Source organism: Hemibagrus wyckioides, linkage group LG01 (genome assembly GCF_019097595.1).
Source record: "Hemibagrus wyckioides isolate EC202008001 linkage group LG01, SWU_Hwy_1.0, whole genome shotgun sequence".
Classification (NCBI taxonomy): domain Eukaryota; kingdom Metazoa; phylum Chordata; class Actinopteri; order Siluriformes; family Bagridae; genus Hemibagrus; species Hemibagrus wyckioides.
In genome coordinates, this window is record NC_080710.1 from 20,290,106 (window position 1) to 20,434,284 (window position 144,179).

Below are 144,179 nucleotides of genomic sequence, written 5' to 3' on the forward strand. Positions count from 1 at the left end.
GACATATTCATTTCCATGTTGTTAACAAGACATGGATTAAGCTGTTTTACGTTTACAGAGCTCCAGCGAAGTGCCATGGGCTTCCTTTGATTCTAACGTTAATGTATTTCCTTCTGTGGCATTATGTCTAAATAGTTGATACTTTTAAATATAATGCAGGTGACATTTTTTTTCCATTGTCTGTACCGCTTATCCGATCTATACTCGGGTCACGGGGAGCCTGTGCCTATCTCAGGCGTCGGGCATCAAGGCAGGATACACGCTGGATGGAGTGCCAACCCAGTGCAAGGCACACACACACTCACACACTACGGGCAATTTAGAGACTCCACTCAGCCTAGAAGCATGTCTTTGGACTGTGGGAGGACACCGGAGCACCTGGAGGGGACCCGGTTTCAGTGACAGTCCTGAAATCTTTTTTAAAAAAAAATGCATCTGTAGACTCAGGTATATTTTATTTTGTGCAGTTTTATAAAGAAATTAGCTGGTAGGTTTTCTCAGTATCTTTGGAGAATGTTTTTTCTTGAGACTTTCGCTGTCACTCTTGCTTCCGACATTACAAGAAAATCCCTGACATTCTTTTTTTTTTGTCTAAAAAGTGTAATTATTACAAAATCGTAGCTCTATATCAGGGTCCATAAGACTAATGGCCTGCCCAAAGGTACAAAACACTCTACAAAAATAAACAAACAAACAAACAAACAAACAAATAACTTTGTCAGTTACTTAAACAACACTGTCTCTGTTCAAGAAATGACACTAGTCCAGTTTAACACAAGTGATAAGACCTGCCTAGACCAAAGGGAATGGCTAGTGTATTTTTTATTTTATTTTATTTTAAATTTCTTTCAATTCTGCTTACACTCTGCAGATTCATTCATGCCGACAGTTCTATATTTATAATATTTATTCAGTTTCATTGCTGTCATAGCAGCAAAAATGCAAAACATTAAAAACCAAATATAAACAAGCAGGCAATCCCTAACCATTCAAAAAGTAAACGAAAAAAGAAGAAAACTGACGTCATGACTTATGCGTGTGTTCTCTTTGCTGAAGCATGATTTCAGTGGACAATTCTTTTCTTTGTTTTTCAGCTTGAAGTGTACTCGGCTTTCCTCACTTGGGCTACTATCATCAATGAAGCAGCTTCACTGATGACTGTATTTGTGTTATTTGTCAAACAGGATCATAAACTCATTGCCCTCCTTTCACCACACACAGACTTGAATTGTGCTGAGTATTTGTCTCTCTTTCCTGAGCATGGTGTGTAGTGTTTACTGAGAAGACTTTCTCATAAACAGAAAGGTATGAAAGGTGCACTTGGTGTGTTTGTCTCTGTGTAACTACCCCAGAACTTTCACAATGGGTTCCCTCATGGGCTCGCTGATTGCATATTTGTACCTCGGGGGCCATGAGGCTGAAAAAAAAAATAACACAGAGGGTGGAGAAGGAATCTGAAAGCCAAACCCACACCCTGCTCTCTGGTTTTGATCTTCCAGTGTTGCAACAACCAGCATCATGTCATCGCTCAAGCAAAAGCCATCACTATTATCTGTATGTCAACAGTTTCCCTTGTTTTCCCTTGTTCTGCCTACAGGGAAGATGATAGTTGTTGTCTTTTGCCTTTTGAGAAGAAAACAAGGCATACAAAACAGGATGAAGAAATGATTAATCAAGTCACAACCACCTGAGCATAGCAAAAAATACTATAATACAGGCATTTGTTTTACATGATAAGAGCTAGGAGAACTCTTACTGTAAATGTGTGCGCCTTGGTAAGATGAATCCGAAGAGGCCGGAAGAGGAAATTTCAATGCCTTAGCGAAATTCCTTTCATTCAAATGTATATCACAGTTTCCTGTGAGTCCCACAGAAGGGTGCGAGAGTAACAGAGAAAGAGAGAGAAAAAAGAGGGATAGACACTTTTTGTAATGCACCTAATGCACTAGCTTTAAAACAAGCTCAATGCCACCTTTCATCGCCTCATTACACACATTCAACATTCTTGTGATAACTTGGACAGCGGAGCTCCTCTCCACAGCAGCTCTGGAGCTCAGTGCAGGCGATGACATATGAACATTGAGAAAGATTTCTGGAGCTGCATCCAAGGTGAGAGCCCGCGGGACCTGAGCGGCATTCGGTCCATTTAGAGCCACATGAGGGCGTGATGTCATCCGAATGGGGGTGGAGAGAGAAGTGAAGTCACTCTGATTGAGTGAGCTGACGACAGATTAGATGAGACAAAAGAGAGCAATTGAAGCACATGGGTCATGACCAGCATCCACAGGGGCCATGACTCACAGCTCACAGCCGAGGAGTGGAAGCAATATGTGATTATGGACAGAGTGAAAATGCGACGATGAAGCTTTATCGTTGTTGCTACAGTGAGTTGTGTTTGCAGTTCCATGAGACTGATTTGCACCGACAAAGCAAGATGTTTTGGAATAAAAAGCTTTCAGAGTGTCTGTGGGGTCTCTGTGGCGTGGTAGATTCTGACCTGGACCTAATCAGAGCAAGCGTACGGGAGCCAGGAGGCTGCAGCCAGGATACTAAGCAAACGCACCCGGTCACAGTGAATCACTCGAGTCTTCAAGGCCTCCACACATATGTTCATCCAGAAATGTCCTACTGTGGCTCGCAGCTGCACATTATATCCGTATTATGGGATAGCATGACTGTGTAAATGCAGTCTTCCGCAACCAGATTCCTTTCGCTCAAATACATATCGCAGTGTCCTGGAGTGTGTGTCCCACAGAGGGTGAAAAAGAGGGGGAGAAAAAAACCAGAGAGGAAAAGAAGCAGGACAATTTTACATTAATCTTTTTAATAATTGATATAGTAAAATGTTGGAAGCGACAGCAAAAGAAACTTTTACATATGTTTTTATGGGAACGCTTCCAAAAGCTGTGTCAATAATGATTTACATTCTAGAAAATTGTGAAATATTTCCCTTGTATTATTGAAGAAGCCTTTTGAGCCCCCACCACCATATTGATTGCAGTTTGGTTCTATTGGAGTCAGATAGAAATTTCCCAAAGACCTGTTTATTAAAGAATCGTCTACATTTTGTGACACAATTCCCTACCACTTAAAACAGCCTTTAGCTAAAAACATGTACTTAACAATAACAATTGCAGATAATGGCTACAAGTATTGGCTGCGTGTTCAGGTTATGATTAATCATTATATTACATTAACCTGAAGAAATCATCCAGTTACCATTCTATAGTCCAGCATGTGGGAACCATAACTCTAGTACTGTATATATAGCTGGCTAGTCTGACAGATCATCTACCCACCTGTGGACCTTTACAGTCCATTTCCACCAATCTTCTGTGACTAAAGGGTTCATTGAACAGACCTCAAATTTAGGTTTCAGTTAGAATAACAAAGTTTTAGAGCACCTGGTTGAACAGGTGGGTGTACTGAACACAGTTCACTGGGGCTGCTGGAGATCTGGGTAGAGAAAGCAAATCAAGGAAGCCAAGATAATTTAAAATAAAAATAAAAACCAAATAAACAAATAAACCCAAAGCGTACACATATAGATGCTACATTTACATTTACATGTAAATGCGTACACACACATTCAGCCCCCTAGATCCTTTCATCCAGAATCTTGTTCTATATGGCTCTGGAACAGCACCAATGTCTGTTTCTTCACTTTACACACACACACTTTCCACACGGGCAAAATGGCTTTTACACATTTACTGATTTCTCAAAAGATGGAAAATAATGGATTCGGTATTCAAGTCAGCGCCTTGTTCACACAGGAATATTCATCCCTAACAAAAAAAGTTTTCCTGCCTTTGCTACATCATGTTTCTACATAAAGTAAAAGCATATGCTGTTTGTTGGTCGAGAGGTAACACCATTAATCTTGCTTTAATATATTTCACTTCCTTCTCTCGCTGTCCAGGTCTGGACGACTTTAGTCAAGATTTGCGTTCTCTGGCTGTTTGATCTCATCATACAACAAATCCACATCATACCAAGAGCAGGAGCATTGGACACTCAGTTATCTGAAGAATGATTGCTGCTCATTATTTTTATTCACCGAATAATAAATTCCCTGTCTGCACGTTCTCAAGGACACCCACCTGGAGCTGATATTCACATCTTAACACCATTATCGATGACAGTGCCTAAAGCACTAACCTTGAAACTTGACATATTAGTCCATTTTTTAAAACTTTTTTTCTCTTCCGTTACTTATTATAAGGACACATTAGACACATTATTTTGAATGAATAGATACGGAAAGGAATATGGTGTATACTCTTCTCGTTGTTGATCATTTTTTTCTCATGCCAGAAAGGTTCACATGGCACCTTTTGAGACTAGAAGTGTGAATTAAAGGAAAAGATCACATAAGCAGGACTTTCATGCAAGCAAGCAGGCAGATCTAAAGTTTGCAGAAAGAAGAAATACCGCATTCATTAACATGAAATTGAATGATGCATTTGCAGTGATGCATCTACAGCTTTTGATCGTGAATCATTAGTAAGTGCCTGGTCAGGGTCTATAGGGAGAAATTAAGTCTGTTCATATTTTAGGAAATACTGTTGAACCAGCTACATTTGTTAGAAAAATTGCAGGCAGATAGAAAGAAATATAAAAACTGTAGCGAAAATGGGATTCAGTATAGTCCTGCAAAAATATATATTGAAAGAAGTAAAGAAAAGAAAGGAAGAGAAACTATTTTAGTTTATGGCCACTTCAGGTTTACAGATAGAGATACAGATATTTGGAATACTAAACAGATACAGCTACAGGTACAGATAATTTTTACCTGTGTTACACTTTTAAGTTATTTTAAGTGTTACACTTCTATCAAATACCTGCAAAACAAGTATAAATAGCATCCTTTCAGTATGTTCCCAATGACGTTTGCTTCCTGCCCTGTCATGAAACATAGTGAATACCTAGCGTCAACTCCTCCATGTACACCCACACCATATATAAGACCTTTATTCACTCATTCTTCTGCACAAACCCTAACCTCAACCTGTAAGGAATCACAAAATAGGCCCTGGCACAGAGCTAAATGGAAAGGATGGATTACTAACACCCCAACCCTCTCACATTTGTGCACACACACGCACAGCAATAAACACACTCACAATCACCTTTCTGTTTTCCTGTGCTTGCTGGGTTTTAGAGCCAGATTGGAATTCAGGTTTCAGATTTGTTCCTCTTAGTTACTCTTCTGAAGATCACAGAGAGGCTGATCTGTGATACTGCCTCAATCAGTTATAAGACTATAAAATGATGAATAGCCAGTCATTCAATTTTAAGCAGATTCTTCATATCTGCTATCCAGAACTGAAGGAACAAGGGGGATTCATTTTACTAATAAAAACACAAGTGCTCTATAGAGGATTTTAAAGTAGGAATATTTTTTAAATGTAAGGTAGAACCAGTAAATGCAGTGAGGGTTTCTTTAAGCTCCCAGGACTGAAAATTGTGAATGGAGCAAAAACTTGTGGTGATTTGCTTAAGCCAACTTCCTGCCACACCATAACCACAACTGATTCAAATACTTTCAGTGATCTCACAATGGTCCAGTGACAAGTCTCTACTGTATATTTTCCCCCAAAAAACATCCCTTATTTTGCAAAAAATAACAGATCTCTGGCATCCTTCTACATGTTTAATTTGCCTAACCCCCAAATAAACATTTGGCCACTGTGTGTTCAGTAGCACAGATCCGGGACCGATACCACTGAGAGACAAAGGAAAAGAAAGAGATTCATTAACTTCGGTAATTCTCTCCAACAAAACCCTCCTTTCTTCTTGATCTCTCTCCCTATCTCTTTGCCTCCAGAGGAGAATGACTGGAGAGGGGAGAGAATAATAAATAACTTATTCACTACAGTGTCTGATTTCAAAGAAAAGTGAACACGAGGACCAGGATGTGATGGAGGAGAGAGAGAGCTGGACCCCTGGGATGAGCCATCACAATCTAATGATCTGGGAACAGAATGTGAGGGTGGAATAGAAAAGAGTTTGCAAATTAGATCAGGAACCACCCAGCTGCTCCCCTCCTGGAGACTATAGAATTTCACGCAGCACAAATCCTCCAAATCTCCATATCAGCATCACATACTTCACTTGAACTCTGGAGAAAAAGGGAAGAAAAATCATCTCCAATTTTGAACATGTAGCTCCAAGCAACTTTTATTGAATCAATTTGGGTCAGAAGGTCCCACGTATAAGAAATAACGCCTTATGAAGCTGAACCTCTGAAGCCAAGTCTCAAAAGTGAATCACTGATTTCATCATCTCTGTTAGGTAGTTTTGAAACTGGATATCGTATTTTCACAATTACCAAAGATTACATTTGTATAGTATTATGTCATTTTACTGATTGCATATTGCATCATTTTTGTCCCTTTCCCTCTCTTTTGTTCTCACATTCTTGCGTCTTTTCTTGCTTTCCTTTCATTCCACATGGCAAGTCCATCAAAACAAAGTGTGAAGATCGATTCCAGAGTGCTACATTGGTCCAAAGTCAACCTCAAGCTCAGAGTCGGTAGTGCAAATGTCCCAACAACGTTTTCTTTTGGCCCTCCATTTTCCAAAAATAGTGGAATTGGCAGAGTTGTGCGAGAGCGGAGGCGCAGAGGACAGGAAACATTGGTTCCCCCTCCCAGTGTAATGGAAACCTGTCTCAAGTAGAGATAGAGAGTGTGCATGTGTGTGTGTGCGTGTGTGTGTGTGTGAGAGAGAGAGAGAGAGAGAGAGAGAGAAAGAACCATGGTGTTATTGTTAATAAGAGCACCGGTGAAAGCAGGTGCTCCCCAAACTCCAAAGCCCCGCTCAGGGGAAGCTAGTAAGAGGAGAGGATTATAGGGTGAGTGAGGAATGAGGTCATCAAGGTGCTGCTGTTACACAGTGGACAGGAAAATGAAGACAAGCAGGCACTCACTGCCAGTGTTTATTTTATTTTCTACAGTGTTAGCCACGAAGGGTCACGGCCGGATACATGGATGTGGAGTCACGCAAATATGACACAGATCGGGCTGCAGGGCCATTGTGCACTATAGATCATAGGAGCGACTGCAACATTATACTGCATGGACCCTCAGAATCCTACACAGACATTATTTAAAAGGACATGGGGCATTATCTTTAACAACTCAATACACTTAGCAGTAGCCACAGCAAACATTACCGCTACTATTCTTATTTTAATGTGTAAAAGAAGGTTTATTATATATATATATATATATATATATATACACTATATTGCCAAAAGTATTCGCTCACCTGCCTTGACTCGCATATGAACTTAAGTGACATCCCATTCCTAATCCATAGGGTTCAGTATGACGTTGGTCCACCCTTTGCAGCTATAACAGCTTCAACTCTTCTGGGAAGGCTGTCCACAAGGTTTAGGAGTGTGTTTATGGGAATTTTTGACCATTCTTCCAGAAGCGCGTTTGTGAGGTCACACACTGATGTTGGACGAGAAGGCCTGGCTCTCAGTCTCCGCTCTAATTCATCCCAAAGGTGTTCTATCGGGTTGAGGTCAGGACTCTGTGCAGGCCAGTCAAGTTCATCCACACCAGACTCTGTCATCCATGTCTTTATGGACCTTGCTTTGGTCACTGGTGCACAGTCATGTTGGAAGAGGAAGGGGCCAGCTCCAAACTGTTCCCACAAAGTTGGGAGCATGGAATTGTCCAAAATGTCTTGGTATGCTGAAGCATTCAGAGTTCCTTTCACTGGAACTAAGGGGCCAAGCCCAGCTCCTGAAAAACAACCCCACACCATAATCCCCCCTCCACCAAACTTTACACTTGGCACAATGCAGTCAGACAAGTACCGTTCTCCTGGCAACCGCCAAACCCAGACTCGTCCATCAGATTGCCAGATGGAGAAGCGCGATTCGTCACTCCAGAGAACGCGTCTCCACTGCTCTAGAGTCCAGTGGCGGCGTGCTTTACACCACTGCATCCGACGCTTTGCATTGCACTTGGTGATGTATGGCTTGGATGCAGCTGCTCGGCCATGGAAACCCATTCCATGAAGCTCTCTGTGCACTGTTCTTGAGCTAATCTGAAGGCCACATGAAGTTTGGAGGTCTGTAGCGATTGACTCTGCAGAAAGTTGGCGACCTCTTCGCACTATGCGCCTCAGCATCCGCTGACCCCGCTCCGTCAGTTTACGTGGCCTACCACTTCGTGGCTGAGTTGCTGTCGTTCCCAAACACTTCCACGTTCTTATAATACAGCTGACAGTTGACTGTGGAATATTTAGGAGCGAGGAAATTTCACGACTGGATTTGTTGCACAGGTGGCATCCTATCACAGTTCCACGCTGGAATTCACTGAGCTCCTGAGAGCAACCCATTCTTTCACAAATGTTTGTAAAAACAGTCTGCATGCCTAGGTGCTTGATTTTATACACCTGTGGCCATGGAAGTGATTGGAACACCTGATTCTGATATTCTGATTATTTGGATGGGTGAGCGAATACTTTTGGCAATATAGTGTATATATATATATATATATATATATATATATATATATATATATATATATATATATGTATGTATATACCAATCAGCCATAACCACCTGCCTAATATTGTATTGGTCCCCCTTTTGCTTCCAAAACAGTCCCGACCCCTGAAGGTATCTAACACCGAGATGTTAGCAGCAGATCCTTTAAGTCCTCTAAGTTGTGAGGTGGGGCATGACCCTGTCGCCAGTTCACCACTGTTCCTTCCTTGGACCACTTTTGATAGATACTGACCACTGCAGACCGGGAACACCCAGCAAGAGCTGCAGTTTTGGAGATGCTCTGATCCAGTCGTCTAGCCATCACAATCTGGCCCTTATCAAACTCGCTCAAATCCTTACGCTTGCCCATTTTTCCTGCTTCTAACACATCAACATTGAGGACAAAATGTTCACTTGCTGCTTAACATATCCCACCCACTAACAGGTGCCATGATGAGGAGATAATCAGGGTTATTCACTTCACCTGTCAGTGGTCATAATGGTGTTATGCCTGATTGGTGTATACATATAAAACATATTAAAGCTTTATAAATAATATATCTATATTTCCTTATAAAAAGATAAACATAAAAAAAAATTCTGTTGATGCATAATATATGGGACTAAAGTTTATTATTCATTACTTTCTTTAAGGCTGACTGAAATGCTAAGTGGAGATCAGTGGAGTTTCTTTTGAAGTCATATTTTTACACAGCCTGAGTATGGATTATTATTTACTGCTGGGTCCAACGAGGTTAGAAGAGAGTTGTTAAAGATGGCTGTGCAACTCTGCCCACTAATTATCCATTAAGTGTAACTGTTAAACTGGGTAAAACATTCCAATTAAAAAAAGTAAGTTCATTGTAACAGCTTGTTTTGCCCTTGACCTTTGTGCTGACATGCATGCTTCTAATTTTCCGCGGCAGAAAGAAAGAACAGAGAATACGTTGATCCACATCAAAGTCTACTGAGGAAAATAAAATCCCATCGCCAAAAAAATTCCCTGGCCCCATTATACGCATTCCTAAAAAAAAAGAAAAAAGAAAAAAAAAAACTCTAATACCTCTGCAGTGCTGTAGGTGTACGTATTAGAGAGAGCTTGTATACGGAAAATACACTTAAACATATTAAGCCCAAATCAAAACAGCTGACTACGTGCTCAACATGAGCCATGAGCTCGGGTCCGAACCTGTGGCACAGTTCCTTACATATTAAGCTCGTTGTGCTCCAGCATGTTTGTTTTAGTTTTTCGTGAAATTTACGATGGGCCATACTTTCATGTTGGCTGAGTTATGTGGTGCACTCTGGCAGAGCTGCGCTAGGGGGCTTTGAAGTGAGGCCATAAACGGCGCGAGCGAGCGGCCAAGAGCGCGCACTCCCGCCGAGGTGGAAGCAGGACAGGGGTGTGAGCGGTCCGCTCCGATCCAACCAGCCAGCTCCGACCTAGTGCGCACCATATGAGAGATGAAAGCATAGCCTGCGATTTTGGGGGGCCAGATTGCTCTCTTAATAATGCTTCTTGTATTATTGCCCCATATAAAAAAAGCAGAAGGGCAAAACAAACTACGGGTGTTGTAAACATTAACATGCTAAGATATTAAAGTGTGCCTTGCTTTAAAGGGAACCTTAAGTTTTAGACTCTGTGGAGTGGAGCCACTGTATTACATAAATCTGCATGTCATATACTGTATAACTTAACCGTCACAAAAATGTGGTTCTTTCCTTAACTGTTACAATAAAGTTGGAAGCACATAATTTTATAGAATGTCCTTGTATGCTGTAGCTTTTCAATTTCGTTCCAGCTTGACAATACCCCCGTGCACAAAGCAAGGTTCAGGAAAACATGGTTTGATAATATTGGAGTTAGGAGAAATCGAGTGGCCTGCACAGAGCCCTGACCTCAACCCCAACTGAACACCTAAGGGATGAACTGGAATGCTGACTGCACCCCAGGCCTCCTCATCCAGCCTTAGCGCCTGAGCTCTCTAGTGAGCACTCTAATCGCTGTTATCACCATTTGGAGAAAAATTGTAAAGGTACCCTGCACTTAAAGAACAAAAGATACCCCGGAAGGTACCCCAGCGACAATGAAAGGTACAGTTTAGTAATCTTTTTTTTTTGCTGCATCTAAATGAATTACAAACGTAATAAATCTCTCAGACATGTCTTTTGGAAGATGGCAATTGGAATGATGTTTTATTTAAAAGATCAAAAACTTGAATGAAGTTCTATTTGCCACTCAATCTTAAGCAAAGACGGCCCTTATAATTCTGAGGTCTTCTAAAGTGCCACTTATGTGACCGTGTACCCAGTGTGGGTATGTAAAAGGCAGTGGGATTAAAAATAAGGAAAGTTAAGTAAATAACCTTTAACCTTCTAAAGCTGTGGAGCATGTTCAGGAAAGTGAATGGAACACCACATAAGTGCTTGAAATTGCGGATCTTGAACCACTTCCTAAAGACAATGGAAGACGATTTAGTCCTGCTCTGACTGTTTCGATTTCAATCAAGAGTTCCACATTGATGTCGGAATTAGGTACAATTTTACTGCGGGATTAAATGGAGCAAGTCTGATTGGTTGTGTGCATCATGCATGACCAATCAGGGGGGAAAAGGCTTATTTTACAGACCTAAATTCTGCATCATCAGGTGTTGCTGGTTATTTGCTTGACTAGAGTAAAACGTCTCCCTTGTATTTGAATTATTCTCCCTTCTTTGAAATACCCACACAGAGCATTAACATGATATTCTGTGACACATGCAGAGAGAACAAATACAAAAATGAGTCTCCTCTGATTAAAATAAGCAGAGTTTGACCTGCAAGCACCCTCTCCTCACCCAGTGAACCATAAGAACTCATCTAGGAGCCAAGTCCCCCACTCAAAATGGTGAATTTAAATCAAATAGGAATGGCTTGAATCAGAATGGTTCGTTGTTTTAGTCATCACTATTCTCAGTGCAAATGTGACATGTCTTTCATCAGCACTGATTGATGAGTGCTAAGTAGTGTGCCACGGAAAGCTCATGGGGACTAACCGGTGAGCTCATTTTTAAAAAAGGACGGCATAAAAGAAAGCCGAAGAAAAATAGCGTGGTGAAAAATCATGGCCGTCAAAGTGGTCTTCCTCCCCTCTCAGAGTTTCCACTATGATAAAACCAGAAGCAGGTATTAACAGAAGCGTTAGCCCTCTCTGACTCAATGGATGCCTTTTTTTCAAGTGTGTGTGTGTGTGTTCACACAGATACTACAAAGAGGTGGTGCATTAATATGTACTCGCTGTAAGGTTTGCTTTGGCAAACTCCACCACTAGCTGTTCTAAAAGGAGCATGTGGCAGCACTGGAGAAATAAAGCCTTGTAGACAGCAGTTGTGGCAAATACAAATCAACCTCTGACTCCATCAGCAGACAAGCACTCTGTATGAGTGGCTCTATACACTGCATAAAATCCCACACTCGAGAGATAAACAGAGTGAATCCTCTAATAAAACAGAGTGCTATCTGCTCAGTATCACAAGATGTTTTACACGTATCTCACTTGCAGTCCTGCTATTAGGTTACTCCACTGTGTATAATTCCCCTGGCCATAAATACCTCAGCCGTACATTCAAGAGCAAATGGAATTTCATTACAAATCGTGAAAATACCTGAGATGGTAGATTTTGTTTGGCATGTAGAGTCTGTGAGAGTCAAAGTTTGTATGTAGATTACTATATCTACACTCTTTTCTAGCTTTATAGAATGTACTGGCCTGTGCTTATTAATGTACATTGTCAGACCAGGGTTTTGAAACACATAGACACTTGTAACACCTGTACAGAGGGTTTTGAACACCTAGAGTTATTAGTCTTATACAGATCTCACAGATCAAGCAAAATCATACTGAGTAGCAATAAACAAAGTATACCTAAATCTTTGAGAAATGTATTAATATATACCTTTAAACAAGTGCCTTATTAATGCTCATTTGCAGAGTAAAAGCTTTAAGCCTATAGATAAGACGTGATATGTCTGAAGTGCCTAAAAAAGATATTTTCCTATTAGATTACATCTAAACAGTTGCAGGAATTTACAGTCATTTCAGGGTCACAGAGAGCCCGAAAGAAAAACTCCTGAAGCATGGGGAGAACATGAAAACTTCATATACACAGGGTGGTGATGGGAATCGAACCCCTAACCCCAGAGGTGTGAGGCACTTGTGCTAAATTTACTACATTTTATATAGAGATTATTGTTATGGATTATGGGATCATTTTTAGCAACAGCAGTTCTGAATTGTTATGAAGATAAGATGATGATCTGGTATTTTAATGATGTTTATTCTCCATTAAACACTTTCTACAGTTATGGTATAGAAACATATTTTTCTACAAGTTCAGATTTTTTTGCTACAAGAACATGACTCAGAGTTAGTGAAACAATCACCATGAAGCTGAATAGCTATTTGGCAAATCAGAAGATTTTGATGTCATTGCATTACATAATTGTGTGTAGAGAAGTGGAATAAACAGACACTGGGAGGTAATTTTCTTTGCTGTTATATGTGGGGAGATGACCCAGGTAATTTGTCTGTTTGACCACACACAGCACTCAGATATACCCCTCCAAACCCCCCCTGCCACACACACACACACACACAGACTTTGGCAATTTGACCAATGTCTTCAACATAATGACAGTATTTTGGAGAGTTAAGCTTAGCACACAAAATGTGTGGTCTGGGTGTGTGTAGCAACTGAAATATACCAGAATCAAAGCAAAACAGATCTATGTTTATTAAAGATAAGAGTCCAGAATGTGTTTAAATGGAACTGTAGATCCAGACATTCCACTAAATCTCTGCTCATGATAGAGCTCACTGGAGCACAGAGCAGGACCAGTTGTTATCAGACAGGGCTTTTACAGGGCTATGCTCTCCATTCATTCTTGGGTGAACAGGGACCCAAACAGCACCAAAAATAAACGATCAGTCACAAGAGACCGAAAAAAAAGAAAAAAAAAAACCCTCTCCAAGTTACTGTACTGACATAATGAATAAGAATTATAATAAGATCCAGCTTTGAACATGTTTAAAACAGATGACTGAAACGAGTACTGGGAAACCATTCTTACTGATGTCTTTTATAAAATGCAATTAATTGCAATTAATTAGATAATTATAATCACAATTACAAAACTGCAAATTCTAACAACAGCAAAGATAATAATAACAATAATAATAACAATAATTTAAATAATTAGAAGTTGTTAGAATTTGCAGTTTTGTAATTATTATTATTAATAATAATAATAATAATATTTAATAATAATAATAATAATAATAATAATAATAATAATAATAATAATAATTATTATTATTATTATTATTATTATTATTATTATTGTTAATTACAAAACTGCAAATTCTAACAACTAAGATATTATTTATATTTATTATTTAATTATAGATATAATAAATTATTATTATTATTATTATTATTATTATTATTATTATTATTATTATTAATAATAATAATAATGATAATAATAATAATTATTATTATTATTATAAATATTATTATTATTATTATTAATTACAAAACTGCTAACAACTTCTAAATAATAATAATAATAATAATAATTTATTATTATTGTTGTTATTATTATTATTATTATTATTTAGAAGTTGTTAGAATTTGCAGTTTTGTAATTAATAATAATTATTCTTATTCTTATTATTATTATTGTTGTTGTTGTTGTTGTTGTTTTAAACACAATTTTTAACTTGTAAGCACGGTCTCTGTCTTAGTATTCAGTATTTTTTTTTTTTGTTTTAATATTAATTTTATTTATATTATTGTTGTTGTTAGTAAATCAGATGCATAAATGTATACAATGACACAAAGTCGCTAAATAGGACTATATTCGATGAAACAATAAAACAATAAAATAATAAAGCAACAGAAACAATAAATGTCGTTTTCGTGAATTGCATTTCTAATTTAAACACGATTTGCAGTTGAAGTATTCAATCTTCAACTCATACACGGAAGACAGTTTGCGGGAGAAATGATTTATCCATCAGATAATCCGCGTAGCCCTGCTTTCCCTCCGCCTTCACCTACCCTGAAGCCGACACATACACGCACACCCTCACACCAAGTATCGCGAGATCACCTGACGTGGATATGGCTGCTGTACAGAAACTGCAGAAGTGTGCAGTGTCTCAGACTGGGAAACACACCGCGTCTGTCATTTTTCTTCATGGCTCAGGTGCCTTTACTTTTTATTTATTTATTTATTTATTTTTTTTGGAGGGGAATTTTCGCTATTTAGAGCCGCGACATGTTTCCTTCTGAATGAGTTTCCCTTTAGTCTCATTCATCAGAGTGCAGACATCGTTACAGCGTCGCTAACAAGCTATTACCGTGCTTCAGACGACGAACATATCAGCTGGTGTGTGTTACAGTGACATGACATTTAATAAGCTCATAAATATTGTTTACTCTCCTGAAACAACAACAGTAATTAAGGACAGACTCGTGAGAGGCTTCCACAGAGAAGCAGGCGTCGATGATGTGGCACTGAGAGCTAGCTTTTCCTTTCCACTGCTTACATATCTATTGAGAGATTTAGATTTAATGTTACAGTCAACAGTGAAACCGAGAGCAGGTACTTAACTAAGACTGGAGAGTTAAGAGAATGTAAAATACAGAAGGTGTATTGTGTACATAATAAACAGTGACACTCCTTTTTGGAAGGTACAGTACGGTACAAGAGCTCTGGTGAAAGCAGTGACAGATAAAAGTAATATAAATATGGGTGTATTGGTATACACTAATCAGGCATAACATTATGGCCCCCGGCCTAATATTGTGTTGGTCCCCCTTTTACTGCTAAAAACAGCCCTGACCCATCATGCACTGTGTATTCTGCCACCTTTCTATCAGAACCAGCATTAACTTCTTCAGCAATTTGAGCAACAGTAGCTCGTCTGTTGGATCGGATCACATGGGCCAGGCTTTTTTGCTCCCAATGTGCATCAATGAGCCTTGGCCGCCCATGAGCCTGGTGCCGGTTCACCACCGTTCCTTCCTTGGACCACTTTTGATAGATACTGACCACTGCAGACTGGGAACACTCCACAAGAGCCGCAGTTTTGGAGATGCTCTGATCAAGTCGTCTAGCCATCAAAATTTGGTCCTTGTCAAACTCGCTCAAATCCTTATGCTCTCCCATTTTTCCTGCTTCTAACACATCAACTTTAAGGACAAAATGTTCACTTGCTGCTTAATATATCTCACCCACTAACAGGTGCCATGATGAGGAGATAATCAGTGTTATTCACTTTACCTTTCACTGCTCATAATGTTATGCCTGATTGGCGTAGTTAGACAAGTAAACAAAGTGTTGAGTACTTTAATGGAGAGCTTTACGTCTGGGTTTCGCAGAGCATTGCGAAGCATTTCTTTCCATGAATTTACCCTCTCTGTTTGGATATAGCCTTTGTGAGGGAATCCTCATATCACAGCCAGGCTTTGTAATTAAATACAGCTGTTGAACACGATGATTTACTGCCATCACAAGGCAACAGCTATGAATTAGACAAGTTTGTTTACACTCAGCCTCAGTGGTGCCTGTTCTTAGTCATGAGCAAAACTCAGTCACAGTCTGTACAAAAGTGCACAGATCAATTGCTCTTTAATAGATTACCTGCTGGAAACGCTTCGTGTAGAATGGATGAGGCGTAAATGAGCCCGGACAAAGGTTAGCTACGTCCAAATCTCCGCTGCGCTCTGCTGTATTAAATCGTATGTCACAATATTTAGACTCTGCAGAATAAAACTCTGCACGCTGCCATTAACTTTGGTTGGCTGTAGTGGATTACACATTGTTTTTCTTTGCCATAAAGGCTGACATTCCTATTCACATAGACTACTGTCTGATTTTTTTTATTCTTTTAAAGCGTGCTCAATAGTTTAACTTTTTTTTGATTAATGTATTAAGGTTTTTTGTGTCACTGATGAGCACTAAATCTATATAACTAGCTCTGTGAGTTCTCTACAAATCTTATAGTCATAAGTGATTTTCGCTTTCCATTTTGAAGTGTCTCTTCATGCAAACTTGCCACTTGGACAGCATAAAAATGCTTTTTAAATTCATCACACAAAAAATGTTAACCTTAGAATCAAACCTATTCTTGTAAAAATATTATTCCAATAATATGTCCTTTGGTCTGTACTCTAAAGAATATTTTAACTGCATCATTTTGAGTGCTTTCGACACCAAACTGAAAGACATATTTTGAGCTGCACAATGCATATAAAGCAACATACAAACAGTTTAAAGTTCTATTAGCAACAACCTGTATATTAAAAAGGAGATACTGGAAGCCTGGAACAGTTTAAAATTTGTCAGAAACTGGACACATGAGCATGTGTTGCCTATAGATCAGATCTTTCATTACAATAACAGCCTCAAACGTACGTTCAAATCAATATAGAAATTGTTCCAAGAACACATAATCAATGTTTTATAGGGTTTTGGCTGTGTAAGTCTATGGATTCGAACCCTGTGTAAATAATCTGTGGTCTGAATTAAAATAGGCAGCCCAATTACACAGATCTAACAATATACTATAAAAGATACTCGGCCAAATGTTTATGTACACCTTAGCATCACTTCCATATGTAGTTCTTGCCCAAACTGTTGTCACAAAAGTTGGAAGCACACAATCATCTAGAATATCTTTGTCTGCTGTAGCATTACAATTTCCCTGCACTGGGAATTTAGAGGCCCAGACCTGTTCCAGCATGACAATACCCCTGTGCACAAAGCAAGCTCCATGAAGACATCCTTCACTAAGGCTGAAGTGGAAGAACATGAGTGGCCTATACAGAGCTCTGACTTCAACCCCACTAAACACCACTGGGATGAATTAGAAAGCACTAGGCACAAATCCTCACACACACACTTCAAACATTAGTTGTGGAAAGACTTCCCAGAAGAGTAGAGGCTGTTATAGCAGCAAAGAGCTGCTGAGAGCAGCAAAATATTAATGCCCATGATTTTGGTAATGTTTACTCCAGGGAGGATAGTGGTTAGCACATTTGATTTGCATCTCCAGGGTTGGGGGTTCCATTCCAACTTTCCTATTATTTTTGCTTACATGCAAGATGTTAGTAAACAGAAGGCCGTATTGTTTCTGATGGTGTGATCAGTCATATACCATAAGCGCTTTATAAGATTAAAGCTCAGAAAAGAGATATAACCTGAGCTCAGGTGGTCAACTGTCCAGCCAATTTGCTGAAACGTTCTTTATCTGCAGCCACTCAGTGGAGCAGAATTACCGCTGGCGCATACGCAACGTTAGCTGTTCTCTCCCTTGCTAATTCGGAAATTCAGGGCATTATGGACGTTATCAATGCTGCGTTGAATATAAGGCTTTTAAAGGTAACCTGATTAGGTAAAAGCATACCTGATGACCTGATGCATTATTGGCAAGTTGCAAAGCATCACTGAATAAGTGGTATTGCTGGACATAGACACTCAATCACTTTTTGGAAAAGGGCATACCTGGAGCTAAGGAATAAAACATGCCGTTATACGAAAATAATGCCAGATGCCTTCCATAAATGAAAAACAAACATTACTGAAACATTACACTTTTTACTGAAAGCTTTACCACTATAGTGACTGCATGTTTTTACTTGTTAAATAAACTCTTTTATTATTAGCCTTAGATTATGTAAAGCATTTGCCATACACATCCCTATTTATCAGTCATCACTATAGAAACTGTAACCTAAGATTAAGCACGTTACTAAAAACCTGAAGTTATTTGAATTACAACACGCATTGTCAGAGGTGTGTTTTGTGTTACAAAAAAATGAATCAACACCTTCTGACCAATCAGATTAGAGAGCTGTGCTGTGATGGCTTCAAATGTATTGCTTTGCTCTTCTTGTATTGAATTGATATTTCACTGAACTGAACTATAATGAAATATAGGTGTATGATGTATTAAAATGTTATTTGGTTTGTTTGGTATGTAAGGAGACACAGGGCAGGGATTACGAGCATGGGTTCGGGATGTTCTCACACAAGACATGGCGTTTGAGCATATCAGAGTGATCTACCCCACAGCTCCAGCAAGGTAAATTCAAATATTTCAGCTTTATATTTGTAATGCCGATATGATTTATTGACTTTTTTTTTTTAGGTTTGCATGGCTACGTTAGAAGACACAGCAATCAGTTAAATATATGGCAAAAATGCATTTTTTATTATTATTATTTTTTAACTGATCACCATTATTATTATTATAATTATAATTATTATTACTATTATTATTATTATTATTATTATTTTTGTTATTATTATTATTACATGGTGTCATGGAATTTGGTGGAATTTCTAAAACCCACTGAGGAATTTTGCTTTTGTATCTTGTATTTTCTCAGGCCTTACACACCTATGCATGGGGGACTGTCCCACGTATGGTTTGACCGTTACAAAATCTCTCGTGACTGCCCAGAGCATTCAGAGTCTATTGAAGAAATGTGCAGTAATTTAGGAGCTGTAGTCCAAGATGAGATCCGAGCCGGTGTACCTAAGCACAGGATGATTATCGGTACAGCTCTGATGTTCTTCTCTGACAATGCATCTTCCCTTCTTTTTCTTTTGTTGCTTTGCACAAGCTTAAATGCTCTCACACATCACTAGTTCAAAATTAAGTTGAGTTTCAGGCCAGCGCTGTTATATCTCTCCTTCACTGTATGAAGTGAAGAATGAAACTTATCAAATTTCTCGTTGCTTTCATGTTTTGCCAACAGCAGGCTTGAAAGGAATTTTTTGGAAGATTCTCAGGTTTCTGCACAGCTTAATCTCAAAATATTTGAGTTATCAGGTTCACACATAAATCATTATGAAATAAAAATGGCAGGAAGTAGTACTCTGTGAGAGAATCCTATACTAGCCCAGGTAAAGTTCCCTCAGGAAATGTACAGGGGGTTGTATGGCGGAGAAGTCACACAGAGGTTATTTATGTAAAGACTACCAGAACGGTAAAAACCAACCCCAACAGAATCGGTTACCTGTCAAAGAAAGTAACATATAAATACCTATAAATAGGGAGAAAAACAAGACCTTGTGTGAAAGGATCTGTGTGGAAGGACAGAAAAGCCCCTGAACTCCGTTCCAGAGAAAGTGATTCAAAAAACACATGTTCCTGTGAGACTGCTGAAATATTATCTTCCTAAATCATAACATTTTGTCATTAACTATAAATACTCATTGGAGTCACTCTGCACGCTGGAGAAACAAAGTGGTCTGTTCCCTGAGTCCACTCCTAAAGCTGATGGACTGACAAGCGCCAGAACTTTCCATGGAAAACATTTTAAGGAAGATGAGAAATCGTAGGCTATTGTATATGTTTTTCAGTCTTTTAGGTGTATTGATCCATGGGAAAAGCCCTGGAGAAATAAGGTTTCGAACACACATGCAAGCTCTCCAGCCAAACAACTAAGGGCTCAGGAGAGCTTTGGAGATGGAGGTGGTAGTGTGAAGGCTGGGAAATATGCTTCCACTGGAAAAGAAATAGATCTGTCTTTACTTGAGCTGTAGCTAATTAAGACAAAGTTTCATAGACACAGATAATCACAATGCTCATGTCATCACTGTCTGATGGTTAAAATGCATATGAACTCAATCTTCTCTCATGTACCACTCATCTCCATCCACACAGTGATGGGTACTTGTGTAAAGTCCCAGATGTGCCCGAATGTGTGAAATTAAAGACAGGCTCATGGAAAGGTTTCAGAAAAAAATGGAAGTTTGATGATGTGGAACTCAGAACTAGCTTTCGTTTTCTTTTTCTGCCACAGTCCACTTTGGCTTTCAGCTTAAAACTACTGTAGTTCACATGAACGTTCACATGCACAATGCCGTCTGTGTATGTAGGGCACAAATCTGTCACTTCACTTTAGCTGTTAACACCACAGCCGCAGAGCAAAATTAAATACGGCTGCATGACAAAATTTGCTGAATAAGCCTGAAAGCTGCTCAAAAGCAAAGAGGCAGAAGTTACAAGACTGGTGTCATAATGTGAATAATTAGCTCCGTGATCTGAATGTGCTGTTTTGACCTATCAAGGCGGCTTCTCTATGGGAGGAGCCATGGCATTACATCTAGCCTGCAGGTACCACCAGGATGTGGCTGGAGTCTTTGCACTGTCCAGCTTCCTTAATAAGGGCTCAGTTATCTATCAAGTAAGTATATTATTTGGTCACATTTATCAGTCTTTTAGTAAAGCTGTGTGTAAATGTGTTTGTATGCCAACCCAAGCTCCTGCCATATTCACAAAGGTTTTGGCAAAGCTGATTTTCCACGAACTGTAAAAGGGAAAGTTAGCTACCGTAGGCACAGACGAACCTTTCCAGCTTTTATATGGCAATTTCTTTTGTCGTAATTAAACGGCCAAATATTATATGTCGTAATATATTTGCCTTGGGGTTTTGTTTTGGTTTGCTTTCTTTCACATTATTATTATTAAACTGACTTTGACAAAATTCATAAAATTTGTGTGTGCAATCAAAATAAATAAGCGAGTTAAACTTGATAGTCTGATTCATATTAAAAAAATGACAGCAACTCAGGCCAGTTATATAATCTGGAGACTATCTATCGAGGTTTGCATTAGTGTGTTTCCTTACACAAGAATTTATACAAATGTTTTTTCTGAACTAATTGGATTTTCTTGACTACCACATTTTAAATGATTTAATTTATTTTGTGAATAAATTCGTTTGTATCCAGTTTGATGAATGAGGCCCATTGCTAGTGTTCCTACATTATAATCTACTGACTCAGACATACTTAAATGACATACTTAAGGTCCAACTTGGGTGTGAGATGTAGTAGACATCCTGGCATGTTACATGTTTTTCTCAATGCTCTCTGCAGTTTGTACCTACCACACAAAATTAACTAAATGCTCCGAGCATTAAAAACAAAATCCCAGACATTTGCTTCTTTCACTTGCAGGCTGTTGAAGATGCAAGAGGACGTCACCTACCAGAGCTTCTCCAGTGTCATGGCACAGCTGACGAGCTGGTGTCACATACTTGGGGAGAAGAGACCAGCAAGTTGCTGAAGAAAGCTGGCATGACTACCTCCTTCCACTCATTCCCAGGGTTAAATCACCAGCTTTGCCGGCCTGAATTGGAGCTCCTACGTTCATGGATCCTGCAGAAGCTTCCATCTGAAAGCTCTTCCACTGCCAAATCCTGAGTGGTAAAAACATTACTGTTTTCCTCTGCATAAACTGATCTTTAATAAAATGTTCTATTTCTCGTGTAGGTTAACATGCAGCGTTTTTATTTCCTGTGAAATAAAAATCTTTTTTTGTTGTTTGTTCTGTTTTATAAACTGCTGAATACATTGCACCTGCTATTGATAATTTGTTTACTATGCAACATATTCAGCTCGGAAGAACATCCATGTGTATAAGTGTGGGTTAATACAGCTATAAAACTTTTCTTTGGTGTTTGTGCTCTACGGACATGTGTTGCCCTTGAAAAAACTGCAGTTATTGTGCACATTTCCCAGCTGGCAGCAGGAACCACATTAAAGTGTTGGCTGAAACAGTGCCGCTGTGCTGGGATGGCTGTTTCACTGAGCCTGCTTTCACTCACTATAGTTGTGGTCAGGCTGGAGCTGCAGGTAAAACTATCACACCAGAAAGCAGGAATGCCACTCAGCTTTGTGGTCTGAAGTTGGATTCCTACCCATTTGACACCCTTTCCGTTTCCTGCAGGCTTGTAGTAGATCCCTCGTCTTCACTTTTCCTTTTTCCCCCCATAAGCACCAATGTCGCTCTTTCTTTTGAAATCTGTTAAACATGTGTTTGGAGCTCTGGGCTTTTTGCTCAGTGGACTCAGGCTACAGCACCGAGTGCTTTATTAATGGTTATTGGGATGAAGTGGTTAGCAAATTCACTGTGTTTTTTTCTGAAGTTGTGTTGACCCTTCGCTCAAAATATGCAGAAGGGCCACAGTGCACCTATCCAGCCTTTTATGGAAGCCCAGACAAACTTAAATTGACATAGTGGTGATGGACTGTGTACAAGTATGTTTATATGAAAATGAGTAAGGGAATTGTGTAATGAGTAAGCTTGATGATCTGCAGTTTCTTTGTTAAATGGTTGCCTGTAGAAGGTTATAACATATCAAAGTAACTCATCACAAGATGAGTTACTTTGATATGTTGAGATGAGATGGGGACATTATTGACAATTGGTGACAATTCTTTTATTAATTATAAAGCAGTTTATGATTCCTGATCCAATGTGAATACAATATGAGCTGAAAGTGTTGTCTAGATTGAATTATCATGGAAAAGAAACAATTTTGTGCTTCATTATATTACGTTTATGTCCTATTTAATGGCAACTTATAAACCAAGTGCCCAAAACAGTTTGGCAGGAGCAATGTCATGTTTTACAATAGCAATAACATCTGTGGAGGTGAAATAAGCCTTGATATGTTATGTAGTGCATGAGCCCTCAAATGTCCAATGTTTTCTGCTGTATATGTGTATTGTAATACTCTTTATTACATTTATAATCTGATATGAAAATAGTCAATTATGGCACAGTGCAATACTAATGTGAAGCTGATTCTTTTCCAGTAACAGCTTATTTTTAGTGCTTATTTCTGGTTTACCACTCCAATTTGCCACTGCTCACAATTTTTGCATGTATTAAAAAGTGGCACATTTTATTTATAGTTAAATTTAATGTTGTGGAATGTCTGTGAAGCAAGTTAGTTCCTGTTATAGCAGCTAAAACAGTCTGTTATTTTAGTATTCTTTCTTTTTTCCCTCTCTCTTTTGAAGTTTAATGAGGCAGAAAAACTGCAGCTACCTCACAGACTTCCATCCTGAAGACTTTATCATGTCAGAAAAGTTACAGCATTACCTCTGATTGTTACGAAACGCCGAAACCGGAGACTCCTTCCAAAAATCTCTCAGAAAGCTTTAACTTGTAAACAATGACACGCATTTTTACATGTTTAGCTTCAGCATACAAGTCTCTATGTAAGTTGTTACTGTAGAAATAGTAATGCATTAGAGTGAGTGCTGTTATAGAAAATTTATTTACACCTTCTGGCCAATCAGCATTCAGCAGCACTGTGGTACAATCTTAAATACACATGCTAACCATTAGTACTCTCAAACATTTACTCAACAGTAATAGTGAATATCCTCCCATCCTCCCTCCCTCCCTCTCTCTCTCTCTCTCTCTCTCTCTCTCTCTCTTTCTTTCTCTTTTTAACCCCCCCCCCTTCATTTTCTAACTCTAGCTGTGCTTCTGTGCCAGCAGCAGCTCTCTCTTCTACCCTGCAGTCTCCCACACTCTTGTGCGCCCCCTCACTCCACCCCAACCTTCACTCTTCCTCTCCTTCAGCACTTCACTTCCTTCACTTCTACTGTTAGGGAGCTGGGGCCAGATTGAAGTTCAGACGTTTTTATGATTTAATGCCCGGGCTAGGTGGGGGTAATGAAGAAGGCTCCATGCCGTCTACTCCTTATGAGTTGAAATCAGGTAAGGAAATAAAAAACTGTCAGAGTCTTTAAAAGGAAATTACCTTTACAGTAGGGAAGCAGTGAAGTGGTTGTGGTCAGACAAATGTCAGTGTGATATCAGACTCATTATTGTTGTCCATCATTCATATGTAATATCCTCATACAGACTCTTAACAATCTCAGTTTAAATGCAGTGAACTCTTCGTGACTCTGCTCCAAATGAGATGACTTCCTTATATTTTCTCATATTACGCCCTCTGTCTCTCAGCATTCATATCCTAAGGAACTTACATTTTTCTTTGACAAGCCCACCTTTCTTTAAGTTGTGTTTCATCCACTTAAATGATAATCCGCTTCACAGCGCATGTGTCAGATGGAAAGAATGCTAATCTGGAAGAGGTGCAGAGCTTGGGCTTTTTGGCAGCCAGTTTCCACTGCACACTAGTTTCCATGTGGTGCCGCTCCAGAGGCCTAGAGAAGCCTGTTTAGGGAACAAAGGTGTTGACAGGGTCCAGATTGCTTTTTTAAAGGGTCAGACTCTACTGGACAACTGACCCTCAACCTAAAACCACAATTTTGTGTCAAGCTAGAGCGAGAGAAGTGGACTAGGAACTGTTACCATCTCAGCAAGTAAATGTAGACCATAGGAATCAGTAAGTCACACATGCCATATGATCTCCATCAACAGACCTTCATCCTTGAGTTGAGGTTTATAACCCAAACAGTTGTTCATTTAAAACATACACCAGGCTGTAAACTGTGTATTGAGCTTCTGACTATTTTGCTAAACTTGGGAGTCAGTGAGGTAACATTATAAATTAGCTATTTAGATTAGGTGTAAAACATGAGGTGTGTAGTGTTGTAGGAAAATCATCAGTAACAGGGTTGAGTGATGCAGTCTGAGGCAAACCAGAGGACAATCACTACCTCAAAGATGATTATTTTTTTATAACAGCATGCCCATTGTGCTGTAGGAGAAAAGTATTTATGATATTCTGACCACTCAGAATAAGGATTTCAGCAGAACTCTGATGTAATAGCTAAAGGAAGTAAAAAAGGGAGATCAATTTTGCATAAGCAATATAAGCAGTAGTCTTTCTTAAAATCTGTTTTGCAATCTGATATTCCAAATCTGATCAGGAAATATGCTGTTGTGATTCAGAGAACTCAGGATCTGAGTCAAGTGCTTACGCTCATACAGAACTGTGTATGATCTCAATGGTCTCCAGAGAGAAATTAGATCTCCGTGGCACATCTTGACTTGGCAATATTTTCCCACTCTTTCTTGCGAAAACATTCTAGATCCATCAAATTGTAAGCGCATCTCCTGTGCACAGCTCGCTTCACATCACCCCACAGATTTTTAGTTGGATTCAGGGCTGAGCTCTGGCTAGATCATTCAAAAACATGGATCTTCTTTTGGTTAAGCCATTCCTTTGCTGATTTGGATGTACGCTTTGGGTCAGGTTTGTTATGCTGAAAGGTGAAATTCTATTTCATTTTCAGCTTTCTAGCAGATATCTGAATGTTGTGCACTAAAATTGACGTATTTGTAGCCTAACTTGATAAAGGCCCCATTGTTGGCTGAAGAAAATCTGCCCTAAAGCATGATGCTGCCACCACCATGCTGCACAGTGTGTATGATGTTCTTTCAAACATACTTATTGGAATTGTTCTCAGACTATAATACATTTTACCACAAAGACTATAATACATTAAACCAAGGGTTTAGTTGCCCTTGGATGTTTTAGTGAGAAAGGGCTTCCATCCTACCCCATAGCCCAGATATGTGAAGAATATGAGAGATTGTTGTCATATTCAGATAGTAATCAGGGCTTGTGAGATATTCCTGCAGCTCCTTTAATGTTGCTGTAGGTCTGTTGGCAGCCTCCCTGGTAGGTTTCTGTCTGGTCCTTTTATAAATGTTTGGAAGGACGTCATGTTCTTGGTGATATAACTGTGGTGTGCAATTTTCTCTATTTATTGATGATGGCCTTTACGGTGTGCCATGGTACATATTTTGGTAATTCTCTCCTGATTGATACCTTTCAACAAATAAGATGCCATGCATGCTTGGTAAGTGCTTTGTGGACTATGCCTTCAGCAGTCAGATGAAACCAAGTCGATGTGAAGAACATCGTACAGAAACATCTGGTCTTTATTTGGTGTTAATCAGAATCATTTCATTGATGACAGCTGTATGATAATTACTTTTGAACATCAGATTGAATGTGATTAGTTCACTCTGAACACAGACTCATCCTCCATATGAAACTTTTATTTTTCATATTTTCCCCTAAAATGTTTCAGATTGTATTTCATTTTTTATTTCATTTTTAAATGCTGTCATTTCACAATGAGGTTCAAAAACATTCTGAAATGATTTATCTTTGTTTATTTTTTTTTTTTTTTACCTCATAGAAACCTGCCATATTAACAGGATTGTGTAGACTAGTTTTCATATTCGTTGTAGTCAAACAGCTGTGTAGCTTGGAACATAGCATATATTTTGCTGGGATGTATGTTAAATGCTGCTCTCAAACATAGCAGGTATAATGGTTTTATATGACAGTGTTTTATATGGAAGTGTTTAATACAGTCCAGTCTGCCTGTACCTTTTAGGCCTTAGGGGAATTTTGGGTTAGAGTTATCATCTTGGCTCTTGCTGTTAACACGCTGTCCTTTGCGTGACTTATTTGGCTGTCTGTATGTTATCGCCTATAATGACTCACCTTACCAATGACTTAATGCACATCCTTAGTGTCCATCATATTTCTCTTTCCTCCTCATTTCCCCTTTCCTCCTTAATTTTCATTGCTTACAAAGCAGTCCGAGAGACTAACCGGCCACCCCTGAGTTCAAAGAGTGCTATGCTTTTTTATTTTTAACTTCTGTTTGTTAATGGCCTTGTGGGGCTTCTCAGAATTGTATATGGTGAGATGCTGTAGTGTGTGTCAAGGTTGACATAGGCACAGTGAACACTTATTACACCCGGGTGTCTCAGGCAGTTGGAAACCATCGTTGGACCTCCATGCTGGCTGACCTACACATTTAAACTCTGTGAGCTTCTGCCTTAGGGCCATTTATGCTGTGAGAGGTTGTTAAGAGAAAAGTTTTGCTTAGCTCATCAAAATCGTCCTAATTCTTTTTATCTTTTCCTGTTTCTTATGGACGGGCTTTATGACAGTTAAATCAAGGCTTAACAGTCAGTTTGCTATATAATGCTTGTAATAGTATCCACATAAACAAAATTGGCACTGTCTGGTAGTGTTTAGCCCTAATATTGTCCTAAATTATAATTTATATACAGTGTGTATATATATATATATATATATATATATATATATATATATATATATATATATATATATATATATATATATATATATATATATATAACAGGAAAAAGAAATCTACAAGCAATGTTTCTGGAGAGCTATATAGTCATTTACCAGAAATTCAGATATAGTTCTGTGCCCTACCTGAATTAATGAAGAGAATTATTCAACTACTAAAAGCCTCACACTGAGATAAATGCAGACTTGTTTAACGTGATGATATCACTCTCAAATTTACTCATGTCTCGTTTCAGACAATTCTTTCTTACGAGTCATACTGCATATATTTCATATGTGGTAATGTCATTGCACTATGACTCATTTGTGTGTCTGCCTCTCTCCTTCTCTCTTTGCACTCTCACTCTCCCTTTTTTGTGTTTATGTGAATTTTATCTGGAAAGCGCTACAACTTGCCAAGAGAACACTCATCCTTCGTTGAGACAGTCAACACATGGTATAAAATTTTGGAATTAAGATGTTGAATACCTTACAACAGATCAGACTTCGGTTTCGAGATGATGATGTCACTATGGCCCCGGTGTCTAGAAAGATTAGTCATACTGTCTTTTCAACTCAGTGATATCATCACTGTTTTGTGAATCACTCGTATCTGCACTTTCAGATATTAGGCAAGTGTAAGAGATGGAATCTGTAATTTTAATGAGGTAATTATTGGAACTGTGTGATTGTTAGCATGGAACTGCAGTGCTATACAAGTTCTGTGTGCTTACTTGCTTTGTGTGGTTTTTCAAAAGTGTGTAACTGTAAGATCTTGTGCACAAGTGTATTCATGTGTAATCTCTTGGTTCACCTACACATAGTCAGGCCCAGGCACACAGTGCTCCTGATAGGTTTTCCTGTGATTAGAAAAACAGTCGCAGGCGTCCGCCAGCGGAAAGAGGTGGTGTTGACTCAGGGCCCCATGGGGACACTCTTGTTTTTGTGTGGTGTTCAGGGGCTGGGCAGCTGGAGTGACAGAAATTCACTCAGCCTTTTTTTTTCACTGTCCACTGCTTTATTTGGTCTGTGTTGGGCCATCACTGCCAGAGCAAACCTCTCACTTCAGTGCGCAAGGCCTAGCTCAAGGATAAACACTCTTTTCTCCAATCACAATATGTGCTGCCTTGTGCTGCTTATTTTGAATTGAGATCACATTCAAATTTCACACCATTTAACATTTCAAAGCGTGATCAAATCATCAAGTACATTTATTTCCTTTTATTTCTTTTTCTTTTTTTTCCTTCTCAGCTTCAAGATGTTCTCTCTCATCTTTGAACCCCATAGGATGAGAAAAAGTCATTTGTCGTAAATTTTCCTAACTGAACTTTTCATTAACCGCCTCCCTCTTCAGTAATCTTTGATATCAGTTACATTAACAGTCCCCAAAAGTTTACACAAGTGCCTTGAGTAGGTTCCATCTTTAACAGTGGGCCCACATCCAACATACATATAATTCTAGCATCCGTGCAGCCATGAGACAGTGCCTGCACTGTGTTCAAAGATGCCATCCATGGCTCTCCCCATTTAAGGGAGGGTCTGTGGTAAGTCTGAGCAGTCTTGCGCCACATGCGTAACTGGCAGCAATTTGTGGAGAATGTCCTTTTTTTAGCGATCAGTTGTTTTAGTGCGAACATCTTCATGTCTTCAATAGATGGATGGATTTTATTGATTCACTGTTATTTTAAATGAATAACAGACACGCTGTGGCAAAGATTTCCTGTCATGGAGAGATGTTGCTTGCTAATACATTAGAAGACCTGATCTCCCACAAAAAGAAGAGCCCTTATTGTGTACCACTAAGTAATTGTACTTCTTACCATAACACAAGTACTCTCTTGGCGGATTTGTACTTTACTCAAGTATTATTGAACCTTACATTGAATACAAGTAAACTTAAACTGAAGTTACTTGTTCATACAAGTAAATTTACAGAAGTCAATTTTACTCCTTAAATGTTCAGTTCGATCTTCAAATAACTTCTCAGAAATCTCAGATGCATGAAATATTTTTCTTGCACAGCACATGGCTATTTTTTAAAGACATCCGATCGCATTCAAATCAATGTGACATGAAAGTGCACACAGCTGTGCTAACTGGCCTTTGAGCCAGTGCTCTCTTTTGCTGGATGTATCACTGATTCCTACAGGATGACATGTCACTTTTGCTTTCCATGTAGACACAATATGAAGTGAATTAGTTTTAAGTTTGGTAAATCAGCTAGCTAGTTTTGTTCATTCTAAACCAATAAGCCCTGAGTTATCACAATATATAATAAATATTTGATTAGATTAATAAAAATGAATTCATGTTCTTTAAATGTTGATTTTTTCTGAATTTCACAAAATTTTCAGGTCCATACCTCTAACATTAGTTATTAGACAGAGTTGTTCGTTGTTTGTTGTTTATATTGAGCTGCAGATTAAATGCCACAAGACAGAAGTCTTCTTCTTGATTCTTCTTGGACAATGCACCAAAGGAGAAGATACCAGATTACATCTGAGGGTGACACATCCATTTTCCCACTGGGGTTCACAGTGATAACAGGATGACAAGGTGAGCAAAGACTTTACTCTCCCCAGCCACAGATCCCAGCTTCTGTGATATAACCTTTTCCTTTCAGTCATTACCCAGATCTCATGTCCATAGGTGAGGATAGGAACGTATTTTTTATTACTATTTTTAAGATTAAATGTTAAACAGATTTAACAGATTTTGCAATTTCTTTGCAATTGGAGTTCCTGGCTCACCACCACAGACCTGTACAGCAACTGTAACACTGCAGCCACTGGATTTAATCTAGATTTTTTAGACAATTGGGACAAAGCAAATATAAGTTTTTAGAAAGGTTTTATCAGAAACTTTATCAGAAGCAGTGAGTACTGCTTGTAATCTTCTTGGCTAAGTCTCTACAAGTTTAGCACACCTGGATTCCTGGCAAATTCTTGCAGTTTCATTCAGATTAAATGGGGAGTGTCTGTGAACTACTATCTTCAAGCATCGACAAATGTTCTACTGGGTTCATTTCAAAGTCTGAGCCACTATATCGTTGTCTTGGCTGTAAGCTTCAGGTTGACTGGAACGTGACCCTTCACACCAGTCTAAGGTTGTGTGCAACCTGGAGCAGGTTTTCTTCAACGGCCTCTCTATATTTGGCTACATTAAAGCTTCCCTGATTCTGACCAGTCCCTGCTGTTGGGAACCACCGGCACAGTGTGATGCTGCCACCACCATGCTGAGGTGTATGGGAAATTCCTTGGACTTTCTGAATCATGTCCAAACAGTTGAATTTGCCGCAGGTGGACTCCAGTCAATACCCTATCTAAAAGATAAAGCAAACAGGATCCACATGAGATAAATCTTAAAGACCTTAGTCAAGGGTCTGAATACTAAATATCTAAATGAGATATTTTAGAATATATTTTGATTTTTAATACATTTGTTAAAAATTGTAAAAATGTATGGTGATGATTTGTTTTTAAATGTAGCTTATTAAATCTATAATACAATAAAGTTCCAAAAATACTGAATATTTCTGAACCCAGTGTAGAAACAGACTGGACTTACATGATAAAGAGTTAGACTCCCTTTACATTTTTCTTAAGTGCTTGCACTGATTCATAAAAATAAATGTAACCATTCTGTTCAGCTAGAGGCATTAAACTTTAACTGTTATGTGGAATTTTATAGAATGACGTTTATTGAAAGACTTTATCTGGAAGGATACTTTTATTGACAAGTGGTGAGCAGGAAGGAAAAAAAAAATCAACCATGTCTCAAACCAATCACATTATGTCTAACTAATGGCATGGTGTATATATTCCCAGTAGGACTAGACATTCTGGAGAGCACTTTAGCAGGAAGAATCCATCCAGTGGTTGATACACAGCATTGCAATACAGACAGACTGCTCTTCTATTTAACATGCATTTCGATAGTTAGCGGTTGCCAGGTTCTCTGAGCTGTGACATTTTGTGCCAGATTCACGAGGCGTTCAAGGGTGTGTTGTTTATGAGTCCACTGATTGTTTTAACAGAGAAGTTTCTTTTATGTTTTATTCTATTTATAGAAGTGCTGTAAAAATCCAACCTCTTATGTAACACATTTCTTAAAAGTGAGCAGTTGTTTAAGCCATTCCAAATCTAACGAAGTGAAAAGCCATTTAATACATTTCATATGTTAAGAGATGATTACTGACATCTTTAATAATGCAGTGTAGAATGGAAGAGACTAACCATACATGCGTGTAAACTCCACTCATAATGGCAAAACACATGCTCAAATTGTATTTTGATCCTCGTGTGCTCTATAAGATAAAATGCTATTTTTGCTGAATGGCTTTTACATGAAATGTAAATTTAGTTAATTTTGTACAAAAAAATGTTTGTTTTTTATTTTATTCAAAGCTACATGTAATTAAGGTGGTCCTAAGGTGTATGACATTTGGGGTATTTGGGGCATGAAGCTAGAAGATGGTAAAGGCTGTTGCTGTGACACTAAGTAGCAGGTTGCCAGTCCTGGTCCTGGAGCACCATTTGCCCTACGCACATTTTAGTGTTTTTCCTGCTATTTATTCCTATTGCTATTAACCGGTTGGATCTTTTTAAGGTACATCAAAGAAATAAAGCTTTGAGAAAGAAAGAATGTCACCAAGTTGATTTAAAAAAATGACTTACAAGTATAAAAACAAGTATATTTTGCTTCTCAGTCCTAGTAGCAGCATAATTGGTTCAGAAAATTATTACATTTTTATTGCATCTAAACTCTTGCACATATTCATGTGTGAAATAGAAATAGAAATATGTCCCCTGAAAGTCATAAGTCAAAACTAGAGCAATAACTTTGTATGGGATTGTCATAAAATAGTTTGTACAAACGTAGAACTTTGTAGCTCTTTCCTTGTGTGTTTATAATACCTTTTAAATGTTTGCTTTTATACAATATATGGCTGTATCTTTGTGGACATTTGACCATCACACCCATTTGTGGGTCTTCGCCAAAGTCGGAATTGTTTAGGATGTCTTTTTATGCTCACGAAAGGGCCCAAGCCTGTTCCAGCATGACAATGTGCTTGTTCACAGAGGAAAGTCTATGAGCTTTGTTGGAGTTGGAGTGGAAGTTGGAGTGGAAGAACTTGGATGTCTGCACAGAGGCCTGACCTCAACCCCACTGAACACCTTTCGAATGAACTGGAAAGCCAACTGAACCCCAGGCCACCTCGCGTGACATTACTGCCTGACTTCTATACTGATCTAATGGCTAAATGACCAAATCCACACAGCCACACTACAAGTGGAAAGCCTTCCCTGAAGAGTGGAGGTTATTTTAACAGCAAAGGGAATTAAATCTGGAATGGGATGAGTGTGATCAAGTGTATATAGTCATAAAGTATATACAATGTATGTAGTGTATATACCCCATGAACCTGTGCATACTATAGCTTCAGATCACAGGAATGGATGTGGTGTTCTAGGCCACATAGGTTGTAGACTGTCTGCCTCAAGTTTTAACATACAGAGATGCTTTTCTTCTTGCCATGGTGGTTACTATAGCCTTCTCTTTAGCTCGATCCTGTCTGGCCATTTTCCTCTGACCTCTCTCTTCAATTCATTTCCACCTGCAGAACCGCTGCTCACTGGATACTTGTTGTTTTTGCACCATTCTGTGTAAACTTTATGGACTGTATAAAGACTGTGCCACAGGTTGGGAGATTAGCTGCTTTGTCTGCAGATGTGAGGTTTTATTGGTCAGGCAGTCCCTTTGTAGGGCATACATAGAATGTCATGGGAGAAAAGGAAGAGATGGTCCATTTACAACAACACGGAAGCCATTAGATGAATCTGGGCTAAGAGAGTGGATTTATGGAAGGTTGTGACTGGATCACAAGCTAAAGCTAGAGTTGCCTGATGAGGGTGTCTGATGTTGAAAGGGGTAAATACACCTGCGGGCACAGGGTTACATCACTGATGCGACATAGCATAAAATCCACTTGTACCAATGTTCTGCCATTGTGTTGCAAAGGTGAATAATGGTAGTCAGTAGAAGTACACTTCCAGTGGAAGCAGAAACATCAAAACAGTGAGAAGTGAAAATTGGACAGATTTTGTTTTTGTTCTTTTTGCATCATATTGATGGAGGGATCAGACTTTAAACCAAACAACACATATCCACAAAGACATTGATTGTGTGTGATGGTGTTTAGATAGAACTTTCCTTCTCAGTTACAATAAATATCTACACTTACTTGATAATGCACCATGTAACGAGCACTACTCCGAATGTTTCCAGGAAAATGACACATGTTTTGATTACTTCAGTGGCTTGTACTGTTCATCACATTTCATAAATCAAAATTCTTCATGTTTATTTAGAAAGAGAAATTAAAGGAGTCATTTTGACCTGAATGGAATATACATGGAGAGAAGAAAAAAAGTCAAGCTATTCCAAGCAAAACCCCAAAAAATGAGTCTAAAAGTCCAAATCCTGGTGTTGTGCTTGTTTTATTCCATACCTTGCTCAGCCCCATGAGACATTTAAAGCACGAGCTGAGCAAACCTTTCCTTTGAATCCATGCGCACTTTCTGCTCAGTGGGACACATTACCTCAAGTGTGGGCCACAGCTGTGAAGCTCATCATGAACTGCAGATTGGTAATGTTTTACTGTAATTCACCTCATGATAATGAAGCTGCCCACATGTGAGGGGAGAGAGCAACGGCCACCATCTGGGAGTGTGTTCCACAGGGATGGAGCAGAGAACAGCTGGACAGGGCCCCTGATTTATTTCACCTCATTCCACTTAAAATTGCCCCTGCCCGTGTTTTCTCAACCAACCATTGAGTGGTACGAGAGTTAGTGTGTTCTCACACACATACAAACCCAAGCCATTGCACCTTTGTCACACATTTAACTGCTTGCACTCACACATGTTGCACATACACATCAAATCCTCCTGGTGGGGCAAAGCATGCCACAGTGAATCACATTGTGTTTGTTCAAAAGGGCAGATGTATAATTTTATTGAGGCATTTATTCATGTGTGTGCATGAGTCGGCTGCAGGGAAAATGATGGCGTCAGCGAGAGGAGCCCCTCGACACACTGACTACAACGTAGTTTGTAATGCCCCCCCCAACACAGACCCCTCACTGATGGGAGCATTAGAGACCAGACTGCATGTCGCTGGGTGTTCCTGAGACTCTTATTATCAAAACCACCATCTCACCATACACACCCCTTATTTAAACTTCACACTATACACGTTTGCCTTTCTGAGTCACTAGTCAAACTTTTGTAGTTATTAAAAGCTCCTAGAGGACGTCCTTTCTGACATTCAAATTTCCATTTTGTTTCTTTAATTATTTTATGTATTACCTTTCATTATTGGCTGTAATTGTGTGCTGCCAATGTGGTATTTTGTCTAAAAATCTATCTAACCAACTCAAGAAGAATCTATAGTGAACCTCAAATGTCTTTTTAATGTATATGTCATTTCATGGGGCATGGTAATCCTGTATCCTACCAAATCATTTTTCCACCAGTCTAGCCTTAGTTGATATTTTCAGCTTTTTAGTATGTCTGCCAGGAAGAAAGTGAGGTGAGAGGAGCAAGTGAGCCACTCAGACAGCTAGAAGCGCTTGTTCCAGTCATCCCTGTCATTTTCTTTGTCTCATTCCCCTTTTGTCAGAAACACGAACCCTCAGTCTCAACACAAACGTGTTTTCTTTTTTTCCCCCCTGTTTTCTGTTGGCTTTTATTAGCCAAAATGCCATCTGGGTGTGTGTGCAGCCTCAGACTCATCACCCATGTAATTTAGTTGCTGACACTCACACGCGGCATGATTTTGTGATTCTGACTCATTAGCAGGAATAGAAGTGAATGGAGACAAATTGAGGGGTGGGAGGCCACAGAGTGCCCCCTCTGACTGGAGGCTGATTGCTTTTGGGGAGACGCTGGGGCGGCCCAGTACATACAAACCCAGACAGCAGAATTGAGTCTCAGCAAGAACCACTGAGCACCGTGTTCAGTGCTTTAATGTGGCCAGACCACTTCTGCAGTCATGGACCAGAACGGAAACAATATCATGTCAGCACAGAGAATGACATGCACAATGCTTTCAGCTACCGCCTCTGAGAATGCCACATCTGTCACTGCACACATCCCATCTTTTTACAGTAAAGCCAAAACACTGCCCTTCAGTTTGGCCTGTTAGGCGGGAAGGAGGGCTGAATGTCTTACTTAATGTTTGTCATAAAATCTTTAAAGGCTTACTTTTTGCTGTCACACTTTTATCAAATGCCTGTATGGGGTTTTTTGTTGTTGTTTTTTTTGTTTTTTAGGCATGAAGTAAATTTTGCCATGTTATTGTGTATATTTTAGGAAAACAGCTTGCATATTGATGATTATGGTTACTATAAAAGGCACACCAGAGTTCACTGAGAAGTGAAAGGAAACCTGAGCCTTTTGCTTGTTTTTAGTGTTTTTGGCGAGCCTGTATTTTTCAGCCTGGTGTGTTTACGCACTGCCTTTAGCCACATACAGCAGCTTTCCACTGGGGCCGTGGCGACCCACAAACTTACGTCAGAGTGGAAGGGGCCATGCTGACGCTTGTGGTGGGATTGAGGACGGGGCTTTTCTCTCTTGGAACAGCAAGCTTACTCACTGCTCACACTGGCGCTGAATCACAGCAGGGTTTCCTCCCTCTTACCATACCGATATAGCTCTCGAAGCTACATCCGAGTGGCCAGGTACAGTTCTATTCAGAGTGGTCAGCATGGGCCAAATGAGAACAATCCAAGCCAGTCACAGCCTCTGGTCCAGACTTCAGGGCTGAGTCACTGTCTGCCTTGTAGACATAGGCTTGAATCATTTCAGATTAGGGGCCCTGCAATTAAATTCATCTGACACACATTTTTGCTATTTTCTTCCATCCCATCCCCACAGTCTTCAGTCAAAAACAATCTCTTGCCTTTATTTTTTATTTTTTTTTACCCATGTCAGCCTTTTGCCCTACCGCTAAATTAAGCTGTGTGGATCACATTTTAACTGTACATGCGACCACCAACAATCTAGTTAACAGTATTTTTCTGTTTATTTTGAGTTTCCATGCACACAGCAGGGCCACACTCATTCATACGAGTGCGCACACATAAACGCACAGATTAGACAGGCTTGAGCTCGAATGAAAATAAATGTAGAGTTTTTATCTCTGGAATTTAAACCTAACCTCTAACCCTTTCAATGCAAAGTGGTCGCAACAGGAGCTGGTGGTAGTGAAATATAATGTGGGTTAAAACATGCTGAAGCAATAATACTCTCTAATGTGTTCCATCTCCCATGAAGCGCTGTACCTGGTGCCACTCTGGCTACCCCTCCACCTCATACAATCACAGAGTCACCCCTCCCTACACACACTCACACACGATTCCCCCCCAAAAAATCTATGATGGATATGATTTGGCATGCTTTTTTAATTATTTATGTATACACATTACATGAAACCTATAAGAAAAATACATTAACTGGAGTTGATGTCACAGTAAATATGATTGCATACCTATAATGATGGTTATAACATAAAATATAAAATGGTTCAACACACACACACACACACATCTGAGATCAAACTATCCATCAAAAGGCATTTTTTGTGAGTGTGTGCATTCTTTGTCTGCTCTTCAGACAAAAAAAACCCAAAACAAAGACAAAGGACTCTTCAAACTGTAATATATGATTCATATACAACTTTGTAAGAAAGAAAAAAAACCAAAAGAGCAATAATGAGAAATTCTCCCCAGTCTAAAACTGGAGATGAGGAACAAGTGACACGTTAGAGAGAGGAAGGAGAGGAAGACAGGAGATTTGAGTCACTTGCAGCTGTTTTAAGACATATAGCCAGCACACAGTAAAGTAGTGTGTGAGAAAGGTGTGGTTGAGATGGACACAGAAGAAAGAGGACATTGCTTTGACCTGCTGTGACCTTCAGCTCTCCGGAAATGTTGTTGCTGTGGAGAAGCATCCTGGTACTCTTAATAACCTGTGTTTCCACACGCACCACACTAAATAACCCTAACTTGACCCTAATGGGTCAGTGTTAGGCATTATGATAATACTTTTAGCAAAATGATTGAATATTTTTTTTCAGCAGGCTGAGAGAACAAAAAACAGATAGAAGTTTTTAAAGTGAGTAAGATCACAAAATGAAACATGGCGGATTCTAGATGTTTGTCATACCATGCGCTTGCTGTGCGTTTTACAAGTTTGAGAGACTTGGCAAGGATATGAGATTTGGGAGAGGGGTACGGTGTTGGAAGTAAAGATGAAAGCGGCGAGCGGGAGTGCCATGCGTCTCTGTGATATCCCAGTTTGATGCTGACACAAGCAAAACCAGGGGATGCTTGGCAGGGCCTTGCCTGTTTTACATTACCTTGCATGGTTACTTAACTGCTCTACATTTAAAAGGAGATTTTATGTGAATTTGACCCCAGGAAACCTTTTTCATCTGGCAGAATGGATCTTTTTTTTTTCTCTCTCCCTAATTTGAAATGCTTGATCTTGCAGTGCATGTGAGGCAGCGACATCAGAGGCTTGTATTTATAGTGGAAAGATGCATGTTTTATGAACTTTATCTCACACCTTTGAAATCACAAGGCACTGTTTACTTTATACCATATATCTTTGCGAGAGAGCAATTTATTTAAACAACACTGATCAGGAACTGTCCGCTGGCTGGGATCAGTAACTGAGCACTAATTTATAAACTGTCCAGTAATTTAGCAACTAGTCAGTAAATCAAAACTATATATATATATATATATATATAAAAAAATTCAATTAATTCAGAAATTGGTCTGAATTTGGAAAGTGGTAAATATTCCAGAGACTGGCCATTAATTCAGAACCAGGTCAGTATCAGTGGGCAATCTGGTCAAACAGTGGTCTATCTGAAAACTTATGAGTACATCAGAAACTGGTCAGTATATCAGAAATTGCTAAGTAAGTTAGAAACTGGCCAATAATATTAAAGCAGGTCAGTAATCTAGAAAGTCAGTACATTCAACACATGGTAATTCATAATTGGTCAGTAATTCATAGGCTAGTCAGTAAATCAGACACTGGTCATTAATGCGGAAATTGGTCAGTAGTTTAGAAACTGGTCAATAACTGAGAAACTAATCACTAATCTGTAAATTGCTCAGTAACTCAGAAACTGGTAAACATATCAGAATCTAGTACATGTAATTCAAACTGGTCAGCAAATCAGCAGTTGCTTGTTACTTTGGCAACTGGTCAGTCATTCAGAAACTGATCAGTACTTCAGCAACAGGTAATTAACTAAGAATATGGCTAGTAAATTGGTAAACTGGTCAGTAATCTTGCAGTTGGTTTTAACTAGAATTATATGTATATACTAGAAAAATACTAGAAAAATATGATAAAAATGTAGTGGAAGCTATGAAAAGCTCAGATACTCAAAGACCTGTCACTCTCACTGTCACTCTCACCTACCAGCATTAAATACTTGATCAATGACACAGTATAAACAAAAAGATAAAACCTTTTTTAATGTTCAGGAAATTATTTCATTAAGTTAAGTTACATTAAGTTACTTACAGGTCCAGTGTAATATTAATATGTAGAATAAAGGAATAAGTCCTTCAGACTGTCTGGGATTTGGGGCATGGCAAAAACTTTTTTTAACAAATTGAAATCCCCTTTACAGGCTAGCCTGGTCTGGAGGCCTTAAGGGTATTTGTGAGGGGAAAAAGGGACAGTATTTGTTCCTTGCGGAGTCTGAGACACTGGGCTGTCTGGGGTGTTCATTTCCTGCTGGGCTCCAGTGTAGGTGAGAGGTGGGTGTTGTGTTTCCTGCCCACTGCTGAAGGCCCTGGTTGAAGTGGAGAAAGTGGGGGTGTGTTTAGAAAGCATCTAAATCTGCTTCACAGTTTGCAGAGGAATGACGTTAAAAACGGCCTGTGCGACGGCCGCTGAACTTTACAAATGTCATTTTCCACATCTTTCAAGCACAGTAGACAGCAATGCGGTCGTGTCACAGTGTAACCCTGTAATAGAGAGGTGGTTTTAGACATCACACCACAAACCATAGACCTCTGGTCAAAAGGCAACTTTCCCATGTCTGCGTCTAAGTGTGTGCATGTGTCTGTGCGTGGGAAGCTTCTGCGTCTATAAGTAAATATAGGTTAGGTCAATAGTATAGTGATGTTCTCCACCTCACAGGCCTGGTCTATAGCACCATCTGTTGGCTTACAGTAGATATTTGTCTGTATGAGTTGGATAAGTTTTCCTTTCCCAGCCATCACACTCTGTCATTCACTGATTATATCTCATTCTCATATCTCAAGTATTCCAAAGCATTTTAATTTGTGGTACCCTTAAAGGTTCTATGTAGAACCATAAAACAGTGTATCTCTATCAGTAACAGCTCTAAATATAATCACTTTAGTACCCTAAGAACACTTATCTATCCAGTGAACACTTAGGGATCTATTTTGTAAGGGTGTATCTTCAGTATTCATAACTTTAAGCCAGAAAAGAACTTTTGCTTGTCTGTTTTTAGCATTTAATCATTCTGACACAATATTCCAGGTTCATAGTCAAAGTCATAGTCACATTGGGACAATGCTATGCAAAGATTTGTGATTTTCTCCTTTACTGGGTTGGGAATTAAGAACACAAACAGATCTTCCTTTTGTTTCCTTCTCTCTCTCTCTCTCTCTCTCTCTCTCTCTCTGACATAGGTAAGAATTATCGCGCATTACCTGACGGTTGAAACCACATTCTCTCCATCCACAGCTATTGCTCCACTACTTGCCTGCCACCAAAACATCATATTCATCCTATAAAGATGTGTTAAATGGGACAGAACACTGGACTGTCAATTCTGTGACCCCCCCCAGAGACTAATATCTCCATTTCAATAGATCATTTAAAAGTATGAGGTATCTCAGATCCCACCTCAAGCCTTAATCTTCACTATCCTACACCATTTCCGCTGCTCCTAACACACCTTATCCCATTCATGATCTTTTTCATTAAGCCTGCCTTGCACTGGTGTGTTGCAGCAGGAATAGTGTGGAACTCCTTAGATTACTGAGGATCACGTTTGGAAATTGCTGTTCTACAACAGGAAGGGGTTCAGTCCAGAACCTCTCTCAACACAAAGCATGTTTGTAGGGCACAAGGCTGCTGATTTAGCATTTTGGCCTTTTACTGGTGCAACAAGACCCCATTCTGTTAACACACAGCACACATTGTTCTGCTCGAGTCTATAAACCGATGCTTATATTTGAAGCACCACTTAGATCAGTGTTTTCCAAATCAGTCCTCAAAGACCATCCTGATCCCAACAGACCTGTACCATACCAACAGGGCACAAAGGAAAAAGTGGTCACTTTTATCCGGAAACATCAAATATTTATATCCTGATAGGAGTGCTCTCTCTCAGGATAACAATCTCAACATCCACCAGGGCATGGGGGCTCAGTGATATAAATCATATACTATCTCCTTCACATTCATCAGATATTAATCAACTTGTACGCCTATGGGAGATTTTGGACCAATGAGGAGATGATGAGAGGAGAAATCATTAAAAAAAAAAAACTCAGGAAAATATATCATAAGGAAGAATGATATTTATCCCTCCAGTATAGTTGCAGATTATAGTTTTGAATGCTCATATGGTATGAAATGATTTGTGTCCGGAAGAATATGTATATGTATTTCATTACACTGTACAACTTTACACAAGGCCAGTTCTTTTGTTTTTGTTAACAATGAAGACGCTTGAGTTTGCCTTCAAAAGATGAATATATGATAGAGTTTCAGCTTTTATTTCCTGACATTTATATCTAGATGTCTTAACAACCATAGAGCTTAGCTTGTAGACCATCCAGTTCTCATGAAGGAAAATGTACAGAAACAGTTAGGCTTAAAGTAAATTAAAGTAAATAATACATAATATTTTGTTGCATATCCTTTTCTTGCAATAACTGCGTCAAGCCAGTGAGCCAGTGACATCACCAAGCTGTTGCATTCATCTTTTGTGATGCTTTTTGAGGCTTATACTGCATCTTTCAGTTGTTTGTTTGCTCAATCTTCAGGAAGTGAAATGCATGCTCAATTGGATTAAGGTCTGGTGATTGGCTTGGCCTGACATCCTAGAACCATTGTCTTACTGCATGGTGACGTTCCTCCCAAATAGATTGGATGCATTTCTTTGTAAATTGTTGTCGACTTCTGAATTCATTCTGCTTATGAGTTACATTGATGCAATTTGTCAGACGCCCTTATCCAGAGAGACTTACAGAAGTGCTTTTAAAGTCTCTATCAATGAATACATTCATACTGGTCCACTTGGTCACAGACTAAGGATACCATCAGTCAAAACTCTGTTGAGAGGTAATACAACAAGAAAAGCACACAATTTTTTTTTTTGCTAGTTTAAGCACTTCACTAAGAGGTGACTCAGCTGTTGGGACATCTAGGGGAAGTTCATTCCACCACCTAGGTGCCAGAACAGATCAGTTCCAGAAGCAGCCATGCAAGCCCAAGAAATTACACTACCTCCACCGTGACCGATGAGCACGTATGTTTTGTATCATGAGCAGATCCTTTCTTTCTCCACACTTTGGTCTTTTCATCACTTTGGTAGAGGTTAATCTTGATTCCAGTTCTTTTGTGGCTCATCTCTGTAATTTTTTTTTCTTTTTTTTTTGCAAATTCCAATCTGACCTTCTGATTCTTACTGCTGATGAATGGTTTGCATCTTGTGGTATGGCCTTTACTGGATTGTGATACCTTCACCCCTGCCCTGTGGAGGTGGTTGGTGATGTCACTGACTGTTGTTTTGCAGTTTTTCTACACAGCTCTCACAATGTTTCTTTCATCAACTGCTGCTGGTTTCTGGGCTGATCTAATCTGGCTGCTAGTAAACCAGTGCTATCTTTCTTTCCCAGGACATTCCACATTGTTGTATTGGCTATGCCCAAAGTTTATGCAATGCCTCTGATTTCCTCTCTTTTTTAGTTTCAAAGTGGCTTACATTTTTCCATAGACAGCTCTCTGGTTTAATTTTGGTTTACTTGTAGGTTTCACCTGTATTTTTAACAACACAGGTGAAACCTAGAGCTCAGACTAAGAGCTATTAATCAATCAATCAATCAATCAATCAATCAATCAATCAATCAAGGCATCCCTGGGCAACGCATGTTCCAATATTTTTGAGAAATGGGTGGGTTCAAACAAAAGCTTCCATGTTCTTAGTTGTTGAACACATCTGTATGTAAGTATCATAAAATGAAAGTTAAAATTTGGATCTTCACATATTCACCTTTTAATCTCAAACCCAAATGGCTTCGATGCATAGTAAAAGCAAAAAGATCACCTTGCTGTTTCAATACTTTCAGACAGGTAGCATTAGACCTATTGAGTGCTGTGCTATGTGGTTTAGGTCATGGCCTCTTTGGTAATGCCCTGGTAAGACCTAGCCAGTTTGTTACTTAACATTGTAGAATGCAATCCAGGTTGGGACACAAGTCACAAGTTTTTCAGCGTATCTTAGCAACATGGCATCCTTTAAAAGCCTTCCTGTGCCTGTAGAAATAAAAGCAGTGAAAAAAGCACAAAGAGGAACTGTAGGTGACCAACATCCATCAGCCATCTACTTGGACAAGTGTCAAGTTTTGTCAAAGAAAAATGGAGGGATAATAACGTGCGCTTAAAGGCCATTAAGCCCAGTAAAAGATTTGGCAAAGTGTTTAACTGGACAGAACAAATTAAGATTTGTTAAGGTAAAAGTGTTGAATGCTGTAAAAAGACCACTTTTTTGTGGTCTTTTTTGCATTTAATTGCTAGTCGGTAAATGGTGGTTTATTCATATTACGATTTGGAAGCAGCACTTACTTGGCTCCATATACAAAGTTTTTACAAAGAAGGCAGTCACTAGTGAATTAGATGTTTTGTCCTTCTCACTTCTCACACTGGAAAGAATGTGCTCAATGTTCAGTTGTCTCAAGTGCTTATAGTCAAGGATAACTTGAAAAGAACTCCTGATTCTGGAAAATTTCTCACAACAACAACAAAAAAAGTCTACACGTTGTAAATTATGACCATTACGAGGATATCTTTTGACCGAACTGGATGAATAATTTTCTCTCATCTGCCCTGTGCGAAGGCACAGCTGCTCTGACTGCTTTCCACTCACAAAGACAGACGTTATCAGACGGAGTTCCTGTTGGATCGGACATTTGTGGATTTTGGCCCTGCAGCCCTGTCCTTTACTGAGACACTTCATTAATATTCATCAGTTCTGTGGCCCTGAAGGATCAAAGCGGACTTACAGCAATGGAAAACATGTATGAATAAACACAGCTATTGCAGCCTGTTCAATGCAGTTATGGAACAGGTTTTAATTTATCATAATTATCAAGCAGGTTGTTAAGTGACGTCTTTAGAGCTTTAGACTCCGGTCCTGAAGGGCCAGAGTCCTACACAAACTTCCTGCTCAAAAACACCAATTCAATTCGCCAGTCCAAGCAGAGAAATAACTAAGCTGTGCTTTAACTGTTCCTCTCAGTATTAAACTACGCAGTGGCAGCCACTCACAGGCAGTTATTTATATATTAGTTAATTAATTGCTATCTATCAAAAATTTAGAAGCATTACAGAGTTTAAGCTGATGTTAAGCATGTTAGTGTAATATAAGTTTAGTGGTTAGAACACGTCTCACACCTCCGGGGTTGGCTGAGTGTTTGATTCCTGCATCCACTTTGTGTGCCTGGACATTTCATGCTCTATCTGTGCTTTGGTTTTCTCCCCCAGTCCAAAAACATGTGGATTAGGCTGATTGGCATCGCTTCATTATCTGCAGAGTGAAGTGTGTGAGATGTGCCCTGCAATGGGTTTGCACCTTTGTGCCCCGGGTCCCCCAGGGGTAAACTCATGGTTCCCCCTGACCCTGTGTATTAAAAACAGTACCGAAAATGGACGAATAAAAGTTAAGCAGTACACACAAAGAGGTAAGATCTGCAGCAGTGTGTCTAAGTCTCTCTGCACTGAAGCTTTTATTCTTTTATCCTCATAAAAACTTTTTTAGTGATATGCTGAGTCATGTGACAATAAAACATGTATAACGTAGAAGCAAGATTGATAAGTATTATATGCATGCTTCACACCCCTTCTATTTCTTAAATATATTTCTATAAATATATTTCTAGTTTACTGATTGTTGCAGTACATGAGAGATAACCTGCTTGGTTTCTGGATGCAAGTGATTCAAAGTAATAGTGTTTAACCAGTAAAATAAAGTGTTCTACCTAATTATTGTTGGGAACTATGGTAATGTTTCTGGAAGTGGTGACTGAGTGAAAAGAACAGATAAGGAACTTTTATTTCATATTTTCCCTTATAACATACTGTATTCGCCCAAATCAACTCGATGTGGCTTCTAAATGAAGACATACTGGCCTCTAGTGGAGGAATGCAAATTTTCTATTGATAAATAAAAGAACAAGAAAAAGGCTAAGGAAAGTGCTGAAATCAAACCTAAAAACCCACACAAAATCCTCAACAGAAAAAAAGCTATTAAATTCATTCATGAAATGTTTGAGTAAAATTGGTTTTAGTCCATATTTGTTAGCATTTTTTTTATTTCATTTTTTGCCAATTATGAAAAAGTATAATGGAAATGATTAAAAAATATAAAATATTCTATGAAATGAATTTTTTAAATAATTACTGGGGCTATTAACAAGAAATGAAATTGCTTAGGTAGCACCTTAACTCATTTCAAAATAAATATGAATTGCTTGTATATATATTTCTTTTCCTCCATTGTAAACCGTATTTGTCTGACACAATTCACATTCCCTTAATTGTGCACAAACTGTAGCATGATAAATTCCACTGGGTTCAACAGCATTAAAGTTCTAAAGGCACCTGGCAGACTCACAAAGATTTTTTTTTTTCAGAATTCTATATTTCCATCTAGCTTAAATAATTAAAATTATCCAATGATGTGTCTTCCCCCATGTTTTACATTAAAGGCATTATGCAGGATGAACAGATGTTGAGACCTTCAAGCGGTCCATGAGGCCTTCGCAAAGGTCATTTTCTTCTCACTGTTCAATCTGTTGTATGTAGCACTGAAAAGATGACTGTAGACACATGGACAGACAAAGATGGCTCTATCACAAAGTAAAAAAAACAAACAAACAAAAAAAAAAAAACAGTTCTTCATTCCTAACTATTAAGAGCATAAATGCAAGCTCCTGAGATGATTCTTCAGTTAAAATGCTTTTCCAATATCAGAATTTCTCCTTGGTGGCAAGAGAGGTATGCTGTGTTCGACCACGTCTTTAAATGAACCCTGGGAAGAAATGCTGCAGGAGCAGGATGACACCCACAAGCAGTGCAATACACAGGAACACCACCAGCCATATCGGAACAGATCCTGGATACAGCAGAGACAAAAAAAAAATAAAAGTTAGTTCTCAGTTGGATTATAGTGATTATGTAAATGATTTTAAAACACATTTTGTCACTTACATCTATAACAGTGCTAGAGTTATGAATAGGTTGCACATGTGGATAAATATAACCTGTGGACCAGATACTGAGGCTGCCTTCTGGGCATCATGTCCAAGTTTAACACCACACTGAACCTGCCATGTTCTAGGATGACATCTGAAGGATTTGTGCAAATCTATGTGTTACTGAGACACACTGACTGACCTACAAAATCATCAACCTTGGCTTACCCCATACAAATGTTGGGCGAACAGGAAATGACCTAGTGGGATCCTAACCTGACAGTAATTAACATAAATTGAGTTGAAGAGTTTATTTCCTATACATTCACCTTTCTCTACTCATAAAAAGGTTCTCTGATATTCACAAATGTCAACCCAACAGCACATGCAGAGCAGAGTGGGGCGTAAATATATAGTACAAGCTGCTATCCTGGGAGGTGGACATGTCAGGTGTCAGTGTTATGCTCTGCTTAGACATGACACATCAGTTTATGCTCAGTTACATTCATCCAAGCTAAACTATCATATGTAATAAGCTTTATAATAAACTATATATTATAAAAGTACTGCTTATTATAAACGCTGGGGGAACCAGTTCTCTCCACCACAATTACTTTACTGATTTATAAACAGTGCTATGTCCTATAACAGCAAGTTCATGGATTCATGGCCCTCCTATAGACAGAAAAAATCTATGAAAATATGAACTTCATATGAATATGATATTGTTTTGCTCCTCCATCAACTACTGAGTTGGACAATTGAAGTTTATGGAATTCGTTTTAACTTTACACTTAATAGTAAACTATACCATCATTTTGTAGAAGTATTCTAAGAAATATAAGTATTGTCATTCAGCTACACTGGTCTGCAGCCATCGCACCTGTGCCACCTAGCATAGGAGAGGTATTTAATAAATATCCTGTCATGTGCAAAATATGTTCTTGCCAAGATTTCATAAACATGCATAAACTAGAAGATTGACAATACACAATAACTGTCATTTCAAGATGACTACTTCTTTAAACATTTTAAAATTGCTAAAACATTTTTCCCATATCAAACCTGTGCAATGATCTGAAGTTATACTTGCTCTGAATTCTCTCCGAGTTGTGATTAAAGCATACTTACTCCGGTTGGCCACGGTATGCAACTGACAGCGACTGTCTACAGCCACACTCAGCATGGCTACTTCATTATTTCCCTTTACAGGTTTGCTTTTGGGGTCATCAGGTAGGAACGCTAGGTCTGTCACCACAATGCCGTGGGATTCCTTTACATAGTACAGATTCTGCAGGAGATAAAAATGAAAACATCATTAATGAATAAAGAATACTATTAATGATTACTAATAACTGGGTTATTCTTCATGTGCACATGCATGCGTTATTACCTGCAGTGAGAATGCGATATAGATGGACACCGATCCTGTGACGGTGCCAAGACCAAGAAAGGTTCCAGAGTCACTGAATAAAACAGAATCAATTGCCAAAACATCAGAAAATAACAAGAGCAACAATTTCAAATCAAGACAAGAATATGAAAATCCCTAAAAAGTCCCTACCTCACACTCAAACAGGAGATCACTTCATTGCCACATGATTTAGTTAGCAAAGGCAAGAAGCTCCTGCCATCCCATTTTGTGAGGTAGCATGGTTGTGGTTTACGCTCCCGTTTGTGTGGAATCTGGACCGTGTACAGTCTTAGTGCATCTTTTTGGTCCTCGACTTTAGCAAACCTAAAAAGAATCATCATGACCACCAGGAAAACGTTTTGTTGTAGAATCATCAACAAGATTCATTCTGTTAAAGGAAACAACTGAAATTTGTGTTTATATATGTTTGTCCCATATGAGTTACATTACAGCACGTGACACAGTAATTGGTAATAAAGCTGATTCTGAAATATAATTATATTAAAATGCTTGTGATGTGTTTAGTGATTCTGGTGCTAATTTGTTGATCAATGCCATATTTTTATTGTTTCCGTGAGAAGTTAGTGGTTGTGTGCCACATGTCCCATTTTTAACAACATTTCAATGATCTCTTTTTCTTCTTATCTCTCTCACTCTTCTTCAGCAATGTTTAATGTCATATTAATACGAATTCTAACCTAAAAGTAGTAAAGACCAAACACTGGACATAAACATTACAGAATTCGGCTTTATGGCGTAGATATGTTGAGTTATGTCAGAAACCTGGCTTGGCTAGGTAGCGATCTCTTAGATTACTGTCAACCAGTGAAAACAGACCAACATGCCGAAAAAAAAGAAGTCAACTTAGATTTTCATTATTAAACCTTGGACACAATTAAAGATCATCTAATTATAAAAATGACTATACAAGTGATTCAAGGTGGATTTTTCATTTAATGCTTGCAATAAAACCTGGAGTAACTTACCGACAGGACTGATAGCGATACATCTTCTCTGTAATATGGGGCATGTGGTCATGCCAGCGTAAACCGAGCATGAGCTGATCATCGCTCCATACACTGCATGCAAAATCTCTCCCTGCTGTCACGATACGCTGAAGCAAACACAGAGGTATCATTGCTACTGTTGCATTTGTGATACACCAATTGTGAAACTCATGAATCATCATTTATAAATTACACTCCATCTGCATATATGAACTTTATTACCATATCAGTACCTTGTTATCAGGGCTGATGTCTACATCTTCTATCTCATCTTGGTGAGCTTTGAAGTTCAACTTCTCTTTCAAGGAGGGATACTAAGAAAGGAATAAATGACTCATGTTAATAAGCAGCAATCAGCTCAAGTGACTCGAGGTTCGGTTAGGCAAAGCTCACCTCCCACGCTCTCACGTATCCGTCAGTTCCTCCTGTAAGAAGGAGCTTCAGGTCAGAGCTGAAGCGCACACACTTCTGGAGCGGGTCCTGAGGGCTGAAGTCTGACTGCACCACTCCAACATTGTTCACTAAAATCTGCATTGACTTGTCCTTTGTCTGGGGAGCATCACCAGCAGGACCAGCAGCACCACCACTCTGGCTTTTCGCTCCTCTCCTCCTGGCACTTCCCTGCTCTCCAGATCCTGCCAAAACAGCATCAAGAAATGACCACTGTTAGGACTACTCCTTTAATTAGCTTTCAAAGAGAAAAAACAATAGCAGGCACAATGTGCTTTCTACAAACCATCTTTTGGAGCAGTTGATCGTCCTTCTTTAGGCCCTTGCTGTCTGAAGCGCATAACACTGCAGTTGCCATCTTGTCCAGCAGCAATCACATCTCCTCCCAGTGCCATGTTCATGGTGGCACTTGATCCTGTGTCATGAGAGTGCACCAGAGTGGCACTGTGTTGGTTTCCCACTAGCTCTAAACCAAGGAATTGCTGTGGCCATAAATTTAAAAGCACATGGTTATGCAACGTCAGAAGAAACAAGCAAGATTTTCAAACAATACATGTCCAGTTACAGATTATCACCGCATGCTACCACACTAACTCTCTGTACTCAGCACCGATGGTTGTTTTCATGCTTTTCCTATGAATAAAGTTAAAGCCTTCCACTTTGTCACAAATATGTATTATCCTTCACCAGATTTGCTAAATGCAATGTGGCACACACGCTTAAATACAAGTGAGCTGTGCTTTTACTGTCCATTCTGCTAAATTATGCCACACCACACACATCTTATTTAACTCAATGCAGTAGTTATTAAGATGAAGCAAATAGTCTTGAAAGAAGAGACTTACTTACAAAACTATGGTTTTTAAATGTAATTATTATTGTAAGCAACATAAAATAAATAGCTAATGCAGACACTCACCACTGCATTCTTAATGCCGGTCTTGGAAGCTCCGCCCCCTCCTGCAGTAATGATGAGTCCAGTTTTAGGATCGATTTTAACAGTGTAGAGGGGGAAAGGGGCACGATACAAATCTGGAACTTTTCGTTTTCCCATGATGAAATGTAATCCTGTAATCACAAGGCAATCACAGAAAAACAAAGACTGTTGGACGTAAAAATAAATTTATAATTTTATTTTAATAAATGCACGCAACCAAAACAAATGGTGGAGAAAAACATTCTAAGCCTGTAGTACTACTTCTTTTGTACATTTAATAGTGTCATTCATCCCATTTTCTATTTTGTTATTCTCACTGTCATTTTATATGTAGGGTGAGACGGTGGTGCACAGAGTTCCCGAATCACAGTTCAAGCATCCTCTGTCTGGTCCAAAAAACTCTGATTACCACACACTCTCCACATGTCTACCTCTGAAAACCAATAAATAGACTGACTCGTCTAAATGAACCCTTTGAGGTGAATATGTGTGTGCATGTTGCCCAGTGATGGACTGGAATCTCATAAAATGGTACTAAAGATTAACTAACGAAAGAACAAACAAACAAACTAACATGTTTTATACTACCTATCTCCTGTGCTGCCATAAACAAACAAGCCTCTATAAACTCCCTTATCATCTTTATCCTGTTCAAAGTGAAACCTGTGTACTGCATTGCATCTCTCTCTCCACATCATATATATATATATATATATATATATATATATATATATATATATATATATATATATATATATATATATATATATATATATATATATATATATATATATATATACACACATACCAATCAGGCATAACATTATGAAAACTAACAGGTAAAGTGAATAAGACTGATTATCTCCTCATCATGGCACCTTTTAGTGGGTGGGATATATTAGGCAGCAAGTGAGCATTTTGTCCTCAAAGTTGATGTGCTAGAAGCAGGAAAAGTGGGAGAGCGTAAGGATTTGAGCGAGTTTGACAAGGGCCAAATTGTGATGGCTAGACGACTGGATCAGAGCATCTCCAAAACTGCAGCTCTTGTGGGGTGTTCCGGGTCTGCAGTGGTCAGTATCTATCAAAAGTGGTCCAAGGAAGAAATAGTGGTGAACTGGTGACAGGGTCATGGGCGGCCAAGGCTTATTGATGCATGTGGGGAGCGAAGCCTGACCCGTGTGATCTGATCCAACAGTCAAGCTACTGTTGCTCAAATTGCTGAAGAACTTAATGCTCGTTCTGATAGAAAGGTACATGGTGCAGAGCTGATTTGGGACAGAGCTGATTTGGCAGCAAAAGGGGGACCAACAAAATAGAGAGAGAGAAAGAGAGACAGAGAGAGAGAAAGAGAGAGAGAGAGAGAGAGAGATGAGAGATGGGGGGGGGCAATGCATAGGTTTCACTTTGTACAGAGTAAAGATTAGAAGCAAGTTTATAGAGGCTTGTTTCAGATATGCAGCAACTACTGAATAGTTAACTGATCTAAATCAGATATACCTGAGATACGAGCCCACAGGTGGACATCTAACATATGTCCTGTATTGCATTAATGAGCTCAGATCACAAGCTAACAAGTTAATACATGCTGCGAGACCTTCTACTTTTGTCAGTCCAGGTATATTTGCAATGCAGTCAGCCATCTAGGACTTTGACTATAATGGCTGTTTACGTTTACATTTCTCTCCACTCATAACCAGGAGGCTGACGCAGCGATCCTGCTATGTGGCAGACGGTCATCTCGGCTCATCAGGCCAGCAATCCTACCTCTTAATCAGTAGACTGTCTTTATTGTGCAATATACAGTAATCCGATTTGACCAGTGGCTCGGTGACTCTCTGTACAGGTTAGCAGCCCAGCTGTGTGCTAGCTAACAACACACAAGCTAACTGCTAGTGCTTAGTTCGAAGCATAAGCACTGCATTTTCAACTCGATCACCATGCCATTCATGAATTCCACAATCATCTATAAACAGAATTATTATAAAATATCTACATTACATCGCCAACCATAATGCAACAAAAATAAACATCATTATCTGGATACTTCCTTACCTACACGTCAGCAGCGCATATCTCGTGCACGCACGCCCTGTATTACGTATGTCACCACGTCACCCGTAATGTGTGGAATAATGGCGCGAGCTTATTAAACCTTAAAACACGTAGTATGTACTTTCGGTTCCTGGTAAAATGAGTATTAAAGTGGGTCAGCAGTGACTGCGTTTGAATATAAATATAAATGTCACATTGTAACATATTGTGCATGGCACAAGATTACATACATTGCAACATTACAAGAAGATACTTTTGTTGCCACCGAACAGTGCAGGTGGTGATTAGGTTCGGTATAACTCTAACAATAAACAATGCACCAAACAAAGTGCACGACACAACAGCATCATCATGAATGAATGACAGTTATTGCTGAGTCAGTGCATCATTTTTTTATATGATGCAATACATTCATGAGTAATAGGCGCGTTAAAAGAACAAACAAATCGTGAATGAATGAATGAATGAATGTGACATGAAATTTGGATATTTAGCTGAACAGATGAACAAAATGTCATCAGAACAGATAGATAGATAGATAGATAGATAGATAGATAGATAGATAGATAGATAGATAGATAGATAGATAGATAGATAGATAGATAGATAGATAGATAGATAGATATGGCAACACAATTGTCAAAAGCTTTGTCCCTCATATACATTTATACCTATACCTATATATATATATATGTATTATCCAGGATGCACTATGGGAAGAAGGCAAGCCGACGGAGGCAGTGTCATGCTTTGGGAAATATTCTGCTGGGAAACCTTGGGTCCTGCCATCCATGTGGATGTTACTTTAACACGTACCACCTAAGTAAGCAACATTGCAGACCATGTACACCATTTCATGGAAACAGTATTCCCTGATGGCTGTGGCCTCTTTCAGCAGGATAATGCCTCGTGCCACAAAGAAAAAATGATTCAGGAATGGTTTGATGAACAAAACCAGTTTGAATTTTTGACTTGGCCTCCAAATTCCCCAGATATCAGTCCAATCAAGCATCTGTGGGATGTGCTGGACAAACAAGTCCGATCTATGGAGGCCCCACCTCACAACTTAGAGGACTTAAAGGATCTGCTGCTAACATCTTGGTGCCAGCATACCTTCGGGGATCTAGTGGAGTCCATGCCTCGACAGATCAGGGCAGGTGGTCATAATGTTATACCTGATGTGTGTGTGTGTGTGTGTGTGTGTGTGTGTGTATATATATATATATATATATATATATATATAAATATATATATATATATATATATATATATATATATATATATATATATATAAAGATTTATGAGTTATGGGTGATTTAATCAATTAGGTCATCTGTGAATGTCAAATCTATAACTGGGTGAACACTAATGCGTCCTTTAGAGCTACAGTGAAGGGTGACAGGATGTCTGTGTGTCTAGTTGTCTAGTTTCTAAAAGTCAGCAGTCTAGTGACTGCAAGGTCATTACAGGACTTCAGTGGAATAATCAATAACACCCCAAGGTGGTGTCAGTGAAAGCTTCTGCTCTCAGATTTTGTGTGTGTGTGTGTGTGTGTGCGTGTGTGCGTGCGTGTGTGTGTGTGTGTATTTTGGTGGGGACTTCCCAACAAGGATATGAATATCTGATCGTTTTGACTTTGTGGGATATTTGTTTGGGTTTTTCTTTTAATTGCAGCTTATGAAATGAAAGAGATTCAAAGAGCTTTTTTTTTCATTACTGAGGCTAAGGTTAAGGTTTAGTATAGTATTAATCAGCTACATCAAATATTATGTCAATACAGGGTCCACACAAAAAAGAGAGAAAGAGATAAATGTGTCACACACACGTTTTTAGCAAATATTGCTATTTTTAGTACAATAAATAGGGGATTTTACATGCCAGCTGTCACACAGGCCCTGCATATCAGCTTCGTCTTTCACATGGAGCTTACAAACCCCATTTTCAAACCAACTTCTATCACAGAACAGGCTTCACAACAAGTGGGGTCTGAACTCTGTATATTCTAGCTTTGTCATTATTATTTCACACTTTTGCTTTGTTTCAGTGGTAAACACCTCCATTTGCCCATTTTCCTTTAAGCTGCTGTGTATATATGTGTGTTTAAGTGACATATAACACAAACTTTATGCTACTTTCATGCATATGAAATTAATAGAGACATTATAAAACCAATACAGGGAACATAAATGTTAAGCTACAAACATTTGTAGTTCAAATCAAAATGCTTAACTCCTTAAACATAGATGTCAAAAATTAATAATAAAGATTAATGTATAGTCCAAATTTACATAAATACTACATCACTAGTGCCACATACCATAATGTATTTTTTATTTAGAATATGTCATATGCTTACATATCCTATAATGTTTGTGCATTACTAATCTATTAAAGGTAAGATTTTTAGCACACACAGTTGGTTAACAGCAGAACAGGAAAGCCAACTGGGTCAACCAGCTTTGTTTACCGCTCTGTAGGTATGGTTTACATTTATATACATGCACCTGTACAAACAACACACACAGACACACACATGCACGCACACAATATACTAACTAACAACTGCTACTTCCATACAACATAACTCATAAACATTCTTTCTTCTGCCATTTGTCTTCATTTTCTAACAAACTAACTCTCCAACAAACAGTTGCATTTGAGAGTCGACTTAAAAATCTACACTCTGAGAAAATGTAAACTTAAGTGTTCTCTGTTTGTCGCTCTGGATGAACTTTATTGTATAGCCCTATATTCAATCTAGTTTTTTATGTCTCAGACAGTGTTCCATGTAGAAGAAACTAAGTACCGTTAATTATCCAACAAGCCCTGAAACAACTCTTTTTTTTTTAAGAGTTGGCTAGGCCTAGCTCAGTCAATACTCTATATTGCCAAATGTTTTGGGACACCCCTCCAAATCATTGAATTCAGGTCTTGTTTTTCAGGGGGTTGGGCTTGGCCCATTTTAATTCCAGTGAAAGGAACTCTTAATGCTTCTGCATACCAAGACATTTTGGACAATTTCATGCTCCCAACTTTATAGGAACAGTTTGGATATGTCCCCTTCCTGTTCCAACATGACTGCGCTCCAGTGCACAAAGCAAGGTCATGGATGAGCGAGTTTGGTGTGGAGGAACTTGACTGGCCTCTGGAACTTGACAGAGTCCTGACCTCAACCTGATAGAACACCTTCGGGATGAATTAGAGCGGAGACTGTGAGCCAGACCTTCTCATTCAACATCAGTGCCTGACCTCACAAATGCTCTTCTAGAGGAATGGTCAAAAGTTTCCTTAAACACACTTCTAAACCTTGTGGAAAGCCTTCCCAGATGAGTTGAAGCTGTTATAGCTGCAAAGAGTGGGCCAACTCCATATTACATTCATGTGCATGTAAAGGCAGACGTCCCAGTTTTGGCCTGACTCGCAGTCTCTGCTCTAATTCATCCTGAAGGTGTTCTACTGGGTTGAGGTCAGGACTCTGTGCAGGCCAGTCAAGTTCCTCCACACCAAACTCACTCATCCATGTCTTTATGGACCTTGGTTTGTGCACTGATGTGCAATCATGTTGGAACAGGAAGGGGTCATCCCCAAACTGTTTCCACAATGCTGGGAGCATGAAATTGTCCAAAATGTCTTGGTATGCTGAAATATTAAGAGTTCCTTTCACTGGAACTAAGGGGCCGAGCCCGACCCCTGAAAAACAACACCTGAATTTAATGACCCAAGGGGTGTCCCAAAACTTTTGGCAATATAGTGTATTAGCTCTACTTTCACATATGGTTTACTATTTATTATTATTATTATTATTATGAAACATGTTACACTCTTATTACTGGGACAGTGATGAGCTACTAAGACGTAGCCTAGTAAGTATAAAGGAAATATTAACTAAGCTAAAGGATTTCCAGAAAAAAAATGCATCAGCATCTTCAAAATGAACAAAGCTAGAGAAAATCCGAGAAACCCTTTTTGTTGGCTGAATACTTATTATTTATATTTACAACGAATAGTTGTAATTCTTGCGGTGTTGTTATCTAGCTCCGTCCTCTCCTCTACTCCTGATGTAGAGCGGGGTGTGAACAGACACGGGGGCAGGAGGGTGGGAGGAGGGAGAAAGCGTGGAGGAAGAGAGAGAGAGAGAGAGAGAGAGAGAGAGAGAGATCCGACCCTGGTCCACTATTTCCTCCTGTTTAATCGGTAAACGCGTAAAATCGCAACCCGCAATCACCGGTGACTTTTATTGGTGAAAACAGAGGCACTTCCGAATAATAAGCCTGGGCTTCTGGACCCATAAAGATCGCCAGTCGTATCTCTCGTGTCACTTCTGCGGATGAATTTTCCACGACATCTAGGATTTATCTATTGCTTACTAGCGACAGGGACGGATCATCGGAGACACCACTGATGCTAGCACGTCGAATGGAGTTACCGGGAACTGGATGCAGACTTTCGTGATGTTGTGGATCCTGTGCAGATTACATCTGATCTCATTGTGAACGAGGCTGTAGTGCTTTTTTTTCCTCCATAAATCACAACTGAGAAGCACGAGGAAGCGTCAGGTTATTTTTTTTTTTTACTGCACTGTGGGGCAGTCGACGGTTCAGGTCCGAAATGTACCATATGTGATAAGGCCAGTTGTAACACGTTGGTACGTTTTACACGACCTGTCTAAAATGGCAAAATGTGCGTTGCATACAATGTCAGATGGCAGAACGCGTGTGTTTTCGTTTGTGGCTTAGGCAATCTGCATGTTCACGTTTCACGGGATGCACACACACACTCCGTCCCTCCGTGCTGAGAGCGCAACATGTATTTCCTGTAAGTGTTCCTTTCTTTTTTTTCCCACGGAAGACTACGGATTCTTCGGCGTAATGGACGGAGAGCGACCACACGATGAATGCAAACGAGCGAAATTCACTTTACTGTCATGTGCGAAAAGGGGATGAAGTACGACATTAAACCACGAAGGCCATTTTGATAACGGCAGAGGCTATTCGTGCAAGTATTGCATTTTCCTTATCGTTTCAGGCATCCATTGCGACTGCTTCTCGTTTGATGCTTTAAGACAAATCAGCCACCGGAGCTTAATTTAACTTCTCCGAAGCATGTGTTACATCTGAAAGAAAATAAGAATAATCTCATCGCTTCCTTCCTATATCCTGCGTTCATTGTCTCCGCGAGGCTTCACCATGGAAACCTGGCGCGAGCGACCATGATGGTAAACCGGGCAGGAAACACACGCAGCGGCGCATATGTAAACAACCATGGTTAGAGGGACATATTTCTCTTAAACTGTTTTTTTTTTTGGGTCTAGGTGGACCGCAGCCGAGCACTCTGTGGCCTGTGTGGTTTTATTATTATTTTTTGCACATCTTCCTGACAACAAATGTATCGTGCTCACAAAAGTGTTTTTGTATTAGGCTAAGTGCCAAAGTGTTAAACCTTACTAGTTACTAAGGTCCAGTTGGATGACCAGAATCTGTGTGAAATAATTTAAATGTCCATGCAAGATCCAGTTAAGCACAGGGATTGACAATCAGGAGACCACACCGAATCCAGTCATCGGATGTAACTCTCAGGTTGACAGCTTGTTTGACATGGGAGTTAAGAAGGTGCCAGACAAACCAGCACAATGTACTTGTAATGTACTTTTTAAGAATCACTTGTTTAAAGAGTAACAGGGACAATAAGGATCTATTTTTCATTCTTCACATAACCTATTGGCTCTTTGAAATGCCTCGGAACCGGGCCTTCTCCGAGCCAGAGTACTCTGCTGAGTATTCAGCAGACTGCTCGGTCACGCTGCCCTCTGATCCTGGCCAAGCAGTGGGAAGAACCCATGAGGTCACCGTGCGTAACTCGGGCTGCTGTTTGTGTCTCCCTCGCTTCATGCGTCTCACATTCACGCCAGACTCACTGGAGAACCTCTACCAGACCTATTTTCGGAGGCAGCGGCATGAAACCCTGCTGGTGTTGGTGGTGTTTGCAGCCCTCTTTGACTGCTATGTGATCGTGATGTGTGCTGTGGTCTATACCAGTGATAAGCTGGCATCTGTGGCTGTGGCATGTGTAGCATTGGCTGTGGACATTGTGCTCTACCTACTGTGTCGCTACGGCCTTCTGCCTGAGCGCATCTCACGTCGGCTGGTGCCGTATGCCCTGTGGGTGCTTATAGATGCCCAGATTTTCTGTTATCTAGGATTGAACTTTGCCCGCTTCCACCAGGCCAGTGACACTGTAGGATGGCAGGCCTTCTTCAGCTTCTCCTTCTTCTTGACACTGCCATTACGACTGACACCTATTGTGCTCATCACAGCTGTGTCATGTGGTGTGCACACGTTGGCGCTGGGCGTCACCATCGCACAGCAGCAGCAAGAAGACATCCAAGGAGCTGCTCTCGGGAGACAGGTTAGACCTCTGGGGACAGGGGACAAAAATAAAAGTTTGGGGTGATTAACAAGGATAAGTAATCGTATTATTTTTAGAGAGATACTGACTGATCACAAGGCTATCAGTGTGCCTTTTAGAAATAATTCACACCCAGTTTTTGTCAGATATTAATCACGTAAGTTGGAGTGACAAATTACCATTGGTAATGCTCACTCGGCATCATGGGGTAATGAACTGTACTGAGCTTTAATAATAACTAGCTGAGGCTTGATCATTTGAGCTTGAACTGTATATCACACAATCACCACATATAACCTATTGGCTCTTCAAATCCCACACATCTTTTATCCTTAGTTGCATTCATTTTAGCTAGCTCACACTTAACAAATTGAAATGGTAATATAAAATATGTGAAAATAATTATTTTATGTGATTACAGCATACATTTCATGCCTGAGCTGGGCCTTATTTTGCCTACGTTCAACATTACATACACATTATATTACATAATCATTGTAATGCAAGAAATACAAGTACTGCTTTGTTTTTTGCATACATCCACTTATCGCTGTACAGGTGACGTCAGCTGTCCGTCCAGTTTCATACACTTCAGGAGATGGCTCATGGTTCCTGGACATGTGTGTCTGTGATCTTTTTTTGTATAAGCAAAGGTTAAATCTCTCCTAGCATGTGAGACAATACTGTCACACTGTACAGCCTGGTTATGAAACGGCATACATGGATAGATTTATGGCTAATGATATCTGCTGCGGCGCACTTGAACCAGATCGCTCTGTCATGTTGGGTGAATGCCATGGTTCATTAAATGCATACGAATAATGGTCAGAGGATTCCAAATGGCTAATACCAGTTAGGAATATCAGATTTATGCCACCTTCTAAAATCCAACCACCACTCAAAATGTGTTAAAAAGTAAGAAGCAAGAAAATCTTTAAAAAGTCATTAAACTTGACTTTAATTGTTTACGTTTATTTAAATCTAGTTCCTAAATTTAAATGTGTTTACATCTGTTTTCATATGTTGGTACTTGCTTGTCATTTTGTTTACTACATTTGACCCAGAGTCACCTGACAAGCTACTGAATACTTACTGAAACAAAAGTATGCACTGTCAGTTAAATAAACTGCAAATTAGTCTGCCCTTGAAGGTATTAAATAAACAGCTGTCATTGAGAAAATGAAAACAGATGTTAACAAGTCTGAATCATTCTAAATTATTAACCAATTTTCTACCTAACATGTCTTCTAATGAATCATTAATAGCATATAGGCATTAGCAATCGCCAAACCTGGTAAACCTCTTATCTGAAAGATGCCCCAGCGTGCAGGACCAACTTAAATTTCTTCCTAAGCTGAACAATAATGTTAATTAATATTTTTAGTTTCTAAAATACTCGTGTGTGGTTCTATATCATTGAGAGTTAGTGAAAATAGGCGACGCATAAGCTCATAAATGACTAAGAAACATGTTGACAGCCAGTTCGTTATATTGGGAAATGTACTGACAAGAATTTAATTTGGATTCACTTTTGAATTAATATGTAGAGGAGAGCATTAGTGTAGATAAGATTCAAGAAGGTAATATTTTTGTTTTGTTATTACACTGTGTGTAGCTGTGTGTGCTGGACACTCAGGCTTTCGAACACTTTTGGTGCAAACTGCAGCCTCAAGAGACGTGGCAAAAAAAACCCCAGAAGATTAGAATGCACTGCAGCAGGAGAACCTGGATTTAATGGAGAAATCTAGGGATTCAATTTACTGCCTTTATTATACAGTATTTATTGTAATAAACCAACCATTGCAAGTTTAAAAAAAAAAACAGCCTTAGATTTTTTACAAAATAAAATGTAAAGATTTTTCTGACATCTTCCTTATGGAAAATAAACATTTATCATTGAAGTCAATTCCCTGTAGATTACTCAGCAGCTCAGAGCTCTCAGCCTTCTGTGGGTCAGTTATATAAAGGCTTTGGATTTTAATGTCTGCAAACAATAATAGTGTAAAGAAATGATGGTTATATGAACAGGTTATAGCTGGTTCATCACAGAACTGTAAATATATTCCCAGCCTACACTCAGGTTTATGCAAACAAGACCAGCACTATAAGGCCAACACTCTAAGGAACAGGACTCTTAATAATCTGAAGAGTAATGCACTGATTATACAAGATGAAGAATTAAAAGCAGTCAGACATTTATTGTTGTGCATGCCTTTGCATGAGAATGTGTTTCTGCTAAAAGCTGTGATTTGCTTAAAAGGTAATTTTGTTCAACTCTTTGCTTCAGCTGTTGGCCAACATCCTGATCTACATATGTGCAATTACCGTGGGGCTTATGTCATATTACATGGCTGATCGCAAACATCGCAAGGCCTTTTTGGAGGCCAGGCAGTCTCTGGAGGTGAAGCTGAATTTAGAGGAACAGAGTCAGCAGCAGGTAAGCTTTTTTTTTTTCCCCCATAAAACCAATAAATCCTAGGGCAGTGCTTTTCATCATGTAGACTGTGACCCTTTATTATTAATTTTATCTATAAAATAATTGGTAAAAATAATATTAGACAAATATTTTATTTAAAATTGTTATTTATATAAGGGAATTATTATTTGATTGAGAATAATTTTAGATGGAAAAATATAAAGATGTACGTATATATGATTGCAGATATTTGGTAGAACAGCATTACTATTATCAGTAAAGTCCAGATGTGCCAGTGTGCAACTGCAATTGTAGTGCAATATATGCTGGGCATAAAAAAATTTAATTGGTGGCAATGGTAAAGTATTCTACAGATCTCCATTGCTGGAAGTCTGAGAAAGCGCAGTGGACTGTGATCTCTGCATGAGAAGTATAGCATTCCTCTTGCCAGTGTAACTCAGAACAATCTGCGAGCTCATGTATATGGAAGAAGACAGTTCAACAGCAGAGGCAGTCTGAAAAGATGGTGACTGGCTTTCTATTTCTCTGAGGAAGGGTGTGTTAGATTGGTAGGTGGTAGCTAGGCAGGGGGTTGGTGTACAGGCAATGACTAAATCGCAGAGTTTGGGAAATACTTTGTATCATAGATTATTTTTTTCTCATCCGGAGTGCCTGCTCTGTTATGACTGTGCACACTGTGTGTGTGTGTTTGTGTGTGTGTATTTAGTCAGCAGTCAGTTCCTCCCTCTCTCTGGTCTCCCAGCTGTAGCCAACTGGGCTTTCTTGATTGCTTCTATATATGGAGCAAACAGTTGCTGCTAACAAGGGGTGGGGGGTGTTTGGGGCTGGGGGGGTGGTGCTATAGAAAGAATAGGATGCAGGAAGGAAGTATTGGGGTTGGGTGTGTGTGTATGTGTGTGTTTGCGTGTGTTTGCGCATGCATGCATGCATGTGTGTGAATGAGTGTGTATGAGAGAGAGAGAGTGAGAGAGAACAAAAGCACTGATAGCAGCAGAAACTCCCTGAATACTTAAAGAGAAACAAGGGCTGCTGGGAGACAGGGCCTGCCAGCCAATCAAGGAGCATCCGGCGGCTGCAGGTTACCATGGCGACAAGCCTCCTGAGACAGTGTCAACTGTAATCACACTTCTGACTATCTCCTCTTGATTTGTTATGCCTTTTATTTCCTTTTTACAGCTACACTCTAATATATACAGATCTGTTATGCAGTCCTCCCTTCCCTTGCGCTGAAGTTTGAGTGTGTGTGTGTGTGTGGGTTGTATGTACTCTGCACACAGCAACGTCTATTGCTGTCCATTCTGCCCAAGCACATAGCAGACGAGATGCTACAAGACATGAAAAAAGAGGCCAGTCAGAAAGAAATGCAGCAGTTCAACACTATGTACATGTATCGCCATGAAAATGTTAGGTGAGTCTCATGCACATCACACTACATTTAAGAGGAACATCAAAACTGCTTAAAGAGCTTGATTGAAAATGATTACATGTCAGCAGTGAATGCTTGAGTTTAATGTGGCTGTGTATGGTGTGTTTCTTTTGCAGTATTCTGTTTGCAGACATTGTGGGATTCACCCAGCTCTCTTCTTCCTGTAGTGCACAGGAGCTAGTCAAGCTGCTCAATGAGCTGTTTGCCCGCTTTGACAAACTGGCTGCTGTAAGTGACTGCCTCCCTCCACATGTGTCACACAGGGAATACATGTGTACTTTGTTCTGCTTACATGAATTCAGGATGAAATCCTATCTAGTATCTGGTGACATTGGGAGATATGCTAACTTAAGGATAAATTAAGTGTTCTTCATCTGTAGCATGGTAGCACTTTTCAGTGTTAAGGAAACTACACTAGACCCATTTAGACTCAGTTTACATCTAGGCCAGATGTTGGGTCAGTCAGTAAATGTTAATTTATTTATCAATCCATTCATTTACTAATTAACATCCAATTTGGAATAGATCTGGCATGTGGCAGACATACTCTCTGGATACGGTGTCAGTCTATTGAAGGGCACCATGCACACAAACATTCACACCACTCATTCACACTTAATGGCATTTCATCGTCACTATTCCACTTACTGGAATATTTTTAGAAGGTTGGAGGAAACTGGAGAACCTGAAAGAAACCAACATGGACATGGGGAGATAGCAATTTCACCTAGTCAATATACATTCTGTGAAATTTAGAAATGTATACTGTGTCACGACTCTGCATATTTTTGCTCTGTAGAAATATCACCAACTGAGGATCAAGATCCTTGGGGACTGCTACTACTGTATCTGTGGCCTTCCAGATTACAGAGAAGACCACGCAGCCTGCTCCATAATGATGGGATTGGCTATGGTGGAAGCTATTTCGTATGTGACAAGCATCTTATATCCAGTATCATGTCTTTTTAAAAATACTCATGAACTAACAAATTACAGAATGTTGTTCTTAATTTTCATGCTGCTATATAAGTGATGAACTTCAAGTTGTGCAAGCTGAAAACACTAGTCCTCGATGATTGACTTACATGCTGTTCATTCACATGCTGATTTCAGCTATGTTCGAGAGAAGACGCAGACAGATGTTGACATGCGTGTTGGGGTGCATTCTGGAACAGTTCTTGGTGGTGTGCTGGGACAGAAGCGCTGGCAGTATGATGTCTGGTCCACAGATGTCACAGTCGCCAACAAAATGGAGGCTGGAGGTATACCTGGGTGAGTCCTGAGCAGCAGTTACAGGTTGTAAATATGTTCAGCTGTTCAGTGCTTGCTATGTACTTAATGCTGTAGAAATGTCACTGTATCTTATACTTCTTTACTCTGAATCCACTAGGCGTGTGCACATCTCTCAGAGTACACTGGAGTGTCTTCATGGTGAATTTGATGTTGAGCCTGGGAATGGAGGAGCACGCTGCGAATACCTGAGGGAGAGAGGCATTGAGACATACCTTGTTGTTGTTCCCAAAGGACCTGTGAGCAAGAATGGGATCAATGGAGTGGTAAGTGTTACTTCATATTTCCAATCCAATTATTCTTGTTCTGCTGTTGAAAAGGTAGTTTGTCCTTGTCTTTCTTTGCTGTCTTTCATTCGATGGTTTTCTTCCAGAAGCTGTCGGTGACTTCATCTAATGGGAACTCTCCTCTATTGATCAACACTACAGAATGTAACGGCAGTGTACACACAGCCTGCACCACACCTGAAGAACCAGAGGAGCTAGACACACGGGTAAACATACACTGTTCAACCAGGACATGCCTAGCTCTAGCCACCCTCTTTACAGCAATACAGCCAAGGTGGTTACTTGCCTTCCTAACATGTAAAATATAGTTTAAATTATCTATGTAAAACTGGTCATGTCTGATGGCAATGGTACGATACGGCACAAACTGAAGGATGGATGCTTGTGCTGAAAAAGGCATCTTGGATTATGTATGATCCCTCTTATATATGTGTCTGTGTGTGCTCAGGTGGTGAATCCCTCGTTCCCAAACCCTCGGCGGCGTCTTCGTTTGCGAGACCTTGCTGAGAGAGTTATCGATGCTCAGGAAAATGAGCAGGAGCTGAATAAACTCTTGAACGAGGCACTGCTAGAGAGAGAGACAGTGCAGGCGTAAGTACCATTTTAAATTTCTGTTTCAGCCAGGGGAGTGTGCCCCATGTGTTTCATAATGAGTGTTGGTATCAGAAACCATATAGACAGCAGACATCGTTACTGAGAGCATGCTAATCTTAAATATGCATCAGGTATCAGCCAAGGCTGAAATCTTAATACTGAAATCATTTTTAATCATTTCTATGCACTATTGAAAAAACGTCATTCGTGTATAATGTGTTCATTTAAACCTTTCTGTTATTAAGCACAGTAGCAGTTGTAATTGTGAGGTTATTTACTGTTACACTCTCACTTTGGCTGTGTGTGTTTGTCTTAGATTAAAGGGAAAGTACACGAACCGCCTTTCTCTGCGCTTTGTGAACCCTGAGCTGGAGACACGTTTCTCAGTCGAAAAGGAGAAGCAGAGTGGAGCCGCCTTCAGCTGTTCCTGTGTAGTGCTGCTTTTTACAGCAGCAATTGAGGCACTTATAGATCCTCTGTGAGTCACACCGCAGTGCACATTTTCTTTTCTTCATGGACCAATTACATGTATGCCTGACTGCGTTAAAAAGCTTGCTGTTAACAAAAGGAAAGTCCAGATACTACAGGCAGTGAGGAATGGAGGTGCTCTTTAGATCGATAATACAGAAAACTTCAAATGATGCAGGACAGTGACATGGCTAGTGATGGCATTCTCTGCTTTATATCATGTTCTATCTGAAATTAATTCTTTACCTATAATCGAAGGACCAGTTTATAAAAGGAATTACATCCTGTTTCCAGCATGTGTGATGATAATAATAGAATTGGGCACAAGCTCTTTGTATTTTCTGTTCTTGACCTCATACATATGTTGCTAAATGGTGAGCCAGTAAACAGTTTTTAATGCATCGGTTAAATTGGTTTCCTGCTTCTGGTTTCCATTTTGTGTGAATCGAAACAAACAAAACACATTCAGCTTTTCATTCAGTTTTCTGTGCTTAATGAAATTAATATTGTGCTCTAATGGCTTTCACTATTCTGGCTGACCATTTATCATCTCTTAATGTCTGCTGTACATCTTGACAGGTTGATAGCCAACTATGTGACTCTAGCTGTGGGGGAAGTGCTGCTGCTCATTCTCACCATCTGCTCCCTGGCAGCCATTTTCCCACGGGTGAGTGACCCAGCACTTTAGCCAGACACACACAACATGTACATGGTTTCTTGGTATCTGGAACTAACTGTATAGGTTGACCTAATCTAATGGCTGTCATTTTTGTTTTTTGGCCAAGTACTCGACTTATATAGTATTACTGCAGTAGACAGTAGATTTCCTGTCCTCAGTGTAGCATTTGTTATTCTGTCATGGATTTGATCCAACCTTATTAGTCAGGTCATTGCACTTTTAATTAACTTACACCGTTTAATAGCAATATTGATTGATAGGGTGCTAAACATGCCTGAAGCGATCACAGCTAACAATGGAAACACAGATAAACAAGGAGAGAAACAGTGACCCAGACATATCATTACATGGGAAGTTGTCCTTAAAATGTTTAATCAGAAAAATATAACCAGACAGCAAGGCTCAAGACACTACATTTACACTAGAATAAAAAAAATAGTCTGATGATGTGCACAGTCAGCAATATGAAGACATCCTATTACGCTGTAATAGCTTTATATTCATTGTTTGTGAATAATGCATAAAATACCCTAATACACAGATACATAAGAAGGTGTGAAAGGGTTTTGAGGTAGAAACTTGGTCATAAATGCATACAAGCCACAAGGTAAATGTAATCAAGGTTATTCTGTTATCTCATATGTTTTTAAAACCACTTTTCTCCTTTCTTAGTCCTCTGGACAATATAAGGAAAATTTCTGTTACTAGCCCATGGTGATTTTTTTTTTTGGAAAATTGGTCTATTTCTGTGTACTGTGAAGCCAGGGGTCATGAAAAGGTCAACTTTTACCCTTGTACATATATTTCCTAAGGTGACATGCAAGGTCCATGTTAAATGTAATTAGAGCACGGTCACTTGAACGAGGATCGAACCACCAGTTAGCTAGTCACAAAAAGAAGCTCTGCATTCGGATATTGTAAAGCCAAGCCTGAAATCACTACACCCATTTTGTCACTGCAATCCTTTGTGTGACTGAAAGGATTTGATGTGTAGGATAAATGACTTATTTTGCTCTTGCAGGTATTTCCTAAGAGACTAGTGTCATTCTCTACATGGATTGATCACACACGCTGGGCTCGCAACACTTGGGCCATGGCAGCTATATTCATCCTCACACTGGCTGACATAATAGACATGGTGAGACACTATTGGGTGAAATGAATTACCTGTTAGTTACAGTAGAAACAGACATAAGGTTTGAAATTTTGAATATAATTTTAGCAAACTGTTATTTTAATGTTCTACTCATTAGTGTTAATAAATACTAAGGTGCATGAATGCCTTACTAATACTAAATAATAATACTAAGCCAAAGAAGACTGGGCTTAAAGTGTCATATTATTAAATGTGTATTGCTAATCACTCAATATCAAGGCCCAACCCAATTCTTCTAAAACCTGATATATATTATTATTATAATATTTTTAAGATTGTAACACTGGTCTATCTTACTGGGTTGCTCATACTAGATGTCTCAAACTCAGCCTTATTTACTTGTGTATTCACGCTTGTAGCTAAGCTGCCAGCCTCCACAGCCTGTTGGTGATGTTTCTCCAGCCCCAGGTGGACTAGGAGGTTGTCTGGAGAACCCCAAATATTACAGCTACATTGCTGTATTAGCGTTGATTGCTACTACCATGCTGGTGCAGGTCAGCCACATGGTGAAGCTTACTCTCATGCTGCTGATCACAGTAGCCTCAGGAATCGTCAATATTTACAGTTGGAGGGACATCTTTGACCAGTATGATCTAACCCACTATAAGAAGTACAGGTGAGTACTACATAGTTTTGGATCAACATCATGTATAATGTTTTGTATTAGACAAATATAAAATATAAATAGGGGTGGGTGGTATGGCAAAATGATCACATCACCTAAAGAGGTTTCAGTGAACAAACACTAGCACAAAAGACTAGCACAATATAAAATGTACACTCCTTTATGTACCTTAAAAAGTACAATGTTTTTAAGCAATTAACAGAAAATAAAATTAATAAAAAATTATAAAAGCGTTGTTTGGTGATGTAGAAATAATGTGATACCTTTTCAGACTCATAAAAACATATGATTATATAATTTATTACAGTAACTATATAATATTACACATTATTATTATTATTATTATTATTGTTATTATTTACTCATGAAATCAGAATCTGATGCTTTTTATTTTCCTGGGTAGAATATACCTCGTACCATCCAAATATACAATGACTGTGATGATCTTCATCATGATGGTCAGCTTCTACTACTTTGCACGACATGTATGTGATTCTTCTCTATTAATCTCATTTTCTGTCCAAGTTCAGTCTAACTTCTGTCTGTGACTTGATGTTCTTTTCTGTTATTCTATTATGTCCTGTACATGTTTCTCTCATTCACTTCATCTCAGGTGGAGAAACTGGCTCGCACGCTGTTCCTGTGGAAAATTGAGGTACATGAACAGAAGGAAAAGGTGTATGAGATGAGACGCTGGAACGAGGCTCTGGTCACAAACATGCTCCCGGAGCATGTTGCCCGTCATTTTCTGGGCTCCAAAAAGAGGGATGAGGTGAAGAGATACAAACAGCACAAATGAAGACAAAAACAATACTATAATCTCTGTGTAAGTATCTAACTGATTTCACCCTAAACAGGAACTGTACAGCCAGTCCTATGATGAGATTGGGGTCATGTTCGCCTCTATCCCAAATTTCTCTGACTTCTACACAGAGGAGAGCATCAACAATGGGGGTATTGAGTGTCTGAGGTTCCTCAATGAAATTATCTCTGACTTTGATAGTGTAAGTAAACATCTTTTGTCAGTTTTTCCTCAAATTGTGTGATTAAATTTATACATCAGTCAAAAGTCAGATCCTCCCAGTATGGCATGATATGGCATAAAAACTGAGTGTATTGCATTTTTCATGTCTTCATAGCTTCTGGATGAGCCTCAGTTTCGCTGTATAACAAAGATTAAGACCATCGGCAGCACTTACATGGCAGCATCAGGAGTCACTCCTGACACCAACGCTAACGGCTATGCTTGCATGAAGGTGAGGGATTCAGAATGGTGTGATTAAGTCAGAAAGAAGCTTTGTGATAATGAACTTTTCATCATTAAAGATTTTTTTTCTTCTCAGCAAAAGGAGGAGTTGTCAGATAGGGAGCGCTGGCAGCACTTGGCAGATCTGGCGGATTTTGCTTTGGCCATGAAAGTTACTCTGATGAACATTAATTATCAGTCCTTTAACAACTTCATGCTTCGTATTGGTAAGTGGCAAATGTTGTAGTGCACGTGAGAAATGTACAAAATATGTGAGGTATAGTGACTACTATCTTTTCTCCCCAGGGTTGAATAAGGGTGCTGTTCTTGCTGGGGTCATAGGGGCTCGGAAGCCTCATTTTGACATCTGGGGTAACACTGTTAATGTGGCCAGTCGCATGGAGTCTACAGGAGTGATGGGAAACATTCAGGTGAAGAACATTTGCTTTTGGGGAAAAAAAATTAATTACAATTTATCACACTGGACCACACACTATATTTTCATTAGGAGCAATATTATGTTTGCTTCCATTTTCAGTTCTATTATTAGATTGGGCATGATTTCGAAGTTATTATGATACGAGTGTTACAAGGAATATAAGCTTTAGTACATGAAATGTTATTTACTTCTCTGTCACTGTGTGTGTGTGCATACATACAGACATACATACATACATACATGCATGCATACATACGAATATACTGGATGTCTAATACATATGATATTTATTATAATTTCTCAGTAATTAGGGTAATTGTTCTGAAACTCAGAGGTCGTCAGTAACTCAGTGTTTGTTGCCCCCAGGTGGTAGAAGACTGCTATAACATCCTGAAGGACTATGGCTTCCGTTTTGTGAGAAGAGGACCAATCTTTGTTAAGGGGAAGGGGGAGTTGCTCACTTATTTTCTAAAAGGACGAGAAAAACAGGGTTCTTTCATCAATGGCTCTTCTGTCACACTGCCTCATCAGGTGGTGGATAGCTCTTGACCTACATGCACATAAAACCAAGAAATACAAAACTTCAAGTTAACAATCGCACACCCCATGTATGTAACATACATATAACAAGTAAGACCTTTTGGAGAGGAATTTCACAGATTTTCGAAATAATTCATTGGTGAAAATAGTTAAGAGAAAGGAGAAGAGAAGAAAAGTACTAACATTTGTGATAGTAACTTAGGGTTATTTTCTCCACTTTCTACACAATGAGTCCAATAAGTGGAATTGTGAAATGCTCATAGGGCAAAAGAAGACTTTTGGTTTTCTGTTTGCAGAAAATGACATTTTCTCTACGTGCACCTCAAATTCTGTCTCCCCTGAGCTGTTCTCTTTCTTCATCAGTGTTCTTTAGTCTTCCTTATGCTTCCACAATTCCTCGTCTGCATTTATAGGTTAAAACTTTTATGCAGCTTTTGGATATTTAAAAAGTTTGAAAGCTTTACAAATTCCATCACTGATAGTAAATAGCCTACAATAAAAAAGCTGAATATTAATCCTGTTAGATGTTATGACTGGCTATAATTATAGCCAGACAACTCATATGACAGGTGCAGTATACTGTTGTTGATAGGCATTTCTGCTGTTAATATAACCAGAGCAGGGCTACACAAGCTGTATTAACTGGAGAAATGCTTGTCATAGTCTGGGAGCTGGGCTTCCATGCACAATGCAAAAGTTGGAATGAGACACAGAAGTAACCAAAGGATACAAGTTCATACAAGAAATAAATAAAGTAAAAGCATTATCACTAAGCTATCATAAAACTGCCCCTAGTGCATCAGCCATATATTTCTATCATTTTGTGTAAACTTTCTGTGAGGTAGGTTCAGGAGACTTCAAACTGCTGGTTCCTTTCACTGCTATTTCTAAATATTTCCAAATGGAGGTGCATATTTTATCCAGCAGTTTTTACTGTTCAAAGATTGAATTAAGTAGAAGTTTGAAAGAATCTGTGAAATTCCCCTGAAAAATATATTGTGTTGCATATTAATAGGAAGGCATGTCACAGAAATGGAGTGTAAAATGCGATTCTCTACAGGAAAAATACAGGGTCATACTGTACTTGGATCTTTTAAATAATAACTAGCTGGGTTAATGGATTGAAGGATAAATGAATTTCCAAAAGTAATCTATCTGCTGAATCAATAAAACTATTGTTGGAGCAAAGAATGCAAGCAGTAGATTTAGTGACCCAGTGGATAAGGTTGAGATTGTACATGACACACAGTGCTTTTACAGTTGACTTTTAAACTGATCCTATATAGGTTATTGTTAAAAATTCTGTTGTATGTCTACGATTTTTTGTTAATTGAAGAGCAAATTTTAAAGCATATAAAGGGAAGCACACTGGCTCTCTCTGCCATTAAGTGTGTGCAGATGCATGCACGCAGAATTATGTGTGTTCTTGCCTGCTGTTCTGAACATCTTTTTATCTACCCCCTTTTATTTCTGTGGCTTTGGATTTTACAGCCAGTTTATGGTCGTCCCATTTTTCTACCCAGTTTTAAAGTGTTTTAGTGTGCCATGCAAGAAGTGCCATAACATAATTATGTGTCCTGTATATATGCTCCTCTGGGGTGATCGACGTGTCACTGTGAGCAGGTGAAATGCAAGTGTGTATGTACATTATGCATGCACTAGATGAAAGTGCAGCTAGGGTCAAGAGATGAGATTTTTTTTGCCAGTATTGGAGATATGGATGCTTCTCAGATCTTGGATCATATTCCCCTCAAAGACTTTCCTAAAATACTAGATGAACGTGCAATAGTTTATTCTTTTACAATGTTCCGTTCTCCAATACCCTTTGCAAAAACATTCTCTACCCAGTAAGTCATATTTTTATATTGTATATGTTTCATTCAAAAGAGTATTGTGCAGTTTTATCTGGTACAAGACTGGAGTGGTGTGCCTGGCAACAGTTTCCTGTTAATTTATTGCAGATATCAGGGATGTTGAAAGAGAAACTGCAGACAGAATTGCAATTGTTGTGTTTGAATTGTTGTAATGGATTCTGAAGAAATGTGATGCCGATTGTTTGTTTTTTTCTGGCCTGATGCAGGATTTGATTATTATTTTTTTTAATCCTAGGACATGGGAATAAAATGGCACTTTGAATGATTTTGATCTCTTATTTGTACATAATGCACTACAGAAAGAGTCATATTGAAGTTTTATTGAAATAAGCTTTTTCTACAAGCACTAGATCAGGATGGAAAGAGAAAATACAGCATGGTTACTAATTATCTTTGTTTATTTTGACGTCTGACTAAATGTTTCATTTTTAACATAGCAATTTTTTTACCCTTACTGAGGGTAGGTAATGCCGCGTTCAATTTAGAGATTTTCCGAATCGTGATAAAATATAGCATGACAATATTATTCGAGTTTTTGTGGAGCGTAATGAACGCATCGCGCTACCACATTTGACGTAGAGAAAAATTAAAAACCATAAAACCTATGCAATAGTTTTTTTTTCCACCTATCAAATGTATCGCTATTAGGTTTGGATAAATTAGAAAGCGCTGAAGCTCTTGAAGGTAGCATAACGCTCAAGGTTGTTCAGGGCTTCACGGTGATGTCATCACGTAGAGACGTCCAAAGCGGACTTGCAGCTGTTCTGACAAACAATAACAACAGCAGCGATCGCATTCTCAAGCGAAATAAAGTGCGAATACTGCAGTAGGCTTCTGCAGTACATTTCATTTTGGACGTCTTGACAACAAGAGACACGTCTGCGGGACTCTTGTCGGCGACGTTCCCAGTGAAGTAACTCTGGCCTCCGCTTGCTCTTCCAGCGACTCGGAACCGGGCGGAGCTTCGCCACCGCGGAAGAAAGCCCGAGTGTCGGCGGCGGAGGGCGCAGGAGAGACCGGGGCTTCTGCCGGGAGTGCGGGCCTCTCTGCGGCTGTTTTGGGCTTCGCTTATCTCCCGAGCCCCCGCGCTATTACTGCTCTCTGCCGCAACCTACACAGGGGCACTGACACCAGCGTTTGTAACATGCAGGCCAACGGGGCAGGACAGGGACAAAATTCCGAGCTGTCCTGCCTAAATAGCGCCCAAAACGGCGAGCCGTCAGCAGTCGGAGGAGCGCATTCAAACGGGCTCCTGTCCTCCACAAACAACGGCACTGTTGTCACCGCAAACAACGGAGTCCCGGCACCGGGCAACCCTGCCACCTCTACCGCCACGACCTTGGCCTCAGAGACCGGCTCAATGAAAAAGAAAAAACGGCTGTCTCAGTCTGATGAGGATGTGATTCGTTTAATAGGGCAACATCTACACGGGTTAGGGCTTAAGTAAGTAGCTAGAGTCATTTCAGGGTAAACACGAAACCGTAATTTTTTTAAAACAAGGAATTGGTTGTGTCAAGAAAGAGAGGGGGGGGGGTGTTATGATGGGGGCTTTGTCTTTGTTGATGTTTGTCAAAGTCCTCAAATGAAAATACGAGTAAGATAAACAAACCCGCAAAAGAGGACGCAGGGGGCTCCATTTTGCAGAATGCAGAAAGCCTACACAAATCCTCACACTGGATACCTGTTTCTCAACACATTCAACTGTAGACAAAACCCTACAGCATCACTGCTTTCATTTTCATCATCGACCACAGAAAGCAGATCCTGGGTTGGATTCGCATCTTCATCATTTAGAATATCATAAGTGACTACATTTGATCCTGCCTTTGCCTTTAGTAGTTGCAGAATTAATGGCCACCATTAAATACCTCAGATATATTTTCTGTAGTAGTGAGGTATTAACAGCAGCCTGCATTCTAATGTGATTCAACAATGAAACCATTTCGTGTTTTTACATCACCCATACGTGTGCTTTATAATGACTTTGTGTCAGTCAGAATGGCTTAAGTAGAATAAATAAATGTCAATATCCCTGCTTGTTTTTTTTTTTCTTCAGTCAGACAGTGGACCTGCTCATGCAGGAATCAGGCTGTAGACTCGAGCATCCAGCTGCCACTAAGTTCCGCAACCATGTAATGGAGGGAGAATGGGACAAGGTAATAAAAACAATCATGTTGGCTGCTTGTTCTGGCTGCAGACATCTCATATGATTTTAGTTATAATTTTGTCGGATGGAGAGACTCATCATCTCCGTTCCTTAAAGGATGAATATAATTAGTGGTTTATACTCCTTAAGTTTAACCAGTGACTGGATTTAATCAGTTGTATTTAAGTGTGTCCTTGATGAATTGCTTTTTTTTTTTTTTTTTTTTAATCTCTGTCTCTTTCGTTTTTTTTAATGGTAGGCTGAAAGTGATCTCAACGAGCTGAAAGCATTGATGCATTCACCAAATGCTATTGTGGTGAGAGAGCAATTTCCCCACATATGCTTTTACTGTCAGGTATTAATCTTTTATATTATGCTCTGCTCCTTTGTTCGATGCATCTCCTTTTTATCCTCTGTTTAGCGGATGAAGTTCCTGCTCTTGCAGCAGAAGTATTTGGAGTATTTAGAGGATGGGAAAGTGTTGGAGGCACTGCATGTTCTCAGAGCAGAACTGACTCCTCTGAAGTACAACACAGAGCGCATCCATATTCTTAGCGGGTATAGTACTGCTGCCTTCTTTTGCAAGCTTTAAAGCTCTGTTGTCTCTATTTCTAGATTACAGACATGCTGATGCTTATCATAATGTCTTAAAATATCCACAACAATCTTCAGTTGATCTGTCTGAGTTTCGATTATACATAAGTAATTGTTGTATACAAATGAAATTGTTGCTTGCAAATGAAAAGTTTTTCATTTTAAATACACAGGCTTGTCAGGCATCGTGTCATGTTGTGTGCCTCACCAAAATTGTGTAATGAAGAAAATAAGAATGGAGGAAACATGTTGTAAAGCATATTTGTTGCATGCTTAGGTACCTGATGTGTAGCCATTCTGATGATCTCCGAGCCAAGGCTGAGTGGGAGGGAAAAGGGACATCATCTCGCTCCAAGCTGCTTGACAAACTCCAGAGTGAGTTTTACACACACAGACACACACACACACACCATCTTGTGTAATTAATTCCCATTTCCAGTTCACATAGTTTTATGTATTATGTATTCTTTGTCATAGTTAAACAGTTATATTTCTTCCTCCCTACCTTTTTTCATTTTTATCTTTTTATCTTTCTGTCAGTGCCATGTAATTTCCTTTTGCCTTTCACAGTCAGGGTTTGGGCCAGTTTCATTTTAATTCAGCCACCCCAGGAGACGAAGTGAATTCAGAAAACATGTTAAATAAATCTTTATTTAATATGTATTTTAAATAATTATTTTATTGTATAGATGTTTAGCCGATGACCTGAATTCAGTAAATCTCCTAAAGTGGCTGAGTTGAAAAGGAACTGAGTGTAACCTTGCCTACAGACTTGAATCAGCTATGTCTCTCTACTTTCTCCTAATTGGCGACCTGCCACTCCTGCTCGATCTCTCTCTGTATCCCTCTCTTATTTCTACAGCATATCTGCCCCCTTCAGTGATGCTGCCTCCTCGCAGGCTACAGACTCTGTTACGTCAGGCTGTAGAGTTGCAGAGAGATCGTTGCCTCTACCACAATACCAAACTGGACAGTAATCTGGATTCAGTGTCTCTGCTGGTGGACCATGTATGCAGCAGGTAAATGTTCTTTTCCCTCTATTTGTTTTTTTAAATACAGCATTTGTATCCATCTCCCTCTCTCTTGTGTCTGCCTCTGTTAACATTTGCCTTGAGTTGTGATCTTTGTGCTACAGCCTGTTGGTGATTCTATTTTTGTTGCAGTTTTCTTGCACCATGCCAACTCGCATTTATTTCAGTTTTAGATGCTTTACAGATGGCCCCTTTGAAATGTGTTCTCTTTATCTCTAGGAAACAATTTCCCTGCTACACACAACAGATCCTAACAGAGCATTGCAATGAGGTCTGGTTCTGTAAATTCTCCAATGATGGCACCAAACTGGCTTCAGGTTCCAAGGACACTACAGTTATTATTTGGCAGGTTGACCCGGTATGTGCTCCTCTTCAAAAATACATAAGAATATAATATACAATTACATCTTTACATCTAAAATAAAACTAGACATATAAACTATTTGTCTGTCATAAATAATCAGGAGACACACCTGCTGAAGCAGCTGAGGACCCTGGAAGGCCATGCCTATGGGGTGTCTTACCTGGCCTGGAGCCCAGATGATGCATACCTAATAGCTTGTGGCCCAGATGACTGCTCTGAGTTGTGGCTCTGGAACGTTCAGGTGCAGCCTTACAATATACAGCTACAGCTGTGCTGACTAGTTGTAATCTGTTCTCGCCTGGTATATTCCCCCCTCTTTTGCCCAGTGTTCCTGGGATAGGCTCCAGACACACTCCAGGGTAAACCTGATGAATAAATGGCTAAATCCCCCTATTATTGTCTTTCAGACTGGGGAATTGAGGACAAAAATGAGTCAGTCCCATGAAGACAGCCTGACAAGTGTAGCCTGGAACCCAGATGGAAAACGCTTTGTAACTGGGGGTCAGAGAGGGCAGTTTTATCAGTGTGTAGGTATCCCAGGAGTAGTATGTAATAATGTAATTGGAAAAAATAATTAGTCAGTTGTTGACTACTGTGTTTCATTTTTGACTGAATAGGATCTAGATGGGAATCTGCTGGATTCGTGGGAAGGCGTTCGTGTCCAATGCCTGTGGTGCTTGAATGACAGCAAAACTGTATTGGCTTCAGACACTCACCAGCGTATCCGTGGATACAACTTTGAAGATCTGACTGACAGAAACATGTAAGGGCATGGCATGATCTTTAAAACCAGTCTGACCAGAAAGTCTGTCCTTAACCTCCTTTCATTCCTGCTGATTCTGTTCTACAGTGTGCAGGAGGATCACCCTATTATGTCTTTCACCGTGTCAAAGAATGGCAGATTAGCTCTATTAAATGTTGCAACTCAGGTACTTCTTTTTTACTTGCTGGTTTGTGTTTCTCTACAGTATGTTTGTCTTTTAGATTGAACTGAAATAGCAGTGTTGCTCACTCTGCTCTGTTGCTGTGTGTAGGGAGTTCATCTGTGGGACCTACATGATCGAGTACTGGTGAGGAAGTACCAAGGTGTGACACAAGGCTTCTACACAATCCACTCCTGCTTTGGCGGCCATAACGAAGACTTTATTGCCAGTGGGAGTGAAGGTAAAAATGCCTGAATTAATGTGCATGACATCACTTCACTCTACATGTAATGCCTTGAACAATGACTTGATTCATGATGAAGCGGATCAGTTGATATTTACATCCCTTTAACCTGATTCATTGAAAATACTTTACAAACAGGTTTGCTTTAGCATGAACCTTTTACTTAATGATTTCCACTAAAATTTTACTTATTTTTAGACCACAAATTGTACATCTGGCACAAGCGGAGTGAGCTGCCAATCGCCGAGCTGACTGGCCACACACGTACTGTGAACTGTGTGAGCTGGAACCCAGTTCTCCCAGGACTCATGGCCAGCGCGTCTGATGATGGCACTGTCCGCGTCTGGGGTCCTGCTCCCTTCACTGAATCCCAGGAGGCAGAGAGGCTAGGTGGTAAGAGCTCTGTTAACAAGTTGCACCACCAATCTATGTAAATATCTGGACATTATGTGAGCATTCTGTCATCATTCTGTAGCTCATGAATGGTGAACACTTTTAAAACAAAATAAAATAGCCCTACATTTTTCCCTCCTCCATAGAATGCTGTAGCATGGACAGTTGATATTGGCCCTGGAGCAGGAGGAAAATCTGGGTAAACACTGCAAGAAATTATGGATGAATGAAGTAAAAAAATGCATACTGATGATGTTTTTCTGGAGGTTTACCCCCCATAGCAACGGAGAGGCTGAGCTTACGCAGTAAAGTTGGACCACTTGAATGAAACTCACCTAGCTGCTGGCATTTAGCCCTCAGACCTGCGTGGCTTGGCTCGGGAGGCTAATTGACCTCAGTTTGATGTCTGAGGAGCCGCAGCCTCACAAAACACACCAAATTATTATTTATTGCTCTTATTATTTATTGCTGTGTATCAGTTGAGGCATCAGAATTGACTTGTAGTCATGATATGTTCTGTTCTTGACAATATTCACTCAGTGAAGATTTTTATTATTATTATTATTATTATTATTATTATTATTAATAATATTTTAATCAGTTTAGCTCATATGATTTCCCTCAAGACCCCTGAGGGCAGCAAGGATTTGGAGATTTTGGAGGGGTCCACTAAAGATTGTCCATTATATCTTTACCCATATAAATATTGTGTTTTTCAGGCACCTGTGTGACTGTGTGCCTGGAAGACGTTTTCACCAGCAGAATGTAATAATCTTCAATGTTTAGACAATAATTTTAATTGACTGAATTTGCAGGCATTTTAACAGCGAGATTCATGAGACTCATTTCAATTTCTGAGAAAAATCTTAAAAAATAACAACTTTTTTTTTTTCCAACAAAGTTTATGGTACTTTGTTTTCTAAAGTCTCTATGATGGGTAAGAGGGGTGATGTAGCTAGACAGTGAGGGGATAAGGTGATTAAGATTTATCCTCACAGCATTTCTTGCTATGGGCCAGGGTAAGTCCGAAAGTATAAAATGTCCCATCAACTGACCTTACTTGAATCTTTAAATCTGTCAGAAAGGGACTGACCCATCAATGAGACTCATCATTGAGATTTGGGATTAGGCGCCCATGGCCATTTTCTCTGCATGCTCCTTGTTCCCTGCTGTCCTCCTCACGGACACCATATAAGATGTGGACCTTATTTACAAGGTTATGAGCACATGTAAATATCGACCATCAATAGTGCAAGAAAGAATGCTTTCCCTTTGTAAATGGCTAATAGGTGTTGGTCATATTTGGATTGTGTTATTGTAGCAAGTTCACCGTTATGCTTTTCAGTGAATTAATTGGATGTTGATATTAAATCAGGTGTCATGTACGATGGGGCTGAATTAGGTATAATTTTGTATGATATGGTAAATTGCTCAGTGGTGTTGATACTGGTTGAGAGGAATACAGTTCAAGGGTAATGTAAGCAAGCTAGGGCCTAAACAAACCTTCAGATCATCTTTCCTTAATGTTTTGGCTTACTGCAATATACATCCTAATGTACTAATCCCTTTGTCAGTCAGCTGTCCTATTTAGATTATTTTATCTTGATTTCATTTCTATTTCTTTTTTTCTTTCTTCTTTTTTTTTTTAACTTTGTTTAGATATACGATTGAATAATCTTCACAGTTGATGGATTTTTCTCTTTTATTTGGGTTAATTCGTTGTTTATGTTTAAGGCTATTTTGATCCTTTGTTTTAGTTATTATTCCCTCAACTATAATAGAAAATATATCTTCAGAAGTGGCCTCTTAATGACCTTTCTTTTTCTCTATGTGATGTTCTTATAATATACAGAGTGTTACAGTCTGGTCATCACACATAAGGAACTTTGCGTACTATGATTTGCTTGAAGTATGTGCTTTATATGTGTGTGTATTTTATGGCATGTATTATGACTGGTCATGAATATCATTTAGACTGAACATATCTCCTTCCAAATGACATACGTTTCCACCTGTATCAGGTATGCTTCTCTGTACAGGTTATCCCTCCCCTCACCAGCCAAACCTGTCCTGTCTTTGAGGAGTGACATGCACATAGAAACACACACACACACACCCCATAGGTTAAAACACTGTATCACCAACATTATGTTCAATATTCTGCATATGCAAATGATCTTCTTCTTTTTTTTTTTTTTTTTTGGTGACTTTGTATTTCATTTTCAGAGGAATTGTTTTTGCTTTCCTGTGTTGTGAAAGCATGGCTGTGAGCCAGCACGTTAACCACATGGCCCAGGGTGCAATTACCGGGCAAACAGTTGGCTTTGCATCAGGTTCTGAAGGATCTGTTTTGCATTTAACTGTGTTAATATTCTAAGTGATTGTACCGTTATGTAATGTGTAGGAGAAGTCTTACATATGCATATTTTCAATAAAGCATTCAGGGTTTTAAAAAAAAAAAAAAATAGAAAAACGAGTCACCATCGGTTTATCAACTTTCTGCTGGGTGGCACAACACGTCGTCCAGCCGGGGCAGTGCTTATGAGGAACTTCATGCTTGAGGAACTTAAGAATAAAATGGGATTTCTTTTGGAATTAAAAATCGACACTTCCAGTCAGTTTCCTTTTTTTTATTTATTTTTTTTATTTCCATGCAGTGTTTATTTGTTGTGGTGCATGTTTCAGGGGGAAGACAGTATCGCAATATAATATAAATACTGATGTCATTGGTTAACAACAATATAAAGGAAAATTGCTTTAATCAACCAAATCTCTCAAGTTACAAATTCATTAGTTACCATCATTTTCACTACAGTGACTTAATACAGTCCTAAATTACTTTTGCAGCTAGAAAGAAATAGATCTGGTTATGGATTTCAATAAATGACCCGGTCATTTTATACTTTAAAGATGCCAACCGAAGGTCACAGACTTGAGTTGGCAGCTGGTGATTCCTGCACACCTGCAGGAATAGTTCAATTTACAGTAAATGTAAGACAAATAAGAAAAACAAAAACATGCACTCAACAAAAATCCTTAATTCATCCGAGAATGCCTTGCTGAATTCTGGGTCATAATGAGTAGGCTTGCTTAGATGCTTAGTGTGCTAACAGGCAGCTCACCCAATATTTCTGCAGGTCTTGTCCTTTTATAATTAGAAAAAGCGATGTCTATCGAGGCAAAAAAAAAGTCTCCTTATATTGTAGACAACTCTTAAACAATTCTCTGCAGCCTTTAAGGTTAATTGTAATGAAAAATGATGGAGATTTACCCTTCTCCCAAACTGAACCCATGCCTACTGCTGAAACTGTATGTATGCCTCTAATGTTCATATGTTGCATTTCTCAAAAAGCTTTTACTGCTAGAAGCTCGAGTCTATTTCAGAAAATGTGAAAATCATGAAACAAAAGAATCTAGCCATTTTTAATGTCATTTGATTACATAATTATGACTATAAGCTGAAACCCCAACAAAATCAATAAAATGAATAAATATATGACACTTGCAAAGAAATGCAGGGATTACGGCAGTAATTTTAACACTCTAGTACCGTGCCTTTGAAAAAAAAAAACCCAAATAGTTCTTTATTTCTTTTTTCCCTTCAAAATCATGGATCAGGGCAAGGTCCAGAAGATATGGCCAGCAAGGAGAAATCATTACAACATGTTATACATTATTAAAACTGGGCTTTTCAGGGTGTTGAGCTAGTCCCAACAAGATGGAAAGGTAATCAATGTGAAACGGATAAACAGCATGCATGAAACTAATGAGACCAGAAATGCAGAAACTGTTTTTGACAGACCACTGCCATAAAACTACACTGCAACCAAAAACCTATTAAGAGATCACAGCAGGAATTCCCAGCTTCTTACCCCTGAGCATAGTGTTTTTCATTCTAACTGGACTCGTCTTTATTTAATAATAAAATGCGAGAATGGCTCACACCAACAAACCGCAGCTTGATAGATGAACTGATAGATTTGTTAAAATGAAAACCAGAAGGCATAGAGGTAACCATGGCACCCCCAAAAACAGGAATAACACTGCAGAAAACCAGGGACACACAACCTTTGCATTCATCATAAGTGAAATACATATGTACTGACTTAACCCAAAACCCTGCCAAGTCGGTCAATTAAAATGTGCTTAATACAATTTGATATCTTTCTTAGTAACTAAAGAACTTAAAAAACATTATACACAGAGCATATTCCAGCAATTTACAAATAAAAAAAAAAAAAAATAAAGGTCCATCTGGGAGACAGGTGGACACATTCACAATGACAGCACATTTAAGACAAGCGTGTGGAGACATGACGTGCTCATGAGCTGTAAGCTTATCAGTTGCTCTGATGAGTCAGTGAGATTGTCATGTTGATTCAGTCCTGAGAAGCAGCGCATGATGGGAGCAGTGCTACAGCTTGAGAACCTTTTGCACAAACGGCTAAATAAAGTAACTACACCAAGCTTTACTTCAATGCAAATACGTAAGCAAACGACAAATAGGAACGGCGGTCTCTCAAGTTGACTGTTTCAACGAGGAGAAGATTATAGTCATGGTGGAGTGTGTGGGGTTGTTGCTGTTTTTCTTTTTTTTTTTTTTTTTATTGAATTGGCTTTAGCTGTGAGTGATGACCGTATTCACAGCACAAATTTGACAGTTTATGGTTTTGGCAGTCGAGGTTCTTGCGTCTCTGCAGCATCAATCATTGATCAGTGCCAGGATCATGCTGGAAGTGAAACCAGAGAGAGTTAGTGTGTTAGTGAGCGTGAATCTATCCAGGCATGAGGCTAAATGGACAGAGGTTAAACCAGGAGGTAACAGGTACAGAAACCCTAAACAGACAGCGGGGTCCAGTTACTGGAGAGCTGGAGAGCTGCTGTTTAACTTTTCATTTGAAAAATAAACCTTGCCTAGCAGCTCTCATTTTATAAATACTAGGTATTCTTCATTTTAAACAATCTGGCTGTTTACACTTGTACAATGTGCCATTATACAAGATTTATTTATCCCGTCTCTTCAAAATCAAAAACATAAATGTGTATAATGCTACACGGTGATAACATTTTAGAAAACCCTTTTTCATACAAGCAGATGATGAATGTGATATGTCAAACATGACCTTCAAAGCCTACAGTAATTACTTTGTGGTATTACCCATGTTTCCCTGGGCTGTGTGGTTAACTGTTGTATGAAATGACTAAAATAGCTCTTGGAATGAACTACGAATGAAACAAAAAGCCTTACGATTGTTTAAGAATCAGGAACATGCCGATTATGTGGAAACACTGCTACAACTGAATAAAATAAAAATGCTGACAAAGCAATCATACAATGTTCCTGCTTAGTACATGCCTTCACCTCACAGTTACACACCAGCTGGACTTCAACGTGTGATAACGGCACATTAATGAACTGCTACGTTATGATATAATCTACTTTAGAAACTTTGTTAGAAAAGCATAATCTCTTGGCATGTATTAATAAACTAAATTAGTAAACTCTCTCTCCATATGTTTTTACATTATGACGACTACCACTCACTTCCAGGTAAGCAGAACATGGCACTGGGTAGCATACATCATCAAGGTGGGCTAGTTCAATGAAATTTTGATTTGACCAGCCCTACTGTTGAACAAGACCTTGACCGTAAACATTCAGTAAGTGCTGATACACTATAAGTATGTGGACACCTGACCATCACACCCATATGTGGTTGTTTCCCCAAACTGTTGCCACAAACTTGGAAGCACATGTTTCTATCCTCTTGGAACCAAGACCGTCCAAACCTGTTCCAGCACGACAAAGCACCTGTGCACCACTGGAAGTGCATAAAGACATGCTTTGCCAAGGTTGGAGTGGAAGTTGATTAACTCAAAAATCCTGAATTCAACCCCACCGAATAGCTTTGGGATGAACTAGAACACCAACTGCAGCCCTTGCCTCCGAGTGCCTGACCTCACTAATGCTTTTGTGGCTGAATGAGCACAATTCACTACAGCACACTCTGAAATCTAGTTGAAAGCCTTTCCAGAAGGCTTGAACAGCAATGGGGAACTAAATCTGGAATGGGAGGTTCAAAAAGCACATCTGAGGGTGATGGTCAAGTGTCTATTTACAGACCAAAGCTGACAAGTTAAAGGTAATTTAATTTAAAAATGGATTTCCTGTGGTAAGTTTAGCTCATCATTCTGAATTAGTATATATATATATATATATATATATATATATATATATATATATATACATACACACACACACACACACACACACTATATTGCCAAAAGTTTTGGGATACCCCTCAAAATCATTTATTTCATATGTTCAGGAGGTTAATCTTAGTTCAGGTGAAAGGTACTCTTAATGCTTCAACATACCAATACATTTTATACAATTTCATACCTCCAACTTTGTGGGAATAATTTGGGGATGACCCCTTCCTGTTCCAACATGACTGCACACCAGTACACAAAGCAAGGTTCATAAAGACATGGATGAGTGAGTTTGACTGCGAGCCGTTCCAAAACTGTCACGTCTGCCTTTACATGCACATTCATTTAATATGGAGTTGGCCGACTCTTTGCAGCTATAACAGCTTCAACTCTTCTGGGAAGGCTTTCCACAAGGTTTAGGAGTGTGTTTATGGGAATTTTTGACCATTCTCTAGAAGCGCATTTGAGAGGTTAGGCACTGATGATGGGCAGGCCTGGCTCGCAGTCTCTGCTCCAATTCATCCTGACCTCAACCCAATAGGTATTCTACTGGGGTGAAGTCAGTCCTGTGAAGTTCCTCCATATCAAACTCACTCATCCATGTCTATGGACCTTTCTTTGTACACTGGTGTGCAGTCATGTTGGAACAGGAAGGGGTCATCCCCAAACTGTTCCCACAAAGTTGGGAGCAGGAAATTGTCAAAAATGTCTTGGTATGCTGAAGCATTAAGAGTTCCTTTCACTGGAACTAAGGGCCAAGCCCAACCCCCTGAAAAACAACACGTGAATTCAATGATTTGGAGGGGTGTCCCAAAGCTTTTTGGCAATATAGTGTATCTGCATTTGTTTTTTTTTACCTGTACAAGTAGATGAAAAAGCAGAGTAGGTGGAAACCTAATTTGATCATGGCCTCCTTCATATGGGACTTTAACTGTCCTCTGTTGTGGATCTCTGTTGGGTCAAACACTCCCATGTTACCCATAGGAACCTTCAAATATCTTGTAAAAAAAAAAAAAAACATGTACAGTTTAGCAACACTTGTTTTTATTTACGAGCATTCTGTTAGTAAAATAACATCCCATCTAGCTCACCTGTAAACATTCCACGATGCCACGGGTACATTGAGGAGGAAAATAAACCAGTGCATGGAGACCAGCATTAGCAATGTCGCTAGAGCTTGGCCGATTAGTTCGGGAATGACCCACTACACACAGAGGATGAAATATGATTAGTCATGTTATTAATCATCATCAAACCATAAAGCACAAATCAAGTATGCGAGAAGGAAGGCAGTCCGGCTATGTTTAGTTTCAGCTGCTAAATGAAAGTAAGTTGGAGACCTGTGCTACAAATAGAAAGCAACTACCAGCATTTTAATATTTTAATACAAGCAGGTGACTTTCTTCTTCCCAAGATCAGTCACTCTACATGCTTTATATTTCACAGCTGATAAAACACAAGACTAAACCTGTCACGAACTTCACATTTATCTAAAGGGTTTGATCAGATACGGGAAAAAAAAAACAAAAACAAAAGATAATGCATTCATCCTCTTCTGTGTAATAGATAGCACCTCATGAATACTTACTTTGTTTAGCTTTGAACAGCAGGCTCGGGCATTAATGTAGTCACATTCAAGATCAGACAGAGTGATTATCTACACGTGGAGTTAAGGGCAGTTATAAAGCTCGTTGAAAGGAAGACAGTAATTTGTATTAGGACATAAGTCACAAGATAGGAAGTTAACCAACAACCGACCAAGTCAATCAGTTCATTCACATATCACCAGCAGGGTCAAATAAAAAATCTGATCACTACTGTAAATATCACAATACTGTCGCTATCGGATTAAAAAGTACCAGGTTCAATATTACAATATTACAGCCTTTATTCAGCCTTAAAGCCCTGGAGCAGTGTGTCTTCTCACAGTCTCCGGATCAACGCCTCTGCCTGTGGGACGCGCCTCAATGCTAACCAAATGACTGCAAGACGCAATAGCTAAGATGGTTAATACTGCACACTACAATATTCCTTACATCAGCGATTAATATACACTGAAGCAAAATGCTGTGAAAAAGGATACAAAGTACACAGACAAGAAAATCAAGGCGCAGCAGTCGACAAGCGACAGGATAAACACAGCAGCTTCCATCTTCAACTTCCCAATCCGCGCTTACTTCCGGGTAGATTTCTACTTCCGATCAGGCTTCTTCTTCACCTCACTGCACCCTCACGTGGCCGCACGACACTACTACCACATGGTGGACACAGCTCATCATTGCGATGTTAAGATTCAGGGCAGACGTTAGACATACTCTATATTGCCAAAAGTTTTGGGACACCCCTCCAAATCATTCACGTGTTGTTTTTCAGGAGCTGGGCTTGGCCCCTTTGTTTCCAGTGAAAGGAACTCTTAATGCTTCAGCATACCAAGACATTTTGGACAATTTCATGCTCCCAACTTTGTGGGAACAGTTTGGGGATGACCCCTTCCTGTTCCAACATGACTGTACACCAGTGCACAAAGCAAGGTCCATAAAGATATGGATGAGTGAGTTTGGTGTGGAGGAACTTCACAGGACTGACTTCAACCCAGTAGAATACCTTTGGGATGAATTAGAGCAGAGACTGCGAGCCAGGCCTTCTCGTCCAACCTCACAAATTTGCTTCTAGAGGAATGGTCAAAAATTCCCATAAACACAGAAGAGTTGAAACTGTTATAGTTGCAAAGGATGGGCCAACTCCATATTAAATTCAAGTGCATGTAAATGCAGACGTCCCAGTTTTGGCCTGACTTGCAGTTAAATTGGCTCATCCATGTCTTTATGTACCTTACTTTTTGCACTTGAGCACAGTCGTGTTGAAACAGGAAGGAGTCATCCCCAAACTGTTCCCACAAAGTTGGGAGCATGAAATTGTCCAAAATGTCTTGGTATGCTGAAGAATTAAGACTAAAACACAACACCTGAACTGAGGTGAAGATTTGGAGGGGTGTCCCAAATCTTTTGGCAATATAGTGTAGATATGCTGAATGGATTTCTCTTTTGGTCCATGGTCCAGTTCTGATACTCACATGCCCACTGTAGGTGGCTTCGGCGGTAGACAGCGGTCAGCATGGGCACTCCGATCGGTTTGCAGATATGCAGCAAGCTACGTTGTGTGTACTGACACCTTTCTATCAGAGCCAGCGTTAGATTCTTTCAGCAATTTGTGTTACAGCAGTTCTCATGTGAGATCAAGCAAGATGGTCTAGCCATCGCTCCTCACGTGCATCAAAATGTGCCTTGTGTGCCCATGACCCTGTTCCCAGTTCACCAGCTATCCTTCCTTGGACCACTTTTGGTAGTTACTAACTACTGCATACCGCCAAAACCCCACATGACCTGCCTCTGACCCAGTCATCTAGCCTTTGTCAAAGTAGCTTATAAGATTTCTATGAACAAAAATACATTTTAAATGCTTCGTAAAGCAGCAGGTAAATATTGAAATACCTGTTAAGTTCACCCACGCTGTTGTGTTTGTTCTAAGGGCCACATACTAGTGGCTCCATCTAGCGGTATTAAGTAGCAGTTACAAGAACATTACATGATGGACTGAAATAGACTAAAATAAGAAAGTGGTGGATGAGAGCAGTCTCGTATTTTTCTTTACACCTTCTTCTTTTTTTTTAAAAAAAAATCCTGAATACATTTATATGAATAACATTAATATCCTGACAGTTACATACAGGTAACTGATATGTGTGTATGCTTGCGTGTGCTGGGGAGGTTGGGTCAGAGGATGCACTGTATGTGTGTGTGTGTGTTGTCAATGAGAATTCCTGCGCTGGATGAATAGGACACTTGGAGCGTGTAACTCGGTGCGGCTCTGCAGGGATGATGGCGGCGCCTCGGGCGCAGGACCAGAGCGCACTACAGCCTGAAATGCTGGCGGAAAAGCAGCTGGAGCGGATACAACTGAGCGTGGACGCGGTAACGGAGCTTCTGCGCTTTACGGATCTCGATGAAAACATTGGAGACCGATCAGATTTCAGATCTATGGAGGAACTGGTGGCCGACTTTGACGAGAAGTTAAAAGCGTGCTTTGGAAATTTCGACGCTAAAGCCGAACTCATAGATGGCGTGAATCCTCTGACAGAGGACACTGTGTTAAAAAACGACGAGTAAGTGAAATGGGTGATGCATGCACAGAGCTGGGCTTTATTTACCTCTCATATCTGATTATAAAAATCTGATTAAAATTCTCAGAATTTATATCTCTTATATTTGTATCTCAGAAACCCTGCGCCATAGAACTGAACCTGCCTGAAAACCTTATTAATTACCTTGAATTATTTATTTGCACCTCACGTGACGCATTGCAAGCTACAGCCATGTCCTAAAACGAAGCTTCCTCCTATTGTATCTAAATCTATCTTAATTTTATTTGTCTATCGGATTTATTTATTTATTTACTTTATTTCAGGAATCCATATGAAACATTGAACAGTTACAGTACACCAGTACATGCTGACCATTTTCTCCATCTCCGCTACACCAGTTTAGTGTGACGTGGGTCACGTGATTTCTCTATCCCCTATTGTATGATAGAGTTTGCTTAAAATAGTTAATATGCTGAAGGAAACAATGTCATGATTTGATCTCATTTGAATAGGCTAAAATTAACAAAAGGGATAAAAGAAAAAAAGTTAAAAAAGAAAAAGAAATCTAGTTCTACTTGATGTTTTGAAGTTAAACACTCACAGTAATAATGGACATCCTCCCTCTATTCTAGGATCTGGAATGCTCTGGCTAATAACTATGGAAATGTCATGCCAGTGGATTGGAATCAGTCTCGTACCCGCTCACTTCAGCTCCCCGTGCTGCACATTGAGGACAGGCCGGTGAGTTGAAAACACTGCTCTCCCTCAGCTCTCCTACAGCTCCTACAACTCCCTCAGCTCTCCTACAGCTCCTACATCTTCTACAGCTCTATCTACAGCTCTCCTACATCTCCTACAGCTCTACCTACAGCTCTCCTACATCTCCTACAGCTTCCTCAGCTCTCTTACAGCTCCTACTTCTTTTACAGTTCTACCTACAGCTCTCCTACATCTCTTTCAGCTCCCCTCATCCCTCCTTCAGCTCCCCTCAGCTCTCCTACAGCTCCTTCAGCTCCCCTCAGCTCTCCTACAGCTCCTTCAGCCCCTCTCATCTATCCTACAGCTCCTACAGCTTCTTCAGCTCCCTCAGCTCTTCCTCAGCTCTCCTACAGCTCCACTCATCACTCCTACAGCTACAGCTCCTAAAGCGCCGAGAGCTCCTACAGCTTCCTCAGCTCTCCTACAGCTCCCTCAGCTCTCCCTCAGCTCTCCTACAGCTCCCCTACAGCTCCGAAAGCGCCGATAGCTCCTACAGCTCCCTCAGCTCTCCCTCAGTTCTCCTACAGCTCGCCTACAGCTCCTACAGCTCTCCCTGTGATTTGGCAAAATTTCTGACTAAGCTAGTTTCTTCTTTTGTTGTTTCAGGTTGATAATGTGAATCTGGATGTGTCTGATGATGAAGAGCTGAGGGAACAGATGGACATGCACTCCATCATTGTGTCCTGCATTAATGACGAGCCTTTCCTTACTGCAGAGCAGGTGCAGTGATTTCAGATCTGAGTTATAGAGGCTTTATTTGCCTGTGTAGTCAAAGCAAAAAAAAATGTGGGCAGCAGCTTTTTGGACAGTGCTTTACTGTGCTTATTGTAGGCTTATTAAGTTACTTTATTTCTGTTTTGTTAATATATTATACAAAGTGATGAACAGAGAATTTAGAACAGTAATGATTTATAATGTTACTATCTGGTGCCCAGAAGAAGTTTGGTTCCTCTCAAGTTTTCTAGATAAATACAAACACAGTGAATAACAAACAAGGCTATGATCAGTGAATATGTGCAGATATGTGCTGAGTAGATAAAAATATGAAAATCTCTAATATACATACTATTAAATTACACTTATATAGGGATATATACACTATAGAATAGTAGTTTCACTGCATGATGAGAACAGGCAGTGAAACATCAATGGGATCAAAAGGATCTATATATAAACCTACATCCAGATATCTGTAAAGCTGCATTGTGACAGTTCGAAAGGCCCTGCTGAAGAGGTATTATCTATAAAGTTATTACAAATCTATAAAGATATTATAAAGTGATAATAGTATAAATATTTATTATGGTGCCATCATACTGCTAAACCATCACACCCCTCTCCATGTAGATATTATGACACTATGATTTGCAGGTGATTGAGGAGATAGAGGAGATGATGCAGGACTCTCCAGACATGCAAGCAGAGCAGAACCCTGTTAAGTCAAACCTGATACACAGATCCAACGGTCACAGCTTTGAGGAGAGTGAGTAACAGAAGACAGATCTCGTTTTGTTTTGATGTTATATATTTACATTATTAGCATATATTATTAGCATTTTCTACTGATGTTATGGTGCTGGTTTTAATCAGCCTTATAAAAAGTTGTCAGTGTGTCACTGATGGATATAGAAAGATCTGAGCTTCTGTTTACACAAATTTCACACTAATTTCCTGGGACTTGTGTTTCGTTACAGATGATTACTACATTGGTTTCAGGATTTTGTCTTACACTTAACTCCCTTCCAGTTAACTGCCATTATTATTTCAGCATAAATGTGCATGACTAAAAATGGGCATGTTTGAGTGTTGAACAATGCTAAATACAGTCCGTACACTGGTCAACACTATTATATGTATCTGTCCTTTATGTATTGTCTGTCTTGCACTGTTTGCACTAGGTTGAACACTACACACTTTATGTGGCTAAAACAATGTACTCTTTAGTCCTTAGCTCTGTCTTGTCTTTTGTAGCCCTGTATTGTTTTATGCAGTACCAGGGTCCTGGAGAAACGTTGTTTCATCTCACTGTGTACTGCATCAGCTATATAAGGTTGAAATGACAAAAAAAGCTTCTTGACTTGACTGGCACACAATGTATTTTTCCAGGAGTAAGGAATCTCAGTGTTGCAGAACTGAATGAGTTACTGGAGGAGGTGGAGACGGCGATACGCCGCTATTCTGAGGAGCTTGTGCGGCAGCTGGCTCTTAGAGACGAGCTTGACTTTGAGAAGGAAGTGATGAACAGTTTCATCTCTGTGCTGATAGATGTACAGAATCTCCAGAAGGAGCACAAAGAACTCCTGAAAAAGAAGAGGAAAGTAAAGAGTGGAAACAAAGAGCAGAACGGCAGACTACACAGATTATCCTCAAGTGTGAGTGAACACAGACTATTGATGCATGATGGAAAGTGACAGTGGCTGCATCTAAACTAGAGGCCTTTTGAGTTGCATACAGTAAAATCCAATTTTAAAATGAGCGTACACAGATTCCAGTAACTGTATCCTTGGTGACATTTTACAGTAATATTAAATGAATAATCATGCACTAACACATGAATTTATGCTTACTTAAATATCTGAAGTACTTGTTGGTGCATTGTTGCATGCTAGAACTAATCTTATAGAAGACTGGTTTTAATTGTTAATAGATAATAGCATCTGCAGCTGCTATATACAAGTTGAATAAAAATGAGTTCACGTTGAAGAAGGGTTCACATAACTATCTGCAGATGAGGTTAGAAAATGGCTTGGTTTTGTACTTGTGGTACCAAAGTGCTTTAAGCATGATAGCAACCATAAATAGAAAAAAAAAGAAAAAGAAAAATCCTCATGTGTCAGTTTCATGATTTAGACACAGATCCACTTACACTGATCACCCATAACATTATGACCACCTGCCTAAAGTTGTGTTGGTCCCCCTTTTGCTGCCAAAACAGCCCTGACCCATTGAGGCATGGACTCCACTACATCCCTGAAGGTGTGCTGTGGTATCTGGCACCAAGATGTTAGAAGCAGATCCTTTAAGTCCTGTAAGTTGCGAGGTGGGGCCTCCATGGCTCAAATTTGTTTGTCCAGCAAATCCCACAGATGCTTGGTTAGATTGAGATCTGGAGAATTTGGAGGCCAAGTCAACACCTCAAACTCGTTGTTGTGTTCATCAAACCATTTCTGAACCACGGCTTAAAGAGGCCACAGCCACCAGGGAACACTGTTTCCCTGAAAAGGTGTACATGGTCTGCAACAATGCTTAGGTAGGTGGTACGTGTCAAAGTAACATCCACATGGATGGCAGAACCAAAGGTTTTCCAGCAGAACACTGCCCAAAGCATGACACTGTTTCCACCGGCTTGCCTTCTTCCCATAGTGCATCCTGGTGCCATGTCTTCCCCAGGTAAGCGATGCACACGCCTGCGGCCATCCACGTGATTTAAAAGAAAACGTGATTCATCAGACCAGGCCACCTTCTTCCATTGCTCTGTGGTCCAGTTCTGATATTCATGTGCCCATTACTGGTGCCTTTGGTGCTTCACAGGGGTCAACATGGGCACCCTTGACTGGTCTGCAGCTATGCAGCCCCATACACAACAAACTGTGATGCACTGTGTATTCAGACACCTTTCTATCAGAACCAGCATTTAACTTCTTCAGAAATTTTAGCAAAAGTAGCTGCTCTGTTGGATCGGATCACACGGGCCACCCTTTGCTCCCAACGTGGATCAATGAGCCATCGCCGACCATGACCCTGTCACTGGTTCACCACTGTTCCTTCCTTGGACCACTTAAGATAGATACTGACCACTGCAGACCCGGAACACCCCACAAGAGCTGCAGTTTTGGAGATGCTCTGATCCAGTGGTCTAGCCATCACAATTTGGCCCTTGTCAGACTCGCTCAAATCCTTACACTTGCTCATTTTTCCTGCTTCTAACACATCAACTTTGAGGACAAAATTCACTTGCTGCCTAATATATCCCACCCACTAACAGGTACCATGATGAGGAGATAATCTTATTATCTATAATAGTCTTATTCATGTCACCTGTCAGTGGACATAATGTTATGGCTGATCGGTGTATACGACATCCTCAAATCTATGCTCTGTTCTGTGCAAGTTTGAATGATGGCCGTTATTTTTGGATATCATCATACATTTTGACCCTAAAACTTTTATATATGGAAATATTATGAAAGAAACCTTATTTTTCTGAATAAGGTTTGTATGTATGTAAGAGCACATGGGAGCTGAGTGGCTGTTATTTGTGCTTCTTTTCCTATTACAGGTGTCTTTAATTCTTACTCCTGAAGTGTTTACAAGAATGTTTTCATTATTTTTAAGACGAGTCAGACTATTAACTGATTATTAGGCTGCATTTACACACAGAGGAGAATTTTCGATTATTTCCCCTTCCCTTACTTTCTCTGCTTTTCTGTACTTGTTCTGGTGTTTCAGCGCTTCAGCATGGAGAGCATTTCTACTGCTATTCAAAATGGCTTTCGCCAAACTTTTGGGAATATGGGAGGGGAGAAACAGGTGCCTGAGGCCTTTTACTTCTTTTCCACTCCCTCCTTTGCTGTGTTGAATATCAGCTTAAACTTTAATTGATATAACTGAGATTTTATCATTAATGTTTCCATCCCATCTCCAGAAAACAGCTACTATTTTTTATATACTTACCAGTATTGTTTAAACTTCTTCACAGTACCTCACTACAGTCATTCCTTATGAGAAGAAAGATGTGCCTCCATCAGTTGAAGATCTTCAGGTTCTCACAAAAAGTGAGTGTTACCTATATCAGTAATATTTAATCTGGGTCGCCAAACTAACTTGACGGTATGGTGACTTTTAATCTGTTTATGCCTATAAATAAGATTATATTAAGTGTTTTGTTTTGTAGTGTTGCTTCATGTTAAAATGTTTGACTAGTGACATGGAGACACATCTGTTTTATTTAATTAGCTCTGGAGAGAATTATCACATACTACTTCGCCCATTTGTGTTTAAACATTCTGTTTTCTTCATCACCCTTTTATTTAAAACATGCCTAGTGATCGGTTTCCTGATCTCTTAAAATGTATGAAAGTCTGTGATCCCTTTTTGAGTTAATGTCTTTAGTGCTGTAGCTACAATTTCTGGTCCAATGAGTGGATAATTAAATGCAGTTTATTACACATTACACATAAACTGATCAGGCATAACATTATGACCACTGAGAGGTGACGTGAATAACACTGATTTTCTCCTCATCATGGTGGCACGGTGGTTAGCTCGTTTGCATGTTCTCCCTGTGCTTGGTGGGTTTCCTCTGGGTGCTCCGGTTTCCTCCCACAGTCCAAAGACATGCTTCTAGGCTGATTGGAGTCTCTAAATCGCCTGTAGTGTGTGTGACTGTGTGAGTGAATGAGTGTGTGTGTACCCTGCGATGGGTTGGCACTCCGTCCAGGGTGTATCCTGCCTTGATGCCCAATGACGCCTGAGATAGGCACAGGCTCCCCGTGACCCGAGTATAGATCGGATAAGTGGTACAGACAATGAAAAAAAAAGTCTCCTCATCATGGCACCTGTTAGTGGGTGGGATATATTAGGCAGCAAGTGAACATTTTGTCCTCATTTGGGCAAGCGTAATGATTTGAGTGAGTTTGACAACGGCCAAATTGCGATGGCTATATGAATGCACGATCAGTGCATCTCCAGAACTGCAGCTCTTGTGGGGTGTTCCCAGTCTGCAGTGGTCAGTATCTATCACATGTATCCTTCAATTCCTTAAAGTCCTGTAAGTATACTTTAAGTCCTGTAAGTTGCTAGGTGGGGTTCATGGAGGCCCCACCCCTCAACTAACAGAACATAAAGGATCTGCTGCTAACATCTTGGTGCCAGATACCACAGCACACCTTCAGGGATCGAGAGGAGTCCATGCCTCGATGGGTCAGGGCTGTTTGGCAGTAAAAGGGAATCCAACACAATATTAGGCAGGTGGTCATAATGTTATACCTGATCAGTGTATACATGTGATTGTAAAGAGAATATGTTTATTAACTTGTTCAGGTGATCAGCTCTGCATCTGGACCCCTGTCCTATATAGTAATATGAAAAAGGTTAGTAAAAACCTTTCTACCTCATTATTTCTTCCCTTAACAGTTCTTCAAGCCATGAAGGATGACAGTGACAAAGTGCCCAGTCTTTTGACAGACTACATTCTTAAAGGTGACTCCTTCACTTACTATCTTATAATTATAACAGCACTGATTGTATAACATATTTAATAGTCTCTGTATAACTGAGCAAAGTTGTGCTTTTTTATTATTCCATATGCTCTTTCAGCTCGTTCTGGTCTGTCATTACTAGCTCTTGTGTGAGCAGAGGTCTGAGGTTTGTATGTGATTAAGCACCCTCTGCTGACAAACCACAGTATTGCACCCATAGTTGGTTTTCTATTGTAGTTAAAATCATGCTAGTTTGTCTGAAAACACAGGAACACAGCTGTACTTTCACCTCTCCCCATTAACCTGGAACAGTCACGCCCAGCTATCTGGGATTTCCACAACTGTCCCTGTAGCATCTTTCCCTTTGCAATGTCTTCACCTGTCTGTTACACATATGTCAAAAAAATATTTATTGCACGCTTTCACTATAATGGCCTTTCCTAGTGCTTTTCCAAAAGTAAATATTAGCACTTGTACACCTCTCTGCTCTGTCCCTGTCACTTGTCCATCCTCGTGTTCAGTTTTCATACTAAATTATTTGACATTACTGTGAAATGTGCTACTGATGTTCAGGCAGATTTTAAGCAGTAATCTTAATATGACTACACTCTTACAAAAAAACCCTGCAGTGGTTAGTTTTAAGGTGCAGTTGTTACTAGGATGGTGCCACTAATGAGATGTTCTTTGTACCTTTATTTAGTGGAACATCACTGACTGAATGTCCACTCTGAAACACATTAGATATGTTTAGATTGAAATATTTGTGGTGCTAAATGCCTGGTTCCCAGGAGATGTTGTCTGTCACACTGATATGACACAGCGACATTACTAGCTCAGATACAGTAGCTTTAATTGGAGAAAGAATTCTGTGATCTCAGGCATAAGTGAAAACTGTCAGGATTCATTGTGAGCTCCTATAAATATATCAAGACCTCCTTTTCTCAAGCACTGTTTTATAGCAATGTGTCATAGTAAGGGGAAATCCACTGTAGAAATAGTGCAGTCAACAAACACTGTTGCAGAATGCAGTGCAGCCATATGACAAATTTGTGTCATGGCAGAAAATTGGCTTAGTTACTAAGCTACAAGATGACAAGCACAATGGTGTTGATAACAGTATTAGCATGAAAATGTTTAAAAGCTGATCTGTTGGAGCAGAGTGTACAGATGAGGACGTGGGAGATCTGAACAGACCTAAGCACAGAAGTGCTGATGTATTACTCACTTGATGTCACAATAAACAAGGGCTAAATTCCTATTATCAGCAGATAGTTGTACAGCATGATGGGTAAGCCAAAGGGAAAATAGGCTTTTTTGATGAAAGAAATGAAATCATTATAGGAAATTCATTTCAAAATAAATCTTGGATGCCACTGGAGGTCACTTGTTAAATGTAAAGATTAACATGAAGGTTTTTCAGGGTGGATATATCAGCACCACTGAAACTGTATAGTATTTCTCTGCATAGTATCAGCCCAGTGATATAACTGATCAATCACTTTGTTATCTCTTTCACAGTGCTTTGCCCTTCCTAATAAGGGAGGTGAAGAATTTGTTGATAAAAGACTGAATTTCCACAACGTGAAGGATTTCCAAGTGGATGTTGTTCCTGTGAATTCATTTCTAATTTACTTATCTCTGCAGAATGCAGTGTCCTCTGACGCACTGCTTGAATCTCTTCCAGTGTGTATCCATTTGATACATGTTCACTGTATATTTGGGAAAACGTTAAGTGTATTTTGTTTTGTTCAATGAAAGTGCTCTTATAACAACCCTTTGCAGCAAAGGCATGTTTCAGCTTAGTCCTGATGTATATACAGTGCATAAAGGATGATTTCTTGACCCGTGTGTGTGTGTGTGTGTGTGTGTTTGACACTGCCTTGGAGTTTCACTGTTGTGTTGTCCTAAGGAGTGTTTTAGTACCAATCCTAAGGGTTGAATAGTTTTTATGTATCCTGCAAACATGTTAAACAGATCTAACTGTTCTCAAATGACATGGAAATTAACACACTAACAAAAACTAACAAACTTTTTAGGCAGCTATTAATATTTTTGCTGAGAAATATTTAAGATCTTAATGTCTTAGGGTCAAACTGATACGAACAAATTATTGTGGAGGGATACGGTGGAGTAGCGAGTTGCATAGCCACATGACATCTCCAGGGTCCAATGTTCAGATTACTGTCTGTGGAGCGTTTCACATGTTTTCTCTGTGTTCTCTAGTTTCCTCCCACCTCCTAGAAACCTGTCAGTATGTTAACTGGCTACTCTAAAATGTCTAAAAATGCCCTGTAATGGACTGGTGTATTCTGATGCACAGTGTTCCCGGGATTGGATCTGTATTGACCAGGATAATGCTTACTGAAGATGAATGAAGAAAAAAATATTAGCAGAATTATTTCTCCTGTACTGTTTGTATCAATGCTGGCTTGATTACAGATTATAACGTAGCAAACGTATATAAATGTTTCTACTTCTATGTTTTATTTGTTGTTGTTTTGTTTTAAACTATTTGTTAATTTAGGTGATTATAATTGATATGCAAAATGTACCTATTAATTTATGCTTTCTGACTCTTAATATGGCTTTCAGCAAAAAAAAAAGTAAAACAAAAAAATTCATCCTAAAACTGAAACTGTATTGTGACTCTTTCAGTAGGGAGTATTCTATTGAATTTTTACAGAAATATAATATTATAATTGTATAGACTCACAGGAGGAACACTGGCCATGAAAGGAACCTCTCTCTCCAGCATGACTGGCTTTGTGTACAGCATGTGATTATTTTTGACTCACTGTATATGGAGCTTTTTGTATTTTGCGGCTTCTCTATTTATTTCACCATGAGCAATGCTTGTTTTCAGTGGTTTCCTACTGTTTGCCTTTACTCTCTCTTTTTCTTTTGCTTATTGCTTTTTTTTTTCTTTTCATTTTTTTTTTTATCCTTGTCCTATTTTCAGCGTTTCGTTTAGGAGCTTAAAAGTGGGTCGTTTTGTAAGCGGCTCTTGTCTCAACAACACTTTGGAATGTAGCTACAATCTAGACCACTTTACTGATTTATGATACTCCCAAGTAATGTGAAGGTCTGGCATTCCCTCCAAGTATGATTATATTAAACAGAGGTTAAGCTCTCTTTTGCCACTCCCCAAAACATCTACTGCTAGAGATACTGTATGCTACACTTGTAGTGGTCCTGCAAATCATTATAGAATGCTTTGGGCTTCAGAGTAATATAGATATTTATCTGTGAAAATGTATATCATAAATGTACATGGTACTCACCACTGTAGCGCAAATAAAGTGTGGCAGATTTAGGTATTTTTATGTAAACGTTTGTGTTTACACTTACCTCCCATGAATAGATCAGAAAACTGGGAAAAAATGTACAAACATCATTATTTATTGAACATACAGGTGCTTTTGGTTTCTGGTCAGATGGCTTAATTGAAAGCTTGGATTCTGCTACTATAGACAGGCAAACTTCCCCCATATTTGGAGGACACTGAACAAAGATTAATAAAAATAAAAAATAAAACAAAATCGCAGGGAGTACCATTACCTCTTTATCCAGTAACACCATAGCCTGTCCTCTTGTCTGGTGGGTTTATACCAGTCCATCATGCAGTCATAGCTTTATCAACAGGCAATGTCCATGACACCAGCAAGCACGCTCGCTTTAATTTACTCAGCCAAAAAAGATAGACGTTTATACAATAGCAACTCTACATAATGTCAAACAAATCTACATTCAAACCACAACGTGATGCTGTACCAGGGCAGCGTCTGAGTCATCAGCCTGCTGTTTCATAAAGGTCCCACTTCACTACTGTGAGTTCAATATCATTCCAACTCAATGCCAGACTCCTCTGCATGAGAAAGATGTCACATGAGCAATAGGTGGCCTTTGAGGGCGTTGAGCCAGATAGGAGAAGGATTAGCTTCACTGTTCATGTCACTTGTGTGATCAGTGCCTCGTTTCTCTTGTGCATATACAGTATACATTTAAATTATACAGGTAGCAGCAGCACCCCTGAAAGTTGGGGGTTAAGGGGCAGAGGGGTGGGAGAACCAGCGGAGGGTTATTTGAGAGGATCACCATGCAGATCCTCCCTATTCCACTATAGTGTCTCTGCTCTGGGTCCTTTTACGGCGCTGTTCTGTTTTGTTCCTGCTGTCGTCCTCCCGGGTGCCCAGCTCTCTCTCCCTCTCTCTCTCTCTTTTTCGCTCTCGGCGGCCCTCGCCATTTGTCTTCTCCTTTCGATTGTTGCGATTCTTCCGCTCTCCTTTGCGCGTGTTTTTGTCTCCCTTCCCTAATAAAACAAGCATTAATAATGTTAGTGTTTGAGTCATTTTCAAATCCAAATAAAGCTTTTTTAGTGTCCCATGGAAGCATATAAATGTCTCTACTCTGCCACGTCTGCTTTACTAAAGCAGACTAAACAGTTAACTCTTTAAAAATCAGTATCTGTCTTGTAATTGGAAGTTTTATTATTTATCCTACTACAGATTTTATTGTACTTACTCAATCATTATATGTAGGCACTGGAGTATGCCTACATGTATGAGCTACATTGTATGAACATTTTCTTGAGTTGTTGATCTGCTAAATCGACTCATAATGTTTTCAAAGTGCTGTCTCTTTCTCTGTATATTATATATTAAGGCTGAATAATGAATGACACTTAATGGCTCTGTGACTGATGCAGATGCTGTGCTCCAACAAACCACAAGATGTTGGTGTTGTTTAATAACCTGTAATTCTCATTTTTAACTAATTTTACATTTTTTTAAGCAACACACTTGGCAGACCTTCCCTTTTCTGATTTCTATTTGTCAAAAATAGAGGACCTTAAAATAAAATTCTGTTGATGTTACTTTATCTTGTATTGCTCAACACTCCCAACGAGCCAATTTCAATTCCTGCCGGAGGCTTATCAGTGGATGAGTGGAGCAAGGCTGAGCTCTGTTGTGTGGAGGATTGGAAAAGTGCTGAGGTGGACACCCAGCTGCCTCCCCCTGCATGCATCCCTCCACTCAGACTCGATTAATCATTGCTGCTCTCTTTGCTGCTGGGGGGGATCAGGGCAGACTGCCCACTACAGCCCACACTGACCTGCACATTCCTGGGGTCCGGCCAGACCGATACGGGGCCCTACCAGCTATGGCTGTTTAAAAAATGTGCACAAATAATGAAGGGTGAGAGTGTCGGCCATGAAGAGATACAACTGCTCTTCTATCTCTCACGCTCTCCTTGAGTAGGCAGACCCCACCATGCCTCCCACAGCCTTGAGTCAGTTGGAATTGTTATGAGAGAGCTGTCTCATTTCAGTTGCGACTGATCAGCCATCACACACACACACACACACACTGTAATTCCATGCCCATCAGTCACTCACACTGACACCCCCTCCCTCACTCCCGGCTCTTTATACACAGGAAGTCCCCTCTGCACACATTGTTTTCTTTGTTATAACGATTTAGAGATCAGTGGATTAGTCATAATCTCTGCATTTCCTACAAACCAAGCCATAACACCATCAGGGTGCTGCTCGGATCATTATGGATATGTTTATTTGGTCTATTTCAAAGCTAGAAGGCTGTCTACCATTTCTATAAACTGTCAAGCGATGCATTGATTCCAAATGGGATATCATTATACAGGCAGTTTCTTTAAGAATATAACACATTCTTCAGCATCTGGTCACCATTGCCGGAGCAGATGGAAGGTCTTGTTAGAGGATCTGGATGAGGGATTGGGGGGGGGGAGTCCATTTAAAGTTGGATCTGTACAAAATAGCCATGTGAAAATGGATCTATTCATCACGCATGTATTATCAACAAACTAGCCGGTGCCTGAACCTCACAGTCCTCAAAAACATGTTGCAACCCTTAAAAGAAAGTTGGCTGCCAAAGCTTGGCTTCAAGTTGCTTATGTTTCTCAGCTCAGCATCAATATTTCAACATAGGCATCATCTGGCACTGATTATTCATAATTTTCAAAAGTGTGATTGAAAATGGGTAAGGAAGGAAGAGGAAGTTGAAGACTACATGAGAAATCAGATGTAATTGTCACAGGTCATAACTGCAGATTGGCCCAGAATCACTGAAGGTTCTCTATACAATTCTGGCCTCAAGTGCTGTTCATGACTGGTCAGGTCCTGAGTGGTGCTCAGGACTGTGTATCAGGGGATAGCTCAAACCAGATATGACGTGGAGGACAGAGTGCCAGAATTACATTAATGAGGATGTGGACAGGCGTGCTGTCATCCGGGGGCTTTTGGCAGGAGCCAGGCAGGGATTAAGGGCTCTGTTTTGTCCCATAGGAGGAATGCCTCGGGCTTCAACACCTTGTTGTGACTGTCCTAGCAGGGACAAGTAAAGGGACAGTGGTTTTGAGTGTTTTGATTAACCCTCAAACAAAGTGCTGCTGGTAGGCCAGGACATTTATATCCAGAGCATGCATAGTTGAATTGGGAACAGAGCATGTTAAAATACACGATAGCTCAATATAAATCAAGTCAGTGCTACCTGACTTGAGTTGAGATGCATTCAAGGTAATGGATAGATAAATAAATAAAACAGATGAGGTGAAAGGGAATGACCAGGGCACAGGATTCCAGATTGGAACAGGCTGCATATGATAAAGGTCATGAAACATTGAGGGGGAAAACAAATGACAAGTGAGGGGAAAGCAGAGAGGAAGGACTTGGCAGGAGGAAAAATAAAGCCGTGTGTGTATGGGGTGTGAGGGGGAGGATGTATCAGTGTCAGAGGGTTGCTTGGGATTACTCAGGGTTGGCGGGGGTCGGACCACTGACCCTGCTGGGGTACGCAAAACATAAACATGGATGGGACAGAGCCCTGGCAGATAATTAGTGCTCAATTAATGTTCCAGGAGCAGGGGCAGCTGGGTAATCACAGTCGGAGACGAGGTCAATAACCGAGCCTGTAGTGTGTAACACGCACCCTTGTTGGCGGCCCCAGTGGATCAACATCATGCCGACTCATTGCTCCGAGCTAATGTGCCACAGAAGCCCCTCCAGGCAAGAGGTGTTTGTGTGTGTGTTTCTTTTTAGTAAGGAAAATGCACAGAGGTCTTACAGAGTCGTTATTCATCTTCCCGCCCTTTTTGTGTCAGATTCTAAGCCTAGGATCTGGGATTAGCTCTGTTTTTAAATAAGCCGTATTATTCATTAGTACATAAAAGGCGAAAGAGGACCATAAACCAACACATTCAGTCTGGGAAACTTGATGCATAGTCACACAAGGCACCAGGAATTAATGAGGGATGTGGTCATGAAGCCGGTCTGTTATCTATCATAAAGCTCAATTCAAAGCCTTAAACACGGCAGTCAGAGCGTAATCATATAAATATGCTTTAACAACATAGCCTGTTCTTCCATGCTATTTTTCTTTGCTCTGGTTAGAAAGTATTTATGGTCCTTAATTTTAAAAGAGTCTTATTTTTCATGAGATATGAAGCTGATAAAATCTAAACGCTTTTGACCTTTGGCATAATTTTGTAGTTATTTCAACACACAACCCTGTGGGCAATAAATGTTCTTTACATAAATCAAGTTAAGGATTTCAAAAAGTAAAAATTGAATTTTAAAATTATGATGGTGCCTGCTAATTCCAGATGTCTACGTGGCATTAAAAACATTTTATTATTTCTAACAGTTTATTAGAGCTGGTGAGGAAAAGAATAATTTTCTAAAAACAAACAGAATAATTAGTCTGTTTATTATGTAATAAATACTATTAATATAACTAAATTTGATTTGTTTGTTTTCTGGGCCATCTTTCCCTGCTTAATTTCACACAGAGTGACATTAAATTGAGTTTTTCAAGGGCTTCCCTTATTTCCATTGCCAGTTGATTTGTATCACACTTTAAGCAAGCAAAACACCTTTGACTTACATGTACTTTTGTAAAACTGAAATTTAAAACTAAAACTTCCTCAAATGTCTGAAACGGACCTGGAACCAGAAGGTTTTATGCTTCACTGTGTGACATCCACACATCAGTTGAAACTTACCGCATCTCTTTTTCTTGCATTGTCTCTTCTCTAAGGTGGAAGGGCAGGGGTTGCCCTGAGGACTGGGGGACTGCAGAACTTTCCGTGTTCGGCTTTCTTCTCCAAAGCAGGATTTCCCTATCCGCAAACATGACCCCCACTCACTCCACTCTCCCACCTCACAGTGCACTGAAGGAAGAACAAGACAGGGAAAAAAATATTCTCCAGTTTTCTTATTGTGAAACACATACTTGCACACTTTGTTCAGGAAAGTCCTGGATGATATGTCTGGTGGCACTCACCTTTAGGAATACACTCCATTGACTGCTCGCTGTTCTCAAACTCCTCAGGGCAGATGGTGTTACACTGACCATGCAGAAGATAATGACCTGACATACACCTTGTACAGGTGTCACTGTTCAGGCAGGACTCACAGTTCACTGGGCATGCTGTAAGACCATCACACACATGCATGCACATTTGTAATATGTTCGTTGTGATAAGGTCTTATTGACACAATTATTAATTAGGGTTGGAGATGAGGTTAGCCATCTAATGTTTTCTTACAATTTCACTCTTTAATATTACTGGAAAACCATACACCCGCTCATTTAAGCAGTCAGTCAATGATGTTTCAGCAATGCAGTGCATATAGTCATGCAGATACAGGGCAGGAGTTTTAGCTAATGTTCACATCAAACATCAGGATGAAGAAAATATGTGATTTCTAACCGGACTTTAACCGTGGCATGGCAGTTGGTGCCAGATGGACTGTTTTGAGTATTTCAGACACTGCTGATTTTTACATTTTACAAGAGTCTCAAGAGAATCGTGCAAAAAGCAATAAACATTGTATCAGTGACAGTTCTGTGGATGGAAATATTCTTTATTGATAAGAGAGATCAGTGTAATTGGTTTGAGTTGCCAGGAAAGATTTGCATTTTTGTAGTCCATATGAGGTAGTTTCTCACAGAATAGTGTCCACTCTCTGTTATATCTGATTTTTGCAATGAGCACCAAGTAAGCCACTGCATTCAATCACTTTTTACAGTTGCGCTGGTCAGAAAAGCGTTTCAGCGTACACAAAATATCGTAACCTGACACAAACTCACCAAAACTGGACTGTTTGGTTAAGGTGAGCTATGTCCATGATAGCCTCTTGTATGTTTTACTCTTGTAGCCCATTCACCTCAATGTTTGATCTGTACTGAGATGCGTTTTTGCTCGCCACAGTTGTAACTGTGTACTTCCTGTCTCAAACTCAAACCAGTCTGCTCATTTTCCCCCGATCTCACTCATCAACAAGGTGCTTCAACCTGCAGACCCTCCTCTCATTTGATGCTTTTGTTTATTTGTTTATTTGTTTGTTTTGCACAATTCTGTGTAAATTCTAAAGATTGTTGTGTTTGAAAATCCCAAGAGATCACATTTTCCTCCATTCTTATGTTGTTCCGATAGGTTCCTAAAAAAGTGGACAATGAGTGTAATTTTCTTACTTGTATTACATTTATGCTTCTAACAAATATAATTTACTGAGAATGCATTCAATTTATCAGCATTTATAGAATTTGTGTGAGCCTGCAGGAGCTGGTACAGGCAACATCAAGGTGCCCATGTGTGTTTATGGAGTATAGCTTCCATTGTAAAAAATATTGATGATTATAATTATATTCGATTTAATTGCAGGAAATGCAATAAAATAGCAATACTGGATGTGTGAATTTGGCCTGAAAGAACTTTCCACTGATGAGTAATCTGTCTAAGCATCTAATTATGTAACATGCTGAAACACTTAACCAGTCTGTTACATTTCCATTTTTATTAAGATTAAATGTGAAGCTGACTGCTTGTCAGATTACATAAATGGTTTTAAGTAGCATAAGCTGAATACATAATTTAAACCTTGCATTGTTATGCAACGTTACTGTTGTTCTGGGCAAAGACAGTGCTCAGTCATGCCTTTTAAACTGCATTTACTATGGTTGGTTGTTTCTTGCTTAATAAAATATTTTAACATGTCTGTCAGCGTGGTGTTTCTAGTTGGAACAGATTTGTATGGTATTTGGAGCATTATTTGAATGAAAGATAATGAGTAGTGTATTTATTTTATTTCTAGAATGTACGAGTAAAGTAATCCTATTACTAATTCCTATTTCTTAGAAGTAATTTAATAATTTGCCATGGCTCCCGATTGTTAGCCAACCATGAAAGCCAACCAAATTGCCTTGAACATATGTTTTTTTCATCAGTTGTGCATGAAATCAGATTCCTAGTTTCAAAGCTGCTAATGCATAATATAATATGCTGTTATTCCATTTCCTCTTAGACCACTGAACTGTTGACTCACGTGCAACACACTCCCTCTTGATGTCACTGGGCACTAGATCATCTGGGCATCTCTCTTGGCATTTCCCCTTGTGAAGATACGATCCTGCTCTGCAACGTGTGCAGAAATTCTTGTCAAAGCAGGTGTCGCACTCAGAGCCACATTCTGGAAGACACATCAGAGACCTGTTACTCACCTTGCCACTTATTAAAACACTTTAGCCAAGTATTAGTAAGTGTTCTTACTGGAGCAATCATTTTTTTCAGGTGAGCGAGTGCCAAAGAAACCCTTTGGACAGGAAGCCAGACACACGCCAAACTGCCTCATGCCATCCCTCTCCAGGTGAATGAAGAGCCTGGGCATGCATGTCAGGCAGCCGTTCGAAGCCGAGCAGGTCAGACAGCCTCCCAGGCATCCCGGACCTCCTAAATTCACAAGGCAAAAGAAAGAGCTTTGAGTAAGCTTTGATGCAGATTTTACTGCAAGAATGTTTACAATTCTTCTAGTTTACTGCCTGAGCCTAAAATATAGGACAATAATAGTATACCTCTATATAGCTAATATATAGCTACCTCTTTGCTTTTAAAAATTAAAGAACTGTTTTATTTACACATATCAGATATTTTTCAGTCTTGCACTTTTCCAGATACATGTGATGTGTGTATGTTTCATGGTCCTGCACATTCCTAGATGTGTATCTTTCTAACCACACACACACACAAAAAGAAATGATTCAGTGCTGAACAGCTGAATGTGTTTTACTATTCACTTAGAACATTCTCACATATTTCTAGCAATTATAGCTTCCTACAAAGCAGTTAGAATTCAGAGCTCACTGTTCTTTGCTTATACTCTCCTGGAACCTAATCATATTTCAGTTTCTGGTTTGGATTAAAATTTATTCAGGTAAGATTTAAGCAATTCAGCTCCAGGATATGAGCAAAGATTAAAGTGTTCATAACACTCATACACCTCAATGTTTTTTTTTTTTTGAACATTTTGAAAAATGCCACAAGTGGGACATTGGCTTCTCTCCACATTTGGAAGCACAAAGAATGTTTGTAAAAGTTAAATAGTTCCAGGTTCAGTTAAAGAAAGAGCAGGGCTATTAATTAAGGCTGCAACAATGACCATAATGCAGCATAATAATAAACATGACAGGAAGCACCCTCATCTGTGCATTCTCCTGCCATGGAAACTAATCAGCAAAGACACGCTGCATACCGGAGTTTGCACGCAAATGTCAGCACAGTAGCAGTTGCATTCATAACGTTAATAACAGGACAACTGTGTTGTGGAAAAAAAAAAAAAAGAAATAAACTCACGCCAGCCTGAGACCAGGAACAGGCTGGAGCAGTGCCCTACAAAGATGTTCATGTGAAAACATCCTCCCTCTATTGTCTCCCGTGTTATCTCATCATTCAAGTCACTGTGTTATTCCACTATTGATGTGAATTGGAACATAGAGGACACGAATTTGATAAGGAGTGAATTTTCAGAATCAAGAAAACTGTGTAGACACCTTAAAACAGTTTTGGCAGTGAGAGCACACTGACTTTTAAGTCCTCAGTTCACAAAGCCAATGAAAATAGCAGCGCAACGCAAGGCCTCACTGTTTCAGTTTAAAGACTAATGTCAAACAGTCAAGCATTCAGCACAACAGTCAGTTAAAGAATAAAGCACAGAGCATATGGCCACTGATTACATCAGCTTAACAGTGCTGGCTACAGATTTGAGCCAAAGTGACTGATTTACATTAAATACCTCATTGAATTCCTGAGTCTAAAAAATGCGTGATGCTCCTTGGTTGCATGAGAAAAGACTCCTGATTGAAGTCAATCGGTTCCATATGTTTCTTGCAGGTGAGAGGCTCAGATGGTAGGAAAGACTGACCAAATTCACAGGTTCTATGAGAAGAGGTTATGGGCAAGGCAAGAGTAACCGTGCTTGAGCTCTCTCTCAGTCTTCAAGCAGAGCAAGATATGTAATACTCTAGAGAGATAAAATCAAAATGACATGACTAAAATCGTCCTCAAAACAGCCAGTGATTATGATGGAAATTATTTGCCTGTAGGCTTTTATTCAGCTAATGTATTTTTTTTTTTTTTGAGTTAGATTTTTGTTCTCTATTTCTCCATTTTTGACACAAACAGGATAAAAGTCTGTCAGTTTTACTTTTAAACTGCACTGATGAACTCTAAATCTACTGTGAATATGAATTGCGGTACATATCCTTTCCTTCCTAACTACACTCAGACATCTACATGAAAATACACAGAGATAAACAGAAGGTTAATCCTCGCCATACCATAGCAAGTGAAGAGGTGTTTTCAACCTGTTCTCTCCCTGCTCTTGCATTCCATGCCACTGAACTGTGCTAGAGCATCTTTTTTTCTCTCCTGATTCCCTAGGCTCAGCCTTGGCTGACAGATTGCAATAGATCATGGATATTCTGTTTGACATATCTCTGCAATCTTTACAACTGCTGTCCATTTGCCCACATGCGTTCCTGCCAAGACCTTCTGATTCACAGAACTCTTAACTCAGAGGAATTTTTCCTGCCCTCGTGCTGCCACAAGTTCTGGGCCTACTTGCATATGTGAAGCACGAGCAGCTATAATATTTAAACTCTCACAAATTGTTTCGTCATGGTTCAAACACAGAAACCACAAAGCAACTTTCCCAGAATCAAACATATTAGCAGCACTGTTAAAACTTAATTAAATCACAGCATTTCAGACTCAAGAATTAAGACACAGCACTGAACCATGGCCAGAGACTTCTGCTCTGAGTCATTGTCGAATACAGTTCATTTCCTGAGACATTAATTATATGTGGTGGCCACAAACAGACAAAGTTGATTAGTTAAAATGAAGCAAACAAAATAAATATGTTACACTGATGAATATTGCCTGCATTTGGCATATTTAATTCTCTTAAGCTCATTAATGTGCAGTAGATTGGAAATGCGTCCTGGTATAACACGCTTATAAAAATGGAACACCACAACACATGAGGATAGTAATGCATGTGGAGATTCAGTTACATCTACATGACTCGCTGACCAATTTATTTAAGCGGCACCAACTCATGCACATTCATACTACAGTGAGGACCCTAAAACACAGACTGCAAACACTGAGATTAAATCATAACCCTTAAGTACCAGAAGTATTTATAAGCCATAATATTAACATTTGCCTCTTTATCATGCAGTTCTATGGCACGTTGACACAGGACTGCTCACGCAGGAGGCAGGAAGCATTTGAGGTCAGGCATCCGCTGGGTCACTCACTGCAAATCCGTATTGTCATCTCACAAAACTGATCGCAACGCTATCAGTAGGCAACCTTGAATTTGTTAATGAATTTTTGTTTGAAGATTGTAATGATTTTTTAGTTTTATTCCACTTTGGCGTCATGAGCAGGACAATATAGCTTATTCTATCTACATTCACAGACATTTTCTTTCTAGCCCTTCATGACGCAGATTAAATGAAATACAATGCAATATGTCGAAACCTAAAATTCCCTCTGCTATAACCATGAAAAAATAAAGAACTTAAACCAAAGACGTATTGTTTATTAAACGAACTATCTTCCTGACAGAGGTTTAAAGATATTTCTTGAGGGAATAAAACCACACACCACATATGCAAAGTACAACTCCCTAACCACAGTTCTCACTGACACATAAGTACTAGGTCATGATGGGTCAATATCCATATTTTCCACATATTTCATACAGGCCATATTTCACTACCAGTCTCTGTCCGCTGAAAAAAAGTGCTTTTTTGTTTAGTTACAATATCATATTTTTATTTTCCTAATTTGTGCGTACTACTGCAAAGTCTCCTAAACTTGCTTAATCTCAGAATCTGACTATAGATTATGCATTTTGCATCTCTAGAAAGTAATTCTGGCTTCATTTACATTTGCTATTACACAATCTCTTCTTCAGCCTCTCGGTAGTTTAGAGGTTTGTTAACGCACACTGAGGCACAGTTTTCTACTTTGCATTGACCGCTAGAGCGCGAGCCGAGCCTTGCGCCCTAATCGCTCACCAAAACCGATCTGCACAAATTGTAGTCTAATGTACTTTAAATGCAAACATATTTAATCCGATTGCCTTTGAAAGTGAAAGATATTTCCCACTGTTTGCTTATAAATCTTCTAACTGACTGACGGGATAATTGTCTTCAACCTGCACAACTGCTGATTTAAGTTTTGGGTGAATTCTATATTTTCTGCTTATGCAATGTAAACATTAAATGTTATAAAAACAAAAAGTGCATGCAGTGTAATAATAAAACAGTAGCTTGTCTATTATCTTGGCCAGTTCACAAATGTAATTCTTTAAAAATGATATATTTTCTTTTCTTCAAATATTTATTACTCACGCTATTTTTGTGTCTCTGCGTCTCTTCTTTTAAAAACGCACAACCACCTTCAGCTTGAGCCACTTAAACTGTTTCATAAAATGATGGATCTTATGAATTAGTTATTATCCAACCAATTTCAGGTGAAACCAAACCTAATAAAATCGGCATAGCAAAATGCATCCCAGAAAAGCAGTGCAGGTGCGTGCGAAGCCTCGCCCCAAAAAGCCAAAGAGCGCGCGCTACTTACGCTCGTGCAGCCGGTGCCTGGAGGTATGATGCTGACAGTTTGCGTACTCCATCCAGTGCAAGACCAATACAATGGAGATTAGTTGTAATTGCATAGTAACCGGGGGAACGATGCTTGTCTTGCAAATATTAATGTCCTCGACAGACGCGTTGCGCCGATAATGTAATGCAACGCACGGTTTCTACAGCGGGCAGAAGCCGCAACTCTGCTCAGGAGAATTTACAATGGCCCAAAAACACCTGGGCCAATTCGGTACCAACATCCTGTAAGAAATCCTCATAGAAGCCGCTAAAATAGAGCGAGACAGCTCGGTATCCACACAGTGCAGCGCATTTCATCGGAACGTACGAATCGTTAGTCTTCCGTCCGGAGCACAGATTTCATAGCAAAAGCCAAGCGTTAGTTGTTCGCCGCACCACGAAACAAGCCTAAAGATTGGAATTGGGACGAAATGTTGACATGGAGAACCGTTGGAATTGTGGCTTATCCTCTGTCCTTATCTTCTGTATTCCCCGGTGGTGAAAGAGCGCGGTGTGTCCAGGTGTGTGAGCGCAACTTTATCGGATTCGGTACGTAGGAGGAGGTCCGCGTCTCAGCGGCATCTCACACTATTTGCAGTAGAACTTCCACAAAATTTCGTCTGGAAATATCAACTTAAACTCGCCCTTTTTTCATTTACATATATCACTGACGCAGTCTAGACAGCTCAAAGTTTCACGGTTGAGCAACTCTCTTTCTCTCTCTCGCTCTCTGCCCACGGCGCAACACACACTCCATGCGATAACTGATGACTTCAGCTCTCCGCCGTCTCTTTCCCCCAGTCCTGAACTCCAAAGTTTATTTAGAGGGTGAGCCCCCAACGTCACCCCCACCCCTTGTAACACTGACGGGAAAAAGCCAACCTGAGTATTATAATCATCTGATCCGATTGTCTGTCTAGTAAGTCTATTAAAAGTACTCTTGCTATGAATGCGTTATTAGAAAAGTCATCAATTAACTTTGTCATTTGCGTAATGTTGCTCGATTTCATTCCTTGCCAGAGTTAATTTATCTCGATCACTTCCAAAATGTTATGTTTCCCCAGTGATTGCTTGATAATCGGTTCACTGGATTGCAGGTAAAAACAACTATAAAAATGAACTTGCACTGGCATAAAATGATTTTGCACTTCCACAAAGGTCGATGTGGTATACAGAAGACTGCATTTGTAATCAAATGTCTCTAGGAATGGTAAGAAAAAGTAAAACACTTATTTTCCTCATGGTTTGTTAAAACCCACACCCTTATAATCTCTTATTGATCAAGTCAGCATTTGTTTTAGAGATTAATCAAGACAATGCAAACATGAACACAGAAGCACATGGAACTGATCAAAGAAATCGTTCTATGTTCATTGTGTTTAAAAAAAATTGCCTGTACATCCCATTTTCTATCATCCCACATGTCAACGTTGTCCTTTAGCAGACCCAAAACAAATCACAAGGGATAAAAACATGAGGGCTTCAGTGAAATTACAGTGTAAGAAACTAAAGCTGTCTAACAGTAGAGAACATTTAACTTACATACACAACAATACAAGATGAAAAATCTATTTTTGTTGAGTACAGCAGGTTATTTGTCATATGCTTAGAGTTTGCAATGTTTAGATAACATTTCAAGTCGGTCACTGTCAACATCTTGTTGTCAACAACAAAAAAAAAAAAAGAGTCTCCAGTTGTATCCAGTTATATACCTTTGGTGTAGAAACATATAACCCCTTTCTCTACATTTGCCAAGCAAGTCCAGTGGTGAATGTTGTGTGAGATTACCATTAATGTTGCATGACAAATTTGAGAACCAAATAACAATGTAAAATCATTGGTCATAATCAGGTGGAATATTTAGCATTCCTTGATTATATAGATAGATGTATATCTAATGTAATTGGTGAAACCTGTCTAAATAAAATATGTAAGTTTTGCGGACCATTTCTGACAATATAGTCTCTGATAATAGGATCTATGAACATTTTCTGAAATGTGAATTTTAAATTAAAGCATTTCAGATAGAACAAGAGAGCAGGGGAGTGACGGGCGCTTGTACTGCACTACTTTGACATGTGACATAGTTCTACAATATTTTAGTGCAATCAAAACAAATGCTGCTCTTAACCTCTAGAGGGCGTCAGCGCTATGATTGGATACACGGCCCTTGGTTACGCACTGCATCCTCACGAATTTGTGGGCCCTTTACTTTCCGGAAGGTCTGAGACGCATTTTCATTTGATATGCAGCAATAGCCACATAAAGACAAACGCCTACATTTTTGTGTGCATGCTCTGGAGTATAAACAATGGTAATGATTACTGGTGTACGTGAGAGCACTGCACAGCGCAGTAGTTCCCCCTCTTCCCACAGGGAAGCTTATTTACATGTCTGGCACTGAAAGCAGAGGCCTGCTTTTCCTAAGCAGTGTGTTGATGTTTATAAGAACATGACCAGACCAATGTTTCCCCTTTTGCGGCTACTCTATCAATCACAGTAAGGGTGCTGGGAGAAATGCCAGACTGTCCCTTCATCCTAGGCAAGTAGTTATTGCCCCCATGAAAGTTGGTGAGAGAATATAATTTTTAAAATATTCTTCCTTGCGCTCAAACATTAATCAGGACTTCACTAGAGCAGGAAAAAACTATTGTCATCAATGTGGGGGGTAGGAATTCCAGAGGAATTCATCTTTTCACGGGTGGGGGGCAGAATAAAGCACGTCTTTGTGCCCCCACCCACCGATAAATAAGTCCCAGGGAAGAACACTAGCAGGTAACGTAGGAGAGGAGGTGAGGTCATTTGGTCATTCTATGCGATAGCCGATGAGAGAAGCCGTCAGCAGCCTGAAATGAAGTTGGGCAGGTGCACCTCTCATAAAAATGTGAGTGCAGCACAAGTAGTAGTATGTGGGAACTGGTAAAAACAGGTAAAAATGTTCTGCATCTAATTAACACACTGGAGTCTAGACATGGGGATTTCAGTGCTGTTGTGAAAGGAAGGTCACTGACATCAATGCTAGCCCACTTTCTTTCTCGCAGACCTTTACGTTTAATTACCCTGATTTTGCATGTTGATGCAAGTATTAGCTACCAGCCAAAGAAGACCATGGTGTTCTCACATTTTCTCACATTAAGCAAGCAGAGTTGTTACATGTGGACACAGGAGGAAATGGTATGATATTTATAAGTGTTGCTTAAATAATAATGAATACTCGCTCACTCACTCGCTCACTCACTCACTCACATTTAGTAACTGCTTAATCCTGGTCAAGATTGCACTGAATCCTATTCAGTGGGTCTGAGGAAGAAATACACTTAGTATTTAATGCCAATGCATAACAAGGCAGCATGCGCACACACTGTCACATCTAGGGGCAATTTTCTTAGCCATGCTACCTACTGGCATGTTTTTGGGAGGTGGGAAGAAACTGCAGAACCCAGACCTGAGGAGAACTCAGTCTAACTCTCAGTTTCTTGCATATTTTTAGTGGACACATGACTAACTGCTCCTCTCAACCTCTGAGAATTAAATCATTTAATACATACATTTTTTCAGGCAATTAGTGTGCACTTAAACAAGAGTGGAAATATATATCTGCTTATATCCATTGAAAAGAACTGCTTTGCAACCCTGGCTAATTTGAGCATGGTTATAGAATTAACTACACATTCCTCCTGAGGCATGCCCCTAGTGTGCGGCCTGAAGGTTTAAATAAATGCAACATGAGTTGGAAATAGAGCGATCTGTCTCATTAGAAACACATCAGTTATACATTTCCTTTGTTAGCATGTTGGCATGTGGGATTGTCAGTTGAACTCATGTCCAGAGTTGAAGAATCAATGCTAAAAGGCTCAATGACATCTCTCTAATCTGAGAACACACTGAACAAAGCCGCCTTACCTAAACATACTTGAGTCCCACTGCACGCGTGTGGATTGCCAAGAGCCGTGTACAGTGGAGTCAAACCCCCCTGGAGATTTAATCAAGGCAGTTCTAGCAGCTCATTCAACTTATTCTTGCTGAACAACTTGTGTTCTGGTCTTAGGTGTTCCAAGTGAGGGGTTAGAAGATTATAAAGAGCCTGGAGGTTTATATTAATCTGTGCTATGCTGGGAGATTCTTTAACTTTGATTAAGGCTTTTTCTTTCTCCTGGCAGGTGGTCTGTCTGGACCAGCTTGGGCTATTGTCCCACTGTAATCACTCTTTGCCCTGGACAAGGCTGGATGGGGTATGGAGTAACCTCCCCAGTGTGTGTTAGTTTGCAGCTTTCTTGCCAGTCCAATAACGTAGGAGATGCTGGGTATTGCATTACTGGTGCCCTTAACATCTCTGCATCTGTTTATTTACACTTAGTCACATATTACAGCTGGGCTTTAATGAAACCACCCATGATTTTATACATGGCTCTTAATGAGCTGGAGTGAAAGAGAAAAGGGACATCTGGAAGCTTTGTGGATAATATCCAGTAAGTTAAAATAGCATCAAGCATCAAAACCTTCAGATGAATCCTGTCAGAAGTCTGATCTGAGATAAAATGAGAGAACATGACATGACACAAGTTAGACATACAGCAAGTATTCCAAATATCCAAGTCTTTAATATATGTAAAATTTCTTTAAATTTTATTATTATTATTATTATTATTATTATTTTACCCAACTTAGGGCTAGTATTAGCCATTTGCAGCTTCTACCTGCTTCTTCTCCATCACAGAAGTCTCTTCCTTCCCACTTAGTTCTTGTACTAAGATGTTCAAAATTCTATCCAGGTGGGATCTCTAATGAAACAGCTGCACTGAATCTAAATTCATGAGGACTGCATGAACTTTAGACGGCGATGAAGCAGCTACAATCTGACTCAAGTATTCCATGGCATTTGGCAGAGACATAAATGTGCCATAGGAAAGTCATCAAACTGTCAGGAACCCCAGTCGAAAGAGTTGAAATTACTGCAGATGTGTACGGGATGTATAAATTGGATCAAACACACAGCCACTCGAGCACACACACCTGAATGTAATCTAATCTACTGCTATATACTCTACATCTCAAGAATGAACACCAAATGGCAATAATGATTGCTTAATATTTGTATTGCATAAGGAAAAAATGGTACCACATGATTTTTCTGAAGCCATAAAACTGTTCACCAAGCAGAAAAAAATGACTTTATTTTGAAGAAAACAAAACTCAGTTCAGTTTGGTTCAGTTGTGTAATAAAAATATTTCGGAAAACAGCACAATGAAATGTAACATTTACGCAATAAAATCCGAAAAACTAAACATGAGCAGAGCAGAGGTAGAGCTGTCATTTCCCACAAACCTAATAATCTCTTAAAATTTAATCAGCTTAATCAGCTTTTTCTTTCAAATTCAGGCAAGGGTAAAAAATATGAATCCAGTTAAGCCTTATAAACTGGGAATGTAAATTATGCTGCTAGGGCATATTAGTAATTAAACTAGTACTCAAGGGATCAGAGAAGCAGAATTCCAAGATAGTGAAGAATATTTACCAGCAATATTGACCAGTCTGGCTTTGAAGGATCATGTTAAATAAATCATATCTGTGAAAAATCTTTACCAAGTTATGACTTTGTAAAAAGCCATATATCTTTATTTCATTTGATTTTATAATATGTATAAGTTATGAACAGGGATATTTATTGTGCTGTTTACTTAGTTCTAAAGATACTGTTGATTATCAGTGGTTCTTACATGCAATGATATACTTAAGGTTTATTTTGATGATTGAGGCATAACCTAAAAAATATTTTCAAACATTGTGCATGCAAAACATTTTAATTGCAGAGCTTGGATACACGAGTGAAGTTTTTATAGAGTTTGTGATAAATAGGAGTTAACAAGTAAAATCTAATTCCAGACTATTTTTACAACCTGGCAGGTGCTTGATTGCGTAAATATCTTCTGACACTTGACCAAAAAGTCAAACGTGCCGTTTAAGCAATATAGTGACCCTCTAGCCTCCTTTCAAGTGTGTAGATAAAAAAAGTACTTTGGTAGAAATATTTAAATAAAGTTAAAAAGAACGAAAAGTTGTTAAATCTAAATGGTGCTAATTAGACATTACATGCATCCACTGAACATGAACACTGAACATCAAAACCCATTACATAAAAAGCATGGAGTCATATAAAACAGTATGATTCAAAGCAAGCTTTTTATGACCAAACCTACTGAATAATTAAAACCAATGTGTATTCAAGCTAATGGCCACAGGACTGGCTCCAGTAGTGCCAGTAAGCTGTCTGCTGGCTATGACTGGGTGCTGGTAGAGGCTGACACTGGATGGAAACAGGTGTGTGCCGCGTGTCGGGCACATGGGGCCTGTAAAAAAAAAAAAGCATATCTAAGTGCGGGAGTGGACAGGGAGAGGTTGGACTGTTTATGGCTAGTGATAATGGTCCCTCCATAAAACAAACCCTAGCCTAATTATGCTAGTAGTCATTGGACACAGTTACGGAAATGCCAATATACAAACCCTATTACCGTAAAAACCCAAATGGCTCATGAAAATTGCTTACCTGAACTCATTTAAACCGAGCTGAATACTGGCAATATGTTTTATATTTATGCATTATATTACATTAGATCTGTGGTCATGGTGGACAAAGTGGTTACAAACCTCTTCACAGACAATATAAAGATAATGCTGTTTATTAATAATTCTGCAGTCATGAAATCCACATAAAAATGTACATATTTTAATTTTCTCTCTTATGAATTTACCATAGTGCTTAAATTAGGATTTGCCATTTATAGTCCTGGATGGTCAAATTTTTCTTTTTTTTTTAGTATAAAGATAGTTATTTTACTCTTTTTCCAGTCTTAAATCTGTTCAGTAAATTCGGTCATGTATCTGGTCAATCTGAACATGTGGTCTAATGTTTCTTATAGCAAGCTCAGCACTGGACCACACCATGTGTGAAAGTGATACACTCCAGGGACAGCGCAGTGAATAACATGATTGGTTGAACTTGTCACTTTCAGTTTCACAATGACATGGAAAATCATTATAAAAAAAGCCGCTTTGACTGAAAGGTTAAATTGCACTAATGCTTGCATGAAGCAAAAGTATAGAAGCACTAAAATCATATTTTGATTAAGTAAGCATTAATTAGAACAACAAATTATTGTCCCTGTTATCTTTATAAGGATTTTGTGCAGAAGTACTGTAACATCACACAATCGATCGACAGTGATTAAGCCCTTCCTTACATCAAGCTAGAAGTGATTTTGTCGTATCTCTCTCTCTCTCTCTCTCTCTCTCTCTCTCTCACACACACACACACACACACACACACACAAATCTCAACACACTAAAAACGAGAGTGGTTTAACCTCCTAGAGTCATCTGTCTGGAGGGAGAACTAAATCCCTGTAGAGCTGAAGGTCTGCAGACCGGAAAAGCCATACAGAGGAAACAGCTCAGATGATCTAATACCATAATCTGGGGTTTGGAGGCATCCTTTAGGTGCAACCCACAGATCAATAGTCTCCATAACAGACGTCTCATTTTTCTCTTATTCAGAAAATGTACTGAAATTCTTTAATGGCAAACACATGGCAAAAACAGGGAAAGATGGACAAAATGGGAAATCAATGACAAATGCAACAAAAAAAACATGACAAAAATGTGGAAACACTCACCCCTTAGAATACAAGATTATATGTATATACTTCTGTGCGTCTGTGATTCCATCAATGGAGTATTTCCTCAGTAGTGTGGGTAAGCCCTCTGAACTGTGGCATGATGGGAAACACACTCTGGCCTCTTGACCTCCAAGCACAAATCACATTTGCCACACATGCAACTGCTGCAGGAAAGCACACGGGCACCATTCACACCACTGTAACATTTTGCATTATCCCCTTGGAATCCAAGGCTAATAAAACAAGCCTTTGGTGAAAAAAAAGTCAGCATGATATTGTAAATATTAGTCAGCCTGAGGATTTCCCACACAACAGGCTAACTTACACACATCACACTTGTCTTTTTATGGCATTTTTGGCTTTTATTTTTATTGGCTAGAATTGTTAGCTGCAACCTAGCCAACAACAACGTCCACACTGTTGGGGTCTATGGGCACTGCAACTTAATGAGAAGGCATCTGTCAACATGTGAGTCACAAAGCAAACCTCTCCTCTTTCCACCCACCAAACAAATAAGTGAAGGGCCCTGCTTCTGAGATTGACAGTGTGTTTCTTTCCCATTATAACAATTTACCGTGTAACAAAACCAACAGAAGCTGAGGAAAATGTATTAGCTGATGCATGTGTTTGTTATAAAAGTTACTGAACTGTAATCATTTTATAGCTTAGAACTGGCTAGTTATGTTTATAGTCTCCTTGTTGACTGATTGAATGAAGACACATTTCAGCACTTCTGATTTTACCTGATTTGCTCCTCCTAACAAGAAATAATTCTGCACTGCTCAGAGGGAAAACTTATGTTTTCTATTTGCTCTGAGAACTGTGTCTTAATAAGCTTGTAACCTAATAAAACTCTATTTATATCCAGAAAATCTGTATATATGAATAAAAACTGTGCATATAGTATGATCTCATTGCCTGTTTCTCTCTGCAGCAAACGCTTGGACAGCTGGACATCGGCTGATGTTGCAGCAAGCATCAATCTAACAGCAAAATTTGAGCTAGGCCTTGGCTCTATAGCCTATTGCATAATAACTGGATACTTTGCTGTGTGAAATAAAGATTAATCTCTCTGCAGAGCTGACCGTAGAAGAGGTCATATATTAGCTTTCAGGAAACTGTTACAATGAATGTGTCAGCTCCAAAGAACAACAGGCCATTTGTCAGCTCCAGAACGAAAATATATACATATAATTCATGTGTTAATAATTCAACTTTAAAAATTTTACAATAGAGGCCACTACTAGCAGCTAACCTTATTTAGTGAGTTTATCCTACTCTCCGTCACATATCACAACAAGTTCTCTCTTACAGACACTCCCGATAAAAGCCTGACCAGCCATAAAGACGATTTCCACTCATCAGCATCAACAATGGAGTCATCCTCTAACTATTTAATCTGTGACATTTTAATGCTGGTTGTTAAGAAGAGGAGATTTACAGGGGCTGAGAGGTGTTGCATGAAGATGGAAAAACATGGCCTGAAGTGCACCACAGCACACTGTTCCTCCTGACTCTCACCCAGAGACCACTTTTACTGCAAAACGCACACACACACACACACACACACAAAACCAAATCAGGTATAGCCTGACAATCCATTCTTCAGTCCCAATTCAAGCAGAGTGCTAAAAAACAGAGTGCATGAAAAAACTTTCAATTGTTTAGTAATGTATAGTAAAAAATTATTTGTGTCAACAAATATGACAGATACTGAAAATCACAAATATATAAGGTAAGAACTTGAGAAGGAATCAAGGGAAATCTGTTTATGGTATATGCAAAGAAGCACAATGAAAAATGCAAATAAAATTCATAGTTAATACAAACTGGAAGATTATCCTGAATAAAAATCTCATTTATATCATTCTAAAACATGGTATACTGGTAAAAATGTAGAATAGGTCTTTCTGATATATTAGGTAAAGAAAGAGCTTGTCATACATTGTTAGATTAAAACCGATATTTACCCATGTTTTCAGATAAGGCAGGTTTTTATTATTTTGATTATAGAAGGTTTCTGGTTTTCATTTAAGGCACAAGTTATTTTTCTTAAAAGTATTTTTGACATCAATTCTCTGCAGACCTGCACCAGCAGGACATATGGACACCAAAGTCAAGCCTATCATACTTTCATGTGGGAACTGTATGAATACCTTGTGTGAAGAAGGTCCACAAGGACATTTAAACATGTGAGGCTTGTCAAAGCAAAGTAGATCTCCCTACAGCAGCTGACATTTCACACACTGCGTAAAGAGCTACAGAACAAAAACAAATAAATAAACACCCCAGCCCTGCTGAGCAACCTCTCTCTCTCTCTCCCCCCTACATGTTCAGGATGTACAGATGCACAGTGCACACTGACAGATAATACAGTCTCAGAGTGCCCATCAAGAACTGTCATCAGTCAAAAGCTTTGCTGTTGACAATACTGGGCTACAGAGAGAAAAACACACTGTTCCCAAGAGTAAGCTGATAGACGGGGAACAAGTGAAAGTGAGAAAGATGTGGAGTGAAGGGAGACACCAAGGCGAACACAGGTGAAGGTCGAGTGAAAGGAAATATGTACAAAGATTTAAAGCAAAACTGGAAAAGTTCATCACAGATAAACAGAAAAAGAAGAATCAAAGACAACAGGGAGCTGCAGAGGGCTCTGTATTGCACTTCTGTGTTTAAAGGCCATGTTGTTGGGATGCTGAGACCTGGCCCAGTCTCCCAGGGTCATGCCTCATTGGAATACAAACATCCTGCCCTTGCTGTGTAGCTTTTAATCTGCCCCAGACTCTCCCCAGCCCTCTGCCAACTAGCCCTGTAACTAAATCCTACCTGCAGCGTATCCTTTACAGACATTCATCATCTTTGGCCATTAAGCCACATTTTCAACAGAGGGAAAAAAACATAAAATCAAATTAGACAACTAGATATTACACAAGTTGTAGTTAGGCATATCTATTCAACATGCATTTGTGTCCCACAAGTACTTGTAATTTCTTTTGATCATGAAATACTTGCAAAGGATAAGAAGAAGAGACCTTTGGCATTCGAACAAGTGATTATTATGAGAAGGTTGCTTACACTGATTCTTGCAATGTTAATAGCCTAGCACTAGTAGGCATAATCACTATCTTGCATCAGAGTCGAGACACCACCAGCATCCTGCATGCTGCTATTTCCGGAATGGGCTACGTTATACCTTGAATGAATAGCAATTACATGCCGGATGACGCACCTGATAGTAAGTGTCTTTGGGCAATGTAGAAGTGTCAGTCAGCCTGTACAGATAAGGAGAGCAAGATAATGGTCAGACGGTATGCGTCATTTGTTCCTTTGGCTGAACAGAATATTCTTAACAAGTGAAGGCGTTGAGCAAATGCATCCTTCTGTTCTCATTAACAATGATCTTAGAATTAATTCAATTATTAAAAACAATGCAAATATGTAGCAGTGATCAAAATTAGGATATGGCTACATCGTGTTCATCCCTGATGTCAGTCTCTGATGTCAGTCTGCCTTTTATTTTAACGAAAAGAGAGAAAAAATGGACACTTGTCGATCGCACCCATATGTAGTTCTTCCCCAAATGGTTTCCATGAATTTGGATGCTCACAGTTGTCTAAAATCTCTTTGTATTCTGTAGCATTACAATTTCCTTTCACTGTAACTAAGAGCCAAAACCTGTTTCAGCATGACAATACCCCTGTGGATAAAGGGAGTTTGCTAAGGTTGGTGTGGAAATACTCAAGTGTTCTGCACAGAGCCCTGACCTCAACCCCACTGAACACCTTGAATGAATTGAAATGGTGACTGCACACCAGGCCTCCTCGTAGGTCTACACACCTCTGTGTCCCTGTGGCACCACACTGCTTCTAATCCAGAAGCATTCTTCTTGACTATCTCTCTCTAGTGGGGATTCTTCTCATGCACACCCCTTTCATACAGCTCAAAAACACATATGGCACTAGAGAAAGGTCAAAGGGTGAAATTTTGCAATGGGATGCTTGTTCTTAGAAGGCAAACTTTGAAAAGCAACTATGTTCTAGTGTAAAGGAGATATAAAATAGGTGTTGTGTAGGTCCATGAAGTGTAGGGTAATGAGCCAGTCATGTGGATGCATGGGATGAATTATGAAGAAAGGGTCTTTTTGGAGCCAAATTTTTGGACAAAAATGTTTTGGATGATAAATCATATCTTTCTGTAAGAGACAATAACATTTTTTGTCAGAATGATTTTTTGGAAGATTTGATATTGATGAAGACCTCATACTTTGAAGAATGTATCAATGTGACACTGTCTTCAGAATCCATTATTCTGATATAGTTGCTGCTCACTGAGAAATGATTTTGGTTAAATGTTTAATGTTAAATGTTAATTTGTTAAATACTGTGTCATCCATAATTTTGTCACATGGTCTAATCGCCTAAAACACTGTGAACAGAACTAAGAGCTGGCACAGATGGAGGACGCCTGTACCCGTATGAGTATGAGGTGGATTTTGAGGCCCTCATCAAACTCCTCAACATCTTCATCTCGTTATGCTCTTTTGCCTATGCTTCTATAAACATCTTGGGCAAAGTTGCAACAGATCCAAAATTCTTTTGTGCCTGTTACAAACTGTACCATCGGATTTGGCCTCTGTGTGGACTGGTCTTTCTCAGAGGTTACCTACATTTATCTCCACAGCTGCCTCTGCTGTTGCTTTGAACCTAAGCAGTTATACTTGAGAACATGAGGGTGAACATTCACCAATCACCACTATCAGTGGAACTGACTGTGAAGTAGCATGTCAGGGCCTCCAGCTGTTCTAGGCAGACTTGCTATCAGTTACCACTAGGACACAGGAATTGGACATAATATTTTGCATACAATGAAATCTTTTTATCCCAGTAAATTGTGAAATTAAGATATATATATTTAAAATGGTATATGTATGTATGTATGTATATATATATATATATATATATATATATATATATATGTGTGTGTGTGTGTGTGTGTGTGTGTGTGTGTGTGTGTATAAATGCAGGTTTTAAAATCATCATTGTGAATCAGCACTCTGCTGTGATACTCTGCTCCACTATGCCCATATTCCCCCATTTTACGCACATCCCTGGGATGAGCACTTGTCTCTGATAGGCTGAATTGATACGTTCAGGCATAGTTTCCTTTCTTGTGTCTTTTATCTTCCTCTTTCACTTTATTATCCAATTATACTTCAGAAAGTGATACAGCAAAGCCACAATCTTTTATGATCATGCAGAGTTACAATGCGACTACAGACTATATACATAGTAGTCTTAATATACTTAGTAGTCCACAAAAAGCTCAAAAAGCATCCAGCACATATTGCATTATCATATACATGGGACAAAATTGTTGGATGCCTGAGATAATATGGTCTCTTTATCAAATGTTTATAGTTGACTGTTGTGAAATTGTTCTCTGGAATCCCAGTGTAAAAAACATATACAGTTTTATCTCCATGGTCTTATCTGTGTTTCCTCTTTACACTTGGATAGAATCTTTTACGTGGTCTAGGAACACGGGCTAAATTTTGAAAAAACTGAATTTTATGTGTCAAATGAATAAAAAGAAATGTATAAAGATGTGCACATCAGGCCTCTGTGCTAAGTATGTGGACTGATAAGATTTGATTTCTGTCTTTCCAGATATGAAGCCCAAGCTTTCCTAGATCTTTATAATTTCTTGTTTCTCCCATTTTGTCACGTTCTTTCCCAAATGCAGCAAAAGGGCAAGTAAGTACCAATAATTTTACAGTGATCTTTATAGCTTGCTTATCTTAATTTATTCTATGTAAACATGTAGTGTTGATAATAGTAATTAGCAGTAATAATGTATAGGAAAAAGCAGAGAACTGGAGATATGTCTATAATGGCACCCAAAATTATCAAGTAGATACTCAGGGTAAAATGAGATACTCAAGGCAAAAACTGTTGTTTTCATTACTGAGACGGCTGTGTGCATTCCTGCACGGCTCCTCACTCAGCCGTACAGCTTTAGGTGCACAATCAGAGGCACTGTTCCATTGCTCTTATCACTCGGAGAGTGCAATGCCCTGCCTCAGTTCCTCTCCAGCAGCAGAAATGTACACTATGTGCACCGAGCGTGTCTGCCATGTCAGCCATGCCAGCTGCTGCCCTGTAGGCATGCCACCTCCAAACCCCCACCTCACCTTTTGTACAATCAATACTGTTCCTATTAAAAAAAATTCCCCAAAATTCAGCAAACTCAGATAGAAGCTTTATATCCTTTCAGTTTTGGCCTACACGCTTTAGACTTTTTTTTTCTGATTTTGGATATCTTTGTGAGCAAATGTATCTCTGTGCACAAGTGAACATCAATACCTTAATGCAGTTAAAGAAATTGAGCTAATTCATTTTCAATTCATTTATTTTCAGACTCATAATGGCAGATTTGTAGAAATCATAATCATTTACATCATTCTTTTAGCAATAAGAGGAGCAGGCATGTGCCCTCACACCAACTTGCAGTGTGCCAACATTCAGTGCCTCACATACAAATCCTAAAAGCTCGTGTACAATTCCACGGTAAGTCGGCCACAAAAACAGTCCCATCTTTGGAGAAAAGGGCTGAAGGGAAACATTTTGAGGAAGACAGGAGCAAGTTCTTTGATATTTCTCTAGGTCAGAACTGGAATAAGCTCCTGGCCATATATCAGGACAACAGAGGCCTGTGTGGTTTGGTAAGAGGATATCTGCATCAAATTCAAAGCAGGTACAGCACAGCAAAAGAGACTCACACATACCAAACTAATAACCAGCCAAAAATGTGTGTGTCTCACTGGAGGTATTCAGGAAATCGGAACTGAATACCTGAATGCAAGAAAAAAATGGAAAAAAGATTAGAGGTTAAATATACTGTATGTGAAGTTCAAACCTCTATTTTCAAACCTCTCTTGCTAAGAAGCTGGTAGATAAAATGTCTGGTAATTCGTTACTCATTAAAAGACCACATTTATTTTTATTGTTTATGTTTTTCTGTCACACAAGTGAAATGAATTCTAGAATTACATCTTGATTAAATTTAAAAATTCAGACCTCAGCAATTATGCATGTACATGTGGAATTTTCCTGCGTATAGTTTAACACTGGATACTTAGTCAATATGCCTGCCCAACTTCTTCCATTTCCAACTTTAATTGTAAACAGGAATCCATGCTAGGAAACAAAATGAATGAACAGAATGACTGAATGGATTGAGGCTCCCCACAGTGAGGTCTTTCCAAGCATTTATCTCATTGTAAAGATAATACATGAGAACATAATAAGGGAATCTTATGCTGCAAATCTCAGATCTAGTATATGACACATACAGCCCAGATTGACTAGATCTTGTGAAAATAGAAACTGAAAAATAATTGAATACATTTTTCTTTCGTGTGGACGCTCTCATGTTCTGCTGGCCCTATGTCAAGAATGTCCCTATGCTGGCTTGCTGCTCTCACTGCTCCTACATTTATACTCTGGATTTATGTGAATTTATCTGAAAACTACCCAAGTCTGAGCCAGCCAGGCCATGGAGTTTCTGTTTCCAAAATTGCAAACAGGTGTTCATCCATCTTTTCTGCTCCTATTTCTCAACCACTGTTCTTTTATGTTGTTGCTGTGCCTAAATTCAACCTGAACATCAAATGCCACAACTTTTTGCTTCACTTTGCTGGTCATAAACAAAAATATGCCATTACACTGTTCCTTGGACCCAGAACACAAAGGTAGTAAATGAACACCAGTTTCCTCCATATTTCCTGCCGTCAGAAACTCTTCTCTCTTCACAAACGTCAGAGGGCAATACAGCATTTAACTGCAAACTTTATGGAAACTTTAATGATATACATTTTGACAAATGAAGTATAAGCATAGCATTCCAAAGATGTTACAATAAAAGTGAGACTTAGAAAACACACAATTTTTGTTCATGGAAGCACAGAAGCAAAGCGGTTTATAATATTTTTATGAAGCATGTGTTTGAGAGGGGTTAATCCTGCCCTCATTCTAAATGCTGAGGGCAGGGGGATGCAGGCTATCAGAGTGGGAGTTGATGTATGTGTGCCTTTATTCTGAACTCAGGTAAAGAAAGGTAGGTGTCCTCTGAACTTCATTTTAATAGTTAGTATGGAAGGTAATGCTGACTCTAACCCACCACTTTGACTTTTGCACGTGTTTTCTAAACATGAGTATAGCCATACACATAGTTACAAAAAAAGTGCAGGATCATGGTGCTCTGAAGTTTCAAATATCACTGTATATAATATATGAGTCAGACCATTGTAACTGGTACAGGATATAAATGGACACCAAAAAGCTAATACTAAATTTCAGAAGATTCTATAGTCAATAGACAAATGCAGTGCAGAGAATTGAACACAAGACACATGGTCACATGCAATGTGCTATATTAGTGCTTCACATCTGTCTCTTCTTCTATTTATATTGTAGTTTCAGTTATTAATAATTGATAGAGTTAATGAGGCAATGTGAATTGATCTCCCACTTTCTTTCAGTGTATTTGACAGTCATAGAACTGATACAGAGTAGAGGATCATTATACACGTTATCCCTCTTTGCCCCTTGAAGAACTAACATTACCCCTTTACTTTCAGATAAGTAAATCGGTTTCTGTGCTGACGATATTCCCCTCCTTACTAGCCTTCCTCCCCATCCCAATTTGTCTCCATGTATCTGGGCTCTTGAGAAAACTGCAGCCAAATCCCCTGGATTTGGAAACCTTGCCTCTTTTTTCACCTCCGACCAGATTGATGAGCTGTGTAAGTGCTCTCGTTTCCTGACGTTATTAAACACATTCATCAAGTGGCTCTCAATTACTACGAAGAGCTAGAGGGGAAAAAGAAAGCCTAAGTGCTGGTACACTGCTTAGTGTGATTAAATAGCATTTAAAATGCTCAGAGCCCCTTATTGTGGTTGAGATGACCACCAGTCTACTTGTGAATTTTAACATCCTCTGATATTGCATCATGTGAAACATTATTCATGAAAAAGTAACAGTTAGAAAAAGGACATGGCTAATGGAGATTATAGTAGTATTGCTAAAATGATTATATTATATACAGATATACATGGAACACCACGATTCATTTCACAACAATCCATGTTACTAGTTTCTGTGTTAATCTGCCTGCAGAACAAGAAGACTATGCAAACATATACTATGATGTTATTTATAAGTAATATTCATTGACAGATTAACAGATTAGCTAGGTGTAACTGCAGGGTTACACCTGATTAAAAGCTACTTAAATACTTAAATATGTCAAATATGCCTGGATATAACAAAAAAACCTAGTATGTTGTTGAATATATTTCATTAGTTCTTCACTGTGAAAAATGTATTATGATAACTTTTACCCGCATATTTAACCATGTGTTTTGCTTTGGTACAAAAGTTATTTACAATATTTTCAATGTACTTTTTTTTAAATGTACATTTGAAAGCAAAATTCATTGTGAAAAATCATCACTCAGTTCATATCTGTGTCAGGATACATGCAGGTAAGAACTGTGCATACAATTAATTGTAGTACATAAAAATATATTAAGAATTGATTATGCTTCCAAACAACAACACATGTTTCAGGTAACAGATGTAATGTTTATTATTTATGTAAATGTATCACACATTGTAATTAACCTAGAGGCCTGCTAGAGGAATGGATATAGAATAATAGAGTCTAGCAGATATATTGTAATGAATGACAGTTTGTATGATTATTTATTAGTGAGTGGTGATTGAGTCCATGTGTAATCAGTAATCAGGTGACTGGAAACATCATGATGAGAGGACTGGGTGTTGTAGTTGTTGGTGATTATACTTGTAGTTCAAGGTATGTTCTTGGAAATGGAATTTTATGCCAATTCCATCATGTACTTGACAGAACAAACTCTACCTCCTTCCCCTAAAGAGCTCACTCCAGGAGCAGGATTCTTCTTAGGCCTTCCTCTTGGATGGAACCCAGATCTTTATTGATGTTGGCCACTGAAATCCCTTCAGAAAGGGAATCAAGGACATTACATGCTGGGATCCAGCATCTCTTCTCAGGGACTTAGCCCTCACACTAGAAGATATACTGGTGCTTGCCATCTCTGCATCTGGAGTCCTGGCTTTTTTTTTACTTGAGTGGTTAAACTTGGGGAAGACTATGGACAATGATATGTGGATGGAGGAGGCAAGGCGGCAGGTCTAGCATATGTAGGATTTTGTTGATCCATTGGAGGATATTGTTTGACCCAGTGTAGTGGTTAGTTAGGTGTCTGCACCCAATTGTGGTCTCGATATTCCTAATGGGGAGCTAAATTCTGTTTCTAGGCTGATACTGTGAAGTGCCCCTCATTGTTGGTCAGTGAACTCTTTGTTACACTGGGCCACTAGCTGTAGACATTGATGAGTTCTCTCCTATACTTGCTCAGTCTGTCAGTACCCCTTGTCCACTGAAGGAGTGAGAATCTTTGGGGTTAGCCTTCCAAGGAAATAATGGGATTTGATAACAAAGGACAACTCGGAAAGGAGTCGACAAATATCTAAGTGAATTTTGTACATACTTTGCCCAAGGAATGAAATTAAACCAACCATCTTGATTGTCTGAGCAGAGTGACATCAAGAACCTGCCAAATTCCTGATCAGCCTATTCATTTGGCCATTGTCTTGAGAATGATATCCAATGGTTAGGCTGATGGCCACTCCTGAATTGACTATAAATACCTTCCAGATCCTGGTTGTGAACTGGGTTCCTTACAATGTCCTAATATACCAAAATATTTAAATGTGTCTTAAAAGTAATTCTGCATTTTTTGCATCTGTAGTTCTGTGGCCAGACTCGGCAGGAGGATCAGGTGGAGAGACGTTGAAAATCAATCAGTGATGACCAGGATGATGGTGTGTCCGTAATTTCTTTGAAGGTCCATCGTGAACTCTAGAACACGGTGTGACCAGAAATGTTATGGGGTTTGCAGTGGTAACAATTTTCCAGTGGGAAGGGTTTGTGGGACCTTGGGCACATGTGGAACAGGAGAAGATTTTATGAATGTGGGTGATCATATTTGCCCACCAGTGCTTATGGTAGAACAGTTAGTAGGTTTTATGGATGTGTCACCCTAGGTGATGAATGTCACCCTTAGTCCTGTGGCTATATTAGTTCTGTCACTGGGAAAGGTGTCAGGGTGTGTAGACTGGCACATGCAATTTCATGATCAATGTCTCACTTTTCTGGGAGGGGCAAGATGTATACTTGAGAATGAGCCAGCAAATTTTTGGAACCAGTTTAAAATGAAATACATTCATCTCATTTTTTTTTACACAACTGAGCAAGGGTTAAGGGCCCCAGCAAAGGCAGCTTGGCAGGCCTGGGATTTGAACTTACAACCTTCCAAGCAGCAGGACAATGCTGTAACCACTGAGCTACTGCTTTCCATAGTGCCTTGGGGTTAAGCCTTTTAGATGTCTTCAAATACCTGAGATTCTTGTAGTCTGTAAAAATTAGGAATGAGTGTAGCACACCTTCTAATATGTGTCTCCACTCCACCAGGGCCCAGCTGTTTTTTCCAGTGTCATTGTTTCATTTGGCAGAAATAAGCTTCTTGGTAAAGTAGGCCATTGGGAACAGCTTGATTTTTTCTTCAAGCCTCTGAGACATGATGTCCACTCCTGTTTCAGATGCATCCACTCCCCTACAAAAGGACAGTGTTTCAGGATGTGTGCTATGGTCAAGGCTTCTTTGTTGCATTGCAAGGTTAGTTTGGCTACTGAGTTCAACTTCAATTTCTTTCTGCCTTTTTCAAAGGGACTAGCAATGGAGCTGAAACCTCTGACAACTATTCCAATGAACTTGGTCAAACCAGTAAATTATTGTAGGTCTTTGTGGTGGAAAATGTCAATTCTTTCATGGCTACAACCTTGTCATGGCCCATGAATACCCCTTTTGGAACTAATGATGAATCCCAGAAATGACATTTTATGAATATGGAATTCACATCTTTCATCCTTGATGTAAAGGTGATTTCTTTTAAGACAAGATAACACTTATTTGACACGGCTTTCATGGGCTTCCCGGGATGGTGGTTAAATTAAGATCTGTGTGTGCTAGAATGAACTTTCCCAACATGTCTCTAAGCATTTCATATATTAGGTGTTGAAAGACAGTGGGTGCATAAGAGAGCCTGTATGCCATTACACAATACTCACAGTGACCAGAGGTGCTGCTAAAAGCTATTTTCCAGTCATCCCATTCATTGTCATGAAGTTGTAAGCACATGTCTAATTTGGTGAATATTCGGGCTTCTCTGAGTTGTTCCAAGGCAGATGGAACTAGTGCTAGAGAGTAATAATATTTCATTGTGAGCTGGATTAACACTCAAAAATCAATAAACTGCTCCCTTTCTCCACAAAAAGTATCCAGCTGTGTTAGTGTTTATTTGATGGACTTCTGCATAGCTTGGTTTTCTGTGGTTTTCTGTCAGAAGGTAGATGTGGTTTCTGAGAAGAATGGTTCCAGGCATGAGGTCAATGACAAAGTCATAAGGCTGATGGCAAGGTAGACCTTTGGCTTTGGTTTTGCTAAAAACCTTGACATATTCTTGATATTCAGAATGGATTTCCACTTTGCAAGGTGAATCAGGAATCTCAATGGAAGTCAAGGCTGACAGAATTGAGGGATATATAGACACAGGTGTTTAGACATTGTGGTAAACAGCTGATGATCTCACTATTGGCCCAGAAGATATGGGGATTGTGTGCCTGGATCCAGGAAAGCTGTGGAGTATGAAGTACTTAGGCATGATGGTTATGAGAAATGAAATAGTCTCATGATGCCAGGTATTCACTTGGAGTTGGAGAGGCTTGGTAAAATGAGTTATTTATGTTGGCTTAGGACAGTTCTGTTAATAATTACTGTTAGCTTAGGATGGTTCTGTAGTAGTTCATCCAGGTCAATGAGCAAATCCACTTCAGTGAGTATAACTGGATTTAGGCCTTGGCTTTGAGCAGGGTTATCAGAATTCTTCTCTGGTCATGCAATAAGAGGGGGAGCTAGTCACAGCAATAATGTTGGTTGGTTGTTGGTTCCTAACTAGGTGGCCTTGAGCTGCCAGCACTCTAGCAATCCTGCTGCCTCCATGATACAGGCAAAGTATACTGTCAGATGGCATAGACAGTTATAGTTTCAGGTCATACTTCAATTAAAGATGGCAGAGAGCAAGCACATTTAGAAAACACTTAGCTTAATCATTGCCAAAGACAGGCAGACGTTCACACAATTCACAAACAGAATATCCTTGGCAAAGGCAAAATCACAAAAACCAGGGAAACACTAAAAACCAAAAACAAGAAGATAGATCAAAGACTTGGTATGTCAGATGAATAACAGAGCTGAGCAGATACACTGCAATGAATGAGAGTTTTATGTGTGCTTATATAGCGGTGATTGAGTCCGGGTGTATGTAATCAGTAATCGGGTGATTGTGAATCTGACAATGAGTGAGATGGCCTGGTTTTGTAGCCCTTGGCAGGCATACTTGTTGGCCATGGTGTGTTGCAAGTTTGTGGGTCTGGGAAATGGAGTTTGACACCGATTCCAGTGTTGACATGACAGATAACCACAAGAATCTTTGTGTTTTCTTTGATGAGGAATTAAGTACTGATGTGCTAAACATGGATATTTAACTTTGCACTTTCATGTCAATTAGAAAAATCAGTCCTAAAACACATATAATACAATATTATATGCAAGTAACAGTATAATGCAAGTAACAGTAATTCATCACTGTACCACTGATGTTTTATTTTACTGGGTTCTAAAGCATGTTAATAGTTAAAGAAAGCAGAGATCAGTCTAATATTAATGAGTGTATGATCTCTAAGCCTTGCTCTACCTCTCATTATTGGGTAATCCTGGGTACAGTGTCCTGGGAAAACACTGGTTTTCATTTGCTCTCCACTGGTGCTATTACTCCTCCCTATATAATCCACAACACTCGATGCACAAAATTTATGAATTCTATTAAGTTTTTCAAGATGTCTGCCCTTGGCAATATAGGTTAACTATAATTTGGCAGCCTTTGTGACCTGTTTGAACATGAACTCATGAGTGATATCAGTTCCATATATGTCTCTAATCCACAACTGTTGTAGCCAGCAGCATCATTCTAAATTGAGGCTCTCACTAACACATTTCTTAATGTTCTCTACAGCCTTTATGCAAGTCAGGAAATTCAGTAGGATATGGGCCTGCATGTTGCTGCCAGAAAGAAGTTCTTCTTGTCATATTTTGTAAAACAGACTTGAACTGTACTTGACAATGTATTGGCTACAATATCTTTTCACCACAGGAAAAGTTTTTCTATTCTTTTAAGGCCACACGTACAATCCTGGGAGCCTGCAGGCTTCCTTTAGTACTTTGTAGCTGTTTTTCAAAGAATGTTCCCAGTCGACTACTACATTTCAATAACAAGGAAAAGATGTAGATAGACAGATAGATAGATAGATAGATAGATAGATAGATAGATAGATAGATAGATAGATAGATAGATAGATAGATAGATAGATAGATTCATCTAATTCAAGAGATAACATCTTTAAAAATAAAGCTGAAATAACCTTGTTGTTCAAGTGTGCTTTTAATGCAAAGCACCATTTGCTTGTTATACAGTACTTATTCTTGAAAAGCCTGCCAACTTGCTATTGATTTGGCAATTTTATTTCACCCTTCCTTGCAAAAACACTCCAGATTTATTAAATTGTGATAGACTGTCCTGTTCACAGCCCTCTTCAAGTCATTCCACAGGTTTGAGATATGATTTTGATCTGGGCTCTGTCTGGGCCATTTCAAATGCTGATCTTCTTCTGTTCTCCATGTCTTTGTTGGCTTGCATTTGTGCTTTGGATTGCTATTATGTTGGAAGGTGAAATGCTCCTTCATCTTCAGCTGCATAACAGAAACTTGCAGGTTTTGTGCCAAAACACTACACTTGGAGCTACTGATCGTTCCCTCTATCTTGACTTGACCACTAGCCCCAGCTGAAAAGAAACAGCCTAATAGCATGCTGCTGCCACAACCATGCTTCAAAGTGGGTATGGTACTTTATGGGCAATAAGCTGTTTTGCTTTTGAGACAAACATTCTGTTTAGAATTGTGCCCAAGACTTTTACTTCAGTTCATTACACCAGATTTTGCCACATGTTTCTGGCAATTTATGTTTTTTTTGTTTTGTTTATTTTCAAAGAGTAGAGAAGATTGTTGTCACATACAGAGAGTGAGCATTATTTTCCTGAAACTCCTTTAATGTTGTCATAGGTTTTTTTTGTCAGCCTTCCTGCCCTGGTAAGTTTTCTGTGCCCATCTCCTGTTTGATATCTTTTGACAATGATCCTGTACATTATTTATAGACCACTTCCAGAAGATGGCAAGAAGATGGCAAAAACCATTTCACTGAAACATCTGATAAATATTACAAATTATGAATTTAAAGGTACAGCTTGTGTTTTGAGCAGTGTCTCTTCTATGAGGACAAACGTACGGCAGCGATTAACCTGTCTATAAAAGCCAATGCAGTGACTCAAATGTGTTTTGGTTTACTTACGACATACTTATGTTGAGAATAAGAGAATAAAAAGCAGGATACCTAGTGCACCAAGCTCATTCTTCAGTCAAACCACAATCACTGACATGTGTGAGGCTTTACATTTTTAACTTTAGTGTGGTGCTTAAAAAAAAAATACTTCCACAATGGCCCTCTGCATGGTGCAGGCTAAGGAACAGGGGCAAATATAGATGCCTGGAAGGATTAAACCCATAATATATATTCCAGTTTAAGCCCTGAACACCACTGAGCTAAACACATTGAGGTTTTACTCATTTCCCATATACCTCATTCATCCTGATTACATCAATATGCCATTGAACAATAATAAACCATGTCACATAGAGCCTTAATTGGTTCTGAAAGACAACAGTTACCCCACTGAGAACAATGCATTTTCTTTCTCCCTTTTAAAATTGTTATTCAGACAGACAAAAATCGAAAGAAATGGTTTCTGTTGAAGATAATCATTCTTAAATATTAATGTTCAGAACCTAGAACAGAATAAAATTACATAACTTACACTAAAAAAGTCACATATTAATGCATATTAACTGCATATTAACTGCATATTAACTGGGAAGACAATGAATACAAGAAGCAAGACAAACACACGAACAAACTAAGGTGCAACTCAAAGAAACAAGGGGTGCGAAATATATGAGTAATAGTACTTCATTACTTTAATTAAGTGTTAATTGGGTGCATTTACATGTTACATGGGTGTTATAATAATAGGAATCTTGTACTTTAAATACATTTCCATGAAAAACACACATATATTTCTCCTAATATTATTACGTAACATTACTTCCAAATAAAGATTTTCTTCTCTCAATAATTGTATGCTATACTGAATGGGCTTCCACAGATTTTTATTACCATTTCATTTTAAAATAAATTCATCAATGGAAAAATCTATCAAGAATCATACCAATTTGGTGCGTTAATTCACGTCCTACTTAAATTAATTTTGAAAATTTAGTTTCATAAATGTTTCATGTATGAAAGTATTAAATTACCAAATTTCATGAGTTCATTCATTTTCCTTTTCTTAAGCACTCAAGAATAATTGGGCTGGATACTTCCACTCTCAATTGATAAAGGGATAACAGACAAGGAAGACAAAGACCTAAGAATGTACAAGGGTGGAGAAAACAAAACAGAAGCACATGGAGTCACAACGATGAGGTAGCAGAGCACTGATGTCAACTTTGCAATGAACATAAGAACCTTGTGCTTTATAGATGACTGCATGGTCCTGTGGATGAATTGAAAATAGCATTGATAAATCACAGTATGTTTTTTTTTTCCTCTAATAATCTTTAGTTAACACAGACATTATTGACATCATGAGGTCTCTCTTTAGTTCTCTCCATACAAGATTAGCAAGCTTACAAACAAGGTAATTCAGCTAGCGCTCAATGATTTGACAATGATCTGAGACCTCATCAGTACTCCAAGCAGTGTTTATAGTGCTTAATTATAAAATTGCTATAAAGAATTAGGTTGTTAAATATAATGGATGGCTTCCAACTGTTCACACTGGTAAACTCATCGAATGTAACACTTTTTATACAAACACAATCATTTCATTTTCTGATATCATTTTGTGCAATGCCAATCAACTTCCCGAGGAGACTTTTCTCAAGACATGTTGCCAAGGGGATAATTACATATATAATTGGTTAAAAGTGGGTTTGCCATTTAGGGGTCATAGAGATTCGGTTTCTACTTTGCTATTTCCTTTTTGGCCTTTTTGTGCATGTGGTTGATTGTGGGAAACATGAAACTCTTTGTCGTGGTGTATGATCAGGTCCTCAAGCTATGCACCTCTGACTAAGAAAGAAGTTGCGTGCATAAAAGAGTGTGTTGCTTCCAACTTTAATTAGAGATAGAAACATATAAGTGCTTGTTTCCAATCTTCCAGTGTTCATTATCTTCAACACATACATCATGGAGGATTGCCTTTTGATTCTCTGCTTAATATTCAGTAATAAAGAGTATAAGTGATTACAGATACTAGTGGAATTTCTGTTCTGTCCTCTGAACTATTTGCATAGCATTATTTTACTTTTACTTTTCTGTTTGTTAGTTCAATTTACTTAAATTGAATTAAACTTGAATCAGTGGAAGTGAGGCAACTGGATTTGTAGTTGAACTCCCATCTTGTATAACCGGTAGCTTTATTAGAGTAATCTGCAAAGAACTGCTCAAAAAGTCACCCTATTTATTTAACCCTAACCCTAACCCTAACCCTATATTAACTAAAGTGGTTTAAAACAATCTCTTAGCAACACCACACTGAATGCAACTATGAGAGTCCTAGCCTTTACAGAGAATAAACAAGCAATAATCTTATTTATAACAACTCTTAGCTATTTACTGTCTACCATAAAATCACATGAACACTAGAGTACAAAGGCTCCCATATGCAGACATTCTCTTCAAGACATAAAATCTGTGGAGGAGGCACAAGATGGACACACTAAGGAGAGAAAAGATGGGGCTGTAGCCTGTTGAGAGCCATCCTCCTTACCTGCCAGCATAGCTCATTCAAAATTCAGCAGGCCAGGACCAAATCCTTGCTTATCTCCATCAGAAGCACCCATCCACACAGCAATATCTGAGCTTCTGTGCTGAGCACTGTGCTTTATTGCAGCTGTGCCAGGCATGTCTAGTTGCTCAACAATGTACATCTTGTTTAGACACCTTCCCTTTCACCTTTTGCTATTCAATCCGCTGTAAGTGGCTTTTAAATGCTTAGATGCTGGGATAGTAGTCAGTCCAAACATGTACTTAAGGAAAAATTCACACACAGGCACACACACATACACAAAGCTGTATAGAGAAAGAGATGCCAGACATTCCAAATGAGCAAGAAAGGGAGGGACAGAGGGAGATGTGTGTGAAGTGATGATCGGTTTCAAAATGTTGTTAATCCACACTTGTGTCTAGAGACAGGAGCAATCCTCCCATCAGCAATGCTACACACCACTGCCATGCTTTCAGTCACAGTATAAGCATCACCAAAATGTGATGGCCTAAATGTCAGATCTGATAATTAACATCTACAATAGCAGCAAACCAGTAACAGCTGGGCTAAGAAATCTGGTGAACCATGATCTGGCTAGCTGAATGCTCATAGCCATAAACCATCTGATTCCCTTCGGCAAGTATAACAATCAAGCCCCACAGGAGAATTAGGCAGTAAAACATTGTTAACAATGTCATGAACCTGTGTTTGTTTTCTGTGGATGAGTAATTAGTGGGCAGGGACGTAAAAAAGTGAGGGAAAAACCGTTCATTCATTGTTTCCTGTCATGCTAGTGAACAGAGGGGAGATTAGTCAATGATGTGGTTAGAAGAAAAGGTCAAAGCTGTAGTGGGTATATCATTCTGAAACAGGGACTTGTCAACAGACATGAAAAAGAAATGAAGAAAAAAATATTCACCACTTTTCCCCTGTCCTCTAGGTCTGTAGCATTCAACTTCAATACATTCCAGTCATGGAGCACCAGGCAGAGAGTAGAGGGATGTTTTCACTTACAGAGAAACCCAATGCCGATTGTCACTCTCCACTGATCTGCTCTCTAAATCCATTCTGCTAGTGCCATTTTAGAGAAAACAATGTTTATATGATTAAGCAGCTCACTATGTCTGACCTATTATTCCCACCTCTTGTAGGCATAAAGCATAAAATAAAAATTAGTATACATGGTTTGCTTCATATATGAGAATAAGCTGAATAAATCACAGACATTGAGGCTATGTTATACTAAAAATCTTCATAAACTGTATGAAACATTTTCTAACCATTGCTATGGGTGACTGCTTGCTATATTAAATTCCAAATAATTTTACCTTTAAAAAAAAACATTTTCATTGAAGATGGGCTTTACTGTTAACACTGACTAGCAAGTGTATACAACAGCTAACTGGTATTTGCACTATTGTAAAGTTTAAAAAAAAGTAAAAACGTGATGTATGTATGCTGGTATAGTCTTTAGACCAGTTTTAAATTAAAAAGATGAAGTTTAAAATCCACTGAAAAGAGGAATATACATTTCCCTTTGTAACTGCCGGAATGGCAAGGACAATTCATTTTGTTTGTGCTGTATACCAAAGTTTGAGATCGATGGATGGATATGAGATGAGAGTTTAGGATTTTAGCTTTTATTTTCTGGTATTAACATCTATATGTGTTAAACAGCATAAAACACACAATCTTTTGTATCAGACAACCATTTTCTAAGTGGGCAAAAGTATAAAAGTAAATAACATATTTTTATCTGAAAGTCAAGGCAAGCCAAGACAATGTGTTCTTTTTATTGTCTTTTCAACCATATATAGCTGCAGTACTTAGTGGAATTAAGTGGAACTAAGACCTTGGTGCTACATAAAACAACAAAAATCTTAAAAATAAAAATCTAAGTACAGTCACACAGTTCCGCATAAAGTGCATATCCTTTGCTTGGAATAACTGCATCCAACCTATGATGCACGGGCATTATCAGAATGTTGGTTTCTTCTTTTGTGATGATTTTCCAGGCTTTTTTAGTTGTTGCTTGATTCAGGGGATTTCTCCCTACAGTCTCATCATTAGGCGGTGAAATTCATTCTCAAATGGATTACGGTCTGGTGATTGATTTGGCCAGTCGAAAAAAATCTTCCACTCCCCCCCCCAAATGTTGTCATATGTTTGCAATGTGTTTGGTAGATTTGGTAGTTTTGCTGCATGATAAATTTCCTCCTGATTAATTTTGATGCATTTCTCTGTAAATTGTCAGACAAAATGTTACTGTAAATTTCTGCACTAATTCTGCTCAAGAGTTTGTCATCAATAAATGTTATTCCAAGCCATGACACTTCATCCATCATGTTTCACATATGAGCTTGTATGTTTTGGATCATGAGTAGATCCATTAGCTCTCCACACTTTGGTTTTTCCATCACTTTTGTTTGATGCTAATCTTGGTTCCCATGAACAAAGTCTTTTTTAAACAGGAGTGTGATACCTTCTTCTTTTTTCTTTACAGCACTCAAAATGTTTCAGTCGTCAGCTGTTGTTGTTTTCCCTGGCTGACCTGTTCCAGTGACTGTCGCTCAGTGGTATCATTCTTTTTCAGGACATTCCAAATTGCTGTATTGGCTATGCCAAATATTTGTGCAATGACTATTGATTTTCTCTTCTTTCTCAGCTTCAAAATGGCTTGCTTTTCTCCCATAGGCAGCTCTCTGATCTTCATGTTGGCTTATCTGTTTTAACAGTAAATTCAGAGTAGAAAATTAAGAGTAGATCTTCATTTGATGCAATTTATTGTTTAAACAATCAATCTAACCGGACATGTCTAAGTAACATGAAACACCTGTCAGTCACATGTTCTAATATTTTAGCACACCTAAAAATTGGGTGGTCTGATCCAAAATGTGTTATTTTTAATGTCTTTTAACACATCTACATATAAACACCAAGAAATTAAAGCCGGAATTCTAAACTTTCTTTTAATATTCATCTTTTGATCTCCAACTCAAATGTCATCAGTCTACAGCAAAAACAACTGAATTGGCCTTGGCATTTTAATAGTTTTGGATGGGACTATAACTTTCTCCAAATTAAACTTCAATATTTGGAGAAAGAATGTTTTCTGATATTAATGCATAGATAGAACTAACATCAGAAACCTGGTGCCACAACAGAAGCTTAATGTTTCTTAGACTTTGACAGCTGACTGAATGATGCCTAACATATCTGAGTTACCAAATTGTTCACAATAGCTTGTGTGTGACTGAGTGTTTAATAAACTTCAATACCTCAGTAGGCAGACCAAAACTGTTTATCAACATTTGGCACAAGGAAGTTTGTCATACATTTTCATAATCCAAGTCTGGATTAGATAAAAGACCACAAGTCTAAATTAGATGAAAAGACATATTGGATGGAAGGTTGGTTTAAATGAAGCTGGTCTGGTTTCCAGCAGCTTAGCTCACCACATTTTGTTTTCATCAAACTCCTGGTAATGTGTAGAGGAACTGTCATCTGTTTCCAATGAAGAACTTTTCTCTGATTGTTGAACTTGTTGAAGGACTGACCAGCCAAGATCTCCTTTGCTCTCTTATTCTTTAACTAAACAAACAGGAAAGACAGCCTCGTAACAGATGCTTAAATGGATTGGAAGTAGTGGCATGGAAATGAGTTCACTTATACACACTTACTTCAGAGTGCAGTCTTGCTGCTATGTGGTGTTAATAATTATCCTAATTAATGCACTTCCTGACATTCGGAGAAGGGCATTAAGTGTTGAGAGGTGATATACATTTTATGGGTTTTCTCATAAACAGGACGTTCATTTGATAGTAACAAAGATGCAGTGGCAAATACTTATCACCCACCTGAGTTTGTATAAATAATATTCCTTTCATAGTTGTATTTTTTGGCCTTTATATTGCACCAAGGGTAGGGTCTGATTGGATTGATCATACTTCACTGATTTCACAAGAATGCTGTTGATTGTGATCAAGAGATTTTTGGCATAATATTAATTTGGCTTTAAGAGTTACTGACTTTTACATGAAAAAATGAGAGAATAATAGTTCTGAAAAGCTTTGGTATGCTATATGATTTATATAAAAGGAGGCAGGAGCATGGTATGGCAATTGATGCGGGACAATGTAGTTACTGTTTTAATCTATGTAAAGAGTTATGAGACTTCTCTTTTCTGCATGTCCCAACACATGGTCTTCTCTGTCATCACCTAATCCACAGTCCACTGAAACCCTTTATTAATTGAAACAAATTCCACATGTTCCGTGCTGCCATTTTCTAAAATAAAAAAAATGCTAGCAATATTTTCAGGAAAACCATAAGAAATATGGACTTATAATATTGTAAATCACTGGATAAAAATACATTTCCTTGTCTTTATGTTGCATTTCAAGATCAATTTAATGGTTAACTTAAATCCTACAAATATTCTAATAATGCCCAGCAGTTACTGAATAAAACCAGATCAATTTATTTTCCCTAATACCCCCCCCTCCATTGTTCAGTGACTTTTATTCGATATGCTGAATTAATATCACCAACATTGTTAGTCACACATATTTCTACTAAGAGCAATATGGGAGGGAGCTTACTGGCAGCAAGGGTTGAAGGGTTGATGGGAACCTTGAGGCCAAAGAAGGCATGCCCAGTGACAAGGTGGAGAAAACAGCCAATGATGATGTCTCAGCTAATGGGCTGACAAAGGTTTCGCTCCATCATGGCTGCTGAGAGATTTATCTTAGTCCAGTCAGGGGTCTCTTTCTCTATATGCTTCTTTTCCACCATCAGCTCCATTCTTTCCATCATCCTTTGCTTCCTTCCCATCCTTCACTCGTCCCTCTTACGTCCATCTCTCAGGCTGTCCTACCTACAGACCCCCGGAGCAGCATCTCATCTGTCTGTCTGTCAGTGACTGGGTAATTGGAGCTGTTTAGGTCATAAAATCCAGGTGGGTGGGGGGAGGAATGTGTGATGAACCAAGCAGTGTGCCTTCCCACACTTGTTAACCTGGAACTTGGGCTGGACCATTGGGCAAATAAAGCTGGACTATTCCACCCACCATAAGTCATTTTTCAATTTTACTTTGTTCATATAAACACTCGTTTGACCTTGGTGAGAGTTTCAGTAATTTTCAGTTTAATCAATCACAGTGGTTGACAATTGGTTTACCACCTTGAAGGTTTGAATGTGCTTTGCTTTATTATTTCAGTCTGACGAAGATGTCATGACAAATCTCATATGCAATAAGTAAATAACGTCTAAAAAACTGCCACTGTTATATGACAGCATTCTTGAGCAATGAAATATATACAGCCCAGGGTCCTATCATTGGTTAAAAAAATTGGTGCACAAGGGTTTCTTAGAAGATAATTATTCCTGTCTCATGACTGGTGTTTCCAGGATAGCCTCTGGATTATCCAGAATGCAGACTAGGATAAAGCAGTTACTCAAAAATGAGTGAATTACATGTATATATAATCATTCTAATAATTAATTGTAAAGAAAGTATATGTGAAGCTTTCTTTACTAAGGAAGTGACATTCATGATTATTCTATTTGGCAGTAGACTGTTTAGGGGATTTATCAGCAGATAAGATGAAACCATATACTTTTATATTTCTCTCTAAATTTGTCTTGTTTGTCATAAAGATGAATGGCCTGATATGCCTTTTTCTTGAGGATGAGACTGCCTGGAATGAATGTGAGCAGTCAGAAATAATTACCCTACAGGGCTGTGACACTGCTCCATGCTTTGCTCTAAACAAGAACAAAGAAAAAAAGCCATATCTCTTAGAAATCAGTAACAGGCAGAAAATATCAGTATAAATGATTCTGACACATGGAATTTACAAAAGGACAGTTTGTAGCATTCTACCATCTGTCTGTTGTTGGAACAATAAAAGATGAACCAGCAATCAGTTACAATGCCATAGTACCCTTTTCGAAACCTTATATGCACACAGGATAGGGCAAATACCATTTTTAATTTTGATTATCAAACTGAGCTCGCAGAAACAACCGCATGACTCGTTCGTTATAAATGTTAAGATTGGAATACGAGGCATGGTAGGTGCTCATATCTTTTCTATCTTTTCTACTTCATTCATACAAAATGGAAAAGAAAAACTCAATTAAAATGACTTCACTCGTGTACATACATATGATTTTTCTTGGAATCAGATATCTGTATTTCTGCCATCTTTAAAGTTTTCCTTTGTTGAAACTTGCACTTCTTGTTTACTAGAAACTTTAAACTTTCTAGTTTAAACATTGCCAGTGATATTTCTGTTTTATTATTCCTACTTAGCTCCTTCTTTAAACAGTAAAAGTTTTTATTGCAAAGGTTTTGTCCAGGTTCTTCAGTTTCCTTGCACCTTCCCAAAACATGTCAGTATGTTTACTATCTATGCTAAATTGTCTCTAGGCATCAATGAGTGAATGTATGGCTTGCATCCCATTCAGGGTTTGTCCCTGTCTTATGCTGAGTGTCATCCTTGACCCTGATTAGAAAAACGTGCTTACTGAATATGAATGAATAAATCAATATAAAATCTCTTATTTGTTCTGAGCTTTTTGCTACAAATGTTGCACCTTCCACCAGATGGTGCAGGAAATAAGACTAGTTTACAAAATGGAAACAGTCAGCATGGGGGCTGTTGTCAGTAACCAACAACATCAAATCCAACAGCTACATCAACAGAATAAGAATGTTCCCTTGATGCTTGTGAAGATGAACTGACTTTCTGGTCAGTTCAGTCAAAGTGAGTCAACTCCCCGTTCTTCAACACGGTTCCAAAGATTACGACATTACTCACAATGTTTCATTTATCATCTTTCTATTAACTAGGTGAACACAAGAATGGGCCTCTACATCAGGAAGAAGAGACAAGGTCATACAATCAAGTTACCTTAATTGGATGGAATGGAAGTTTGGAGAAGGATTTTCAAAAACACCAAGGGATAAAAAAATTGTTAAATACATTATGTGCCTTTGCCACCTAAATAAGATCAATAGAATGATCCATTATCACAGTGTTGCATAGCACTTACATGTGAAGATGACTCCCATTCCCTAAAACAACTGACTACTCTCTCAGTCAGACTAGATAAATTGTTGAACAAGCCCAGAGCTCAGGCAACAGGCACAGGCTCTGACAGATGAATCCCCTAAGAACCCATGAAGGTAGACAGCAACAAAATGTTTTCTGAAGAACATCAGGAGGTTTAGGGAGGGCATGTAACTTTACTTTGGGGGCTCTGGACACTGATGCATAGACTGCTCTGAGACTTGGGTCCCATAATCAACTGGTAGGTAACATCTCTGTGTATGACATAGATAACTTATTTACTGTGACACTCAGTATCATAGAACATCTGGATCAAACCCTTAAGATCCCACTGAGACCCTGCTCTTTTTCATTCTACATCTGGGGGCTGGACTGTAGACCACAAGATGGAGGGAGAATCTAGATTAAAACCCTACCTCTGACTGGATAGATTGTATATACTCACACTGGATGCATCATCTGAATACTCCAAGGTCTCCAGTGGTTGAATACACATGACCCCAGAAGAAGCTGGTAGAAAGAGGAGAGCATTACAGGCACTCATCTGATTATACCTGCAGCTGTTTCTCAAGTAATTACAGACACTTTAAAGTCTTTAAATTGTTACAAGACACACAAGTTCTTGTTGCAAAACATGTATAACTGTCTGATTTCCTATGTTTTCCATGAACATGTTTCCAGCATCTGTCAGTTTATATAATGTTTTAATTATTCCTGCAGTTAAAGGTCAATCATAGTGTAAGTTGATATTATTCTAGCTAACATTTTTCTAGTTTAACTAAGACTTCTAGTGACATGTCTTTGTTTCAATTGTGTTGATAATTACACAAGTAACAAAATAACCAAATTACAATTGTATGGCAAAGGGAAATGCAATTATATCAATGTTTTTCAGCCCCCAAAAGCTTAAATATCTGAAAAGCAATGGTCCATAATTCCAAGGAAAGGGTTTGTAAGATGAAGAAGAATTTTAGAAGAAATTGTAGAAAAGTATTTTCCATACTATTTTAGAAAAATGTTAGAACATTAACTAACACTGTAAAATAGCCTAATTGGAATTAAGATTAAACAACTAATAGTTTTGAATGATCATTTTCAAATAAAAAACTATTTAATATTTCACATTCTTAACAATACTCATGGAACATTCTCTCAGGAAACCTGAAATGGGTCCTAACATCTAAAGCATCCTAATGACAGTATCTGCATATGTTGACATATCTAGCTGCCAGTGTTTTGAGTGGCACAGCTATCTTTGGGTGTGAAATGACCATGCAAGATAGGGCTTACAAAGTTAAAAAGCTTGACTCAGACAATACCCCTCCATTCTCTGTAGTCTGACAATGTACACAAACAAATGAGCTCCCTCTCTCCTACAGATGACAGAAAAAAGAAGAACGATGAGTAACTGCTGAACTAATGTGGCTTATCACTTCCCATCAGAACACGATCCTGTGAAATACTTATGTTATAAAGGCTTCAGGTTTTAAAGGGTATTTCCTAGTTATATTGTGTTGAGGGAGTTTTTATTACATGAATAAATTAAAGAAAATTAGAAAAAAAAGAAATAAAATATATGAAAGAATTATTCGAAAAACTAAAACATCATCATAGAAATAGTGGCTATGATGAATAAAATAACAAAAAAATATAATAATAATAATAATAATAATAATAATAATAATAATAATAATAATAATTTATTCTGAATAATCAGACTAATAACTTAGATAGATTCTGCAATACAGGTGGATGTATGAGACAGAAACAAAGTGTTTATAGTAACATATACATATACTGTACTTATATACATTTATGGCTCATGATTATTTGTTGGTGCTATTTAGTAAATATGTCAAATCAATTTTCATTAGAGTAGGCTGTCACTCTGAAACGTATGCTTCCACTGTCTTAAATTCCAAGACGTGACTGAAAACTACATAAATCGCTTATACGTACATAAGGTTACATGTGTGTGAGGACACATAAGA

General features: G+C 39.0%; 7 protein-coding genes across 17 annotated transcripts; 4 read left to right on the plus strand and 3 right to left on the minus strand.

Annotated features, from left to right (window-relative positions):
* The first annotated feature begins 14,634 nt into the window (after window positions 1-14,634).
* On the plus strand, window positions 14,635-36,826 carry lyplal1 (lysophospholipase like 1). Of its 4 annotated transcripts, XR_009205989.1 has the most exons (7): window positions 14,653-14,761; window positions 18,545-18,644; window positions 18,952-19,121; window positions 20,642-20,757; window positions 21,533-21,781; window positions 29,830-29,964; window positions 32,490-36,826. XR_009205989.1 is itself a non-coding variant. In XM_058402275.1 (6 exons), the coding sequence occupies exons 1-5, from the start codon at window positions 14,677-14,679 to the stop codon at window positions 21,776-21,778; spliced, it is 717 nt and encodes a 238-aa protein (XP_058258258.1). In that variant the 5' UTR covers window positions 14,653-14,676; the 3' UTR covers window positions 21,779-21,781; window positions 29,830-32,459. The 4 variants fall into 4 exon arrangements, 3 of the variants coding, with proteins under 3 accessions (XP_058258245.1, XP_058258258.1, XP_058258268.1); XM_058402275.1 differs by lacking the exon at window positions 32,490-36,826 and having other exon boundaries at window positions 29,830-32,459; XM_058402262.1 differs by lacking the exons at window positions 29,830-29,964; window positions 32,490-36,826 and having other exon boundaries at window positions 14,635-14,761; window positions 21,533-27,353.
* Window positions 36,827-44,789: 7,963 nt separating this feature from the next.
* Window positions 44,790-51,954, minus strand: preb (prolactin regulatory element binding). 2 transcript variants are annotated; one of them, XM_058401938.1, is made up of 10 exons: window positions 51,816-51,954; window positions 49,746-49,894; window positions 49,113-49,308; window positions 48,770-49,011; window positions 48,610-48,690; window positions 48,356-48,483; window positions 47,520-47,693; window positions 47,349-47,421; window positions 47,087-47,246; window positions 44,790-45,876 (listed from the first exon to the last, which is right to left on the minus strand). In XM_058401938.1, exons 2-10 carry the CDS (start codon window positions 49,878-49,880, stop codon window positions 45,782-45,784), a joined length of 1,284 nt encoding a protein of 427 aa, XP_058257921.1. In that variant the 5' UTR covers window positions 49,881-49,894; window positions 51,816-51,954; the 3' UTR covers window positions 44,790-45,781. The 2 variants fall into 2 exon arrangements, with proteins under 2 accessions (XP_058257921.1, XP_058257931.1); XM_058401948.1 differs by lacking the exon at window positions 51,816-51,954 and adding an exon at window positions 51,528-51,756.
* Window positions 51,955-55,932: 3,978 nt separating this feature from the next.
* On the plus strand, window positions 55,933-71,546 carry adcy3a (adenylate cyclase 3a). Of its 2 annotated transcripts, none has more exons than XM_058396648.1 (20): window positions 55,933-58,220; window positions 60,508-60,657; window positions 61,935-62,065; window positions 62,200-62,311; window positions 62,883-63,010; window positions 63,197-63,355; window positions 63,474-63,639; window positions 63,747-63,866; window positions 64,109-64,251; window positions 64,571-64,732; window positions 65,302-65,389; window positions 66,423-66,539; window positions 66,917-67,173; window positions 67,586-67,667; window positions 67,796-67,954; window positions 68,040-68,186; window positions 68,322-68,438; window positions 68,526-68,655; window positions 68,735-68,859; window positions 69,234-71,546. In XM_058396648.1, exons 1-20 carry the CDS (start codon window positions 57,456-57,458, stop codon window positions 69,414-69,416), a joined length of 3,441 nt encoding a protein of 1,146 aa, XP_058252631.1. In that variant the 5' UTR covers window positions 55,933-57,455; the 3' UTR covers window positions 69,417-71,546. The 2 variants fall into 2 exon arrangements, with proteins under 2 accessions (XP_058252631.1, XP_058252640.1); XM_058396657.1 differs by having other exon boundaries at window positions 63,750-63,866.
* Window positions 71,547-71,994: 448 nt separating this feature from the next.
* wdr26a (WD repeat domain 26a) lies at window positions 71,995-79,590 on the plus strand. Of its 2 annotated transcripts, XM_058388918.1 has the most exons (14): window positions 71,996-72,724; window positions 73,338-73,437; window positions 73,687-73,743; window positions 73,849-73,985; window positions 74,299-74,396; window positions 74,884-75,040; window positions 75,272-75,410; window positions 75,517-75,657; window positions 75,824-75,943; window positions 76,034-76,179; window positions 76,267-76,345; window positions 76,451-76,580; window positions 76,782-76,976; window positions 77,123-79,590. In XM_058388918.1, the coding sequence occupies exons 1-14, from the start codon at window positions 72,426-72,428 to the stop codon at window positions 77,143-77,145; spliced, it is 1,821 nt and encodes a 606-aa protein (XP_058244901.1). In that variant the 5' UTR covers window positions 71,996-72,425; the 3' UTR covers window positions 77,146-79,590. The 2 variants fall into 2 exon arrangements, with proteins under 2 accessions (XP_058244893.1, XP_058244901.1); XM_058388910.1 differs by lacking the exon at window positions 77,123-79,590 and having other exon boundaries at window positions 71,995-72,724; window positions 76,782-77,032.
* Window positions 79,591-79,718: 128 nt separating this feature from the next.
* Window positions 79,719-85,410, minus strand: cnih4 (cornichon family AMPA receptor auxiliary protein 4). Its single transcript, XM_058388931.1, has 5 exons — window positions 85,273-85,410; window positions 84,778-84,846; window positions 84,281-84,393; window positions 84,047-84,187; window positions 79,719-81,706 (listed from the first exon to the last, which is right to left on the minus strand). Exons 1-5 carry the CDS (start codon window positions 85,339-85,341, stop codon window positions 81,679-81,681), a joined length of 420 nt encoding a protein of 139 aa, XP_058244914.1. The 5' UTR covers window positions 85,342-85,410; the 3' UTR covers window positions 79,719-81,678.
* A 1,465-nt stretch (window positions 85,411-86,875) lies between these two features.
* Window positions 86,876-97,711, plus strand: fez2a (fasciculation and elongation protein zeta 2a). Of its 5 annotated transcripts, XM_058398141.1 has the most exons (10): window positions 86,877-87,351; window positions 87,963-88,071; window positions 88,696-88,809; window positions 89,461-89,572; window positions 90,196-90,461; window positions 92,539-92,619; window positions 92,789-92,864; window positions 94,225-94,290; window positions 94,408-94,455; window positions 95,808-97,711. In XM_058398141.1, exons 1-9 carry the CDS (start codon window positions 87,065-87,067, stop codon window positions 94,440-94,442), a joined length of 1,146 nt encoding a protein of 381 aa, XP_058254124.1. In that variant the 5' UTR covers window positions 86,877-87,064; the 3' UTR covers window positions 94,443-94,455; window positions 95,808-97,711. The 5 variants fall into 5 exon arrangements, with proteins under 5 accessions (XP_058254126.1, XP_058254124.1, XP_058254123.1 ...); XM_058398140.1 differs by having other exon boundaries at window positions 94,408-97,711; XM_058398142.1 differs by lacking the exon at window positions 94,408-94,455 and having other exon boundaries at window positions 86,880-87,351.
* rspo3 (R-spondin 3) lies at window positions 97,673-110,018 on the minus strand. The gene is made up of 6 exons (XM_058398144.1): window positions 109,260-110,018; window positions 104,877-105,056; window positions 104,653-104,796; window positions 102,608-102,754; window positions 102,327-102,494; window positions 97,673-98,598 (listed from the first exon to the last, which is right to left on the minus strand). Exons 1-6 carry the CDS (start codon window positions 109,351-109,353, stop codon window positions 98,399-98,401), a joined length of 933 nt encoding a protein of 310 aa, XP_058254127.1. The 5' UTR covers window positions 109,354-110,018; the 3' UTR covers window positions 97,673-98,398.
* Between the last annotated feature and the right edge of the window lie 34,161 nt (window positions 110,019-144,179).

Coding starts and splice junctions, on each gene's coding strand:
- wdr26a (XM_058388910.1), top strand. CDS start 72,426: ATGCAGGCCAACGGGGCAGGACAGGGACAAAATTCCGAGCTGTCCTGC. Junction 73,744..73,848: donor ATTCACCAAATGCTATTGTG/GTGAGAGAGCAA, acceptor TCCTCTGTTTAG/CGGATGAAGTTCCTGCTCTT. Junction 75,658..75,823: donor TGTGGCTCTGGAACGTTCAG/GTGCAGCCTTAC, acceptor ATTGTCTTTCAG/ACTGGGGAATTGAGGACAAA.
- cnih4 (XM_058388931.1), bottom strand. CDS start 85,341: ATGGAAGCTGCTGTGTTTATCCTGTCGCTTGTCGACTGCTGCGCCTTG. Junction 84,847..85,272: donor TTTTCTTGTCTGTGTACTTT/GTATCCTTTTTC, acceptor CTCCACGTGTAG/ATAATCACTCTGTCTGATCT. Junction 84,394..84,777: donor GCTGTTCAAAGCTAAACAAA/GTAAGTATTCAT, acceptor CTCTGTGTGTAG/TGGGTCATTCCCGAACTAAT.
- preb (XM_058401938.1), bottom strand. CDS start 49,880: ATGGGAAAACGAAAAGTTCCAGATTTGTATCGTGCCCCTTTCCCCCTC. Junction 48,691..48,769: donor GATACGTGAGAGCGTGGGAG/GTGAGCTTTGCC, acceptor TTCCTTTCTTAG/TATCCCTCCTTGAAAGAGAA. Junction 47,694..48,355: donor TATCGCTATCAGTCCTGTCG/GTAAGTTACTCC, acceptor GATTCTTTTTAG/GTTTGCTAAAGTCGAGGACC.
- rspo3 (XM_058398144.1), bottom strand. CDS start 109,353: ATGCAATTACAACTAATCTCCATTGTATTGGTCTTGCACTGGATGGAG. Junction 104,797..104,876: donor TGAAAAAAATGATTGCTCCA/GTAAGAACACTT, acceptor TGTGTCTTCCAG/AATGTGGCTCTGAGTGCGAC. Junction 98,599..102,326: donor ATGCAAGAAAAAGAGATGCG/GTAAGTTTCAAC, acceptor TTGTTTTATTAG/GGAAGGGAGACAAAAACACG.
- adcy3a (XM_058396648.1), top strand. CDS start 57,456: ATGTACTTTTTAAGAATCACTTGTTTAAAGAGTAACAGGGACAATAAG. Junction 63,011..63,196: donor GCTATGGTGGAAGCTATTTC/GTATGTGACAAG, acceptor TGCTGATTTCAG/CTATGTTCGAGAGAAGACGC. Junction 67,668..67,795: donor TCTACTACTTTGCACGACAT/GTATGTGATTCT, acceptor ACTTCATCTCAG/GTGGAGAAACTGGCTCGCAC.
- lyplal1 (XM_058402262.1), top strand. CDS start 14,677: ATGGCTGCTGTACAGAAACTGCAGAAGTGTGCAGTGTCTCAGACTGGG. Junction 19,122..20,641: donor TAAGCACAGGATGATTATCG/GTACAGCTCTGA, acceptor TGACCTATCAAG/GCGGCTTCTCTATGGGAGGA. Junction 20,758..21,532: donor AGGGCTCAGTTATCTATCAA/GTAAGTATATTA, acceptor TTTCACTTGCAG/GCTGTTGAAGATGCAAGAGG.
- fez2a (XM_058398139.1), top strand. CDS start 87,065: ATGATGGCGGCGCCTCGGGCGCAGGACCAGAGCGCACTACAGCCTGAA. Junction 88,810..89,460: donor CTTTCCTTACTGCAGAGCAG/GTGCAGTGATTT, acceptor TATGATTTGCAG/GTGATTGAGGAGATAGAGGA. Junction 89,573..90,195: donor CGGTCACAGCTTTGAGGAGA/GTGAGTAACAGA, acceptor GTATTTTTCCAG/GAGTAAGGAATCTCAGTGTT.